The 144,179-nt window shown below is 38.4% G+C and overlaps 3 protein-coding genes and 1 long non-coding RNA gene across 20 annotated transcripts; all 4 read left to right on the plus strand.

Annotated features, from left to right (window-relative positions):
• The first annotated feature begins 21,648 nt into the window (after positions 1–21,648).
• On the plus strand, positions 21,649–40,831 carry RNPC3 (RNA binding region (RNP1, RRM) containing 3). 4 transcript variants are annotated; one of them, XM_087890009.1, is made up of 15 exons: positions 21,649–21,911; positions 22,561–22,608; positions 24,028–24,140; positions 24,726–24,809; positions 25,984–26,095; positions 28,290–28,358; positions 29,045–29,175; positions 29,879–30,004; positions 32,165–32,301; positions 33,239–33,400; positions 33,594–33,688; positions 33,770–33,828; positions 34,612–34,744; positions 36,146–36,219; positions 39,520–40,831. In XM_087890009.1, the coding sequence occupies exons 1-14, from the start codon at positions 21,741–21,743 to the stop codon at positions 36,215–36,217; spliced, it is 1,512 nt and encodes a 503-aa protein (XP_087746135.1). In that variant the 5' UTR covers positions 21,649–21,740; the 3' UTR covers positions 36,218–36,219; positions 39,520–40,831. The 4 variants fall into 4 exon arrangements, with proteins under 4 accessions (XP_087746135.1, XP_087746134.1, XP_087746136.1 ...); XM_087890008.1 differs by having other exon boundaries at positions 39,573–40,831; XM_087890010.1 differs by having other exon boundaries at positions 40,605–40,831.
• Positions 40,445–75,597, plus strand: LOC117677277 (pancreatic alpha-amylase-like). 14 transcript variants are annotated; one of them, XM_087890001.1, is made up of 13 exons: positions 40,445–40,503; positions 40,605–40,681; positions 43,915–44,017; positions 51,431–51,655; positions 56,358–56,504; positions 59,031–59,228; positions 60,370–60,600; positions 62,184–62,317; positions 62,570–62,692; positions 65,312–65,411; positions 65,980–66,101; positions 66,818–66,943; positions 72,623–72,840. In XM_087890001.1, exons 3-13 carry the CDS (start codon positions 43,937–43,939, stop codon positions 72,810–72,812), a joined length of 1,677 nt encoding a protein of 558 aa, XP_087746127.1. In that variant the 5' UTR covers positions 40,445–40,503; positions 40,605–40,681; positions 43,915–43,936; the 3' UTR covers positions 72,813–72,840. The 14 variants fall into 14 exon arrangements, with proteins under 14 accessions (XP_087746127.1, XP_087746122.1, XP_087746124.1 ...); XM_087889996.1 differs by lacking the exon at positions 40,445–40,503 and adding an exon at positions 75,405–75,597 and having other exon boundaries at positions 43,915–44,029; positions 72,623–72,743; XM_087889998.1 differs by lacking the exon at positions 40,445–40,503 and adding an exon at positions 75,405–75,597 and having other exon boundaries at positions 72,623–72,743.
• Positions 75,598–75,627: 30 nt separating this feature from the next.
• LOC117677279 (pancreatic alpha-amylase-like) lies at positions 75,628–89,554 on the plus strand. Its single transcript, XM_034437376.3, has 10 exons — positions 75,628–75,882; positions 76,984–77,130; positions 79,051–79,248; positions 83,734–83,964; positions 86,054–86,187; positions 86,281–86,403; positions 86,784–86,883; positions 88,059–88,180; positions 88,354–88,479; positions 89,243–89,554. The coding sequence occupies exons 1-10, from the start codon at positions 75,628–75,630 to the stop codon at positions 89,430–89,432; spliced, it is 1,626 nt and encodes a 541-aa protein (XP_034293267.2). The 3' UTR covers positions 89,433–89,554.
• Positions 89,555–100,713: 11,159 nt separating this feature from the next.
• On the plus strand, positions 100,714–104,332 carry LOC148114659 (uncharacterized). The gene is made up of 2 exons (XR_015733158.1): positions 100,714–102,659; positions 103,376–104,332. It is a non-coding gene; the product is annotated as an uncharacterized LOC148114659 (long non-coding RNA).
• Positions 104,333–144,179: the final 39,847 nt, after the last annotated feature.

Below are 144,179 nucleotides of genomic sequence, written 5' to 3' on the forward strand. Positions count from 1 at the left end.
CTACTGTGTATAAAGTAAGCAGAATTAATTTTATTTCTTTTATTTTTTAGATTTTTTTTATCCCACCTTTATTATTTTAAAAGTAACCCAATGCTTCAAAAACACCTAATATTCCTTCCTCATCCTACTTTCCCCACAACAACAATCCTGTGAGGTGGGCTGGGCTGAGAGTCAGTGATCGCCAGAAGTTACCCAACTGGCTTCCATATGTATCATTTCTTAATTATTTATAATATGCTTTTTAATTGTAAATTTAAAAAAAAAATTTGGATGTTTCTTTCCAGTGATAGTGCTTTTTTTGAGTAAAGAGAGCAAAAGTCATAACTTTTTTCTAAAGATTTGTTTGAATTGTTAGTGTTGAGATTCTTATATGGGGGATTGCAATTCCTTGCGACAGAAGAGAACAGAACATATTAGCAGGGCCACGCCTTTTTTCTTGGCTGGCATGGCCACTTTGGATGCTGTTTTGGCGGGCTTTTTATTCTGAAGGAAAACGTTGTAGGTGGAACAGTTACAAGCAGCTTCCAAGGTAACTGTGCTAACTCCAAAAAAAGACACAGCTGCTTTAACAATTTGGAAAAAAGTTCCTTTGTATATGCTCAGGCATGTATTTTGCACAGTGCCTTTATGCTTAGGAATTCTAAAGTTTTCATTTTAGAATCATGTATACATTAATTTACTTAAGTGGAGATGTGATTTGCCAGGAGCAGAAATCTGACATAGCTTTTTTTTTAAAAAAGGATTATTGATTGTTCCATATTGGTTCTGAACTCTTTCAGTTTTTCCTAAGGAAACTGCTGGTTGCATTAAAAATAATGGTGCTTTTCTTCTTTTTTTTTGAGTAGTCATGCATACAATTGCACTGCAGGCTTCTGAAGAAGTCAGGAGGACTTGAAAAGAGTGACTATCGGAAATCTATTATAATATTAATTTAGGGGCTTTTAATAATTAATGCGGAGATTCTGGTATGGTCATAATTTGCTTCAAGAACTCCTGCTTGGAAAAAACAACAACAACATGATACCAGCACTTCTTTTCTTCTTTGGAGCCGTACTAACTTAAACAAGAGATACATAGTTATGCAAATTGTGGTTTTTTTTTTTGAAAAATACAAATATGGCCGTAGTTTCTATGGGCCTTGCACCCCAGTTGACATCTTTTCTTTCCATTCAAGCAGAAATGCTGACTGAAAGGAAGGCTTCGGCTGGGTGGAGCAGTGACCTGCAAGGCAGCGGTTGTTACCATAGCCAGGGTGAGAAGCAAGAGGTCAGTAGCAACAAAAGAAGGAATGCAATCTTGCACAAGCCTTCAATCCATACAGCTGTAAGCACAAAGGCCTCTGAATGGTAGCACAGATTTCAGGAAGCTCAATAAGACAGCTTGCCTGACATGGGGATGGGCCTCTTCCTCACCACATCAATCCCTACTCATGCATTCAGCCTATCCTTCAGCAGTTTGATGATGCCATACTCTTTTAATTTAATTGTCCCGGGAGTGGGGGGAACCATTTTCAAATATTATGCCAAACATATTTAAAGAGCAAAACTTGAAGGTTTCAAAGGATGAGCTGCCAGCCCTCTGCCTAGTGCCAGGAATGGGGGAAAGATCCCAATGGTGTCTCATTACTAATCTCTTAATCCCTGATGGATGATCACTGGGTCTCTGCACTCCATACCATCTCCTCTATTTTCCAATTCTACATCTCATCTTCACTACAGCATACTTTACTCTCAGAAATGGTAAGGGTTCACTTGCAAGAGAAGAGCTACTCTGAATCTCAATTACCTATAAATGTTGTGATGAATAATTTTTTTAAAAAATGAGTAAAATATATAGTATATCTAGATGGTTTTCTCAAGCATTGTAACATATGTTTAAGTGTCTGAGTAAGAGGACTTAAGACAAAATTGAAATAAATTGATCATGGTGGAAGGGAAAGATTGCTCTATAATTTACCTGGCATATCAATTGAGAAAGAGAAGGCTATATCTAGATTCTCAATGCCCTTTTGATATTTATTTTCCCTGAAGAGCGAATACTGTGGTGGATTTTCTATTTATATTTCTTCAATTTCTGGCACTGTTTTTTTTTTTTTTTCCTAATAAAAAGAGGATTGTAGCCAACCAAAATAGAAACATGGTGAGCTCCAGCAATCAAATGAGAACAGCTTACACACGTACAAACAGAGAGGCTGTCTGGTTAATTTTACTCTTAGAAACAAGGTCCTCTACTGTATTGGAGGTTTACACCTTAGCAGTCTATCAAGAAAATTAACTTAACTCAGAACAATCAAAGTGAAAAGAAAGTCTTTTCGTTAAAGCTGTGGGCACACTTTTCAGTCTGTATTGCTATTATTTGATTTTGCTATGGTTTATAGCTAAACATTTGAAAATAATGTGGATTTATAGTCTGGTGAATAAATTCCACTTAATAGAAATAGCACTTAGACTTATATACCACTTCATAGTGCTTTTATAGCCTTCTCTAAGCGGTTTGGCAAGGTAAAACACACATTAAAATGCTTCATGCACATACTGTCAGTTTTTGCACCTCCTATGGGCATTGTTGTCTAATTCATATGTCGTATCAGCAACACCAGGTAATCTGGGCAGGTGAAAATGCTTCCGATACTCAATAACATTGGAACCTGTGGACTAAGTTGCATCTGTTTCATTTTCCTAAAGGCAGAATTTTCCCAGGGTCCTTTAACTCAGGCTATCTACAATGTTATGGGAATAGCTCAGTGGTGGGTTGCCCCTGGTTCGGATCAGTTCTATAGAACCAATAGTAAAACTGGTGGGAGGCTCCGCCCACTGACCCTGATGTCATCAGAACGCTTCTGCGCATGTGCAGAAGAGCATGTGCGTGTGCAAATGAAGCAAGCGCGCGCGCGGCCCCGTTATAAACCGGGAGTAAAGGTGAATAGAACCCACCCCGGAACAGCTTTTCATTAGTATAATGAAAAACTTTCTATTACTCTATATTTCTTCCCAAATCTATTCTAGATAGATAGAAAATAAATTTGAAGTACAGACATAGGGGCAAAGGAACAAATGGAATCATCTGATGGTTCTAACAGTAGGCAGCTTCATCTGGATTTGTTTTTACCCAGATGGATGGAATCCAAAACGTTGTATATTTCTGCGCGGGGAGACTTTATTCTGAGAGTATAGTCTCAAATGATCACTACAAGTGAATGGCATGGGAGCTTTATAGCACAGTCCTATGTGTATCTCTACTCAAGCATAAGTGCACACAATGTCACGAGACTTAACTTCTGACAAAAAAACATCTCCAAAGTTGCAGCCTCTGGCTTTTTCACATTTGAAATACCTGTACAGCTCACGGACAATTTTCCCCCTTAAGAAGCAAGAAGCATAACTTGTCTGCTATAATATATTTCAATTCATCATTTGAAGGCTTGTTCTTGAGTTTTGTTCAGTACTTTGGAGCCCTCTGCTGTTGCTCCTGGTTTTTTTTTTTTTTTTAATTGCTGCAGCTTTTCTGGCATTCTGCTCATGCTAAGGTTGCGATAAGCAAGCATACTACTACAAACAATTAGATCTGGCGTTTATTTTACACAGAGTAAATGGAGATTATGGTTAATACTAACTGCAAGGTTTGAAGCAATGAAATACTTTTTAATATTTTCAATTTAGTTTGGAATAGTCAAGAACTTTGACTCAGGATGGTTTCTCTTCTAATCTGTCACCCTCATCTTCTTACATTATTTTTCTTCTAAATCTAAACCAACTTCTTTTGAGAAAATGGTTCCACATTTGATATGTGAACTTTGGTGGGGTCTTTTTTTAAAAAAAAAAAAATCCTTCTTTTAATTATTTCCTTGCTCTTCAAATACAACTTTGCTTTTATGCATAACTTTCATCTTGAATACATTTTACAGAAGTTTAAGTACTGTTCTGAGAATATATAAATGCAGTTCTGCATATTGTAAAGCTGTACTGGGGAAAAAAGGCCAGGAAAATCTGAGGGTGGGGAGGGGAATGGTGTAGCATTATCTCTCCCCTAACTTTATCCAATTCCAGTTGCTGTATTTGTTTACTTTCCCAGATATTTTCCAAGCCGCAAATCTATTTTCCGACTCTTTCTCAGTTTTGCCTGATAGGCCCTGTCTTCACTTTTTAAATATTAACAGCCTTCTTTTGCGTGGGATCAAGTGACTTGCCCTGTTCTCTTCACCTGTGAAATTTCAAAACTGACATGAAAAGAGCCATTGTTTCTGAGGAATGTCAAGCCCATTTTAGGAAAAGAAAGTTTTCATTTTTAGCAGGAATTTAGAGGCTGTGTGAGAAACTCCTCCTAAGTGAAGCCAATGGCATTTCTGAGCTAAACCTGGCTGTTAATAGACAGCCGTCTTGGGCTGTTGTTGGTTCCCCCCTCACCCTTCTTTTTTCACTTCCCCTGCTGAATGGGCTGGAAAAAGAAGGAAAGTTAACTGTGGCTTGACTATGATTCAGTCATCAAGACACAAGTTCCTCTGTTCTTGCTTCTGTCTTGCACATTGATGGTACTTGTGGGCACTCGTGTGAATAAGTTCCTATGTTTAGCAAGCATTTTGAAATAGGCTCAAGCTTTCAAGGTGGGATACAAAGCAATGACACAATGTTTGATAGAAGATGTCTATTTCCAGCAAAAATTTTTGAGGTTACAAAAAATTTGGGAAAGAGGTAGGCAAAACCTGCTTATGGCATTTTTTGATGCTTAAATTGACACGGCAAACATAGCCATACCTTGTAAGCCACAGCCACGTCCTGTAAGCCTCTGCTTATATTAACCACAGGGTGGGCTCTTTTTTTTTTTTCTTTAAAGAAAGTTTTGCTGTTTGTTCAGAGGCTTAGTTTTCTTTAGAGCTTTAACTTTAGAACTGAATAATGAGCAATTTTTGCCAGACTCTGTAAGAGGCATTTTTCATCTACCCTGCTCTGCCTGTGCTTTAAATATTAATTTATATTGGACAATCTATGAAAAAAAAAAGTTGCTGTGCATGCTTTAATGAATCACAACCGGGGCCATCTACAGATGGGATCAAAAAAGTTACAATATCAAATCATGACCATGTGATCAAATCTCTGTTCCTTTTAATGTGCATATGTGAGATGCATGTAAAAATAGGTGAGACTGTACAACCTTATGGTTAATGTTGATTTTTTAACCTTGTTTTACCCATCGGTTGGATGACCCTGGTATTGAAGAAGAAGAAAACTAGGAAAATTATGGAATGTGCTGAAATGAGCAAATTGACATTTGAAATTAGAGAACAGGAAGACAAACAATATTATAAGATATGGGATTTATTTTATCAATGGCTAGATAATAAAACATGGAAATGAAATATGAAATGGATGTTATAATACAATATATGGAAATGATTTTAATGGGATGAAAATGCCATTGTTAAATGAATGACAAATGAGAATAATGATATAAAGATATATGTTAGATTGATAATATGAGAAATTAGAGAATTAGTAAATGATGAATATGAGATGAAGCACAAAAGATTTGTAACCAACCGTTACACTACTTGCAATTGGAATGGATGATGGATGTTTTTATGTTTTGTTTAAAAATAAAAAAAAATTCAAAAACAGAAGAAGAAGAAGAAGAAGAAGAAAACTATCTGACAAAGGACAGTCATTATGTTAAGTGAATAAGCCTGATCTGATTAGGTAATGATGACACTACTGATGTTTTAAATGCATTTAAATGCATTTTACCTCTGCATAAAACTTCCTAAATCTCTAAGCCATTAAAACAAAAATCGGGATCAAATATTCATGGCGTGATAAATGGCTGATAATTATTTTCAAAAAGAATTTACTCACGCATAAAGAAATTTTCTAAATAATAGATCAAAGCCATATATCAGTTTAAAACAGTGCATTTCTTACTTTGTATTTTAAAAAGCTGTAATAAAAATGTATTTCATACAGAAGCTATATATTAATAGGATCCAATACGGCAGTGATTGATATGGAAGATGATGGTAGAGTCATAAGAGAAAGTTTGTTGAAAATGTCAATATAGTGTGAAATTAATGTAAGGAAGTAGCAAATTCTATTTCTTTAGGAGAGGTATAAGAATGTTCTGACCTAGGCTTCCTGAGACAGTAAAAAGCACACGATTAGTCTCAAAAACCCTCTTTTTATTTCAATGGCTGTGAATTATGTTCCTTCACAGCCCATAATGAGTCACAAATAGTTTGTAAAGAGTCCGACAGAAGTCTGCCACAGTCCTTCGGGATAAGGCTGATAAGTACCCACCTTTATCTCCCTTGACACGCTGCCAAAGGCCTAATTGGCAATTAACTTTGCAAGGCCACACAGAGCACAGAGTCAAAACAGAGCTTCAGAATTTAAACCGACCAGAATGAACAAAGTTGCTTCCTGCAAAGACTCATGTGCCTTTGCTCCACTTTTATGTCTTATGGGAGGGGCCAATCATCTCCAAGCCCTACTCCCGTGTTGTCCCTTTTGTCTTAACTGTTCTTGCCTTCTGGCAGCTCTACACATGCGTGCACTGGGAACAGGCTCCCCCTGTTCCTCTGCTTCGCTGATGTCTGACTCTGGAGGCTCCGGAGGCAGCATATAACTCCCAGATGGCCCTGGCCCCCTCTCTGCCTCCAACACAGAGTCCTCATCTGAGCCTTTCCCAGACTCCAGGACTGGCCCATGTTCCCAACCTCCTCACTGTCCGACTCTGCTGCCATCTCCGCAGGCCGCTGACGGACCACAATAAAGAAAAAGAAGTCATCACTGCCCAGGCCTAGGAAAAGTACATGAATATCCTCATGAACTCTATAGTGGAATCACTTTTGGAATACTACAGGTAGTCCTCAACTTACAACAGTTCAGTTATTGACTGTCCAAAGTAATAAATAAATAAGCCAACAGCATTGAAAAAAGTGAGCTATAACCATTTTTCACACTTATGATAACTGCAGCATCGCCATGGTCACCTGATCAAAATTCAGATGCTTGGCAACCGGTTCATATTTATGACGGTTGCAGTGTCCTGGGGTCATGTGATCAGCTTTTGCAGCCTTTTGACAAGCAAAGTTAATGGGGAAGTCAGATTCACTGAACAACCATGTTATTAACAAATGCAATCTTTCACTTAAAAACTGTGGCAAGAAAAGTCGTTAAACAGGGCAAACTCGCTTAACAAATGTTTCACTTAGCAACATAAATTTTGGGCTTAATTGTGGTTGTAACTTGAGGACTACCTCTATATACAGCTCTGGTCGCTACATCTGAAAAAAAATATTGTAAAGCTAGAAAAGGTACAATAAAAAAGAGAAAACAATCGTGTTAGGGGATATTACAGGTTACAGTACATTTTGATTAGGTCCAAAGGTGTATAAAGGGAGTTATGATAGATACGGGTCAAAGGAAATCCATTTCCTATGCTTATCTCTGTCTCTTAGCTGAGGGAGTCAGCCTTGTCCAAAGATGCTTCCATAGTCATGTAGCCAGCACGACTATATGCTGAGGGTGCACAGACCGCTGTTACCTTCCAACTGAAGTGGTACCTATTTATCTACTTGCATTTTGCAAGTTTTTGCATTGAATGGTGCGGTGGTTTAGAGGTGGAGCTCTTGCCTCACAATCAGGAGGCTGTGAGTTCGATCCTAGGTAGAGGCAGATATTTCTCTCTCTAGGCACACGGAGAATATATCTGATACTCCGCATTGGTGACAGGAAGGGCATCAGGCCAGTAAATACTCAGCTCCATTCAGTTCCCCAGACTCCACCCTGCAAGGGATTATGGGGTCTATAAAAGAGGATGATGATGATTTGCAAGTTTTTGAATTGTTAAGTGAGCTAGGACGAATAATGCGATCACACCTCTTTGTGTCTTGAACCCGGGCTGTCAGTTTTCCAGCTAACAAGCTCAGTGTCTTAACTGCTCAGCCATCACACCCGCAATGACTACGTTTTTGTGTTAAATGTCCAGTAAGCTGGAAGAGAACAAAAGTAGAATGTTGTAGAAGAGACTTTTATGTCAGCCTTCATAGGTTTAGCATTTAGTGTCAGAATATTGCCCCCAACAATCTGGGTCCTCATTTTACTGACCTTGGAAGGATGGAAGTCTTAGTCAGTCAGGATCAAACTCCTGGCAGTGGGCAGAGTCAGCCTGCAATACTGCATTCTAACCACTGTGCTAATATGGCGCTTATGCTGACATTGTAAATCGCTCAGAGAGTGCTGTAAAGCACTATGGGTCAGTATATAAGTATTGCTATTGCTATTACTAGTATTTCCCTTAAGAAATAATGGGAATTGAAGACCTGGAGCGTACTAGTTAAGAATACTGCTTTATGGAACACATAATTCCTACATAATACCTCCACATATGGCAATTACTTATCTAAAAAGAAAAAATATAAAGAATCTGTCAAGTTCAACTCTGGCCCGGAAAAGCACACTCATGCACAACTTTTCTATGGAGTCACAGAAATGGATTCCCATTACCTTCTTTCAGATATATATATATATATATATATATATATATATATATATATGTATGTATGTATGTATGTATGTATGTATGTATGTATGTATGTATTTCTCTTTAGCCAGGTTCTACCTACGTAAACCAAGATATTATGCAGCCCTAGTTCAGTGAAATCACAATTGAACTAGGGCTGCATAATATCTTGGTTTACATTGGTAGAACCTGGCTAAAGAGACATACACATAAAACCTACGAAAAAGAAAGAAAAACAAATATATATACCTTATGATAGGTCTGAAATTAAATCAATTATGAAATAACAACAGCAATGACTGAATGGGATCAGGTTCACAAAATTGGGAAGGCAGAAATTTCCCTGATAAAAATCTTATTCAGACTACAGGAAGGATGAGATATTAACTGAAGAAAAGGCACAATGAAAAGGCTCACTTCCCAGGCACAACACACAATGTCTACTTCTGAATATTTCTGTAGATGAATCAATGTTTTTTTTTTTTTTAAATGTGCTGTAGAGCTTTTCAAAGATCTGGGACAGTGTATTTTGTGTTTAAACATGTGAAGCAATATAGCCTCAAAAACGAAGATACTTATCTTGAACTTATCTTGAACTTCTATTATGTCTATTAAAATTGCCTCTTATTCATTAGTGAATTGAGTAAATTGTTATGCTAGGTTTCCCTAGCCTGACATTATCCAGACTGAACAGAGGCATACAGAGGTGGGGACTGATGTGGGAGGAAGGTAAAACTGGCAAAATGGCAGAAGAAGCATTGTGAATGTATCTGTTGTGTTGAGGCATGGATGAAAAGGCTTGTATTAAAATTGTCTGTTTTTTTCACCATCTTGCCGAATTTGGCACTTCCCTTACAAGTGCCACTGGGACTCCAGAGTTCAGAATTCCTGCCTAGCATGGCTGACTGTATTAGCTGATTACGTTTTACATTCTTACTGGATGCAGTCATCTGTCTCTTCATCTTACATGATATGTAAGATTAAAGGTAAGGTTAAAAAAACCACAGGGTTTTTGATTATCTGATCAATAATAATAATGTAAATTTACAGGCGAAATAGGGAAGTCATCCTTCTGCATAGGAGGATTTAAAAAGAGAAAGCAAATTAATGAGCATAAAAATTAGAGCATTCAGCAGAACAGCTGCTCTTTTTAATCAGAAACATTAATTTTATTTGATGGGATTTTGTTCTTGTTTATGTTTGAACTTACTGGTTGAAGACAGCCAGAAGTTGATAAATGGTTCAGCATGGCTTTTGAATCTTTGCATTGTTGTTTACAAAATGAAACAAGTTAATGCAAGTTGAGGCACCCAGTCTGTTATGACTAAGTATCCAAGATAACACATCAACAAATGAAACATACTATACACAGATAGAATCAAGCATCATACAAAATGCAGGTTGCTTTAATCAGATTGGACTAAGCCACAATGACTTGGTTCACATTACACTCTCAACCAAACATAAACAAATCACATTTGTATTCATGTAATGTTTGAGTCCAGCCTTAATGACAGATATGTGTTTATATTTAATGTGTGCATCTTAAAAAAAAAGAGTGCTGAAATTTCAACCACCAAGAGGATGAATTTTAATTTTATTTTGTTCCTTCTCCACCACAGTCTGATTAAAAGAATGTTCTAGAGAGAAAATCCCACTCTGGTCTCTTGTCTCATGGAAATGGGTCCTTTAACCTAGCTCCATTCACCCTGGCAGTGCACCCCATTCATACTTGGCATCATACTTTGGTATTCAAAGCACAAGGCCTTGAGTTATAGCTTTTCCTTGGAAGAGCTATAAACAGGGGTGAAATCCAGCAGGTTCTGACAGGTTGTGGAGAACCGATAGCAGAAATTTTGAGTAGTTCGGAGAACCGGTGTCGGAAAATTTGAGAACTGGCAAATACCACCTCTGGCTGGCCTCAGACTGGGGTGAGAATGGGGATTTTGCAGTATCCTTCCCCTGGAGTGGGGTGGGAATGGAGATTTTGCAGTATCCTTCCCCTGCCATGCCACCAAGCCACACCCACTAAGCCACACCATGCCCACCAAGTCACGCCCAGAGAACCGGTAGTAAAAAAATTGAATTTCACCACTGGCTATAAAGCATGCATGGAAGGAAAGCAACTAGAAACATTTGATAGATAATTTATAATTTGTTTTGAATCTTTACAACTAAATAAAAGAAGGTTGCACACATTTAAATCTTTTGTCTTTTGTTTAGCTCCCCAGCTGTTTTTTTAAAAGAAAGGTAGATTAAGATGAAGTGTGCAAAAACGGTTCCCAGGCATTGGTTTATGATGCGTTCAGATTATGATCACTGGCCACAAAATGTGACTTCCATGTAGCAATTTTAATCAAGTAACCTCAATGTATTTTAAAATGTATATAAAAGGTGGTTCAGGGAGGAAAAGAAAGACAGAAGTTGTTCAGGCTAAGATCCAGTCTGATTCATTGGTATTTAATGTCCACGAAGAAGCAAGTGACAATGCACTAAATAGTGTAACTTTTGAATAGATTGTTCTCTTTATGGGCATGAAGGATTATTTTCCAACATGTGAACAATTTTAAAACAGGTATTTATTTATTTTTATTTTTTAGACTGCAGATCTCCAGCAAATCTCCAAGTGGTTTGAGGCAATTCCATTTTAAATAACAAAGCCAGTACATAAACAATAGCAATTATTGCTTGCTTGATGATCGCAATTCTGGCAGATCCCATTACCATTGTTAACTAAATTCCATTGATCTTTAGGCTAGGTTCCACCCTGATCCAAGCCGTTCCTGGCTTGATCTCTCTCAGCTCCAAATCTCAGTAAGGTAAGGGACTGTCTCCTCTTCAGCTGTCTCCCCACTTGCCTATCTCCCCACCCCGCCTCCTTTTGGCTGCTTTCATCTCTTTCACAGACTGTTCAATATAATGTATACAGTTTTCTTTTTCAATTAAGCCCCACATAAGGGTAAATGAAATGGTATATTGCTCGGTATTTAAAAAAAAAACACACCAGTAATTTCACATTCTTCATCTCATTACCATGATTTGTTTAACATATTCAAGACATGGTATGCTTTCAGCTGAGCTTCTAAAGTAACTGCCACACAGTTGGCAACAATTTCAGTAATGGGAGTCATAATATGGAATTACAGCTAATTGCCATACCTTGGACACAATACTATCGATTAAAGGAGAATATTTTTAGTTCAGCTTTGAAAGAATGCCAAGGACCCCTCACATTACTATCTGTTCATATATGGTGGTAAGCCATGCTTTATTTTTATTGCAGAATAGGCAATAGTGGATTAATTCATATGCTAAGCCAAAGGCTGTAGCCAGGGGTGAAATGCTCCCAGTTCGGACTGGTTCAGCCGAACTGGTACTGATGGCGGCACCAGGCTCTGCCCACCCACCCTGTCGTCATTACTTTCTGGTTTTAACCAGGAAGTAACCTGTTTTTTACCCTCTGCACATGTGCAGAAGGGGTTGCGCATGCACAGTGGATTCAAGTGCGCGTGGGGTGCATGCACTTCCGAACCGGTTGGGAAGGTAAGTAGATTTCACCCCTGGCTGTAGCTTATATATTACGCCAAGCAAACATCAGGCATTTTAATTATAACAAACTTAAGATCCATTTCCAAAATGACACCTTATTAGGCACTGTGCAAGGATGTCAGGAGTTGTCATAGGTAGTCTTTGTGACAACTTGTAAGTTCCTCCAAAAAGGAACTGTGCACATGGCTATTGCAACCTCTACAGATGGTAATACTGACATATATAACCCCCATAGCAATTCACAAAACACTAATTTACATAACCAGGTGTTGGCATATCCCTAGGCATAACAGTATCAGCATCTCTGAAAAGTTCTTCCATTACTTTATCTTGTCATCAGAACAAGTTGGCAACAATTTCTGGAGAACTAAACTTATCCTCAGTTGAGCCTCTATTCATGCTCAAAGCAACTTACACAGGAGTTTTTCTGTTCTGCTTCAAAACTGCATTCTATGTCTCTTTGAATGATATTGTCTATTTGGGCTGGAACCAGTGGTGAAATCCATTTTTTTTTACTACCGGTTCTGTGGGTGTCGCTTGGTGGGTGTGGTGTGGCTTGGTGGGCGTGGCAGGGGAAGGATATTGCAAAATCCCCACTCCCTCCCCACTCCTGGGGAAAGGATATTGCAAACTCTCCATTTCTACCCCACTCTGGGGCCAGCCAGAGGTGGTATTTGCCAGTTCTCTGAACTACTCAAAATTTCCGGTACCGGTTCTCCAAACTGCTCAAAATTTCCACTACCAGTTCTCTAGAACCTGTCAGAACCTGCTGGATTTCACCCCTGGCTGGAACACCCCAGTTGACTGGAGTATTCATCAGTTCATTGGCTACTTGTAAAGGATTTAGATGGAGTCCTGAGAAGGAAGAAGACAAAACAGTTACTCAGCCCTGGGAAAAATAGATCGCATGTGAAATTCTTAACAGGTCCTGCCTTGACTCTTTGGTTCTTAAAAAGGAGCAGTGAAACTTCTGAATAGACTTTCAAGATTCTGTTAATATTCTCTACAATATATAAAGTAGGATTCCAGCAATCCATGTGGTGTCTGTTTCTTGACTTGGCCATCTCTAGTTTCTATAAAAAATGAACACCTTTCAATTGAGCCAGTGCTTGCAATACATTTGAATGTTTCTATAGGTGCCTCATTTAGCTATCAGAATTGGGATTGTGAACTCAGTCATTAAGCAAAGTGATTGCTAAGTAAAATCACTGACTTATTATCCTACTTTGCTTTGCAAACCTGCAAAGGCCATAAATGTAAGGATTGGTCGCAAACTTACGTTTTTATCACCGCCGTAACTGCAAATGAGTCAGTCACTAAACAAAGGCTATTTTATTTTATTAGCACTAATGAAACGGCATAGAGTTCAAAATACTTGCTTAGAATAGAGAAGATTACCAGTTCAAACAGGGCAGAAACTTTCTGTTTTGTTTTAAATCTCGATTTTTATTTTCTTGAATAGATTTTCTTGAAAAATAAACTGGCACAGGGCTGCAGCTTAGTGATTCGTTTGTCTGCCCACCTACCAAACCACCTACAAAATAAAGCAAAGGTAAAATGGTGTGCTAAAACAGGCTGGAGGTTATAATGGGAGTAGCCTCATCAATTTACCATTTGGCCCTCCTACCATGGGAGATATTTTGTGAAGGCTTACCCCAACACATCTTTAGTATTCCAAATGCATCCTAAGTTTCCCCCAAAGAGGAGGAATTATTATTATATGCCTCATATCCCTTACAAGGGGCCTCACATTTTTTTCATCTAATATTACCATCAGCAATTATATGCAGATCATTAAAATTGTCTCAAGACTGATATGTAACTAACATAAGACTAAGATCTTTCTTATTTATAAAAATGTACAGTCTGACAGCTGCATCCCAGGTGGTCATGACAGAGAAAATTACTCACAGAAGTCATGTCAGCATTTCTGGAAAGAAATCTACCATACAGGAAAGACTTATAAATGATCTCCCTTGCTACAGTACGTTCTTTATAAATGCTTACAGTGGGGGACGGGACCAGAAAGAGTTGAGTATATTTAGAGCTGAAACTTTGTGGTTGAAGTGTTAGGAGTGAGTTGCCTCCCAAAAAGCAATCCAAAATAAAATAATTCATGTGTTAACAGACACCAGAACACTTGTTAAAATAAAGTTTGGCAGAGTGTACATGTTTCAATAACTGTATGTGGAAGGGTGCATCTTGAATCAATTCTTAGCCATAAAACCAGTCTTTCAGTGGTCCTAGCTTTTCTGAAACAAACTATCACATTCTTCTCTTGAAATATGACACGCTGTGAAGGGACCTAATGGAATAGAATTGTGACTAGTTTTTAACATTCAATTGCTTTCCAGTTTCTGTTAGATAATTCCTATTTTTATTTCACAAGGGAACTGGATTGAAGATAGGACCTGAGTTCATAGCTAATGCAAAGTTACAATAAGGATTACTTCAGTTTGCTTGATGTAATCCATGATTCCAGAAATTGTGCACCAAACTGAAGTTTATGGCTTAATATGATATGGAAACCCAGACATTTATGCTATCAAATTTGTTTTACTAATAATGTTGTCCCCAGTTTATGATCACTATAAATTATTTTACAATTATTAACTATTTCTTCCTTTTGGAACTCACTTCAATTGAACAGCAGATTGTGGTCTGATGCCTACAACTGGAAACAGACAAAATGAAGAACAGAGCAGCTTGCTGCAGGATGCATATGAATAAAATCTTCCAAGTATAATTTGTCTACTTTATAATTTGTTCCCTTTTATGTTCGTGCTACTAGTGGTCTTCCCAGAAATCTTTCTCCTATGATCCAGCTGCAGGGAAAACAGCAAGGCATCTCACCAGATGTACAGGAAGGAGTGGGCAGCTGCACAAAGGAATAATGTGGTGTGCACACTTTCCTTAATGAACCTGGAACTGGGGAATAACTCTGCTTCCTAAATAACTTTTTCAACAATGTGATCAGGCATGAAGGGCTTAAGAGGAAGTAGAAAGGTCATCTGACCCAACTGTAAATTTTTTAGGCAATAGCGTTATTTCAATTACCAAGTGCCGGGGTGAAGTACAGGTCTAGGAGCTCACAGTTGCATCATATTCTGTGAATCCACATATATGACTCCCACTTTAGTTCAACGTTTTGCATCAGATGCTGCTATTTTTATGATTAGTCGCACAATCAACCAGATGCTTACACTGGATTTGGCATTTTTATCCATTTATCGGCTCCTTCCCAAAGACCTGGGATACACAGATATTCTTGTTGTTGTTATTAGTTTTTCCTTTTAAAAGGTTGTTATAAAAGGTATCATTATGCACTGAATTTGAGCCCTAAGTCTTAGCAAACTCAAAGGAAATTACTGAAGTACTGAACTGTACTTCTGAATTTGCAGAAGGTTCAAGGTTCTATGTTTTCTAGATTAGGATAAAAATAAACATTATGTAAAGAAAGGGACTGTAGTGTTCTGTAATCTGAATCCTGACTGATTTAATATTTTATTCAGCTATACACCTTGTAACTTATCATCGTTCCTGTTGCATAAACACCAGCAAAATGCTCTACTGTTTTAAACAGTAAAACCCATGTACATCCATGAGTGAGCATGAAGACAACTATTTCAGATAGCTTGGCTTTCCTTCTCAAATGAGCTCTAGTTCAGGATAAATGTGCACAAATAAAGTTTTCAGCAGCTGGCAAGAACTCAATGTAATCCACAGGGTCAGCCTTATCGTTAGGCAGACTAAGGCAACAACTGTGGTTTTTAAAAGATAGCAAATTCTCATTTAATTTGTGCTTTTGGGATTCCTGTTTCAAGTGCCTAGTTAACTTGGCTGGCAAAAATTTGAGTGGAGAGATGCCATCTGTTGCTTTGCCTCAGGCAACAAAATGTCACAGGCCAACATGGATAATCCATCCAGTCTCAAACCAGGGGTGAAATCCAGCAGCTTCTGACAGGTTCTGGAGAACTGGTAGCGGAGATTTTGAGTAGTTCGGAGAACCGGCAAAGATTTTGCAATATCCTTCCCCTAGGAGTGGGGAGGGAATGGGGATTTTGCAGTATTCTTCCCCTGGAGCGGGGTGGGAATAGAGATTTTGCAATATCCTTCCCCTGGATTGGGGCGGGAATGGAGATTTTGCAGTATCCTTCCCCTGCCACGCCCACCAAGCCATGCCCACAGAACCGTTAGTAAAAAAAAAATTGGATTTCCCCACTGTCTCAAACTCACTATTTGGGGGGTCAGTAAATGATAGTAGATTCTGATCAATACTATCTGTCTTCCTTTAGCAAGTACTGAGCTGTACGGGTTAAAAAAAAAAGCAGTGCTATATATAATGGAAACATAATTCCCATCAATCAAATTATCTAATTTATGGTGTAGAATAGAAGAAAGATTTCCATCTCTACTCTAATGTGACATGAATGTGTTAAAATTGGGATAAAGCAAAGATCTTGATGATTTTGAATATATTAGGAAGGAGAGAGAGAGAGAGAGAGAGAGAGAGAGAGAGAGAGAGAGAGGCAGGCAGGCAGGCAGGTAGGCAGGCAAGCAGGCAGATACTGCAGATAGATACTGTAGATGGAGGGATAGATGATATTATGTCCTCTGCCTCTTTTATCTCTAGCCTGTTGTTAATGTTTCTCTCCAGCATATCTCTGCTATGGAGGGCTTTTGCCCCACTTTCCTATTTAACTGGTTTTTAAAAAATGTTTGTTGATGATTAAACATCAAGAAATATTTGCTACCTGTACTCAGTAGCACATGCGCTTACTCTGATTACAACAAAATACAACCGACAAATCAAAACCATAAAACTGCAACATAAAATCCTGCAATTCTAGTTACAATCCTCCCCTGCACCCCCAAATAAAAAATAACACAACAAAAGAGGCTGTTGGTGTAGAAGTACAAGCATCTCATTTAATATCTCCGGTCTTGTTCGAACAGCCAAGTCTGTAGATTTTCTAAATGCCAACAGAAAGAGGGCCATCAAATGTCTGGGGGAAGCTGTTGTGAAAGAGGGGAGCAGCAATAGGAAGGGCATGCTTCCATGGTTCCTAGAGAGGGCACTTTCTGAGCAAGTAGCGTTCAGAGAGACTATCCTATTTGACAGGCAGATGTTACTGAGAGAAGGCAGTCCTGCAAATCCCCAGAACCTGAATCAAGCAGGACCTTGAAAGTGACAAACAAACCTTAATCCATACTGCTCCTGAAGTAGTAGCAGCATCTATAGAGACCATATTGTGCAATATTGATACCCCTCCACAAACGCACACATACATTGACTTCTCTTACAAAACTAATCAAATAACTGCGATTGCTACTTTGACTATTGAAAGGACAGGATATAAACTAAATCAATGAAGAAGCTAATTTAATTCGCAATATTTAAATCTGAAACATTTTTACTGTCCAGTATTCATTTCTTTTCTAGCTCTTTTCTGTTTGAAGATATAGCAAATGGCTATCAGTCATACCAGGACTCCATGAATCAAAGCTTACCCTTTACCTAAAAAAAATATTCCATATTTTCTCCAATACTATTTCGAAGCTGCTTCTTTGCATCCTGTCAGAATAGCAAAGCCTGACTTAATGTAAATCCCAACGCTTTCAACATACTTGCTGTAATTGTGACTAATGAGTTTTGGTATTGCAACCTTAATCTGCTTGACTTGACTCCCGGGGTAACCCAGATGGAAATGAATCCTGTTGAAGAAATCCCATTCCAGATTTCAACACCTTCCTCCTCATGATGGTGATCTGATGTTCTGTCGGGTCTGTGTAAGAAGAAAAACAAAACACACTGCTGTTTTCCCATTCCCCCCGCCCCCCTGCCACTACTTAGGCTAGAAAGGGAAAATGAGAATACTCATGCCAATTTCACTTTGGTTCAATATTTCATTGTTTCATTATCATGAATTCCAGCATTTCAGAATTCCAGTGAAGAGTGTGTGCGCACACACATATGTATTGTACATAAAGAAACACACAAACACATATTTCAATAGAGATAAGGTACCAGTGTCTGATAAGGATGTGATATTTATATTACAGTGCACAGAAGCCAAACTAATACAAAAGAGGGGTTTATTACTTTGAAGTAAGTACATTTGAGACATATCAATTAAAGGTGGGGGGGAGGTTGTCTTTCGGGGGGGGGGTTGGGCCAGCGGTGCTATTCAGCAGGTTCTGGAGAACCGGTAGCAGAAATTTTGAGTAGTTTGGAGAACCGGCAAATATATCCTTCCTCAGGAGTGGGGACGGAATGGGGTTTTGCAGTATCTTTCCCCTGGAGTGGGGTGGGAATGGAGATTTTGAAGTATCCTTTCCCTGGAGTGGGGTAAGAATGGAGATTTTGCAGTATTCTTCCCCTGCCACGTGCACCAAGCCACACAATGCCCGCCAAGTCATACCCACAGAACCGATAGTAAAAAAAATGTGAATTCCACCACTGGGCTGGGCAGTGGCTGGTATTTGCATTCCTGCCATAAAGAAGTAGCTATTGGCCTCTACTAGCCCTGTGGCAAGAAAGCTGGTTGTGTGAATCATCCCTAAGTCTACTTCTAAGCCAGAATCTCAAGATTTGTTTTTCCAACTACCATAGTCCAAAACTGTATGGATCATAGAGCCTACCAGGAATGCCATATTTTTAACGTCTAGAAATAAAAAGTCTCCAACCTTTTGGGGTACTGCTCACATCTGAAACTATGTTATGAACACTCACAAAAGGGTTGCGGTGTCTTGTCACTAGTTGCAAAGCACCATTTCCTAAAAGGTAAGTTAGTGAATTGGTTTCCCACCAAAGCTCTGTAGCCCCTCAGGATGCATATCTCTCCCCTACACCCCTTCCTCTTCCAAACAGATCTCTGGACCATTTTTATTATCTTAAAAATATTTTTGAGGCTGAGCAATAGATAGCATGACTTATTTTGTCTGGATTGGGAAGATAAACTGATGAGTGCTTAAATGGGAAATAATCAGGAAATTCTAGCATTGATATGTTGGGAAAAAAAGCATTCTGGAAAAAGGCAATCACAAGCCACTTCCATTCTGTCTCCAAGGCTGAGGTCATGAATGTACCAGGAGCTCAGCTCAACTTAAAACAGCCCTTAATTTTCCAAGGTGCCCTTATGGTATTACAGGTAGTCCTCAATTTATGACCATAACTGAACCCAAAATTTCTGTTGCTAAGCAAAACAGTTGCTGTGAACCAGGGGTGGGTTCTACTTACCTTTACTATTGGTTTGCAACGGGGTTGCGGGCAAGCACAGAAGCTTCTGTGCATGCGCAGAAGCATTTTCATGACGTCAGGGTCAGTGGGCGGGACCTCCCGCCGGTTTTACTACCGGTTCTATAGAACTGGTGCGAACTGGGGGCAACCCACTACTGCTGTAAACTTTGTCCCATTTTATGGCCTTTCTTGCCACAATTGTTAAAGTGTATCACTACAGTTGTTAAATTAATAACACGGTTGTTAAGTGAATGTGGCTTCCCCATTGACTATGGTCAAAAAGTCACAAAAGTGATCATATGACCCCGGGACATTGCATAAATATGAACCAGTTGCCAGGTGTCTGAATTTTAATCACATGACCGTGGGGAGGCTACAATAGTGGTAAATCTGAAAAATGGTCATGTCACTTTCAGTGCTGTTGTAACGTCAAGCAGTCACTAACTGAACTGTTATAAGTTGAGGACTACCTGTACTCTTGTGCCCCTCTACTGAAGTTGCTCTGCCATCTTATTTTTTTACATTTTTAATCCCATCCTTTCTTTATAAATAACTCAAGGCAGCAAGCATTCCTAATACTCCTCCCTCCTCCTATTTTTCCCACAACCACCCAGTGAAGTGGTTTCGGCTGACAAGAGATCAGCCAGAACCATTATGTCTCAGTAAAGTGTCTGCAACTGTCTCTAACAAATCAGCTACAACAAACCATTATTTAGCAATCAGGAGATTTGGCATTAATCTGATTTTAAGACCATTGTGTAAAAGCCACCATTTTTTATTCAGATCAGATCTTTTAATTAGACTGGAGATTCTACCCCTCCCAATTCCTGCATAGCAGCCATTCAAGCACTTGATTCAGGGTATCATGCAAATCCAGACAACCGTGCTGAGTAAACGAAGCTTTTAGTCAAGTAAGGGCAAAGAGAATGGAAACAAGTTTAATAAAGGCAGAGGCCTGCTGGACAAACAGATAGAGCTGGCCATAGTTAATTGGGTGAATGGAGTTATGTTTCTAGGAGATCTCAATGCAGTCTATTGAGTTAAACTGTTGTTACTCTATTTTTCATGCCCAGAGTCCTTTTAGTAGACTGACAGCTATATAAATAGAAGAAAATAAGAAAGGGAAGGCATGATTTCTCTAACCAATGTATATGTTTCTACCCTGCCTGGAACTAGTTTCATAAGATCAGATTTTTCTGTGTTGATAGAATGGAAAGTAGCCTACCCAGGATCTCTGCATGCAATCTGAAATCATTCAGGCTTTTTCTCATCAAGGTATGCAGCAGGCTTGCTTTCACCTCACAGAGGCGATTGGGCGCGTTCATAATCAACAAGACCTGCTGTTTCTTATAGATATTATGCTTACAAATTGGATCAGATAGCTTTTGGAACTAGTGGTGGGTTTCAAATTTTTTTACTACCGGTTCTGTGGGCGTGGCATGGCTTGGTGGGCGTGGCAGGAGAAGGATACTGTAAAATCTCCATTCCCTACCGTATCCAGGGGAAGGATACTGCAAAATCCCCATTTCCTCCCAATCAGCTTGGACTTGGCAGGCAGAGAATAGATGGGGGCGGGGCCAGTCAGAATTTTTACTACCAGTTCTCCAAACTACTCAAAATTTCTGCTACCAGTTCTCCAGAACTGGTCAGAATCTGCTGAAACGAAACCAAAGTGAAACCATTTCCCATAAATGTCTATGGAGGTTCTCAGTCATCCAGGTCATGGTTGTCCCAAAGGTGCTTTTTCAAGAAGTAAATGGACTTTGTTTTTTCTTTGAAGACTTTTCACTTCTCATCCAAGAAGCTTCTTCAGTTTTGACTGGATGGCGGGAAATGGAAGGATTTATACTCCTTGCAGACAGCTGGTCATTTACATTCTTTTAGGAGTCGTTAAGGTCACCTGGAGGCTTATCTGTATCATCAGGGTCACCTGCGTGGTGTAAATGGATATTGAGCCGTCTTGGAACTGTTGAAATGTGAAAGTTTCACATATGTTTTTGGGGAGATCCTGATGGTCTATAAACTTGTTTTTTTTTCCCGTCGGGGAGATTTTTTCATGTGGATCTCGAGATAGGAGAATAAAGCAGTAGCGAATTCAATTTGAGGAAGCTCGCTACAAAAGAGAACAGCATCCCTCTGCGGATATTGCTGTCATATAAAAAGCAACTCACAGCTAGACATTTTCTTTTACTCCACTCCATATTCAAACTTTCCCGGCCACTCTCCTTACTTCTTAGTTTTGAGAACAGACTGTAACTCTTTGGGCTGAGAGGCTAGTTCCTCATAGGGCGTTCAAAGTCTCGCGAGACTCCTAGGTCCTCCCCGTTTTTGCGTGTCGCTCTACGAGATTTCAATCGCAAGACCGCAAGCGGGTCTCGCAAACGGAGGCGCATGCGCAACGCCAACCACTCCGCCATTGGGTGGGTGGGGGGTGGACAATATGGCGGTGCCCAGTTCGGAGATGGGTGGTCGGCAGCTGCGGCCGGGAAAAAGCAATCGGATCCTGTTGGTGCGGCATTTGCCCGCCGTATTGACGGCCTCGGAGAAGGAAGAGTTGCTGAGGCACTTTGGGGCTTCGTCAGTGCGGATCCTTTCGGACTACGGCAGGCTGGTAGGGAAGAGGCAGCTGGGTGCACGCAGGGTTGTTTATATCTTAAAAGTCTTATCTAGTTTTCAATAGCGTAAGCCGGGGTGGGCAACTGTGGCTCTTTTACAACCTGTGGACTTCAACTCCCAGAATTCCTGAGCCAGCCAAGCTGGCTCAGGAATTCTGGGAGTTGAAGTCCACAGGTTGTAAAAGGGCCACAGTTACCCACCCCTGGTGTAAGCCACAGAATGGCATCTCCTATGGATTGGATGTATACTCGGGGTGTCATCTCTCCTCCACCTGAAGGAAATAGATTTATTTTAACGTCCTTTATTGTATTCCACCCAGAGTCGCGCCTGTGAGATGGGTGGCAGTTTAATAGATAAATGCCTCCTATAAGTGCCAGAGACGCAACTGGCTCGAAGCTAACGAGTAGTCAGACAAAAGCAACAAATTTGATTGAGAGAGAGAACAAAAGAGCGAGGCTGGGCATTCTAAAGGATCACAGATACAAATATATTCAGAAAAGGATGGTGAATTCAATCGCGATTCTATAGATTATTTAAAAAAGGAATAAAACAACCTGCACTTTGGTTGTGGCACATTGTAGTGCAGAGAACATGTTTTTCTCTTTGTACAAAAAGCGAACTTTTATGCCTGGTTTATTTTTCAGAAACATACAGCTTTTGCAACTTTTCCCAATGAAAACGCAGCTACTCAGGTGTGTATTGGGCTTTTAAACTATTTTACCCCATTGATTTGCTTTTCATACTTGTATAGCACTGTGTGTGTCCATATAGCAGATTCAGGTGCCCTGGTGCGTTCTTACAGCGATGCTCATACATAAAATCTAATATGAAAAATGATTGCTTGACTTGTGAACTTATATGTAAATGCAGGCAGATGCTTGATATGCCTTACAGATGTTACTGAATTTTAGAAGTTAGCTGTCATAGCCAGCCATGGGATATTGGAAGAGCTATTAATTACTTATTCTAATAGTATCATATACAGGTAGTCCTTAGCTTACGTTTATTTAGTCAGTGATCATTCATAGTTATAATGGGCCGAAAAGATGGTCTGGGGACCAGTCCTTGAAGTTCCAGCTGTCCCATCCCCTCAATCACATGATCTTGATTCAGGCATTTGGTGCCTGGCTCACAATTATGACATTAGAGTGAACTGCATCAGGTGAATGCTATCTGCAACTTTCCCTACCAGTTTCCCAAAGTCAGCAGGAAAACTGGCAGGGAAGACACAAGTTGCTCCCACCACTCCAAGAATCCTGCCTGCAGCAACTCCCTGCCTTCCACTGATCCTCTCATGGCCCCTGTTGACCTACCCATACTTCCTAACACTCGGTCTCAGCACCCTCTCAACTATTAACTAAGACTCCCACCTGTTCCCACTTAATGACCTGAACATTGTGTGGTTACTATGTTAACATGGACTGCCGGGATTGCCTTCACTAAGTGATAGAGTCATGTGTGGTCACACTTTACAATTCCATCACTTAGCATCAGCAGTCCTGGTCCTAGTTGCTGTCATAACCCAAGACTACCTTTATTCCATATTTTTCTGATTTAAGAGTGCACAGTAGTACCAATCGGGATATTGTTTTTCTTCTATTCATCTCTGATCCAGCTTTATTCACACATGGCCAAAAATATTGGTACCCTTCAACTTTTCCCCAAGCTATCTCAATTAGTTATGAAATAAGATGAAACTGACACAGGCAAATGGCATTCACCAATCTTTACTCCATATTGTAGTTATTGCTTCAAAAAGGTGTGCTATGAAATCTTAGGTGCAGCGGTACCAAAAATTATGTCCATGCTATTTTCATTTGCTCCATTATTTACACAAATATGTTAAGTCATGTATCAAAAGCAAAGTGTCTTTCTATGGACTATGGAGCAAAAATGTGGATGTCATTTACTTGTGTCAGTTTCAACATATTTCAGAGCAAATTAGGATTAGAAAGTGGAGGAGTACCAGTTTTTTTCTCTACAGTGTTTTTCACTACAGTGCTCAGTTCTAGGCAAATTAAATGAGAGAAAAAATGAAAAGCTTGAAAAACCATTGATCCTTTTCTTTTAAAATAACATTGATTCATTTAGCTTGTTGTATTCTATTTAAGGCTTTATCAAAACTACATCAGCTCAATCTTCTAGGCCACACTCTTGTAGTTGAATATGCAAAGGACCAAGAGAGTGGTCTTGCAATTAGCCAGCCTTCTGAAAAAGACAAAAGGTATGTGAACATTTTAAGCTCAGTAGATGTGTAACAGCTTGAAAACTAAATACTGCAGATAGTTAATAACATATCTCTTAATACTCACACACACTTGTTTCATGTGATTAATATGGAAGGATCCATACTGTTTATCCAAATCATATTTGCATTACTGCTAATAATAATGTAACTAATAATGAAGTTAAGATTGTCCTTTTTCTGTTAGTGTTTTTATCTTATAGTCCTGATGATACCTGTAAACATTCAAAGACCACTTATATTTACAGGAATATTTTGCATTATTGATGAATTTAAATATTTGAGCATAAATTTAAATATTTATTCGGATATTTGATTAATGTCTGTGAGTCAACCTCAAATTAATAATTTCGTAGAAATAGCAAAACTTACTGCTCTATATGTATTTTTCCAGCATTGTCATTTCTTTGATGCGTTTCTTTACAGAAAAAAAAAAATTCAGGCAGACTGGAATAACATGAATGAGCAATTTAGAAATTTTGCTTGTTGAATGAATATTAGATTAAATTCAGCCTGCCACATAATGTGTTCATGTATTAATTGTTTATTGCTATTATTATTTAGTCTTGAAGAACCTGTCAAAGAAGAGAAGGGACAAAAAGACCTAAGCTGTCTCAGAATTGAAAGTGGAGTTGCTCCTAGCCATGGGTTAGTACCTGGTTGTGATCATGTGTTAATATTACCTCATCGTAACCTCAAACTACTTGCATACATGTAAACAAATTCGAAATCAGCAAAGGACCCTTATTATTAGCTTTCCCTTTCCCTTCAACCACTTTCCCTTATACCCTTAGAACTACAATATTTTCCAGAATCATTCTATGTTAACATTAACATAGGATGAAGGGTTTTTCCCCCTTTCTTTGGATAAAACTTGTATTAGATCTAAAACCTGGAAAGCAACAGAACACGTACTTCCTGAAAACATCACTGCACCCCACCATTATTTGATTTGGTGTTCTATTTCCCCCAAATTTAATTTCAGCAAAGATGCGTTAGAGTATGCTGATTCCTGAATTTTTTTCCCAATATGTTTCCTTTTCGGTATTGCCATTTTACATGGGTTGAGGTCTAACTTGCCAGTGTTTGTGTACATCAGCACTAGAACATACCAAATGAAATATTATATATTGAACAGTATGGGGCAGCGTTTTAGTTTCTGAAATTATCCTTCATTTCAAAAGTAGGTTCCATGTGGTATTAAAAAGAGAAACACAATGTCCCCAAAACTAACAATACAACCTGTAATGTTTCTTTTAAGTATGTTTGTAGGCTATTGGCTGTGAATTTTAACAGGGTCACAAAGAAAATTGGTAAAATTGCAATAGAGCAGGGGTGGGCAATTGTGGCCCTTTTACAACCTGTGGACTTCAATTCCCAGAATTCCTGAGCCAGCTTGGCTGTCTCAGGAATTCTGGGAGTTGAAGTCCACAGGTTGTAAAAGGGCCACAGTTGCCCACCCCTGCAATAGAGGGATACAGCATCAATGAAGCAGATAAATAAATAAATCCAAGACTATATGGTGCCAGACTGATCTTTGAGAATTTCTCAGCGTCTGTCTAAATGTATAACCTTAATGTGCTTAATCAAGCTAAAACACCAGTGTAGAAAGCAAGAGACCGTCAGTTCAAGTCCTATATTACTCATGAAACCAGCTGGGTGACCTTAGGCCAGCCATTTTTTCTCAGGCCAACTCACCTTACAGGGTTGTTGTGGGGAGAATAGAAGGAGGAAAGTGTGTAGGATATGTTTGCTACCTTGAATTATTTGAAAAAAGAGAAAGGCGGGATATAAATAAATATCTCATTGTTTTCTCCTACAGGTTAACATTCCCTATAAATTCGTGCCTCAAATATTTGTATCCCCCACCATCCAGTACAATCTTAGCCAACATAGCAAATGCTTTGGCAAGTGTTCCTAAATTCTATGTACAGGTAAGTATGTATAGCTTTTTTTATTTGAATATAATATTCAACAATATTAACTCTGCTTATTCCTAAGTGTGGCAAAAATATTAGTTCTGGCTATTAACTGTTTAAATGTTAAGTTATTAATGAATTATTTAAGGGACAAATTCAGTTGGTGGAAACTTTCGGATAATGTGTATCTTCAGTATTTGATAGAATTGACATACCTATTTTCTTTTGGAACAAAGCAGAGATCACTGTATTCCTTCTATGCCTTTGTATTCCTGCTGTCTTTGGTCCTCCAGAATGAAGGTTTCACACTTGGCTGTAATATTATCACCCACACAGATATTGGAATTCCTTTTCAGACCCAAAGGAATCTTTCATAGGATGTTTCTGGTCTACAGTCTTTATCTCTGTTTCTGTTTATCAGTTGATGCTTCCTAATTTTTGATTAGAAACACTTCTTTTTTTCAATATAGGTTGGTAACTTCCACATTTACTCAAAAGGGAGATGAGTCTGAATTTTAAATGATTCCTTCCAAAAACAAAGAGTAGTCACCCTCTCCCCCACTAATAAATATAGAAAAAAAAAGTTCTCTATTACCCAGCTTCTCTGTTCTATCAACCTAAGATTACCAAGGCTAACTGAATCCAAACCTTGCAGTTCCTTACTCCCGAAAAACGTAAGCATGTTTATGAGATCAGAAGAAGAAATAAGAGTTGTGGCCCGTCAGCGGCCTGTGCAGTTAGTAGCTGATTCTGACAGCGAGGAGGCTGGTGTGGTGCTGCACCAGCAGCCTGTGCAGTTGGCACTGAAGTCAGACAATGAGGAAGCTGGAGAAGATGTGCCAGAGGCGGGGATTCAGCCAGGGCCTTCAGAACCTCCAGAAGCTCCCATAAATGAAGAGGAAGAAGAGGAGGAGCCTCTTCTCGATGCATGAGCGCGCAGAGCTGTTAAAAGGCAGGAGTGACTCCTTAAAAGGAGGTCTCTTGAGAGTAAGGCTTGGGGCTAATTGGCCACTCCCCTAGCCTATTTAAGGAAGGATGACGACTGATGCAATCTGCAGGAAACAACTTCGTTCAGATTCCTTCGTGTTTTGATTACAGAAAACGTTTGATTTGGCTCTTATTTCTCTCTTATCAGTTTTCCTGCAAATTGCTTCTGGGCATTCTGCCAACCACAGTAAGATTATGGTTATCTGAAATACTGGGCCTCAGAACTGAGTTATTATTCTTTGAATTCTTGTTGGCTGTTAATGAAGTTAAATTAACAGCCCTTGTTCAGAAAAGACTGATTTATTGTACTTGTGTTCAAACAACTACTAAGAAAGCTCATTAGTAATCTTTAATTAGTAAATTAAGGTTTGTACGGACTTTGTGTGTGCTGCGTTCTTTGGGTCCATAGCTGAGGCAGAACAATAACTGGTCACAGAAGGAAACACTCCTTTTAGGCCTTACAGAGAAGTTAAAAATTCAGTAGGAAGCAACCCCTTTCATACATGATCTGCAAAAGCATTAAACGTCATATTGTCTTTTGGTATAGTTGCATTTTAACAGGGAAGTACCGGTAATTGTTTAAAATTATATAAACTTTCAAGCATCCCCATAAGTAGGAATAATATTGAGCAATAATATTTTGTTTTTCAAGTTCTTTATTATAAAATATGACTTTTAGGCAAATATTATTATTATAGTTCTTTAATAATCCTATTTTGACTATTTTAAAATTTCAAATTTATAATAATTATTTTTAGAAGCTTGGAAGCATCCTAGGCACATTTTCTTGTGTGCTCAAACCATTAATTTGCTTCATTTTGCACCATTGTTTTTGGAATGATAATAATTGAAACTTACTGCCTTCTTCCTGAATTACTACATTATATTAATAGATCATTGTGCTTTAAAATATGTCTCTATAAATCTTCCTTTGAAAGATGCTTAAATGAGGTAATTTAATATTTGCACAAAGAATCTTCCCCTACTTTTCCCCCCAAGTCCAGAACTTGCTCCTCAAATGCAAATTTCTACTTAGCTGTGCAGTATGAAATAGTTGTACAAATGTGTAATATGTGTGTGTATGTATACACACACACACACACACAGTGTTTGAAATCATATGGCACACTTTTGTTCCAAAGATCATTGGCATAATTATGTGAAACCCTTGGAATATTTTTAAGAATTGCCATTTGAATATTATGCTACTATTCCATTTCAGGTTCTGCATCTTATGAACAAAATGAATCTTCCACCTCCTTTTGGGCCAATTACTGCACGGCCACCCATGGTAAGGAACCTTGCTGTTTACAATACTGGGAACAAAAGCAATTGTGCATATAGAGTATAATTTGAATTTACATTTTCTCCCTAGGTTGTGGTAAAAGATTTGCCACAGACCCTAAAATGGAAAAGGCTACGTTTCAGCCTAGCTCAAATTTGCAATATCTTGTTGAGTTTTCTACCACTTTTTTAGTCTTCATTTCTGTTGCTCTTCCTCATGGTGGAGCAATAGATGAACTACTCAGCCCACTGTGGAGCATCTCTCGGAACAACTGGAGTGATTTTGATAGTCTTCAAATATTAAACTATGTATCGTTAATCTGAATAAACCAGAATAAATGAAGAATATGAAATTGCAGTTTGTACTTCCTGTTCCAACTTCTCATTGCAGTCAGATAGTTTTTTTAAAAAGTTGCATACACAGAAGAATGTTTTGCTTAGGCCCCTTTCGGGCTTCTCTCTGATTTAATTGTTGACTTTCCATTTGGGAATGTATTGCAATTGTGATGCAGAAACTTTGGTCTTTGTCTTTATGATTGCATGTGATGTAGTTTGTGATAGGGAATATGACTCCATAGATCATAGTGTGATATTGTATAAGTGTGTATGTTTATGTGTGCGTAAGAATTCTTGCATTTAAATGAATACTTGAGAGATTAAGTAATGAGAAGTTCTATGTTTTACTCTGTTTAGTACGAAGAGTATATCCCCTTGCCTCCTCCTTTACCTCCTGAGGATCCTCCATTGCCTGAAGACGACGACAGCCAAGACTCAAATAAAGATGAGTCTGAATATGAAAGTGCCGATGAAGAAGAAAAAGAAAGGTTGATAAGACTTCAGCAAAGTACTATCTTTTGGGTGCAAGTTTTAGTTTCTTTTAGCCTATGGATAGTAAAATCTGGAGTTACACTCTTTTATTGAAATGCTGTCTGCAGCATATGCCTAGACAGCATTATACAACCTTGAAAGCAGTAAAATCAACTTGTTTCAAATATATGCATAGAACTGCAGTTCAGTGTTTGCCTTCGGCTACTGTGAACTTAAGTGATATGATTTGTGTTTTCTTTGCACTGCTTCTAGAGCATGGCAACATAGAAACCCAATCCTGCTACTTAAATACCAACTTTGGTTCATTATCCAGACTTGATAACTATTGGGGCATTCTGTTTCTTTTGAGACCCTGCACTGAACTGAATCATTATGTGATTCAGAGAAGAAATTGCAAGTGAAAAAGGATAGGCTCCATACTTAAGTTTTATCAGAATCATTTTGGTAGATTTTTTGCTATCTTGGGCTTTCTAGCATGGGAGAGACAAACCTATAAAGCTATAATTAACCATTTTAGTTTCTGTGCTATAGCTCTCTATTGCAGTATTGGATCTCTTAGAAAGACATTAACATTTTACACAAGAATCAGACCGTTACTACTTCTCCTTCTCCAAAATGATAATATCTACCTAAGAAGACATTAGAAAAAATTATTTTGCTCTACAGATATAAAAAGTTAACTATATATTCAATTTTTAGATACACAAAATTGATGGAACTAGCAACCCTTCAGCCAAAACGACCGATGCCAACAAAACAGCGTCACACAAGAAAAAAAAGAAAGATAAAGGACTTATTAAATGTTTCCCTAGCTACTCTACCCAGGTATGACACAAAAGTTAATGCATAATATTGCCAATTAACAGTAAACCTCATTGTACCCTTGTGGATGCCTTGAATGAAAGACTAATTGCTTGTTGACCTTTGCACAGTAAATTAAGCCAGTTTTGCCTGCTTATATTATTGATCATGTTTGGGGAATATACTGTGCCTTATATTTCTATATAGAAAATAGCAATTGCAATAGCACTTAGACTTATATATCGCTTTACAGTGCTTTACAGCCCTCTCTAAGCAGTTTACAGAGTCGGCATATTGCCCCCAACAATTTTACCCACCTCGGAAGTAAGGAAGGTTGAGTCAACCGTGAGCCTGGTGAGATTTGAACTGCCAAATTGCAGGCAGCCAGCAGGCAGCAGAAATAGCCTGCAGTACTGCACTCTAACCACTGCACCGCCGTTGCTCATATTTTCTCCTAGGATATGTACATTAAATGATTAAAAAAGCTGCTTTGTTGAATGTCTGCCCAGCCATATTATTCTGTAGCCAATAATTGGCCTGAAAGTCTAAGGCAAGCCGTATCTGGATTATGAAATCGAAATCCATCATAGTATACAGTGTATGTGATGTGGATCATAAGGAATATACATTATTTTCTGTTTCCTGGATTTTGATTCAGTGGGAATTGAAAATATCACCTTAAGCTGGTTTTGAAAAAAATATTAAATATGGATTTTTAAAAATAATAGCGATAATTATAGCATGCTTAAAGTCCATGTTTAACATGAGGTTGTAGCTCACAGTTTTGCAGAAAGCATTGGAAGTTTAATTTAGCATACAGTGGCTTCTGTTGGGACAGAAATACCTTAACTAGAATTGCTCGTGAAAAACAATGAGTTGAGGTTTGACTTCTCTCCCAGTAGTAAACTTCTGCCTGTAGATGGGAGTTAAATTTGTTCTCTAGTCCACCTGCTTGCCCCTGGATTATTTCCAGGTCTACTAGCTCCAAGCACTATATGTATAGAATATTTCTTCAGCTTCTTGATTTGCTGAATCGAGCAAATATTCAATCATGTTTTTCTACAGGAGTACACAGAGATGGCAATTCCATCTTTTCTGAGGAGCAACTTTATTTACAGGTTTTTGAATACCTGATTATAATAATGAGAACCTGTCTGACTTTTATCTCAGGAATTAATAAAATTACTCTAATGTTCGAATACTTTTTTTCACCACAAGCATATATTTCTGAACCATCTTGAATATTCAGAAGAGTGATCAAAATATGTTTCCTTAATAAAAAGTGTCTATGGAGATTCTCAGTCATCCAAGTCATGGCTGTCCCATGCTGTGTTCTGGCTGAACTGACGAAACCTCTTGATGACAAGTGAAACATTTTCAAGGAAAAAACCAAGCAAGTTCAGTTGCCTTTTGAACAGCACTTTTGAGTTAGTAAAAGAGTAACTTTGTCTCAATATTATGCCCAATAAATAAAAATGGAAGATGCATTTTGAAGTAATATCTGCACTGTTGCTAAAGAGTCACTTTGTGAGTGAGATAGACAGTCTCTAAATATGATCGATAAACAATTACAAGTAAATTCTTGCTTAATGACCAGTCACTTAAGAATTTACAACCAAAATTTAGGCTCCAGTTGTAGTTGCAAGTCGAGGGCTACCTGTGTACCTTAATTTTTCAAATTACATTGTTCCAAATAATCTGTAGCACATACAGCTAGTTCAGAAAGGAATGTCTGCTGAAAGATACTAGATTGTTTAATTGCCTGCTCGTGTATAAAAGATCAAAGTCAGAGGTGGGTTTCAACAGGTTCTGACCAGTTCTGGAGAACCGGTAGCGGAAATTTTGAGTAGTTCAGAGAACCGGTAGTAAAAATGCTGACTGGCTCCGCCCCCATCTCTGCCTCCCAAGTCCCAGCTGATTGGGAGGAAATTGGGATTTTGCAGTAACCTTCCCCTGGGGTGGAGTGGGAATGGAGATTTTACAGTATCCTTCCCCTGCCGTGCCCACCAAGCCACGCCCACCAAGCAGTGCCACCCACCAAGCCACGCCTACAGAACCGGTAGTAAAAAAATTTGAAACCCACCACTGATCAAAGTGCTTTCAAAGAAATGTAAAATGGTTAGGAGATGTGGGGAAATATTGTTTAGCATTTTTTTTTAAATGAACATGTTGTGTTTTGAACAGCAATTTGCACCCAGCACTGACACCTTCAGATGTGTTTGAGCAGCCACAAACCATAGGCATCAAGAAGATTGAATTTAACATTTCTTCAGAGACGCCTACTATTCTTCAGAAAAGCCTGGAAAAGGAGCACAATGATGGTACGAAATGTGTGTTTGCTTACTGACAACTTACAGTTTAGATTTCTTGTAATAGGCACTAGTGTGGGAGGAATGAATCAAATTGCTAATCTCCGTGATCTTTCTCTGAGGAACTAGCTAGTTGGGCTTAGGCAAGCTACTTCCTTAACTTCTAGTAAAAAAATAATACCAATAGAACTTGCTAAAGTTCTGCAAGATACTGCTTTAAGCATTCTAAAATATTATGTAAGAATTAAATTTACAGTCCTCGCTTACTGACCATTCATTCAGCGATCACTCAAAGTTACATTGGCACCGAATAAGGAGACTTATGACCGCTTCTTAAAGTTGCAGCCATTGCAACATCTCTGCAGTCATATGATTGAGATTTGGGCGCTTGGCAACCTTTGTGCGTTTATGATAGTTACAGTGCCCCATTGTCATGCAATTGTCATTTGCGACCTTTACAGTTGGCTCCCAACAAGCAAAGTTAGTGGGGAAGCCGGCAGGAGGTCACAAGTTGTGGTCACATGACATCACAATTAATTGTGGATGATTTGGTTAACCATTACAGCCAAAACTTGATGAGATGCCATTATAAATTGGGTGTGGTTACACGATTGTTCAGTTTATGATTATTGCTTAGAATTGCCAATCCCAATTGTGGTCAATAAATTAGGACTACCTGCATTTATGTGGAGGTAGCACAAATGTTCTGAATTGTTTAGGTATTACCATAACATTTTCAGACATGTCTGTTGTGAATTTCTGTTCTAGCAGTTACTATTTATGATGATGATGGCATCAATCCAGAATACTTTTAAGCTTTTTTAATTCAGTGAGATTAAGGATGCTGAAATTTACCTTATGCTGATGCTATTAAATTGTTCATTCAACTCTTGTGACTGGATTAAACAACATTTAAATATTTTGCATCTTTTTTGAAAAAAAAAATTAGACTCTTACTCTGAAACTGAAGATATAGCTAATGAAGGATTTGGAAAAATTTTCCCGACTCCCAGTTCTAATCATAAAGAGGACACAGAAGATGAGGAGGATGAAATTCCTTCAGAATTTGTTTCTAAAAGAGAGTTAGAAAAACGCAGAATCTCAAAAAAAGGTGACTTTATAATTTTTAAAACATTTTGTAGCATACCGTGGAAATACTGAATTTGATTATATCTCCATGTGATATTAACTTTTTAATTTTGGTCTGTCACTATTGTCTTATAATCAGTTTTAAATATTTAATCAAGCAAGTTACCCCAATATGCAAACTGCAAATAATATTCTGAATTTTGTGTATGTTTCAGAAATGGAAACATTTTCTGTGTTCAAAAATTATGACCCCGGAGATCCAAACTGCCGAATTTATGTGAAGAATTTATCGAAACAAGTTCAAGAAAAGGTAACTGGAAGTGGATCAGAATGTTTTGGCTCTTTGATTATGGTTACTAACTTTTTTTGTTATGCTTTTATGTCAATCTAGGATTTGAAATTTATTTTTGGAAGATACATTGACTTTTCATCAGAAACTGAACGAATAATGTAAGTGCCTGGATACATCAAACAATAATATTATTTATAATATTATAAATATTTTTATATTTAGATGTGGGTGTGGGTGTGGGTGTGTACGTACGTATACCTTAACAAGCAATCTGAACTATATATATTTCCAGGAGAAGACATTTTATTCCCCCTCTAGTAATTTAAGAATATAGATTAGATAATGGATGGGAAAGAGACTATAGAACTGAGAGAAAGTGGAAAGATTCGGAGAAAAATATTACTAAAAAAAGTTATGGCAATGGACAAGCCAAAAAATAAAGCAAGCTATTTAGATATGGACATCTTGAGTAAAAGAACACGGCAGATAAAGTATATCTTAATGTTTTAAGAAGGTGATGTTTTATATACATTGATAGATTGTAAAACATGGGGTCTATAGAATAGATAATTTTAAAAAATGCTAATGGGAATCAGTTGCAGACATAGATGCTAGAAATTGTGGGTGCTAGCAAAAAGCAACCTGACAGATACATTTTAACTATTATGTATCAAAATAAGCCAAGGTTAATAGGGGAAATTCAAGGCTTCAGAAAATACTCTACTTTTATTCTAAGCTTTGTAATAATAACCTGCTTTAAGTGGCAATTTTTGTATAGAATATCATCTTACCCAAAAAAAAGCTGTGTTGGGCTTTTTGAAGAGATAGTTGGATGAATGGTATACGATCTGAAACAGTTATTAAATTGTAGGAATGGTCCACTCCGTTGGATAGTGAACAAATCAAAAAATAATAAATTGTTTTCTCTTGGCATTCACTAGGTTTGATATACGCTTAATGAAAGAAGGCCGCATGAAAGGACAAGCTTTTATTGGCCTTCCTAATGAAAAAGCAGCTGCGAAAGCTTTAAAGGAAACAAATGGATATCTCTTATTCGATAAGCCGATGGTGGTTGTATCCTTCAATTTAAAAGTTCCGTTTCATTTTAGTTAACTGGGCAGTCTCAGAATCCTCCATTTAATATAATATTTGAACACAAGTAAGCTTTGCTTATTTTCACCTACAACTCAGATAAATTCAAATATTATTTTCTGGAAGTATAAACTCTTACTGGGCTTTATCCTGTAGGAGTATCTCTTTGAGGTTCAGGTGTGAGGATCATGCATTACACATTGTGTCTATGGATAGTTCTTGACTTCGAATTCGTCCTTTAATTGACTGCTTGATGTTACAGTTGTTCCCTTGACCGTTTGCAGTTACAACTGACCCCCCCCCTCCAAAAAAAAAAAAGGTTCTTACAACCTGGATTCAGAGTTCTGACTGCTGCACTTCCCCTCTATGCTCATGGTCACATGATTGCATTTTGGGTGTTCGGCAACTGTCCTGCATTTACAGCCATTTGCAGCGTTCCCATAGTCACATAACTGATTTATGGTTTTTTTTTTTCCTGGAAACTGGCATTTACTTCCAATTTTCAGCAAAAAAAATACCAATTGCTGACAATGAGCTTGCTTTGTTCACTTAGTGACTGCAGTGTTTGCCTAATGATTGCTGCAAAAAAACAAAAGTTGTAAAATGAGGCACGGTCACATGGTAATCCATTTAAAGAGCAGCCCAACTTAACTGTAATTCATACGTCAAGGACCACCTGTATTTAAAATGTGATTTTTGTGGCTTGCTACAATGTGTGAACAAAGCCATTATAGTTTCTAATCAAGATAAATGACTTAGTATTTGATTCTAGACAATTGCTTATTTAGGGGGAAAAATGGCTTTATATGTAAGCTAAGACTCTGCCTCAAAACAGTTGGGAATGGGTTTTCCCTAGAATGATAAGTTGTAATGCAGAACTTTATTTCTAGTATGAATTTCAATTTTGCTAAGTTTTAGATCACTGGTTAAAGTAGTATAATTCTTTGAAGAGTTTAAAGAACATTTGGTTATCTCCACTATACCTAGTAGGAATGAAGGGGGGGAAATGTCCATTCTGTGCTTATCTTTTTTATAACTCCCAAATAATCCTGAAACAGACTGAAAGCTTTCCAATTGAATGAGCAGCTGCCTAATTACTGAACTTATTGGGGCCATTTGTGACTGTTTTGTTAGCTTCATCATCACTTCCCCATGAGATAAAAGATTACTTGCAACAGTTACAAACAAAATGTGGCAGAATCAGAATGTATTTGGATTATTTGTTAATAAAACCATTGATGATTATTTTTAATTCTTCATGCCTTGTTGTCAGTATTATAACATTTTAGTTTGCTTGTCTTTATTGTCTGAACATTTTCTGTGTTAATTGGTTGCTTTTGCTAGGACTTGCAATTAGGTTTCTGTTCCTTAATAAATACCTAGCAATTCGCTCGATCAGCAAGACCTAAGCCAGATTCCAAAGACAAGAGAAAAGATAGAGGGAAAAAAACCTGAAAGTAAGTTACATTCTCACAACCCATTTTGTGTATGAAAACATTTATATAAAATAGTTTATAAGTTTAATTGCTGTTCTGTTTTTTTTTAAAATTCACAGCTACATTTTAGGAAAAGAGCTGATTGGACTTTTTCTATTGATAAATTTAATTTTCTGTGTATGGGTAGCTTCCCCCCCCCCTTCCAATAAAGGAACATTATGAATGTTACCTGCTGAGCAGTTGTATACAAAACTCCTTGTCCCAGGAACAAGAAGTGAGTTCTCACTGGGAAAATACATGAATGGTGAATTGGTGCACTTTGGAAGATAAGTGTTCTTATGAATATTGGAGTATTTTGTCCTAGGAAATGAGTTTTGCATATACCTGCTCTAGAATTTGAAGCAATAGCCCAGACACAGTTTAACCAAAGTGATACTTAGGTCACAATCTTAAGTTTTATTTAAACAATATTGATTTCTGGTGAATCAATACATTTTTCATTTTTACATTTTTAAAAATTTTACATTTTTAAAGTGACATATTTCACTAACGAAAATCAGCCTTGAATGAATCCATTTGTAATTTGTGATTTTGTCTAGTCTTCCTGAACTGTGAAATATTTAGCTCTGTTCTCAATTAAATGGTAGAGGAACTCCTTTAGAATTTTGTTACAAAAAGGTTAATCTGATTTTTCATTACTAGGCAAAGTCCTTTAATACCTTTGTATTTGTTTAAAAACTTAAATGGTTTGGTGTTTCATTTATATTGTTTATGTTTGGAACAATCCTGAGATCCTGGATACCAAATCTTTAGGCATCCAATCACATCAAATGGCACATCTAGCTATGCTGGATGTGCATTTATTTATCAGATTTTTAAAATCCCATCTTTATTACTTCGTAAATAATTCAAGGCAGCAAACACACACAATACTCCTTCCTCCTATTTTCCCCATAGCTACCCTTTAAGGGGTTGGTAGCTAAAAGAGAATTACTGGCCCAAATGCATCATCTAGACGCCTATCAGCAAGCAGGAGGCTGTTTTAGCTTATTAATTGTCTTGGATTAGAACACCAGTCATTCTTGATCGTTAAATTTAAGATTGATTGAACTTTGGGAATAGCAAATGTTTCAATATCAGATACTGTCACATGATATTGTACTATGATGTGGATAGCTAAACATAAATAATAATCATTTAAAAAATCTCATGAGATTTCAACACTCACCTCTTAATCTTTCATGTTTTTAGTATTATTTCCCGAACTTGTGGCCATTTCTCTTTAATGTTTTTAATATCCTTAATGCTGAGATTTCACAGATAATGAGTAATGATGTCAGAGCCCACAGTTTTGGCTTGACTAGTTTTTTTCATCCTTAAAGCAACCAATAATATTTTAAATAAATATTTTGAATATGTCTTAGCTAATTAAAAATTCTTTTTTAAAAACTTTTGTTCAAAAATTTTAGGATGAATTATTTTTACAGATATCAAAAAGAGTTTCAGATTTTTCTTTTCATCTCAGACAGGGTGGAACACTCCTTTAATCCACTATATCTCAAAAGTGCCTGAGGCCAAATTTAAAAGTTTTGTTCCTGATAAACCCTTTCTGTAAGCACAAACGATCATTAATGTTCAGGTACTGCTTGCTCTTTCAAGTGGTTTGTCAAGTTTCCGAAAGATGCCCTAATTAATTCATGAGCCATGATCCAAACTTCAAAGGAAATATAGTCATTTATTAGGAGCAACATTCCGGCAATATTCGGATGCAGTTAGGACTGATCCTACGTAGATTTACGTTCCCCTATGACCCTGTCTCTCCCCTCCTCTCTGGCCATGTCATAAATCACATTCTCCTATTAACCACTTTGGCTGGCTGTGAAACCTAACACCCTCCTTCTGATTGCGGTCAGAAAGAATGTATGGAATTCACTTCAGTTCTCTGTCCTGCTCATGGCAACTTGAAAGCTTTGCAAGTTGACATGATTAAGATGCTCACCTAGGATCAATGAAACTCAGCTTTCAAGTCCATAGTCATGGAAGTTCACCAGGTGATCAATCACTTCTATTCTCAAATTGATTATAGGCAATTTGTGGGCAAAATTGGAGGAGGGAATGCTTTGTATGCCACTTGGAACATACTTGACAGTGAAATAGAAAACTGACAATAAAATAATAGGCATTCTGTTTGTTGCTGCTCAATCGTTTCTCAAATTATGAATAAATGTTCAGAATACAAAGATTAAACCAGCATTCTCCAGGTTCTCTACTGCCAGGTTATTTACGTTAACAGCTGAGTAGTGATGAAGGAAGCTCCTTCAACAGGCTGGTCAGCCCTATAACTCTGCAGAAAAAGCAGAGCATTATGTCCTTTAGTTCCATTTCAAAAAGATAGAAACTAATCCAGCCCTGCAGGAAAAAAAGCCAAGCTTGATGACTGAAGCCGTTTATAAATTGATAGGTTAGGGCACGTAGCACACAAATCTTCTCCACTGTACGGTGTAAATATGCGTGTGTGCCATTCTCATGATATCATCAGGTCTCAAGAGATTTAAATAATCTTCCATTAATTTCATAAACCTAGAACCATTTTTTGTAGCTGTTGCGATTTAGTGCTTATTGCCAGCCTCACCCCTTTGTTTGATAGAAAAGGCTACACCCTGACAGTCTGCTTAGAAGTTCCAAACTTCTAAAGTTCTAAAACTTCCAAGGTCCTCCACCATAACAGAACTCTTAGTTCTGTTTCTTAGCTCCAGACCTCTCCTTTTCCAAGGCTGAGAGTTAAATCAAGGAGAATTCTTGTCTCTGTTCATACTTCACATTCTATTCCAGATTTCACTACTAAAATAATGCTTATAGCTAACCTTAATGAACACATTTCTTCATTGTGCCTACATGTGGTGTTAGGCTTATGGTGTCTGAAGCGAATTCAGAAGGTATACCTCGAACTGCAGAGTCAAGGGAAACGTATATTATGAAAATGGCTCTTTCCCCCCCAATTTTATCTCTGGGTTTATGTTGAAACAGCACAGAGTAATTTACTAACACTGTTGTGACAAGAGTGGCTTCCTGCTGTGTAAATTCAGTGAATATATTTTGAACAAATATATTTAATGTAGTTGTGTAAGCAGCATTTAGTTTGGATGATAGTTATGTGTTCTAGATGTACGTTGCTTAGCTTCTGCCAAAGATTGTCACCTTGGAAAACAGCACAAAAAATGAGGAAGCTTAACAAAATTGATGTAGTGCCTTTTTTCCAGATAACATAAAATAGTGTAAAATATTTGTTGTAGATTTCAGATGTTGTGCCCATTTCTTTAGGTTATATCTGGTTACAAATTTTTAAATGATGATCACTATTTCAAAATTGGCAGTCTAGATGGAAAAAAAACCCCAGAGAATAAAAGGATTAAACCACATTCTGCTGTTCTTCTTTAGAAACATTCCTGCGTAAATACTGCAGTAATACTGTGTCATGAAAAGTGTATCCTTTCTTGTATCCTTTTTGTGTATCTTTTTGGAAAAAAACCTTATTTTCTAGCATTGACGTAGACAAAAAAGTAGTAATACAGGCTAAAATAGTAAACCATTCTTCTTTCATTTAATAGGGCACCCATAGAGGTTTCTAGCCTTTAAATGTGCCTTTTAAAATCCCAATTATGGTTGCCAGGCCTTCAGTAAGTGTTAGTGCTCTGCTTACGTTGGTAGAGCTTAAACGTTGTACTGTATACTAACTGATGGCCTGGACTCAAGTAACCACTGCACTAAAATTACATTAGAAAATAGTGGCTTCCAATATTATGGGGTCCAGGGAGAAAATGAAAGTCTTGGTATGTAGTTATGTGCTTGTTCTGATCTACAAATCAGCTGTTACTATCATGTATTTTTTTATTTATTGATTTATTGATTTGATTTGATTTGATTTGATTTCTATAGCTGCCTATCTCAACAAGTTGGCAGAGTACACCATGAAACATAAAAAACGCCCATCTTGCTTACAATTTTGTTCTCTATGTAACAGAGTAAAGCACAATAGCACTTAAAGACCATTAGATTCAGAAGTGGCCTTCAACAAATAGAAGGGCTTCTTCCTTGAATAAAAGGGACTGTAGACTGTAGATTCTAGAGGATACTTGTAGTGGAGAAAGGAAAGAGACACAATTCAGGCCCCTAGACTACTTCTTGCTCTTTAGGGTGAGTCTCCTAGTTTTCAGGCGCAGATTTTCAAGAAGGAGAATAAGTCAAACAGTTATCTCCTTTCCTCCAGTGGAAGCATCCTGCTCAGTAGAACTTCACCCAACAGAAGTATGGGTTCAAGTCTTAGCTTGGCTTTTTTTTTTTTTTAAATTGAAGTCTTTTCTGTTGAATAATATATGCGTGTTTAATGCATTTTTAAATTATTCCAGGTGCGTTTTTGAGTTCGTGTCTTACAAGTGTGTTCGAGCTCTGGGAAGAAGATGCATGGTAGCAGAACTGTTGAATAGTACGTAAAAGTACACAAAATACCATACAACTTTCTGGTAATTATAGGTGCATCTATCTTTTTAAACAAAACTCTTCCAATGGTTCACATAGCATTTGTGGAAAATGCTTCATTTAAAGCTCTAATAAAATATTCTGTTTTGCATTGTTATTAATGGTTTCACCAAAGCACATTTTTTGTCTGATATCAAACCAGAAAAATGGTAATACAAGAACAAAATATCCAAAGGGGCATCTGGTCTTTGTCTTTGAACCTTCTTAGAAAGGGGGTTTATTTATTTCGGGAGTGGAGAAAGAAAAGAGGTAAAATGAGCTGTGCCCTGATACATAATTTCCTTTTGTGAGTGTAGCTGCTGGAAGTGCTGTCTTCCCACTTGGCTCCTTTTTTTTTGCATTGTCAGAGTGTCTGCGCTTCATCTGTATGATGCTGCCATAACAGCATAAAAGAAGAGGATCAAAAAGAAGAGGATATTATGAATTGGGACATGACTCAGCATCAGTTCTGATGCTGAGTCATGTCCCAATTCATAATATCCTCTTCTTTTTGATCCTCTTCTTTTGTTGGAATTCTGTTGGAATGTTTAGCCTATTAAGTTATTAAACAGGTTTAAAAGAATTTCCGGCGATCTCCTTGGGGCTCAAGCCCAGTTCACTGGATAAACCTGATAGGTCATAGATCCTATACTTTGATATGGTATGATCTGGAGGGGAGAGGGACTCGAGGTTAGCAAAAACCTGGGATGTGGGTGGGTGGGGGAGCTATAGGGTAGACTTACTTGTCCCTATCTGCAGTTCTTCAGAGCTTCTAGCAATGGATGGAGAAGAAGAAGAGAGTTACTCCAGCAAAACAAGTTGGAGGATAAATGAAATGTCATGAAGATTCATAACAGCAAGAAAAGCTCAGAAGAATATAAAAAAGGGAAATGGTTGGCCCTGCCCTAACCCAAAGAGTTGCTAAAGGACTTACAATCCTAAAAACATTTTTCAGGCTCCTTTTGATTATGAAGAGAGATTTCCGGGAACAATAAACACTGACAAATTTATGCTTATAGATCTGATAAGGAAAAAAGTGATATAAGGTGGATCCAACTCTAATTATTATCTTACAAAGATAATTTTTCCTATCCTGCAGTCAGCAGTGCAAATTGGAAGAGCAGGGGTGGGGGTGGGGATAACTAACAATGTTAGTTTGGAAAGGTCTTTCCTGGGTCCTTTTAATATATTTATTTCCTGCTGCTATTAGAATAGCTATGTACAGGGTATCATGGAAGGAACTACTGACGACAGGCATCGTGCTTTTCTTCCAGTTGGGACTTTTGCCTCACTTGGCATACCTGCCAATCTTCTACTGCTGTTTATTGTCATAGACTGAAAAGATCTGTTCCCTGCAATAGGGATTTTGACTTCTTGGCTTCACTGTGGCATTAAATTTGTGCTTTCCTTTAATGAAATTGGGGTATAATTGGGGTGTGTATGTCAGAGATATCCAGAAAGGGAGATCTGATGGGTACATCTGCCATTTCTTCATTGATGTCCACGATGGAACAGGCTCTGTTCCATAGTGCATTTCCTCAAGGTGAGAATTAGTGGTCCTTTTGTCAGTGGCCTTGATATCCGAGAAGATGGGCATTATGGTGGTTGGTTCTCTATCCTCTCAATTGGAGGGCAGCAGGTTGGGAAGAAACATCAGTATAGTCTCAATGGAAGTTAAAAACACATTTAAAGTTCTGCTTAATACTCCTGTCATCTCAAAAAATAACATCCAGCATGCAAGGGAAAATGCAATGGAGATTTAAAATAAGCCAAGCCAGGTTGACCAAAGAGACTGTTTCAGCTTTTGACATTACAGAGTTCGCAGTTGGAAGATTGGCAAGCAAATGAATACGTCTGCAATCCTCAAGAGAAAACTTAAATCTTCCGCCCATCTATTAAATTATCTCAAATGCTGATGTCCAACCATTACTCCAGCAAAGTTCCAGTACTTGCAGCTTCTAAACTGAGTGCCATGTGCATGTGATTAGAAGGATTTTCAAAAATTGATTCTAATTACCTGGGTAACAGTGCTTTCTGCCACATAAAAGGATACAAATTAATTTGACTGAGGAAAACTGGAAAGATAGTTCAGTGCAAACAAGTAAAGTGAGGCACATTAGAATTAAAACACAAGAACAACCTAAATTTATATACATCCATCTGTAGGGCTTTTGGTGGTCTCTTGCCAGGAATCAATTTTTGCAATGGGATATTCCTTAGGATAGGAATGGGGTTAAAAATCCAAGCTCAAGTTTGCACAAATCCGTGTCATTATACAAATTGTATAAGGTACGTCTGCTTGCCCAACTCATCCCTATTAGCCTCGTTGTATTGCAAAAGCAAATTTGTTGATTCGCCCCCACCCCATCATCCCGACTGGAAAATAGGTTTGTGCGATGGAAGTCGGGATGATGGGTTGGGGGTGAGTCAACAAATTTGCTTTTGCAATACAAGCAGGCTTAAGTGTGGGTGGCTGAGGGGAGCGTCTGTTCGCTGCGGGAGCAGAAATCATTAATCGCAGCGAGGGTACGGTGCGTGGTTTGGCTACATTGCGGACACGAGAGGGCAGCAGCCAAATATTTATGCTCTCCGAGGTTTCGGAAGGGATATATAGGAGGAGGAGGAGAGAGCGTTTTTTTAACTAGAAATCCGGCGCAGGAAAGGGACGACATTAACTCTCCTTTCAAGGATTGGTGTAAACGCCCTGCCTAAATTAACGGCAGGCCGGAGAGCAGCAGAAATACAAGGGATGGATTAAGCAACCGAGCCGTATGTAGGTGCTTCACGATGCATTCCGCTGCGCTTTCTTCAAAAAAATAAAAAGCCAAAGCCTTTTCTTTTCTTTTCTTTTTTGAGGCGGGCACGTTTCAATCAATGCACCATTTTATTTTGGGCGCAATTGGCAGAGTATAAACCGAAGCGCCTGTAATGAGCTGAAGTAACGGTCTGTCAAGGTCCGCAGTAAGCGGCGGTTTATGTGGCTGCAAACAAAGCAAAGAGAGCGGCAGTTGTGAAAGCGAGTAAGGACCGCAGGGCTTCTCCTAAACCCGAGTTCAGCAAGTTTGTTTTAAGGACGATGTCCAGTTTTCGAAGCGCTGCGAAAAGTCCGACGACGGCTAGATGGCAGCAAATTTAGGGGTAGTCCGGAAATTTGCAGCCGGGAAAGGATAGCGAGAGGGTTTTTGTTTGTTTGTTTTGCAGAGTTGACCTCCCTCCGCCCTTGATGGCCCAGGGTTTGCTCCCGTGTCCATGCCCAGGCACGAGAATCCGACCCGCTTACTCATATTTAAGGCCCAAGATCAAGGTAATGTGGAAGGTGTGTGGAGTTGCATTTCTCCCAGTGGTTTTTTTTTTTTTTTTAATTTGATTTATATGCCGCCCTTCTCCGAAGACTCAGGGCGGCTTACAATGCGTTAAGCAATAGCCTTCATACTTTTATATATTTATACAAAGTCAGTTTATTGCCCCCACAATCTGTGTCCTCATTTTACCTACCTTAGAAAGGATGGAAGGCTGAGTCAACCTTGAGCCTGGTGAGATTTGAACTTGCAGTAATTGCAGGCAGCTGATGTTAATAACAGTGCTTTAGTCAGTGCTTTAGTCTGCTGCGCTACCAGGGGTCTGCTATACTACCAGGGTTTGAAGGAACATTGGTATGTCTATGTGTTTTCTTCTCTGGGATTGGGAATGGCACTTTGCCCCTAAACCAGTGTTTTGTGTTTTTTTTTAAGATGACCCTAGGTCTCTGGAGTCTCCCAAGACCTTTTGCAGAGTTCCCAAACGATTCAAATGTATGATGGACCTGAAAAAGTAATTTTATGATTTACCACTGCCCCACAGCCACATAATTGCCAATTCCGTTCTTCAATGCCAGCTTTCAATAAGCAAGAGTCAATAGAGAAGCTAGCAGTAAAATTGAAAGTCATACAATTGTTGGTTTCAATTGTGGTTAGGATTACCTATAAATAACCACCTTAATTCCTGGATGAGAGGACTACTTACCCTTAATCTGTTTTGTCAAGATTTAGTTAATACTTACAAACTATCTAGTCCAGCCTTTGCTAATCCTCATTTATGTAGAGGACTAAAGGTACTATCAAGCGTACTGATAGTTTATCCCACTCTAAATAGCTTTATAACATATTAAGTTGTACAGGTAGTCTTGACTTACAACCAGTTACTTAAAACGGTCCCCCCAAAAATACTTGCAACCCAAATTCCAAGGTCTGATGACTTGCCACTGGTCACTTGAGTGCATTTTGAGTGCTTGGCACCTGGCCCACATTTATAGTCATTTGCAATGTCCTATAATCACGTGACTGGTTTATGATTATTTTTTTTTGCTGGAAATTAGTATTTTTCTCTGGTTTCTGGCAAAAAAATGGCCATTGCGGACAATGAGTTTGCTAAACAACTGCAGCATTCTTGTTACAACTGATACATTCATTAAGAACCACTGCAAGAAATATCAGAAAATTGGGTTAGTCATATGGGTGCCTCAACTGAGGACCATCATGATATATGGCAAAAAAAATCTGAGCTCCATCAGAGTTGTAAATTGAGGATTACCTCTATTGGGGACAGAATGGAGTCCTGGGAATCCTCCCAGTATAACTACCTGAGGACCAAGACACAAGGATAGAAAAAACTTCTATCTGTGAAGCAGTAATGTTCTTGGACTTAATTGCACAGGCTGCCTTGATGTGATACGTAAATGCCCAGAAATGTTTATTAGTCCCCCAAAATGTTCCTTCTTTTCTTAATTCAACAAGTAGCTTTCAACATCCGATAAGAAAGTATAAAACACAATTTAATTTTGTAGGGAAAACGGTTCTGAACTGAGTTGATTCAGATTTACAGAGGACAGAGCTCATTTGAGCAGTTTGTAGACTTCTGTTCTGCCACTGTTTGACTGGATTTACTGCAGTTCCAAAACTTGATTTCCTCACTGAAAATGGTTCTGTGTCACATTTATTCCTTCCAAGTATGTCTGCTTCCAGTTACGATCATAAAATACAGGGATAGCAGATGGTAGCTATCTGACAACTTGGACAATATAAACTAGAGTAGTGTAGTGTAACATATTCTTAAGGAAAAGATCAGTTCAACTTTGCCAATCAAACTTCTTTGCTCTTCTGGGTTTTTTTTTCCTGAAGCAATAGTAGTATGGATTTCTTTTAAAGTACCAGCAGGAGACTGTTCAGTGCATCATACAACTATGAGGTAAAGAAGTACAGAAAACATTTTTTGCAAGTGTCTGCGGCTGAAATAACCATTTCCAAAAGCAAATTCCTCTATAAATTCCTCTAAGCCAAAACTATATAATGATTTTTTAAAAAAATATGGAAGTGGAATTATGAGGAATGTGGAATTAGCTGGAATTTTTCTTCCTAATATGAGAGATTTCGACTTCTTGCTTGCTGGTTTCATATGTTTTAGAACTTCATACTCTCCTTCCATTCCTTCAGATTTGCTGTTGCTTAAGACATGGCTTCTAAGGACTATCTGCCATTCTCAAAGCAATATTTAAAACCTTCTGTCTTCTATAAAACCTGAAGATTAATGGATGAGCCCCAGTTTATGGAAAAACTTCACATGTACAAACTGCTTGTTTCAACTTTTAAACAGACGTGTACAATTTAGATGCCTACAACAAACACTTGGATTTCAGTGCTCTTGGGCTCCTTAAGGGGTATGACTTCGCAGAATTTGGTGAAAAATTATAAGCCACTTCCTTTGGGATAGTTTTGACTTTTTTAAAAAAAAAATAGTATAGAAAGCTTTGGTGGTTCTGGAGTTTGAAGGGTTGAAGAACATTTGCTGATGATTAGTACAGGTAGTCCTCGACTTAACGACAATAATTGAGCACAAAATTTCTGTTAAGTGAGACATTTGTTAGACATTTAGCATTACCTTCTTACAGAATGTGGCCCTTCCTGTAAAAAGGATTATAGGAAGTTAAGTGAGACATTTGTTAAGTGAGTTTTGCCTCATTTTAGATCTTTCTTGCCTCAATTGTTAAGTGAATCTGAATTCCCCATTGACTTTGCCTGTCAGAAGGTAGAAACGTAATCACATGACCTTGGGACACAAAGTGTTGTAAGTCAAGGACTACCTGTATTAGGTTCTGTGCTACATAACATAGAAAGGTTTTCTTCCAATCAGGCTGTGGAGTTAGGGGGATAGGTGATGTAATGCATGTGCAGGTTTCTCAATGACTTGCTCAAGCAAGAATGTAATTTGAAGTTACACATGCAGTTCTCAACTTACAACCGTTTGTTTAGCAACCATTCAACGTTAACAATTGCACTGAAAAAAAGTGACTTGCAAGTAGCCCTTGCACTCACAACCATCACAGCATTCCCATGGTCACATGATTGAAATTTGGGCGCTCAGCAACTGGCATATATTTATGAATGTTGCAGCCACTTGGGGTCATGTGATCACTATTTGCAACCTTCCCAGTTGGCTTTCAGCAAGAAAAGACAATAGGAGAATCTGGATTCACTTAATGACTGCATGGTTCACGGATCAACTGTAGTGATTCAAAAGCAAAAAAGTGATTCTATAGCAAAAAAAGATTGTAAAATAGGGTGCAACTCACTTAACAATTGCCAGGCATAGCAGTGGAAATTCTATACTCAGTTGTGGTTGTAAGTTGAGTATGACTATTCCCCTAAAATCCCAAGGATGAGGTCTGTTCCCTTTTATACAAATGATAACAATCTGCTTCTCAAAGCTTCAGTCTTTTCTGCTTAAACAATTATTCCAAAAGAAATAAGTACCCTCCCCCTCCACCAGGCACCAAACCAAGCAGCTTCCCAGACCTACAATAGAAAAACAGCAAATTGGGTCTACTAAACAGTGAATTAGCTTTGATACAAAGATGCAGCCCAGATTATTTTTGATTTACTGTTAGCCTATTGAGAAAGTCCAGACAACAATGAAATACTTGTTCTATGCAAGGTTACATTAACATACTTTTGCAAGTCAGGAATTCCCTCTCAACATTTGCATTCTGTGAGTTAATGATTCATTTTCCTTTCAAATATCATTCTTTTTTTTTTTCTATCTAGAGTGCCTCTCTTGATGCTTAAGCTGAATTTCATGCTTTCCACTGGGACCTCTTAGAAACAACTGAGTGGTCATTCATTTTAACTAAAATTAATTTATACAATGCCTCCCCCTCCCTCCTCTGAGCCTCCTTTTAGCATTGTCCTCTTACAGAGTGTGGCCTTTCCTGTAAAAAGGATTACTTACATCCCTGATATCTACAATTGAGGGTGTTGCTTAAGAGAGAATTTACAAATTCAAATTCCAGGAACATGCTCAAGCAGATAGCATGGTTCTGGTTGGGCATTGATTAGAAGAGCAAAGGACTTGTTTTTAGAACTCAGGGGAAACAGGATTCTAGAATCTTGAAAAGATCATCCAAGAATAGAGAATAGTAGAGTCAATCACTACTGTATATCGAGGTTAATAAAACTGCAAAGGGAGAAGAACTAAAGGTTGTGTTCTCTTGGGGACCTTCTGTTGACACCACAGCTTGAGCTAGGATTCTTAGGTGCATAATTAAATTTAATGAGTTGCCATGGAGAAACCTTGTTGAATCATTTGCCCATAGATATGTTTATCATGGGAGGCCTCTCAGATATAATAAGATCATTACATAGTTTTTACATTTCTTGAAGTTGGCAAATTCCAACTCCCAAGAGTTTTATAGAGTTCCTCAAGAGTGTAAGTTATCCATCTTATGGAACTTTGCATAGGTGATGCTTAGTGAGTTTGAGTACACAAGTTCTGTGAAAATTGTGTTCCTCATTTAGCTGAAATGAGGTCTCTGGATGGCTCTTTTTTTTTTTGGAATGGTAGAAAAGTAAACACAGTTTCTAGTTGGGTTATTCACATTTCTTGCAAAGCTTCCTAAGTAACCCCAGCTATTTGCTTTTCAGAAAAAGCCCATCAGCAATGAAATATATACCAAAAAGAAAAGAACAATCTTTTGTGCATGTCCTGTTGAAATGTAAGATAAAGGAATAAAGGAATATTCCTTTATTCTTAAAGGAATAAAGGAATAAAGGAATATTGAGAAGCTTTGTGAGGGAGGGGGATGTGATTACCCTACTACCTTTCTTAGCTTGAAAATATTCAGCTAGGCTTCATATCATCAGCAGAGACAATATGAATAATGTTCACATGAGGTTCAATACAATGATGTTACCAAGTTGCATGTCTGCAAGCAAACAGTCAAGTTCAGAGAGCACCAAGGACTCCATAGTTCAACCCTGAGCTACAAATATTCTCTTCTCTTATCATAGCAGAGAGCAACATAGAAAGAGAGCAGTTGTTACTCCTATTCTTGAATTATGTCAATCACGAACAAATGTAATGGCTGGTATCTGCCTGTCCAAATGGATCTGACCCATTTTGTTTTTTCTCTGCTCTGCTATGCAAGTATCCCTTTTCTTTCTTTCACCCATTTCCATTTCTAGCATCTTTCTCTTCTAAACGCTTTCTTTCCATCCACTCTGGAGATAATTACAATCTTGGCAGTTCCCTCACTCCATTAGTCCATCCTCTTAATGGTTCCTGCAGCCAGCTTGAATTGCAATCTGCAGAAATAAAAAGATGTAGCATCTACTTTGTTCCAGGACCTTCCTTCAGCACCTGTTGCAGTGTAATTTTCAGTGTCAGCTCTTCCAGTTTTCTGGGAACAACTACCAACCCCCCCCCCCCAAAAAAAACCCCCTCCTTTGGCTCCTTCTCTAAATTCTTCTCTGACTTTTCCAACCATTAACACGGTATCCTTATCAGAAGTTGCACGTCATCATTTCATTACATTCTCTTCCACATAGCAGAGGCAAGTGACATCTTTTGCTCTTTTAATAAATTAGGAAGGATTCTAAATTTTGTTACTTGTTTCAGAATCGCACTTGTTTTCTTGTCTACGAAGCCTGCAGTTCTAATGGCTATCTGTTAGCTAGGTATTTAAATCAGGGCTGTCAAACTCGCAAACGCGCTGGATGCATCACGCCCACATATCCGGTTTAGCGAAGGGGAAAAAATATCCCAATACATCATGTGATGCCACCGTGACAACGTGAGTTTGACACCCCTGATTTAAATGTTCTGTACTAAAGATGGTTTTTTTCAAGGCTGTTGAATATTATATATATATATATTTAAAATAACAGTAGAACTTATTAAATTAAATAAGCTGTTTAAATGGGTCTGATGTCTTCTGCTTAGAGTTGCTGTAGACCAGATTTAGAAGGTTTACTGTATTATTATTATCCATTCAAATTTTCAATAAAACGTGAATGAAATGGGGCTTTAGGTTTGTGTGAATGGCTGCTTTGGATATCAAATATTGCTAATTTGGCAGCTTGCAAAGGTGGGGAAAATAGGAGGAGGAACAATACGTGTTTTTCTGCCTTGAGTTATTTATAAAAATCATAGCAGCAGTATATAAATATTTACATACATAACAACTCCGATCCCGTCAGTATTTCCAAAGTTGACATTCGAATCTCAGTCTATAAAAAATGGCCATTAGGTCTCTGTAGCCTACAGTTTCCCTCCGTTTCCTTAACAAATATATCATATTAGCTGGGAATGATGAAAATTATGGCCATTTAATGACAACCATGCTGGGAAGATTATGCCTTCCCATTGTACCTGTTTTAAAATTCTCCCTCTCAGACTTATTACTGTACCAAGATTCAATGGCCCTCATCCTATTGTTGTTTTGAAGAGCTCTAAAGATCTGGCTTTTTACTTAGGCCCTTGGGAAGCATGATTGTTTCAATTCAGTTTCTGAACGTTTCGTTACCAGACTAGGTAACATCATCAGCAGAATATTCTCCTTGGCTTATAAAATGTCTTGTGTGCCAGTGTGATCAGTTGGTCGTGTGATTGGTTGTTCATTTGGAGCTATATTTAAATTTTGAGCAACTGATTGGTTCTTTGTTGATTGGTCGTTCGAATGGTCTGGTTTCTTATGTATTCATGTGCTGGATTTAGATCAATATGCTTCTTAATTGATCCTATGATAGAATACCAGGCTTTAATAAATTCACGTATGTGGCAGATATTGGCATGGCCAATGGTTTTTCTCTTTCCCAATCGAACTGGTATTGTTTATTATCAATGTGACTCGAGATCAGGGATTTTTGGCTGTGCCTTTTAACTGCTAGTTGATATTCATGAACCCTTGTTTTAAATTGCTTTCCTTATACTTAGACTTCGTTAAAACATGTAGCTGGGATCACATTGACTATGACTCCACAGGTGTATGTGATTGAAGAATTGCACCAATACTCTGCATCAATCAGAATTTGAATAAATGTTAGAAATCTGACTATCTTCTCTTTCCTGGTCATCAGGAGTACAGTACTTCTAGCAATGGATGCCTAAAGAGAACTCTCTCTTTAAATTAATGTTGACTATGTCTATGCACCTGAATCTGATAAAATATGTTTATGCCTACCTGTAGTTGGGACTAGTATGTAAACAGAGATTTACATTTCTCTGAATTTTGGTTGTTGAGCCTGGTGAACAAACAAAAGTGTCTTCTGCCTTGTTGATACTTAGTTCTGTGTGATGATGATGATGATGATGATGATAATGAAGAAGAATATATGGCTTTAAACATAGTGTTGGCAATAAGCCAGAATTTAAAGTGTATAATTGGTAAAGGTGCTATGTTCTCCAACAGGAAAGCAAAAGGCTACTGAGGAACATAACACACTATGCCAAAACGAACATGAGGAATATTGTGGTGTTGTTTCTCTTGGTAGCTTTTGGACTTTACTGGACCCAGTACAAGTCCAGTCCCAAACCTGTAAGGACCTCTATTGTCCATCTTTTTGAATGGCGCTGGATTGACATTGCTCTTGAATGTGAAATGTACTTATCTCAACATGGATTTGCAGGTGTTCAGGTGAGTATGTTTCTCTCTTTAGTCATGGCTAAATAACCACTGATAAAATCTGAGCTTCTGCCTTGAAATTTTGTTAGATGCAATCCCAGAATATCTGACAGCATCTAATTAGAGAGGTTGGGCCACTCTGAACAGATAAGCCACAAGTATCTTATTTTTCTGGTAAATAAAGGCCCCCTCATTTGCGATCTTATTCAGGAGGGGGGAGCGGACCTGGCAGGTATTACGGAGACCTGGTTGGGCCATGAGGGGGGGATTCCCCTCGTGGATATGTGCCCCCCAGGTTTCCGAGCATTCCATCAGCCGAGAGCTCAGGGCAGGGGTGGGGGGGTGGCGGTTATTATAAAGGAAAGTCTTGATCCGAGGGAGACCACTGTTCCACAGATAGCCGGATGTGAGTCCCTTTTTGTGAAGTGGGGTTGTGGAGTACAGATGGGCTTGTTGATCACGTACCTGGCTCCCTGCCGCGTGGCAACGGCCCTGCTCGAGCTGCTCAACGTCATAGCTGAGGTGGCGGTTGGTACCCCCAGACTTCTAGTCATGGGGGATTTCAACCTGCCATCTGTCGGCGAAACGTCTGAGGTGGCTCGAGAGTTCATGGCTTCCATGACAGCCATGGACCTTACTCAGTTAATTCATGACCCCACTCACACGGGTGGACACACTCTGGACTTAGTTTTTGTCTCTGGTCAGTGGTCGAGTGGCCTTGATACAGGGGATATAGTCATCGAACCCTTGTCATGGTCTGACCACTCGCTCCTTCAACTGGACTTTCTAACCGCTGCACCCCGCCGCAGGGAGGCGGGACCGACCAGGTGGTTTCGCCCCAGGCGCCTGATGGACCCTGATAGGTTCCAGATGTAGCTTGGGCCATTTCCTGAGACTCTGGCTCATGACTCGGCTGAGGACCTGGTGGCCGCCTGGGATAATGCGGCTGCCGGGGCCTTGGACCGTGTCGTGCCTTTGCGGCCTCTGACCCGGCACCGAACTCACCTAGCTCCTTGGTTCTCCGAGGAGCTCAGGGAGATGAAGCGCCGGAAAAGACGCCTGGAGAGTAGTTGGAGGACCAGCCGCTCCGAATCCGACCGAACACTGGTGAGGTCTCATATTAAGACCTACCTAGTGGCGATAAAAGCTGCAAAATCTAGCTATTTTGCCGCTCTTATCGCGTCATCAGATAATCGCCCGGCCACCCTGTTTAGGGTGACCCGCTCCCTCCTCCATCTGGAAGCGCGGGATGACCCCTTGCAGGGCCGAGCTGAGGAGTTTGTGCAGTATCTGTATGACAAAATCGCTCAGATTCGGGAAGGGCTGGCCTCTGACTGGGTATGTCCGGACGGGATGACTGAGGCAGGTCTTGAGAGTGTTATCTGGGGGGGGGGTTCGATCCTATGGCTCCCGAGGACATGGACAGGGTCCTGGGATGGCTGAACGCGACCACATGTTTATTGGACCCGTGTCCCTCCTGGTTGGTACTGGCTTCCCGGGAGATGACACGAGGCTGGCTCCAGAAGATTGTTAACGCTTCTTTGAGTGAGGGGGTCCTGCCGGCTGCTTTGAAAGAAGCGGTTGTGAGGCCCCTCCTCAAGAAGCGCTCTCTGGATCCGGCTGTTTTGGCTAACTATCGTCCAGTCTCCAACCTTCGCTTCGTTGCGAAGGTTGTTGAGAGTGTGGTAGCGCAACAGCTTCCCCGGTACCTGGATGAAGCTGTCTATCTAGACCCGCTCCAGTCCGGCTTCTGGCCTGGGCACAGCACGGAAACGGCATTGGTCGCGTTGGTGGATGATCTCTGGAGGGCTCGGGATAGGGGTTGCTCCTCTATCCTGGTCCTGTTAGACCTCTCAGCGGCTTTTGATACCATCGACCATGGTATCATGTTGCACCGGTTGGCGGGGTTGGGGGTAGGGGGCACCGTTCTGCGGTGGTTCTCCTCCTACCTCTCTGACCGGTCGCAATCTGTGTTGACGGGGGGGCAGCGGTCGACCCTGAGGCACCTTGCTTGTGGGGTGCCACAAGGGTCGGGCCTCTCACCCCTTCTGTTCAACATTTATGTAAAGCCGCTGGGTGAGATCATCCGTGGCTTCGGGGTGGAGTTCCATCAGTACGCTGATGACACCCAGCTGTACATCTCCACCCCAGGCCACCCCAACGATGCCCTTGAAGTGCTGTCCCAGTGCCTGGAGGCCATGCGGGTCTGGATGGGGAGAAACAGGCTCCGACTCAACCCCTCCAAGACCGAGTGGCTGTGGCTTCCAGCATCCTGATATAGCCAGCTGACGCCATCGCTGGCTATTGGCGAATCACTCGCCCCCACGGAGAGGGCTCGTAACTTGGGCGTCCTCCTGGACGCACGGCTGTCTTTAGAAGACCATTTGACGGCCGTGGCCAGGGGGGCTTTTTATCAGGTTCGCCTGATATGCCAGTTGCATCCCTTTCTAGATCGGGATTCTCTACGCACAGTCACTCAGGCACTAGTCACTTCCCGCCTGGACTACTGCAATGCTCTCTACATGGGGCTCCCCCTGGGGTGCACCCGGAGGCTCCATCTGGTCCAGAACGCGGCCGCGTGGGGGATTATGGGGGCGATGAGGCGCTCCCATGTGACACCTCTCCTGCGCGAGCTGCACTGGCTCCCGGTGGTCTTCCGGGTGCGCTTCAAGGTGTTGGTGACCACCTTTAAAGCGCTCCATGGCTTAGGGCCGGGGTACTTACGAGACCGCCTTCTGCCACCAATAGCCTCCAACCGGCCAGTACGCTCGCACAGAGTGGGTCGCCTCAGGGTGCCGTCCGCCAGACAATGTCGGCTGGCGACCCCCAGGGGGAGAGCCTTCTCTGTGACGGCGCCCACCCTCTGGAACAACCTTCCCCCAGAGTTACGTACAATAACAGATCTCCGGATTTTTCGTCGGGCCCTGAAAACCTATTTATTTCAACTAGCTGGGCTGGCTTGAGTTTAATTTTAAATTGATTTTAAATTGGGTTGTTTTAATTTACAGCCAGAATATTTAATTATTTTAATATTGTTTTTAAATTTTGTAGGCTCTGTTTTTACTTTGGCTGTGCACCGCCCTGAGTCCTTTTTGGAGAAGGGCGGTATAGAAATTTAATTAATAAATAATAAATAAATAATAAAATCTTGCTCAATACAATAGCTCCAGTGCTTCCTGAATGCAGTAGGGGAACAAGCAAATATATATATTTGACATATAGAAAGCTAGTTGTGAAGAACTCAGCATATATAGAAGGAGTCTTCAATCTACAGCCATTTGTTCAGCAACAATTCTAAGTTACAATGCTGCCACTGGTCATAAACACAATTCATTTGAAAGAATTGTGATTATGACCAGTCCTCAGAACTCTGGCCATCCTAATAACTTCTTGGTCATCTGAATGGAATCCATTTTGCTTGGCAACCAGGTCATACTAATGACTGCTTGCAGCACCCTGCAATCATGTGCTTGCCATTTGCAAACTTCTCTACTGGCTCCCCAGAAAGTCAATGAGGAAGCAGGTAGGGAAGGTTACAAGTCACCAAGGTATGCAGAGGTGGGATTCACTTACCTTCCCTACCGGTTCGCAAATATCAGTGTGTGCGCAGTAGTCGCGCATTACATCCGGGCAGGTGGGCAGAGCCTCCCGCAATCGCCGCTACTGGTTTGCGCGATCCGGAGAGAACTGGCTGAATCCCACCACTCTCTCTTACCCGTGTACCTCTCTGCATTTGCACTAACTACTCACACACACCAACATCCTCACTGACCTGGACGGCACACCCTCTCATACTCTCCCTCACCTGTGCCACATATTGTCCCTAACCTGAAACGTTCACCTTCCCAGATTCACATCACAGCCTCCCTGACTTTTTTCAAACCCAACCCATACTGCACCCTCATGCACCTTCCCAAACTCACATCACAACTCTCATGCAACCCCTTACACTCATGCCCCCTCCCCAACTTGCACTGCATCCTCATGCAACACAATCTTGTGCTTCCTTTGAAACAGGGATCCTGATCACTGGGTTGGTTAAAGCAATCTAACTCGCCAGTGATCCTTATTGGCATTTTATGTGAGTGAGAGATGCAGGAAACAAACAGATGTAATTGCTTGTGTGTATCATCCTCTTGCACTTATGCAAACTGTTTTGTGGAGTCATGTGAATCTTTTCCTCAAAAAAGTTGGGGATTGCTCCTGGGAAGAAGGCAAGAGAATAATTTGCTTTTGTCTCTCTTCTGCTGCTTTTTCTGGGTCCAGATTCATAATGTCAATGATAATCCTTAATATTATTATAAAATTGTTTAGTGAGGAGTGCACAAGATTTCAAATTTAAACCTTTTCAAAATTAAATCTCTCAACGTTGAATTCAAAACAGGTATTACAATCCCATTTTCAATTTTTATAGAAGTAATTTATCCTGAAACAGTTGGCTTCATATTAGACTCTACATGAAGCTCAAAGGGTCTTCTTTCAGATTAAAACAGTTTCAGTGAAATTGAACCAGCCAATTTGAAGCTCGAAGCAGTTCAAACTTGAAATGCTTTGTCTGCCTTTAATTAACCATTGTTTTTGTTACTTTCATATTCGTCCTGATATTCTTCTTTAAGCTATGAATTGGTTGGAACAGATAAGATTAATAAAATTGAATACTAAAGATCTACAATGTTTGTTCTCTTACCTGCTCATTCTCTTTCTGAATATCTAGGTTTCTCCTCCAAATGAAAACCTTGTAGTTATGAATCCCTGGAGACCATGGTGGGAGAGATACCAGCCAGTTAGTTACAAGTTATGTTCACGCTCTGGAAATGAAAGTGAGTTCAGAGATATGGTGACTAGATGCAACAATGTTGGAGTAAGTGGCCTTCGCTATTTTAGGGCTTAGTTAAGGGGAACAGGAGATGTGAGGTCACAGGCAATCATAAGTGGAAATTGGTATTTTTTTTAATGGTGTCCTATATTTGTCCAATTTTCTAGATCAGAAGTCCCTATTAGATAGAATTGATTCTATATAATAAAACATTCTAGTTCCTCAAATTTCCTTGGGGAAAAAATTAAAATAATAGAATAATTTTTGCTATAATGTATTTTTTAATAATTAAAGAAACAATTTCCTATAGTCTGGATCAGTCTGAAAGTTGTAGGAGGACATAATCTAAAAAGGACCTGTCAGCTGAGTCAATTTCCAAGGTTGCTTGTCACCAAAATGTCTTCATCAGTTGCACTGTTTGTATGTGTGTTATCAATCCTCATTTTATTAGCATTCCATCTTACATAAGAATGTTCTCAGACTTTGCTGGATTAATATTTTTATGTCAAGCATCAGTTTTATCCAAATGTCATTTTGACATATATTAATGTAATGCAACACCAAAAATCACTGCTAAATTGCTCTAGATTGGTATTGGCACAACTCTGTATTCTGTTGAGTGAAAACAATCATATCATTCTGCATATTGTCCTGGAAGAATTGAAGATTTGAGTCATACATCGGCATTGGGCTCATTCCCCAGCCTCGTGGATGTGTTTTCTTTCAATCCTTGAGATAAAAGGGAAATAATTTTCTAAAAATGCTGCCCTAGCCGTGGGGAAGAGAGAAGCTGGCAGATAGAGAAGAATGTGGTGAGTAAGGCATTGGGATCGTAATTGGAATAGTGACTGCAGTCATGCAGTGCCTGTTAAGTTACTTTGTTAAGCTTTTGCTGGCCAAGGCTGTAGGAGGAGAGACAGCTATAGAGATCACTTCTCTGTTCAGTGAGCAATTGAAGTGAACGTGTCAACATTATTTTTTAAAACAATACATATTTCCCCTTCTGAAATGTGCAACCCATGCAACATTTTATTTAATAAAACCAGGGATTAGGAACAAAATTGTTGGTCACTTCTCCCATAATTGGTATGCCATGCATGTGGAAAACTTACAATGGGAAAGCTAGTGGAAGACTACCCCTGGTTTTCCATTACATTGATGGTCCCTTGACCAAACCACAAAAAAGAAAAGCTGAAAGTGATGAAAGAGAGTAGTCCAGCCCCTATGTCAGCCACAACAGAAATGGCCATATAGTGAATGGTTCTGCAACAAACCAGTTAAAATCCAGCAAGTTACTGACCTTTGAAGGCTCTTTCTAGGGGGATCAAGAATATATGTGCAAATCTTTTGCTGTGATTTGTGGGCAAACACCACTTTTCTGTTGGAATACCTTAGCTATAGGCTGACAACAAGATGGAGGCTTTGATGTCAGAATATGACTTCAGCAATTGTTAATTAGAATGTGTTGAAGGTGGGGAAAAGAAGTTGGATGGATGGGCCCTTAATGGGACAGCAGCTGCATATTTGTAGTTTTATAATCTGCTGCTCTAGTAAAATAGAAGAACTTCATTAGCATAAGAAATTATGTTTCCTACTGAAAGAATGGGACAGTCTTACGCCTCCTTATTTGTTTCATTTATATATGGATTTTTAGAGTGGCATTGATTGAAATTGGGAAAAGTATCTTCTGTACCAATATGATAACATTTGAAGTGGAACAGAGTTTGCAAAATGTGGGGAATTGCATTAAAACATTTCTCTGAATCTGGCAAGTGCTAATTGTAAATAGTTCTATAGAAAAATGTGTAGACCAAAGCATGAACAACCTACGGTAATTCCTTATACAGAAACAAAACCAAATGGGAAAAAATCTTTTAATATGTTATTAAAAGTAGTCCAGATGCCCCCAAAGAATGTTCAAGATTCTGATTTTTTTTTTTTTTGGATTTTTTTTTTTAATACAACAACCTGGGATGACCAAGAAAAATAAATAAGTTTAAGAATGTTAAGATTCTGCAGTCAACCATTTAGATGAAATGTGAAGATGAATATTACAGATTGAATGAATGAGTTATTGAAAGGTGTTGCAAGCATCGGATTATATTTAAACATGATGGGTGAAATTTATAAAAGCCAATACTCATTTTCTCCCATTTCTGTGAACATGAAGATGAAAATACCTAGATTTGTCTCTCGCCTTCGGCAAAGTTCATGTTCCTAGCTTAGCAGAAAGCTCATGTTAGCAACACCAGATTATGTGCATTTTTCTGCTTTCCTGGGTATGTAACTATTAGTGTGCTGATAGCTGATTATCAATGGCTGAAGATTGTCTTAGATGGAAGAGTGCAACAGGAAGAACAGAAAATAGAGAAGAGGATTGTGTTCTAGGTAAAATGTAGCTGTTTTTATATTTTGAACAAGTTTTTCCTTATTAAGGCTTGGTCATTTTCAAATGCAAGCATTTCAGTTGAGACTGTGAATGCTTTGTGTATAAGGAAAGACCTTGTGTTAAAAGAAGAAAAAAGACATGTCTATGATCAATTATGTATATTTCGCTTGTATCTTCAATAGGTCCATATTTACGTGGATGTTGTATTCAACCATATGCTCAACTCCGCAGCTGGGTCTGGCAACCGTGGAATCTGTAATAGCTATTTCAATGCAGAACGCCATGATTTTCCTTCTGTCCCATATTCGAGATTTGATTTTAACGATCCAATATGTAAAACGCCCAGTGGGGATATTGAAAACTACAGTGATCCTATTCAGGTAGACTTTCCCATTTTGATGTGTTCTGCGGTGGTATAAGTTTTATTATTACAAGTGGTGGTTTGCTATAGATAAATGCAGTTTTCCATTTTTGAAGCAAAACCTTAATTGCTCTTGAAGATGAAAATGCCAAACCAAGCACAGGTTTGTGAGTATTATTAGGTACACTCTTATTTTTATTTGCCGGAGGGGAGAAAGAGCACTCTTAAGGCAATTGTGCTTGTCGATGGCAAACACTTAGGTAAATCTGTTGGCTGCTTCATAGAATGCATAAAAGACAATTTTGTGATATGCAGCAGGGGACTTTGCAAAACTCCTGCATCTTTTTAGACATGAGAGATATCAATATGGGGCTGGATTTGTTAAAAAAAAAAAAATCAAAGGATGATTTTCAGTTGTCTGATATCATCTAATGTAACCAGTTTTGTGAATGTGTCTGAACTCCTTGTTGTGATCAGAGTGTGTGAATAAAAAGGTCTAGTGCATAGGTGTAAAACTCGCCGCGTCACATTGCTGTCATGCGACATATCACAATGTTTTTTTCACGGAGCTGGGGCGGGCGTGGCCTGTGTGTGACTCATCCAGCCCGCAGGCTGCCAGTGTGACACCCCTGGTCTAGTGGTTAAAGCATCAGGGTGGAAACCAGGAGAGTGTAAATTCAATCCCATCTTTTCCATGGATGACCTTGGGCAAGTCAGCCCAAACCACTTCACAAGGTTGCTGTTGTGGGAGAATAAGAGGAAGAAAGAATATTAGTTATGTTCACTGCCTTGAGTTATTTATAAAATAATAAAGGCAGGATGAAAATTAAACAAAACAAACAAAATTGTACTTTTAAAAAGGAGGAAAAGGAAGCCACTTTTATTCTAGTAGAGAGCTGTGTTGTAAATGGTTGAAAACAGTATGGACAAGTGCCATTGGACATTTTGAGATTCTCAGCTCTCATTTTGTGGTTTCTCAGAGCATGTTTGAAGGGGTTGAGGTTTGAGTCATATATCCAGTTAATGGAGAGTGGCTTAAGGGGTTTGGGGGGCTTTTCTTTTTTCTTTCACCCTTTCAACTTTTTCCCAAATCAGATTGATTTTTTTTTGTTTTGTTTTATTTTGCATGATTGCAGTAATCATTCTTCCCATATGTACAGGTCCGTTACTGTCGACTTTATGGACTTCTTGACCTTTCCCAGTGGAAAGACGATGTGCGTTCAAAAATAATAGACTTCTTGAACCACCTGATTGACCTTGGCGTTGCAGGGTTCCGAATTGATGCTGCTAAGCACATAAGGCCCGAGGACATAAATGTTATTTTAACCAAGCTAAATAACCTCAATGCCCGATGGTTCACCAAAGGTTCACGACCTTTCATCTATCAAGAGGTAAACAATAATAATAATAAAAGGACAATTCTCAGCATTTGTCCATTGTTCTAAAACGTTCATCTATTTCAAATGTGCTCTCTTGCTGCATCCTTACAATTTGTGGACTGGGGGTCTTAGGAAGAGTAATATGCCAAACGTCAACAAATCTGATCTATCTATCTATCTATCTATCTATCTATCTATCTATCTATCTATCTATCTATCTATCTATCCTGCCTCTCTCTTTTCTTTCTCCTCTATGTATCTATCTGTCATCTATCTATCTATCATCTATCTATCTAATCAATCTCTCTACTACCTATTTAATCTCTCTCTTCTCTCTCTCTCTCTCTCTCCCTCCCTTCCTCCCTCTCTCCCTACTCTGTCTGTCTATCCTCTCTCACTCTCTTATCTCTCTCCCTCTTGTCTCTTTCTTCTCTCGCTATCTCTACCTACCTACCTACCTAATCTCTCCCTCTACCTATCTAATCTCCCTCCTTCTCTCTCTCTCCCCCTCCTCTATTTATCGATCTATCTATCATCTATCAACAGTAGCTCACAAAATAAGGATCTACAATAATACAATATGTACCTGCTCAATATAAATTTCATATCAGTGATTTTAAGATCCAATAGACGTTCAGTCTGTTTCAGAAAAACAATTCTTTACAGATCAATTCTAAGGTGTTAACTTAAATGACTAGAAGATCTAATGTGCTTGTTGGTGTTTATGTAAAATCTAGGAACTAGATATACAAACCTTTAATTTTTTTAAAAAATGAATTGATTTGAGGAGAAACTTAGCTAAGACAATGGAAACTTGGAGGTTTGTTGAGTTAAACCTTGAGGTATTTACATTATTTACAAATAGATAGAATTTCAAAAGGGCAAGAACTAAAACATAGGAGAAAGCATTTTTGAATTTATAGCCCTTTTTTCTACTCTGTTTCCCCCAAAATAAGACATCCCCTGATAATAAGCCCAATCGGGCTTTTGAGCACATGGCAATAAGGCCAAGCGCTTATTTCAGGGTTCAAAAAAATATAAGACAGGGTCTTATTTTTGGGGAAACATGGTAATCATGATGGTGTAAGGTGAAATTAATAGAACAAGATGTGATTCAGTAAATATAACAAGATATATATGTGTGTTATTACAGAGTGCTGATTCTTCCTTTTAAAAATCTACTACTGATGGCTTTCAAACATCTTTCCTAAAAGTGCAGAGGTTAATCTAGTCTTGTTAGGAAAAGGTCTTCACATTCAAGATTATGCCCCAGAAACACTGTAATGCTCCCTATCCATATTCCTTGGTTAGTGGTGAGACATTTCAGAAGACCACCAAAGCATGACTGAAACTATGAAAAGTTTGTATGGGAAGAGGTATAATTGTAACTTGTACATTTGGTGCAAGATTGGCCTAAGATGATCCCCAAAGTATATGCCAAAAACTAATTCAGTGACTAAATGTTTGAAATGTCTAAATCACTTTTAAGAATGAGTCAGTACACAGTATAATAGGAAGTGATCACCTTGCCAGATATGCTATCTCTCAGAATCCGTTCTCTTATTCCTTCTATATCTTTTCTTGGCTTTTTCCAGGTAATTGATTTGGGCGGTGAAGCAGTCCAAAGCTCTGAATACTTCAGAAATGGCCGAGTGACTGAATTTAAATATGGCATGCAGTTGGGGACTGTCCTTCGCAAATGGAATGAACAAAAGATGGCAAATTTGAAGTAATTATTTTTTGACACTAACAAGGACCCAATCCAAATCCAGGTGTAAGAGGAGGGTACAGGTATCTTTGTGCCTCCATTTTTTTATTTTTATTTATTTTTATTTTTTTTGTGGTGGTGCAGTCAGTGTGGGCTTTTGATGGAAAGCTTGGCAACTGTTGCTTCTCAAATTGGAAGGGCTGGATCATATTCTCCTAAACAGGCCTACTTTGAAATGTCTTGTAAATACATTCTTATTTCTTCCTGATTTAGGAGCTGGGGAGAAAGCTGGCACATGATGCCATCTAATAAAGCCTTCGTCTTTGTTGATAATCACGACAACCAAAGGGGACATGGAAGTGGTGGGTCCTCCATTCTTACTTTTTGGAACCCTAGGTAACCCTGCTCCTATTTTTAGCATAGTTTATAAAAGCTGTTTTGTAGTTGCAAATTAAATTTCAAACCCAAATGGTGCATATCCCATCCCATCAGAAGTTTAAAAAGTCTTGTAAAAGTAATTTACAAATTAATACTATTTAGAGTTTCAGTTGCAGACATCTAGTTGTAGACATTTCTGCTCCAAAAGCTGACTTAAGTAATTCAGTGAAGAGGAGCTGGTGAAAAGGATGCTTTTTAGATCCCCGGGAAGCAGTTTAAGCAAAATTAGGATACTGTAGAGACCACACACACACAAAGGTTGAGGATGTATGTGGTGATTTTATTGTCTTACATAGTGACATTATATAGTTTGTTACTTTCAAGTTACAGTGTACTTGGCAGCATCTCATTGGCTACAGAATCTTCCAGGTAACTAGAGTCTTTGGTTAACCATTACTGCTTTGCTTAAGCACTTATAATGTTATCTAGGGTTAACACACATCCCACTTCCTTTCCTCCTGTACCTCTTGTTTATAGAGTTAGGGTCTTAATGCCATTTCCTGGCGCCTACATGTGAGTAACCTTCTTTATCTGAGGTTTGCCATCCAAGATAAGGAAACAGTCCTACACATAGCAGACTACAGGCTCCTACAGGATACAATGAGAAATATATGCAATTGTCTCATTATTTCTCAGAAGGGAAGACACATAGCTTAGAGAGGAGGTATTGCTCACATTCAACATACAGTTTTCTGTTAGAGGAGTAACCATACTTTATTTTCAGTAAATCTGAAAATTATTATTGCATATGTTTGCATGAAATGCTACAGTCAAGATTTTTTTAAAAAAAACTACATAGCTTCAGGAGCAGTATTTTGTGTCCTTTGATTTTGAAATTGATAGTTTTCTTACGTCCAAGTGAAATTTGTGCAGATTTCATTGTCAAATTGAAAACCGTCATTTAAGACTAGATATGAACGATTTTCTCCACATTGGCAGAGGCAAAACCTAAAATGTATAGTTTCCATAGCTGGATGGCTACTGAATTAGAGGCATTTGCTCTTTGAATTTTGATTCTGTGCTCCAGTTTATGGCCAAATTGTAACACATCCAATTTAATGACATTCAAAATTGTTAATGCATACTTTTACCTCATGTATTCTTTTGTATTAACAAGTTCAGGAATTCATTGATTTGCTGCTGCAGCCCTTAGCAGCTTAAAAACAAACATGGAATTATACCCTTTCCCCCATTTTCCTAAACATTTTTTTTTTTTAAATTTGATTTATATGCCGCCCTTCTCCGGAGACTCAGGGCGGCTTACAATGCGTTAAGCAATAGCCTTTTGTATATTTATACAAAGTCAGCTTATTGCCCCCACAAACTGGGTCCTCAATTTACCTACCTTAGAAAGGATGGAAGGCTGAATCAACCTTGAGCCTGGGGAGATTCGAACTAGCAGTAATTGCAGGCAGCTGAATGATAGTAACAGACTATTAGTCTGCGGCGCCACCAGGCTCTTGAAATTTATCTGAAAATAAATCACATTGTATTCAGTTGGGTGAAATCTCAGGAAATTATGGGCAGAATTTCATCCTTGATATAATATGCCACTGGAAAATCTTTGCAGTATGGACATGTTCCTGTTTTTTGAATGGAAAAGTGAGATGGTATTAAAGATGGTGGTGATAATAACCAAGTGTCATCTAAATCTTCTCCTCCTCATCTCCATAAATGGAAAGTTCTCATGCTACAAAAGAAAGCTTGGGCTTCCACCACCATTTTTACTGAAATACCTCTGGGATCTACATAAGCATTTTTAGAGAATACAAATAGTCTTTCATTTACGAATAATGTAATAATTAATAGTTTAATTTCAATAATTTAATTTAAATTTAGTTTAATTTAAATTTAAATTAATTTAGTAATTTAAATTTAATTTAGGAAATTTAATTTAACCATAATTGAGTCAGGAATTATGACTGTTAAGACATGTCAGCCATTAAGCGGGTCATTATATGCTGATTTGATTTTACAACATTTTTTTTTGAAGTGGTTGTTGAGCAAATGCAGTGGTTGTTCAGTGAATGTGACAATTCTTAAATGAACCCATTATTTGCAATGAGTATTTTTTGTAGGAAACTAGAAGTTAATGCTGGTTTCTGACAAAAAAATTTGCAGTCACGTGGCCATAAATGTGGGCCAGTTGCCATGGGCCTAAAATGCGATCATGTGACTGTGAGGGACGGGCTGTCCATTAGAATTTTGAACCCAGGTCATAAATATTGTGTTGAAGGCTTGTTGTAATTTTGTATAGTCACTATATGGCTGATCATTAAGTGCAGATCATCTGTAAACATCCTGTGCTATAGCAAGATGTTTTGTTTAAAAATGATCTCTCTTGCCCAGATAAAAATAAGCTATGATTGTTGGAAACATCAGGGAGGGAGATAATAGGGAGCAACGTTATCAATTTACTTTTTGGTAAACTGAGTGCTTACACCCATGATGGGAGCCATTTTGTGAGAGTGCCTTTCACCTGCTTTCAGTATTCCATTCAAACATGTTTCTATGTTGGTTCATTTCTGTGGCTGAAAACACATTTATACCAGAACTCTTATTTTATCTATGTAATAGACTTTATAAGATGGCAGTAGGGTTTATGCTTGCTCATCCCTATGGATTCACACGAATCATGTCGAGCTACTGGTGGCCTAAAGATATCCAGAACGGAACGGTAACTTTTTTTTGCTTCACAAAACAGTATTTAAAATGTGTCCCTTTTATTTCTAAGCTACTCTATTTTAAAAGATAGACCTATCACTTGAAAACAGATTGAAATTGTTGTTTTCCTGTCTACTAGTTTTAGTTTTATGGCAACATTTTAATCATTGTATTTTTATCCATTTATTTTGTTTGTATTCATCTTTAAACAGCTGGGAGGATGTTTTGAAGAGCAACTATTTAGATTTTAGCTTATACAAAATATGAATTGTATAATTTTGCTTTAAAAAATATTTGTACAGAAACATTCACATATGGTAGGGAGAATTAATTTTGCAAGTATTTTAGCTTAACTGACATTTGCAGTGTCAGCTTAGATTTTTTTTTTTTTTAAGTGTCACTGATTCTCAAATTCTTGCATAAATTATAATAAGAACCTTGTTGGCTTTCCAGAGTCTAGGACTGCTGCTCCTAGAAATGTTTAAAAGCCAGATATTATGAAAGAATGCAGATATTTATTTAGCACATTCATATCTTGCTTTTTATGGTTTAATAATGATATGCCGTTTTTTTAAAACAAGGACTTAAATGATTGGGTTGGACCACCGAGCAATAGTGATGGATCCATTAAACCTGTGACAATTTATGCAAATGAAACGTGTGGCAATGGCTGGATCTGTGAGCACCGTTGGGATGAAATTCGGTAAATAATTTCAATGCTACCTTGAAGAGCCTTCTTGAGAGTAAATTTGCTCTTCTGTATATCTAGGGTTCAAATAACCCATTTTTTTCCTAAGTACTGTAGATAGATTTTGATGCCTCTCCCTGCAAAATGCTGTACAGATGCTTTGAGTTATAATTCCCTTAATCTGTGGACTTCAGAGCAATAGAATTTGTTTCCAAAAGTTACTGTAAACAGCAAGAAAGATAGGCAAGATCAGTTGTCAGTGTAACAATGGTAAAACATATTTTAAGTCCACAACAGACATAATATTTGGAAGTAGCTCAGACAGATACCTCCTTAATTTACTGAATTATATGTTGCACCTTTTTTTTTTTTTTTACATAAACAGATTTATAAAATTAAGGTCAGCCCCATTAGGTAGTCCAGACTTGGAAATCAACTCCACATGAAAGCAAAAATTACTTTCATTAAGATTGGCTATAATTTCAGAATCTTGCAAACCCAATAGTGCTGTAATTCTTCCTCCTCCTTATATTTCATTGAATTAGGAAGGTGTCAGTCTGAGCTTAATACTATCTATCTGTTTGTGAATTTAAAATATTTTTACTCCTGGCTGCCTTGGCAACTGATCTTGTATATGTCTATCAAGATAACCGTCTGGTACTTTCTACAGTTACCAGATTGCGTAAAGGTGCATACAATCCTTACCCTGATCCATTTTTCCCCCATTTCAGGAACATGGTGATATTCCGAAATGTTGTCTATGGGGAGCCAATTACAAACTGGTGGGACAACAATAACAATCAGGTAGCATTTGGACGTGCTGGCAAAGGATTTGTTGTGTTTAATAATGATGACAGGTATGCTTATTTAAGAATTAAAAGGGACTTGGATTTCTATGCAGTGTAAATGTAGTAGGTCAAAATCATTTGGGTTGCATCATTGGATCAAAGCTAACTAATTGTTCAGTAGTTCCAGTCTGCTGCTTTCTACTATATGATTGGTCATATTGAAAAGGAGTTGAATGTCTGTCAAAACACTGGATGTCACCAGCAGTCATACTTACCATCTATCCACAGCACTGGGTTTTCTTTTTTAAAAATAAATAAATAAACTTTATTAACAAATAAATAACACATACAAAACATATAGCACGACAAAAAAGAAAAACATTATACAATAAAACAATTTATATATTCAATCATTTGAAGTGTCTGTTTCGTAGTGATGTATCCAATTACACAATTATACATATTTATTTATTTATTTATTTATTTATTTATTTATTTATTTATTTATTTATTTATTATATTTCTATACCGCCTTTCTCCCGTAGGACTCAAGGCGGTGTACAGTCAAGAAAAATATAGATACACAAACATCATAAAATTGCTATTATAACATAGTTTGGCCCAATTAAATAGAACCTAAAATTAGATAACATTTTAAAAACATTCACATAGATCTTAACTCACTGATTCATTTTTACTTCTTTACCCTCTCCTCTCTTCTACTCTCTAAGACTACTTTTAGTTCTGTATATTACCTACATTTTCTAAGTTTCTCTCAAAATGTTTTGCCATACTTAAGGGGGTGGTACACCGCTATACTTTTATTCTATCTGATTTCTAACTGTCTTTCTTCCGTAGCGACCCTATGCCAATGGTACCACTTATTCCAAACTTTATAGAATTCGGTGTCTTCTTTTTCCTTTAGTTCTTTTGTCAACCTATCCATTTCAGCGTATTGTGTTATCTTATCTATTATATCTTCTTCTGATGGGGTTTTTTCCGATTTCCAGTAGCTGGCATATATTATCCTTGCCGCTGTTAGGATATGCATTAACAAATATTTTATTTCTTTTGGGTAAGATTTTGTAAAAATTCCTAATAGGAAAGTTTTGGGTTTCTTATCTATTTGTACTTTAGTAATTTGTTCTAGCCATTTCTTAATAGTGGACCAGAATTTCTTTGCTGCTGGGCAAGTCCACCATAGGTGGTAGAAAGTGCCTTGTGGGTTCTTACATTTCCAACATGCCGAACTATTTTTTGGGTTTATTTTAGCCAACCTTGTTGGTGACATATGCCACCTATAAAACATCTTTAGCTGGTTTTCCTTGTAAGCCACCGCCAGAGTTGTTTTCATATTCATTTGCCAGAATTCTTCCCATTTGTCCAGTTCTATTGAGTATTTGAAATTCTGCATCCATTTAATCATTGTATGTTTAACTATTTCCTCCTCCATCATATACCTTAACAGAAGTTTATAAATTTTGCTGATTAGTTTCTCTCCAGAGTCTAATATAATGGTATCTATTTCCTGTTTCTCTTTACTTATTTGATATTCTTTTGTATATTCCTTGTGTTTCGATTGTATCTGTGAGAAGGTCCACCAATCAATTTCCTTATTTAATTCTGCTTCCAATTGTTGTTTGGATTTTAACTTTCCTTGGTGATCGATTAATTCTTTATATCTTATTATATTTTTGAATTCTGATAGATTTGGGTGTTTTAATGCTTCTGTGGGTGAAAGCCATAACGGAATTTTTGTATATTGTTGTTTTTTAGTTTTTAGCCAAATTTGTAATAAAGCCTGTCTAAGTGTATGCCTTTTAAAATAGGCGTGGGACTTATATTTTTCAACCCATAAAAAGGAATGCCAGCCCGCTTGCAGATCGTGACCTTCAATGGATAGTATTCTATTATTACTCAATTCCATCCATTCTTTAACCCATATTAGGCCTGCAGCTTGGTGGTAAAGTTCTACAGCACTGGGTTTTCTGATAACCCTTCTTTTGAGATTTTATAGTGGTGTCATTAGGCAGATGCTTTCTAGCTTTTCAGCATACCATGCTAGGTTTTTAACGAAGCTTCTGTGGCCCTCCAATCATTGTATAGCAAGCAGATAAGAGTAGAATTCATTTGTTGGAACAATTTGGGTGATTATATAATATGGGTTATTCTTGAGGGTCAGATATCAATGCAAACTTTGTTGCTGTTATTGAGATGCCGTTACAGTTTGTGACAATAAATCATCATTTTAGAGATAGACAGTCTGGTCTGCTCCAGAATATCTTCCAGCCTAGCAAGTGGGAGAAGGGAATTTGTGTTTGTCCACAACTTGTGTAACTACTACTGTTGGGTAGAGTTTCATTGGGATGATTTGATCAGAAGATTATTTGAGTCAATTATCCCACCAAAGAAGAATTGTAAAAGAGATACCCTACTTTACTTATCAGGCAGGAGCAACCAGACAGTTTTTGGTCCCTTTGCTGATATTCTACATGTACAGAAACCACTTTACTCCAAGTGTTAGATTTAATTGACATTTCACACCAAAGTGGAGGCATATTTCATTGCCTGCAATATTTGAAACAAAAGTTCAAATTGGAATATGCCCATTTCTCTTACCACTGTCCTGCCTGGCTATAGTTGCTTGGAATAGTAGTTTGGCTATACAATACTATGGATTTAATTCCAAAAAAAGAGCTTCATTGTGTGAACATAGCACCTGTCTTAGTACTTTTTAAAGCAGCTGTGACTTTTCTGGGGATCACAGAGTATCTTACATGTGCTGTTTGCAGGCCATGTTGATTCTAGCAAGCTAAGTTCTCACATGTACTTTCATCTAAATATATTGACGAAAGTAGATGAAATAGAGAAAAAGTAGTACATGTGTAGACCCCATATGTCAGACCACATAAATAAGATAAAATTTGGGAAATACTTAGAGGTAAATAAAGGTAATTTGGGATTTTGTTTATTTACTTAGTGTATGGCAAGTAATTTGGACCTGTGCTTGTTATGGATGTGATTGAATCTGAGGCTATCATCATATTCAAAAGCCATATAAAATTGAAAGTAAAGAAGCCCTTTTATTTATTTTGTCTGATAAATGAGGTGCATCCCTACCTCATATAGGAGAAAGGCCTGTCTTTGGAGATGTAGGCATAGGTAGCTTCAATTATTGTAATGGAAATTTTTGATGAAAATGGTATGGAAGACAGTCCAAGAAATTCTGCTGGCCCAGAAATTGGCAGTACTGTCGAGCGAACATTGTTTGTGTTGGAACAGCTTCATGAATGGCTGGTTGCCTTCTAAGGTCATTACAACATATGCTCATTTAGAAAACATAAATGATTTGTACCTGGGTTACTAACAGACTTTCAGAATCCATCAGTATAGTAATTTTATGAAAGGCTGTAATTGTAATAATAAAAAACAAATGTAAACCTAAACAAAGATAGAAGAACAGAAAGAAAAATAGATGGCGGAGAAGAGAAAAAGGAAAGAAAAAGAATGAAAAATAATAAAGAAAAATAAATCTATAAGTGATTTCTAAACTTCCTATCTATACCTATCAATTTTGGTAACTTGTCAACTCCTCTTAAAATACTCTCTTCTTCTCACATCCCATCTTTTTATCTATAAATGAATCCATAAAGCATAATCATTTCACTCCCGGTGTCGGTGAAAAGTTCATTCAGGTTAACAGAAATGATAACAAATCTTTATGACTCTTGATCAAATAAATTTAATTTTTATATTCTTTCCTTTTATTCTTTCCTTTCCTCTTAATCTTTACTCCATTTAAATATTTATTTATTTTATTTTATTTATTTTATTTTATCGAGTACATATTAGATAATATATATAAGTATAAGCATGAATTGAATACATAAAATGAGTACAATTAAAGAGAACATAATGTTCCCTTTAATAATAATGTTGTAGAACTTGATTTTTTTTTTCATTCTTTGTCCCTTCTCATGAGATTGTTCACAACTTTAACAAACCTCTTTTGTAAGTCCAATATAGGAAAATTATCCAGGTCATTCTCTTAGTTTATCGTTTGTATATCTCTTATAATTATTAAAACAAACGTGGTTTCTTTGATATGTCCAATATAATATCTTTTTTCCATATCTTTCTGTACATTCAAATGTAGCCTGTCATTTGTAAATCCACTTCCAACTCAGTCTTGATCTTGGCAGGTAAAACATGTTCCTCTTCTATAGCGTCTTTTAGACACAGTCTTATCAATACACTTATAGACACACAGAGGTAGACATTAATATTAACTTGAGAGTTCATTTTCCAAAAATATCCTTTAATACAGCAGCTCCCAACCTTTTGGGCACCAGGACTGGTTCTGAGGAAAGAGATTTTTCCACAGACCGGAGGAGGCATCGTTTCACACGCTGCCTGCATCCTGTGGATGGGGCTTTGCTTGTTTCCATGACCCGGTTTCTGGCATGCCATGGCCCAGTGCTGGTCCATGGATGGGGGGGTTGGGGACCCCTGCTTTAATATGTCCAATGTTAGAATATTTTGCTCCATTCTGTAATTGTAAATCATATTTAAATGTTCTTTAATTGTAATATTTAGTTCTCTCAGGTGTCAAATTTTTTAAATATTATCTTAACATGCTTTTTAAAAAAATAAAAAAAATTTCCAATTAATAAACAATTATTTATTTATTTTATTTATTGGTTCAATTTATATGCCGCCCTTCTCCGGAGACTCAGGGCGGCTTACAATGCATTAAGCAATAAGCCTTCATACTTTTGTATATACCTGCTTAGTAGGGCTTTCACACACACACACACACCGCCAAGTGGTGTTCTTTTTTATACAAAGTCAGCTTATTGCCTCCACAATCTGGGTCCTCATTTTACCTACCTCAGAAGGATGGAAGGCTGAGTCAACCTTGAATTAATTTATAATTAATTCTAAAATATTATTTTAAATTTAACTGGATCCTTAGTCCATTTGCAACTTCCTAAAACCAAGGTTTCAATCACCTTTTTGCTGTTTATTTCAATATTAATTTAAACAAAAACTCACCAGGGCTGCCAAATTTGTTGTTCCAAAGGTTTCTAGTAGCTGAAAAGCAGCTAGCTAACAATTTCTAAAAGTGATTAGAAGAAGAAGTATGCAAACTTAGTGTCCTTTCAAAGGTGTACCAAGCAGAGTTTGAGCAAGATGAATATTCTCTTGTCTCTCAGAACTCTAAACCCTCAGGAAGCAACATCTTCCAGTGTCCTTGTGAGGGGCAGCTGTATGGAGTACATCTGGATGATCTCAAATAATCTCATTGTCCAGAGAGGTTTGAAGAGCTGGTCTAGTTGCCAGCTTTTCATTCCTTACCAAAGTTTTCAATCTGAAATTTCTTCCTCCAGAAGTCAGTTACTGACAGATTTTTATATTTGTGTATCCATCTTAAAAGGAATGTATACTTGTTGCTAATTTTGCCATGGATTGATGTGAGTGGTTAATTCTGCTTTTTAACTTTTCTCTAAGTTATGAAACCACATAGTCACTGAAGGTGAAAAAATCCCCCTTCCCTATTAACAATTTGGGAATAAGCTGAAAACATTCTTATTTATTCAGGCTGCTTAATGTTTTAGTATTTTAATGTTTTATATTTCTTGATTTAATGTGTTACCATTTTATTATACATTTTATGAGACATAGCAATGGGTGGCATATCATTTTCTGAATATAAATAAAAGAATAAAATTATATTTTATTGTACAGGAACTTATTGGTAATCCTTCCAACTGGACTTCCTGCTGGGGTTTCTTGTGATGTCATTTCAGGACGAAAGGAAGGCAAGACTTGTACAGGAATTCAAATCCATGTTGCTGCTAATGGCATGGCACGTTTTCAGATTAATTACCAAGCAAAGCATCCCTTCATTGCAATTCATGTTGAAGCCAGACTGTAATATATACTGATAAACAGTTCTCCTATTTGATTGGTTTCTATTCTCTGTGTATTATAAAGCTGATTATTTATTACTTGTATAGGCTGATTCTATCATAACTCATGATGTTATACAGTGTAAGACAATTTACAGCAATGCAATTCAAAACAATACCAAAAACAAGTGGAATAAAATAATATAAACTTTTAACAGACCAGTTATCCTGCAAGGAATCCATTTCCATCTGTTTCTAATCGAAGACTTGGGAGAAGAGCCTTGCTTTTAAGGATTGTTTAAATATAGTCAATGAAATCCATGTAAATATTTGGGGGAGAGTATAATTTCAAAGAGCAATAGAAATAGCACTTAAATTTATATACAGCTTCACAGAGCTTTACAGCCCTCTCTAAGCAGTTTTTACGGAGGCAACATATTGCCCCCAACAATCCGGGTCCTTATTTTACTGACCTTGGAAGGATGTAAGGCTGAGTCAACCTTGAGCCGGTGAGATTCGAATTGCCAAATAAGCAATGCAACAGAGAAGATTTGCTTCCTGAGTCTTACCAGGTGACATTTCCTGATTGTATGGGATAGATTAAAACGATAGAAGATAGATGGCCTCTCAAACAATTAGGCCCTATGTCATGAAGTGTTTTATAAATGATAATATCTTGCAATGCAGTCTGAAGCTAACTAGTAGCTAGTGCAGTTTACAAAACAGATTCGTTCCGTGGACAGATTGTGGCATGCCCATAGCCATCTGTACCATTGTATACTGGACCAGCTGCAGTTTCAGACCTGGTCTTCAAAGATGGCCATATGTAGAGTATATTGCAGTAGTCCAAGTGCAAGGCAAGCAAAGCCAGAGTGATTGTCCTCCCAGTCTAAGTATGGCCACAATTGGCCGCTAGATGAATTATGCAAGAAAGAAAACCCTCAAAATGTGTGCCAATGTAAAGGGAGAAATAAAAGATTTGGAGTAAAAACTGCTGCATTTCCAGTTCTAGGTAGTCCAAATATCCCAGGGCATTAGTCTTGATGAAATTGAGATTGTTCCTCCCCCTGCAGACCCACACAACCTTCAGTCACCGAGATAAGATCTTGATAGCATCACTTGTTCAGCCTATGGTTGAGATTTATCACTGAGTATCAATGTACTGATGATACCTGACTCCAAACTAATGGATGATCTCATCCAGTATCTCATATACTGGTAGATACTAAAGGGAGGAGCAAGAGCATAAGGCCCGGAAGCACCCCACGTATCAGGGGTCTCTGGCTTGATTTCTCCCCCCTGCCAATACTGATTAGACAAAAGAAAGGAGAACAACAACACCAGATTTCCCATGCCTAATCCCTCTTGGTTCAGAAGGATATGTTCTATAGTACTGATACTTGCTGAAAGATTGAGGAAAAGTAGGATACTTGCAATAGCCCACCCTGGCTGCCTCACATATTATCTGCAAGCACAATTCACATGCTGTGAAACCTGTCTGGAAGTTTATTCAAAAATAAATGCGATTTATAGCACAATCCTCTTGTTAATATTGTTAAATAAACGTTGAATGCCTTGTCCATACCGAGATACCATGCAGAGTCATTCCAACATTGGACCTCAACTCTTGCTAGCTGGGTGTTCTTGGAAAACCCATAAAACAAGATATGAACATGGTTACTCCGTTCGTCTCCCAACAAGCAATTTTTAGGAGAATAGCTAAACAGGGTGCTCATATTTTACCTCTTGTAACTTACAACCTTTGGACTTTAAAATGGACTTGATTGATATTTGTGGAAATTATTTTGAAGCTTTGGAGGACTGATGGAAAAACTTTAATCTCCTGATAAGAATTTTTGTCACTCCAGGGCATTAAAGCTGCTTCTGCTAATCAGTGGGTATCAATGGAAAAAGGATCAAAACAGAAAAATGATTATCTCTTATCAGCTCCTGATAGGAAATAATAGCTCCCCTCCCCACTTTTTTCTAGATAATAGTGTTTCTTGCCCAAACCAAGTTTTGCATCACAAATTCAAGGAAATAATTTTAAAACATGAAATACAAATCCCTGATCTCACTTTGGCTGCTGGACTGGTGACAGATAGGCAAGAGGAAAAACTAAAGCAAAGCAAAACTCATCTCTGCCACTTCACTATATAGTTACAGCACTTCATGCAGAATTTCCCCAGTGCAGAATAAATCTGGTCTACGGAACTCAAAAGACTCAAAATTCAAGAGAGGTGTTGAGGTGAAGACAAACGTATCAACTCCCTACCTTTGTGTAGAGGACAGCTGCTTCAGCCCATAGGTTTTAATGCCATAGAAAAGTAGCAAGACTTTATGTCTTACTATATTCTGTGTTTATTATTAGGGTAAGAGGAGAATTATGTGAGTTTATATTGGTTAAGACGGCATTTCTTGGTCTAGGTTGTTATGTACTTTTTGCCATTTCATCTCAAGCAGGCAAATATATTGGTTTGTTCCCCTGGCTTAATGCTAGGCTAAATTATGTATCATTTCCTGCTATTTAGGAGACTCTAAGTGTTATAAAAAACAGATTACTGGAGCCTGGAGGCCTCTGTTTTTTTATTTGTTTGTTTGTTTGTTTTGACTTGTAGATGTCCTTGAAGCAGATAGTACATTATCTAATATATTTAGCAGAAGACATGGATGTGATTAATTCATCTGAATCTTATCTTGGTTTATGCATTCAAAGTTTTCCCCAGGGAATTTAGTTCTTTATCTTCACCTGTTTCTCTTGTTTAAACCATCAAGTGGTATGACCTTTGATTAAAGGAACTTTGCTAAATGTAGTCAGTTGTGTTGAATGTCTCATGACTGATGTGTACTTTGAGCTGTACCAGAAATATAAATACAGTACTGAAAACTGCAACTGGGAGCAGAGAAAGACTCATTACCCAAGGCACAATGTGGATTTTAATTCTCCTTGCTGGTCTGGAACTTTGTCGGGCTCAGTATAACCCAAATACATTGCCTGGAAGGACATCTATTGTTCACCTCTTTGAATGGCGTTGGAATGACATTGCTCTTGAATGCGAACGTTACTTAGCACCTAATGGATTTGGTGGAGTTCAGGTAGGTACATTTTGGTGGGAATTTCTGGGAAAGATGTCTTTGTCTTTGGCACAATTTCTCTGATTCCAAGAAAATAAATAATTTAATTGAAATTCAGCAATGTTAATGATAGTGAAGGGCTGTGGAAATGTTTTCATAGTATAAATCATTAATCATCTTGCAAGCATGCTGACTCAACTTCCAGAATTTCCCAGTCAGTGTGCCAGTTGCTTAGAATTCTGGAATTTGAAGTTTACACATCTAAAGAACAATTTAAACAAGTTACTTTAACGAGTAACATCTAATTTATCATACTGTCTCACATATATTCCCTAGAGTTCTGGTCTTCTATATACACTGAACGTTCCTCCAGTACTTTGTTAAGAAATTATATAAAATGAAGACATGGTAACTCTTCTAGCTCGCTGTAGCTGACACAAAAATATGTTTCATGTGTATTGCATCATGTTTATTTTATTAACCCAGTAGAAGTTGCTGTTTGCGTTGAAAATAAGGCAGTCAATCTCACTTCATATTCAAAATTTATTGCCACCCAGTAGAAATCAATAAACATTTGACAAAAATTGTCAAATGAGCAAGCAAGCAAGCCTACTGCCTAGTTATGGTCAAATAATATTCTGAGCATCAAATGGATTATATATTCTTGTGGAGTAATAGAGGTGAATTCAGAGCGTAGTTCACTCCTGTGGTGAATTAGTCTTCTACCTAGTTCTCCCAGTTTTCTCCTAATAAATATTTTATTTTGAAAGGATGGGAAAACTGATTGTGTGAGGGACACAGCAGTTGTTTTACTGGCTTTGATTAACTGAAGTGGAATTCATAGGATTTCTAGTCACTCTCTTAAGTTTCTGGTTTCAAGAAAAGCCATGAACTTGAAGAGGAAAAACTAAGGAAACGCTAGGCTTTCTGCACACTGGGCTTTTCCAAACTTTTTTTTTTTAAGTATTCTTTAAGAAACCCAAGAGTTTTCAAATCAAGATAAGGATTGTGCCATAGAGAATCTCCATAGTTCCATGGACTATGTAAAAAAGGATTTTCAGGTTGCCACTGAGCTACTGAAATAATGCTCTGTGTTGTTGGGTGATGTTATTCAATTCACAGATCTCTCCTCCAAATGAAAACGTTGTCATTACAACACCATGGAGACCATGGTGGGAAAGATACCAACCTGTCAGCTACAAGCTCTGTACACGATCTGGAAATGAGTCTGAATTTGAAGACATGGTGAACAGATGTAACAATGTTGGAGTAAGTGATATTTTGTTTAAGACCTTTGGTTCAAGCTAATTCTGCTTCCATAACAGTGGTATGTATTCTTAAGTTACAGCTTGCATTCTCTCAAAACTAGTGGTGGGACCATCATTTAGTCAATTCAAAATGGAATCATTTTAATTGGTTTAATTTAGAAAATGATCCTGAATACCCTAAAGTCATCTAATTTAAGATTGGCCCCTTCCAAATAATCACATTCCAGAAAATATAATTTTGAGTGCAGTAAAATTTAGTCTCCCTAATGCTGAGAGACTGCCTGAAGTCATCTTTTCTTTGAATTAACAAAACGAGGACAAAAGTTACTGGCTGGATTTTAGATATTACTGCTATATGATGTAGTCTTCTATGATTCCATAGGCACATACAGAAACATTCAGCCTGCAAAAATGATAAGAAATGTAGTTGACGTGACTCTCAGTGCCTAGAAATGTAAGGAATTACGAAAATTATATTTTCACATAATTAACATTTGACATCAGACACCTCAGTCCATGTTGACTTACTAGTGCTGGGAATTGGGAGAACTATGTTTTGCATCATTCCTAGTCAGCTAGGAGCCTGATCTACAAGCTGGGTCTAAATAATACAGGTGTAGTAATAGGAGCTATTTTGGGAAAACAAATCAGCCACCATCCATCTCTAAATTTGGAAAGGAGAAAGGATCAGCAAGGAGCATTCAAAAAGCACAGCATGGGAAAGCAAACTTCATCTTGACTGTGAAAGCATCTACTGGTTTTTGTAAATTGTTTCATTGCTACGCTTTTTATGTCTGCCCTACAAAGGTGAAATGTAAATTAGGACTGGTTGGGTTCTGGAGGGATGGACTGATCGCCCTCGCAAGCACAAAGTCTTTTATTTGATATCCTTTGGCTGTGATGCTGCCAGCATACAAAGCTCAGAATGGTACTTTGGCAAATCAATGTGGGAAGGAATTTTATCACTGGGAACCGGGCACCTGCCAGGAACGTGGTTTCCATGACTTTAACTGAGCCTGGTGCACAGATGGTATCATTCATAGGGCAGTTGGGTAGCTTCCAAAGGTAGTAATAGAAGCCCAAGGGAGAAAGTGTTCCTAAGATAGGCTGAATATAAGCAATTTGCAAATGTTGCAGCAACTTGAATTATGCTATAAGAGTGGAAAAATGCAATTATAATGCCTTGCAATTGCATAGCAACACTTCCAAGTGTTTACATGTGTCGTCTTATTTAGTTATCTTTATGATCAATTAGCTATTAATATCCCCCTATTGTGGTATCCAGGCTGCCTTGAGAAAATGATTTTCCAATTAAGGCCAAATTGTGAATGCAAGTATGGATTTGGAGACTTCCTGATCTATAGTTTTTAAGAGAATTTTGGTCTTATTTTTATAAAGCTACACTTCTAATTCCAATGGGCTAGAAATTAATGTGTGTGTTTTTTCCCCACAAACCAGAGAACATCTTTCTTGCTCGTGATTAACTAAAAAGATGAAGGCAGTGTTATGATGTTACAGAATGATGTCATCATGACATCACTGTGGGATGGGCATGGATTATATAATATGCATGATGGTCTCAGGAAGTGCTTAGTGGTGGAGTGGCCTAGAGGTGAAGCTCTCACCTTACAATCGGGAGGCTGTGAGTTCAATCCTAGATAGAGGCAGATATTTCTCTCTCTGATCTCATCATGATGAGGATATAGCTGCTGAATATAGCTCCGCATTGGCGACAGGAAGGGCTTCCGGCCAGTAAACACTCAGCTCCATTCAGTTGCCTAGACTTCACCCCGCAAGGGATTATGGGGTCATTAAAAGAAGATGATGTCTTAGGAAGCGCTTGATGTCACTTCCCTCTCATGCTGATAGAGCAGGGCCTCCTTCCAACTGGTGGTTAGCTGATTGACTATTTTCTGTTCAGGTATACATTTATGTGGATGCTGTTGTCAACCATATGTGTGGAGCTGCTGCTGGATATGGCCACCATTCTACATGTGGAAGCTACTTTGATTCAAACAAGCAAGATTTTCCTGCTGTACCATACTCTGAATGGGATTTCAATGACGGGAAATGCAAAACTGTCAGTGGAGACATAGAAAATTACCATGATCTCTACCAGGTACTTTTCTGAATTCATTAAAAGGTAGTCCTCGACTTATAGCCACAATTGAGCCCCAAATTTCTGTCGCTAAGTGAGACATTTGTTAAGTGAATTTTGCCCCATTTTACGACTTTTCTTGCCACAGTTGTTAAGCAGATCATTGGAGTTCTTAACTTAGTAACACGATTGTTAAGGGAATTTGGCTTCCTCATTGACTTTGCTTGTCAGAAGATCTCAAAATATGGCCACATGATCCTGGGACAGTGCAACCGTCATAAATATGAGTCAGTTGCCAAGTGGTTGAATTTTGATCACATGATCAGGGGATGCAGTGGTCATAACTCTGCAAAACAGTCCCAAGTCACTTTTTTCAGTGCCATTGTAACTTTGAAAGGTCACTAAATGAACTAAGTTGAGGAATACCTGTATATATGTGCTTTCTGTTCTTTATTTTTTAATGGTTGAAACAGTCATGCCCAGTGAGATTGCATATAGACAGTCTCATTCTTAAGCCAGGTTTCTGGCACTTGTAGATAGAACATATCATGAGTTTATTATTTTAATTATTATTTATTTATTATTTTTAATTTATTTGTGTCCTGCCTTTATTATTTTTAAAAATAGCTGAAGGCAGCAAACAACAAATCTTCCTCTTCCTATTTTCCTCACAACAACAATCCTGTGAGGTAAGTTGATTGAAGAAAGAGTGACTGGCTGAAAGTCACCCAGCCGGCTTTCATGACTAAGGCAAGACTTGAACTCACGATCTCCTGCTTTTTAGCCTGGTGCCTCAACCATTAGACCAGTTCAGTATTTCACGGGATTAAGCTCTAGTATAAATATGACATTGAGCGCATGAAAGTGGATACAAGTAAAATTCATGTATGCATGTGTGTGAGTTACTAGAACTATATGTAATCTGAGCAGAAGAATAAAACCTGACAAAAATCAATTAGAATTTCTTAAAACAGAACCTTACATGTTGGCTGTGAGCTGTAAATCTGTGAGCTGTATAGAGATGCAAGCATTTCTGGGACCCAGTGGCCCCCATAACTACTTCTGTCATCCCAACTGACAACATATGGTTAACATGAAGGACAGTTTGAGCCACGAAACTGATTTAAAGGAGTAAATACTGACCACAGTTTATGATTTAGAAGCAATCCTAACTTGTGGTAAATGCATAGGTAAAGGTTTCTTAAGTTTGCTTTGCTGCGGTCAAGATGATTAAAGGTGCACTTTAACTAGACTGGATCTTTCCTTGCTGAAATAGGGGGTCAGCAATCTGTGGATTGTATGTGGTCCCTGTACCACATTAGGAGTCTTGACAAAGTAGGAAGGGCTGGTAATGTTCAGAGGAATTTATAAAATTTATGATTTAAGCCTTGCAAGGAGATTAATTGTAGGTAGCCCTTTTTTACACGCCTTAAAAACTCTCTATTCTCACCAATGCCAGGTTATTTTTTACCCATGTTAAGGGAAATTTAAGGGGCAAAATGTGTTATCTAAGTCTCTGCCAGCTTCTTCATTAAACCTCCCAGCACTGCCTCCCCAAAATGACAAAAGTTTTTTTTTTCTCCTGTTCATTCTGTGACCACATCTTTTTTCAGTTCCAAGTCTTACATAGAATATCACACACACACATACTACATATATATACACACACATGTATGCTCACACAGACACATAATGCGTACTTCTACTCTACACTATGGCTTGGTGTGATCTATAAATGTGGTAGAAAGAGTTGGGGTGGCACAGTGGTTAGAATGCAGTATTGCTGGCTAATTCTGCCAACTGCCAGGAGTTCAATCCTGGCTGGCTCAAGGTTGACTCGGCTTTCCATCCTTCCAAGATCAGTAAAATGAGGATCCAGATTGTTGGGAGCAATATACTGATTCTATAACTGTTTAGAGAGGGCTGTAAAGCAGTATATAAGTCTAAGTGCTGTTGCTATTGCTACTCAACATAAACGTTGGTTAAGTTAATTCAATACTTTCTGCTTCAGCAGTTCTGGAGCTGTATGTTGCCATGTAGTAGTATATACTATTAAATGAAAATCATTAAAACATTAAGATTCTGGTGAGTGCATGGTAATTCTACCCATAGAGAAGGCTACCTGCTGAGTCTCCACACGATCCTTTTTTTAATCATGTGCAATTAATGAGAGGACGCTGTGCTATATCTCTGCATTATATTTTATGCTGGGCACAGAGGAATTACCTGCCCACAGTGAGTGAATTTTCAAAGTCAGTTTTATTTATGGATTGCAATAAGCAAGTTTTTGTACTGCCCAACAATCCCGTCTGGACTGTTCCCAAAATAAACTTTAAAAAAGCAAAATACATCAACTGTAATAATACTTAATACTGATTGTAAAAGAAATGTACCAACCACAGATAATCAGTTCAGTAACAGGTAATGAATTGGAAGCACATTATTGAAAACTGAAGACATAAAAAAAAAAAGATTGGGAGAATAGAAACTGTTGTGTCTCTCCCGCCTCCAGCCCCAAACCCCCTCTAAATCTATCATGCAAGATGAATCCATTTTGGGAGAACCATCAAGAACTCAGCTGCAATGGCTCCTCTGAGACTAAATACTGTTTTAATATGTTATGGCTTTTTTAAAAAAATGTATAAAGTATGCCTTCTATTTTAAGAAAACAGCGTGTATCTTAGGTATCCGAACTTTTGGTAATTTCACTCTGTTCCAATTTCGTGAGCTTGGTGGGAAGCATCCTTATACCTTCTCCATAAGACACTTTGAAATTAAAGGGATGAAGGATGGCTGAAACAGAGCTAGCATAATTAACTTCTGCTCAGACTGACCAAAGTTTGGGGGATGGGGCTGATTTGAAGAGTTGCAGGTGGGATGAACTGTCCCTTAGGGCTAGTTTAGATCTCTTATATGAAGACCTGTTAGCTGGCATCTCCTCATGGGCAGGATGCCAATGTGAATAGCATTTTGTTGCTTGAGGAACATCATGAAGTCTCCATTGACTCATATGATTGTTTTGAATAATTGCCACTGCTCTCCTGGAATATTGCTGAGTATGAAGTCAGAACAAGGAATCCTGCCTTCATGACTTATATTACCCAGTTTGATATTCTTTTATTTCAGAAACCTGGCAGGTAGTAATTTGTATCCTGAAGACTGTAGACTTTTGTCACATCTGGTAGTCCCTGAGACAGGATGAGAGAGATTCCATGTAGACTTGAGAATCCATATCTGTCAGTCATAACACCATTATTTAGGATTGGAACTTCTTATTTTATTTGGGCTTATTTTAGTAACAATGTTCTTAATTACTTTTAGACACTGCTTATTGTTTTTCTCTTCTGCACATATACATATATATTAAAGGATGCAATACTTTTTGTTATGGTGCAGTGCTTAGAGTGCAGTACTGCAGGCTACTTCTGCTGACTTCCAGCTGCCAGCAATTTGACAGTTCGATTCTCACCGGCTCAAGGTTGACTGAGCCTTCCATCCTTTCGAGGTCGGTAAAATGAGGACCCAGATTGTTGGGGGTCAATATGCTCACTCTGTAAACCATTTAGAGAGGGCTGTAAAGCATTGTGAAGCGGTACATATTGCTATCTTCTTTGTATCTGGCCTCGGGTTTGTAATAAACAAATTTGAATTTGAATTCAGTCTTAATGCTGAATTCACTTTTCTAGATCCTTTTAGCAGCCATCCATGAGAATTTCATCCTTGTAAATGCGTACATACCCCCTAAGACCCCTCACCTTTAAATGGTAGAAATCTGGTCAAAAACAGAAATATGCATGAATATTTTTTGGTTCTGACATTGCTATGGCTAGGGATTTTAACATAAGATTATATTTAAATGACAATCTGCTGTAGTTCTAAATTTTATCATTGCAACCCATCTGAGAGGTTGGCCCTCAACTTGAATATGTATGCATGTATGCATGTATGTATATATATATATATATATGTATGTATATCTGAAGTGGTGTAGCGTTTCCTGCCTGGGCAGGGGGTTGGACTAGAAGGCCTCCAAGGTCCCTTCCAACTCTGTTACTATGTATGTATGTATGTATGTATGTATGTATCTATCTATCTATCTATCTATCTATCTATCTATCTATCTATCTATCTATAATATTTATAAGCCACCCATCTTACCTTAAAGTAAGTCTTGGGCAGCTCTGAGTTCTATAGACTGGGTGTTCTAATCCCACCTTAACCATAAAAGCCAGCTAGGTGACCTTGGACCTCTCTCTCAACCCAATTCACCTCACCAGGTTGTTGTTGTTGTGGGGAATATAACAAGAAAAATGTGTGTTGGATAATTTTGACACCTTGAGTTACTTGTAAAAATAATAAAAGTGGGATACAAATAAATAAACAAACAAACTGAAATTTTTCTTTGGTTGCCAGAATCCAAGAATAACTTTGGAGACTTTAGAGACTGTTTATGTTGGAAAATGTGTGTTGGGTATGTTGATTTCTTTAAATGAACTTTCTGAACAGGTTCGGGACTGTCGCCTTGTTAGCCTTCTTGATCTTGCACTAGAGAAGGATTATGTGCGTTCCAAAGTTGCAGAGTATATGAATCACCTAATTGACATTGGTGTAGCAGGATTTCGCATTGATGCTTCCAAGCACATGTGGCCTGGGGATATGAAAGCCTTTTTAGACAAACTAAAAAATCTCAACATGAAATGGTTTGCTGAAGGGACAAGGCCATTCATCTTCCAAGAGGTAAACTGCCTACATATTTATTTATTTTTTTTTTTTATTGCAAAAGTTTTACAATTACATTTTCACCCCTTTTTTCACCCCCCCACCTCCCTCCCCAAACTTCCCGTCCTCCCTAACCCTCCCTAACCCTCCCCCCCCCAGACTTCCCTATTATGTACTCATAACTAATAACACTGGTATATATACCTGAACCCATCCCTCCCCCTACATAATTTTCCCTCTTTGTCTCTTTATATTAAAATATTTCTAATACATTGTTTTCAAATAAAAGCTATTTGATACTTTCTAATTTGGTATTTGTTCTGAACATATTCTATCCACCTTTTCCATTCCCATTCATAAGTCTCTTGTGAACAATCTTTTAAATATGCTGAAATCTTCGCCATCTCTGCAAAACTGGCCATCTTCGAAGTCCATTCCTCGATAGTAGGCAAAGCTTCAATCTTCCAATATTTACCTATCAACAATCTTGCTGCTGTTATCATATACAATATTAATTTTGTTTCATCCCGTGTAAAACCCTTAACTATGCCCAATAAAAACAATTGTGGAGAAAATTGAATTTTTTTCTTCAAAACATTCTGCATGACCCACCATATTTTTATCCAAAAAGCCTTAACTTTCCTACAGGTCCACCAAACATGATAATACGTAGCATCCAAACATTCACATCTCCAACATTTTGGCTGAACATTAGGGTACATACATGACAACTTTTTAGGATCTAAATGCCATCTATAAAACATTTTATAAAAATTTTCCCTCAGATTCTGCGACTGTGTAAATTTAACATTCTGAACCCAAATTTTTTCCCATGTTTCCAACATCACTGGTTCTTCAAAATTTTGTGCCCACTTAATCATGCAATCTTTAACTAATTCCGTTTCTGAATCCCTTTCTAGCAAAACATTATAAAGCCTTTTAATATGCATTGGACCTTTCTCTCTTATATGTCTAACCAATTCTTCCTCATGCAACATAATACCAGTTTTTTGGTCCTCTTTCCATCTCAATTGTAATTGATTATATTGTAACCAGGTTAAATTAATCCCTTCATCCAACAGTGTTTGCAATATTTATTTTATATTAAGGATCAATATCAAATATATAACAAAGATTGGAAAGAAGGCAAGTTTGAACATTTTCTTAGGCCTCCAGCTCCAGAAAAAAGCCAAAGTTGGAAGCAGTAGAGGAATATAACCTTATTTGTTATGATAAGCTACCTAATGAAAATAATTTAAAAACAGTAGATTAAAAGATCATAATTCCAATTCTGGTGTGGAATATATGTCAACTTTCATTTATGCCACAAATTTGAGATTGCATGCTGATAGCTTAGTGGAGGGACCTTTTCTTTTTAAAAAAGAGATGAGTTTCTTAGCTTTTTGTAGGTAACAACCTTGCAACATCTTAATCTTTTTTTCCACATTGATGTTAAGCTATTCTGGTCAATATATCCATGAATTTATTAGTAAAATTGGATGGTCCCTAATTGCATATGTGAACTGGCTCCACTGAAAAGCAAGCAATATAAAGTGATTTTGTATTTCTTGAAAGTTAACATCAGTGATGTGTGAACCAGGCAATCCTATTTGATTAGCATGAAGGCAAAGCTGGAGCTGAATTATTATGCCTGCGTCTATATAATTCAGTAAGCCATGATTTACATCAGGGCTGTCAAACTCGCGGGTCGGATGCATCACATGCTGGCCACTCCCATGCCCAGTTTAGCGAAGGGGAAAAAAGATACGTCACATGACAATGCCGTGACGACATGAGTTTGACACTCCTGGTTTACATAGTTCATTGAGTTGGTTAGGTTCATATTAAAACTTAAATCATGGTTTAGAAACCTCATTGACATCATTCATCCGGTACAACAAGCTAAACTACAGACAAGCAAAATATATTTAGCTTAATGAGAAGGAGGATCTTACTCAACAGAGACTCCATATTAGATTTCTCCATTGCTTTATTTTATCAGGAGATGACTTCTGTTGTCAGGTATATTTATGCAAAATATATAGTGGTGTTTTTCTTTTCATTTAAGGTTTTATGCCACAATATCTTTCCTTCTGATTTTCACCAGGTGATTGATCTAGGTGGGGAGCCCATTTCATCCAGTGAGTACTTTGGAAACGGCCGAGTAACTGAGTTCAAATACGGTGCCAAACTAGGGACAGTCATTCGCAAGTGGCATGGAGAAAAGATGACTTATTTGAAGTAATTTAGCTTTCCGCTTTTTTAAAAAGATTCCTAATACATTGGCATACTGTATTCACTTAATCTGACTCTTGCTGTCTTTTTTTTTTTTAGGAACTGGGGTGAAGGCTGGGGTTTTATGCCTTCTAATAAAGCTGTTGTCTTTGTGGACAATCATGATAACCAAAGAAGTCATGGAGGTGGTGGAGCTTCTATTTTGACCTTCTGGGATTCCAGGTGAGAAGCACTTCTGAAGGTTCTTTTGCCAGATGTAGACTAACTGGGACAACTGCCTCAAGTAGGAGGATTTGGGATAGTATCTTAAAAACTCTTACTGAGTTTTTCAGTTCTCTGTTTTGGTAGGCAGAACTGTGCGTGCCATGCAGCCTGTTCTGTATCCCTTAAACTAGCCAGCTACCCTCAAGTCTGTTAAAATATCTGTGCTGAAGAGAGATTTAACTGTCAATCCAATTGCTTCTGCGTATATGGAATGAAGTTAAGTATCTTTTTCTTTTGATCTCAGACACCAAAACCATGGAGTCTAAGAGGCCTGACTCTCTCTTGCTAGAGAACTACAAATCTGAGTTTCTCTGCTTTTTTTTTTATTCCATATTTAGGCTCTATAAAATGGGAGTTGGCTTCATGCTTGCACATCCTTATGGCTTTACAAGGATCATGTCAAGTTTCAGGTGGCCAAGACATTTTGAAAATGGAGAGGTCAGTATGTTTTGTAAATTTATCAAACAGCTTGGGGAAATGAATGGCATCTATTAATTATGTATTCAGCATAAAGTAGTTGAACCTCACCTCTCCACAACAAAGTGGGAACCTTGGATGTCCTGATGGGTGCCTTTTATTAGGACAATGATGTGACCAGGCTGATTCCTCCTCATCCTGGGCAGTATTTCATAATACTGTTTAATACCTGTACCAGAGATAGGAAATTTGTGGGGCACAGGCATTCCTATCATATCATTTATGGTTCTCAAGAACCCATAGAATTGTAAGGTAGAACATTTTGAACCCTTTTTGCGGGACTTGAATATTTTAGATTGATTTGAAGAATGCAACATCCCCTCTTCAAAGCTTTAGGGATTTTTTTCCCCCCTGTTAACCAACCCATCCCACTTGCTTGGGAACCTTAAAGTGATCAAGAGGCAGAACATGGCTGAGACAGTTTGCTTGAAGCCTACAGCCTATAGGTGCCAAATATATTTAATAAATAAATGAATAAATGAGATCATGCTTAGTTGGCACCTGGTCTGTAGCTCCAAGGTTGTGACCCTAAACTCAGTAATGGGCTGGACGAGAGCCAGTCAACAGAAGATAAGAGAATAACAGAGTTGGAAAGGACCTTGAAGGTCTTCTAGTACAACTCCCCTGCTCAAGCATTATATACCATTTATATATACCATTTTTGACAAATTCTGAAATGGTATAAGTTTTCCTCCTTGAGCAGAGAGTTGGACTAGAAGATAAATTCTGAATTCTGTTGCATTTATTAATAGATTTGCCTATATAGGTCTTCCTCTTGGGCCTGAGGGATAAACAGTTGGAAAAATTGGAATTCTGTTTTTGTATATGATAATCACAGTGAAATTATTGTATGCACAAAGATAGAAAGATATACGGCAAATAAACTTAGTAAAACAAACAAACAAACCTAGGAATGGTTGGTGAAGGTGATAGAATTTACTGAGGTGGCCAAACTGACATTTGATTAGAGAAAAGACATTTATTGCTGACTGGAAACCCTTTATGGACTTTTTGCGTAAAAAAAAATGAAATTATGATTGTCAGGCAGCATAGTCTAGTTTATATATTTTAATCTCACTTGTTTTATTTATTTTTTTACATTTTCTTTTCATGTCTAATTTGTATTTAACAACCAGGATATTAATTCCTGGACTGGTCCCCCAAGTTATGAAGATGGATCAATTAAACCTGTAACAATTAATCCAGACACAACCTGTGGCAATGACTGGATCTGTGAACATCGGTGGCGTCAAATAAGGTTAGAAAATTTCACAATTCCTAGATATGCATACTTCCCAGATCCTGTCATCTCCTAGACCAATTGGACTTCAGTTCCTATAATTTCCAATCAGAACATGTAACACATCAAGCTGGGAAAAAGCTAATGCAGGTCAAGATTTTGAATAACTATTTTTCCTTCTCTTCTCCAAGGAATATGGTTATTTTTCGCAATGTTGTGGATGGGCAACCAATTACCAATTGGTGGGACAACAACAGCAATCAAGTGGCATTCGGTCGCGGTAACCAAGGATTTATTGTCTTCAATAATGATGACTGGTAAGTAAACAGGGATTTTACATATAGGAGGCAGTCATTTTATTGGAATTTGGAACTACATTGCAGCATTTCCCAAACAAATGCCTCTCAGGACTGTGACTGCGGACTCCATAACCTTCATCTAACCTTGCAGTTAGTTTTTCTGGCTAGAGAATATGGGATCTGTAGTCCAGAATTCTGGAATGTACTGGGCTTAGAAAGGCTACTATCTGTCTCAAACAATCAGGTTAGTCAGATTCAGATAATCTCAGGAAAGTGTTTATTACATATTTGCTTATTTATTAAAATCATAATTAATTAATTAGTATGCTGCCTGACTTCCAACAACTCTGGCCAGCTTTTAGCTGATCTTTGGGTTTGCACCTTTACCAACTACTATTGAAAGAAGAATATGGTTGCACACAACTCACAAAATAATAGCAACAGTAGTGTACAAACAACTTTGCAAAGCAGTTGGGCCCCATAAGCCAATTTTTATGATTTCAACTCAAAACATTCTTAAACAAATGAAGTACAGGAAAAGATGAAGAACATATCTATAGGAAGGAGTAGAGATATTATCAAAAAAGCCTGACATAATCTACTTTGGGACTTTAAATGCTAAAAGACAACACTTTGATTTGGGACTGGGAAATTGGATACCAATGTTGGCATTGTATTACAAAGTAGAGTCTCAAAGCAACAAAATTAAATCTAGGGAATAAAGGTGTATGATATAAAATCAATACATTTGCCTAATTTGAACACTTTTCTTTATTAATAGGAATCTGACAGCCACATTGCAAACTGGCCTTCCTGAAGGAATTTATTGTGATATTATATCTGGACAGAAGGAGGGTAATGGCTGTACTGGAATTAATATCCAGGTCCATGGAGATGGCACTGCTGATTTTAAGATTAGCAATTTTGCTGAGGATCCATTTGTTGCCATTCACACCAAATCTAAACTATAATCTCAGTAAGAGAAAACATATTTCAGCAATTTTGTTTTCCAAAGTAATGGACGTCTTCAAAATCATGTTTGTCTTCCAATAGTTTTTCCATTTGCTTTACTGAGAAAAGGTCTTTGCTCTTCGTTTTGTCTGTGGGTTTTTGTTACATTTAGCCTGTTAAACGTATCTCAAATAACTTCAGGTGGCCAATCCTGAAAGAGAGCATAATAATGTATAAAATAGTCACAACATTTACTATCCCATCACATGTTGATCTTCATCCCATCAATAGCTAGCTCTGACCTCTGCAATATGGGGTCTTTCTCTCCATATCAGTGGTCCCTAACTTTTTTGGTTCTGCGGACTGGCAGTGGGGTGGGAGAGGAGATGGATTCCCGCAAGCACCCAGGACCAGGGATTGGGAATCCTGCTGTACATAATAATTCATCACAGAATAACCACTGTTTAGAAGTGGTTTCAGACAACCACCTTTTGGTAACAATAGTGCATGAATATATCCTAGGTCTAGATTCATTTTTTTTCAGTTGAATTGGTCTATGTCTAGTTTAATGAAAAGAAGGACTAGAGGGTGACATGATAGCAGTGTTCCAGTATCTCAGGGGTTGCCACAAGGAAGAGGGAGGTCAACCTATTCTCCAAAGCACCCGAGGATAGAACAAGAAGCAATGGTTGGAAACTAATCAAGGAGAGAAGCAATCTAGAACTAAGAAGAAATTTCCTGACAGTTAAAACAATAAGTAGGTTATAAGTGAATAACTGGAACAAATTGCCTCCAGAAGTTGTGTATACTTCAACACTGGAAGTTTTTAAGAAGAGATTGGATAACCATTTGTCTGAAATGGTATAGAGTCTCTTGCCTAAGCAGGGGATTGGACTAGAAGACCTCCAAGGACTCTTCCAACTATTCTCTTCTCTTCTCTTCTCTTCTCTTCTCTTCTCTTCTCTTCTCTTCTCTTCTCTTCTCTTCTCTTCTCTTCTCTTCCCATTCCCATTCCCATTCCCATTCCCATTCCCATTCCCATTCCCATTCCCATTCCCATTCCTATTCCACGCTACCCTACCCTATCCTACCCCACTCCACTCCACTCCACTCTATTCCATTCCATTCCATTTTCTATTCCATTCCGCTCCACTCCACTCTACTCTACTCTACCGTTGTATTCTGTCTTGACAACAAATGGAGTTCCATGACAAGAGAAAGATAGATCTGGGAGGCTGTCCCCCTAAAATGAGTTTTCGTTAGTTCTTTGGGGTAGTCCAGACAAGAAGCACAATCAGGAGTATTAACTTTATTGTTAATGTTAAGAGAATCTTGCAAGAGTGAAAGTATCCCCCCCCCCCTTTCCTTTTACTTTACAGAAAACTAGGGAGGGTTTCTTCTGAAACATTTCCCATACCCTCCCTCCTTTTGAGGGCTGAGTTGTCTTTTACATGCCGGTTGTCCAGTCTACATTTCTCTCTCTTGTCTTGCAAGGTCATTCCCACATGCCATTACTGTTTCCCACCATCTTTGCATAGGGGATGTCTATAAAGTGAGGTAGCTTAAGCTGTAGGTGACATTTGCATTGAATTGAATCTGTTCTTCCTATATTTAACTGATGGAGACCACGGAAGGTAGCTACGGTAGATGTTGAAGAAGGTAAATCCTAGCAATGTTTTTTAGCAAGACATTTCCCAGAAACAAAAATAGGAACAAAGTGGGATTGCATAGTAAAAGAGTATGAACATGCCTTAAGCAACCAAGCTCGTAAGTCTGAAGTTGGCTCAATGCCAAGTGTAACAGGATGTGAAAATTATTTGCCATTCAGAAACATATGTATTTCTGTAATTATTTTACTTAGAGCAAAACAGTGTTATATACACTATTAACACAAAATACTGGTGTATATACATACACTCAAAGCCACACACATACACATCCTCACCATTGCCAAAGATACGTTTAAAATAGTTGTAAATATTGGGAAGTATTACAGAATAACTTAATTTAAAGCTGTGTCTTGTTTTATTTTGAATTTGTAATATCCAGAATCAGATAAAAAGAACTCTTGCTTGACAATAAATCTTGACAATAAATCAGTCACCAAACGAGAACTTTCTGTCTTTTGTTTAAATCCATATCCATTGTTATAATATTGCAATACAAAGAAAATAGAAAAAAACCCAAGGCGATGCATAAAAAGATTGCTACATTTGAATTAAACAAAATATAGTGGAAAGAAAGTAACTTTTTAATGGTATATCTTACCTTGTCCTTCTGTTGGTATCCCCAACCACTAGCCGCTGTTTACCGGTAAATATTTGGACTTTGCATCAAATACTAATTGTTGCCAGTTTCTATTTGAATCCTAAAAAATATATTCCAGGGGTCCAAATCTGCCATATATTTTATACAGAGAGCCATTTCTGCTTCAACTTAATTAAACTTTTTTTGTGGATGTGTACAGTCAATGTTGCTATTATGGCATATATCCAATTTTAGTCTCCCAGTCTGATATCATAGCAAGGTACCTATTTTCCAATATTGTGCTAGGTTTATTTTTGCTTCAGTCTTATTGTTTCTTACTAAATTTAATATTTTTCATGCCTGGAATTATGACTGATAGAAATACCTGTGGTATCAATTCATATTTTATTTTTAGATTTTTATTCTTTTAATGTATTTCTTTCCAATACTTTTGCATTTTTGCATTTCCACTATGTATAGTAAAATGTTTTTTCTTTGTTACAACATTTTCAACATTTGTCTGTTTTTATCTATCTTCGTAGATATCATAATTAATATGTCTTCTATAGAACATTTCTAGAGAATATAAATCAAATTGTGCCTTAGAGTAAGTTTTATTGATTTTTTTTCCCCATAGCTCTTCTCTTTGGTCCATTGTAATTACTTTTCTCAAATTTTGCATCCATTTCATCTTCTAATTATTTAATTTGTTCTGTCTCTGTCATATTTCAGCAAGAATGTATGCATCCATCTTAAATTCTTAATAATCTTAATGAACTTGGTTTTGTATAAGAATTTCAAATTTTGTCATCTTTCTCAAACGCCCTCCTTTTTGAGATTATTTTTATTTTTATGGTTATTTATAAATGGATTAACCATGGTAAATTACCGTATTTTTTGGACTATAAAACACACCTTTTCCCCCCAAAAAAGAGGGTGAAAATCTGGGTGCGTTTTATACTCCGAATGTAGCCCCGTCCAACTTCTCAAACGGAGGTTTCAGAGGCTGAAAAAAGCATCAGAAACAAAGCATCAGAAACAAAGCCTCCAAACAGAGCTTCAGAAAAAAAAGTCTCAGGAACAGAGCTTCAGAGGCTTTATTTCTGAAGCTCTGTTTCGGAGGCTTTCAGAGGCAGAAAAAAAAGCAAAAAAAAAAAAAAAAAAGCAAGGCACAGAGCTCACAACCAATGATCCTGTTGCTAAAATTCACCTCTGGGAACAGCTGATTGGGGGTATTCACCTGCCAATCAGCTTTTTTCTTATTTTCCTCCCCAAAAACTAAGGTGCGTCTTATATTCTGGTGCATCTTATACTCCGAAAAATACAGTAACTTTATGTTCTAGTTGCTCTGAAACTTGAAATAACATCTTTGATCTTCATATATTTGACCAAATCGGGAGATGAAATGTATTTCAAAGACCTGAAAATTTATCAGAAAGAGAGCAACGATCTGCCATCTGAGCAGCAGAATATAAAATAATGGACTTTGGTATAAAGAGAGTAGGTTTCAATTGAACAGTGGCTGAATTCTCTTGTCCTTTAATACTATGAATCCCAAGAGACTTTGCAAAAAGGTTTTTGTACAAAGTGTGAGGAGTGTATGTGAGCAAGAGACAAAACAGGGAACTGATAGAGTGTCAAATGTATGATTATTACATAATAAAAATTCAGTATTATATAAGCCTGTGCTATTTTTATTTATTTTATTTTACTTATTAAATTTATTTGCCACCACCTTCTTTCAGGGTGCCTTTGAGAGGTTTACAGCATAAATATTAAAATAATCAAATATAAGTATAAACAATAAAATCACAATACAAACAGAATAAAATTATGGACTGAAGTTGGAGAAGTAGGCAGCCGGATGCATGGGAGGGTGTCCCTCTAAAAAGGAATACAACACTTCTTAAGGTCAACTATGGGATTAATGTCTTAGTTCATTAATAGGCAAATAATTAATTCATGCCAGTAGGCCATGCAAATTTTTGAACCATAATTCCCACCATCTTTGCCATGTTTCCTGGTAATGTGGATTAAAGAAAGGAAGCATACAGAGTCAGATACATGAGCTCTAAAGGACCCTCTCTATTCACATTATTATAAGGGGAAGACGTGCTTAGATACATGAACTCTGAGAGACCCTCTCTATTCACATTATTATAAGATAGAAAAGTGCTTGCTTGGAGATTATATTAAAAAGCAGCTAAACCGCATTAAGTGGTAATATATCTTCTGATGAGACCTAGATGTCACGGAAGGACAGCCATATGGAAAACATCTGAGTGACCTCACTGTGAATGACACAAGGATATATATGTTACAAAGAGTTACTTAATCCAATAAATTTACCCAAGGACAACAGTAAATTTCCCATTAGCAACCACAGCACTTAAGAAAGGTTGTCTAGCTAAAGATAATCTTATAAACTAAAATAATGGTTTACTAATGGTTTAGTATTTATTTATTTATTTTTTATTTTATTTTGAATTTGTATACCGCCCTTCTCCCTGAGGACTCAGGGCGGTGAACAGCCAAGTAAAAACATCAAGTACAAATATTAAAATACAGTTAAAATATATATATATAAATTTGGCCCCATTAATTAAAAACAATAAACAAAACACTTAAAAACACTTAAAAAATTAGGCCAGCCCGGCTTGCTGGAAAAGGAAGGTTTTAAGGGCACGGCGGAAGGCACTGAGGTCTTGGATTCTCCTTATCTCTGGAGGCAATTGATTCCAGAGGGTAGGTGCCCCCACAGAGAAGGCCCTCCCCCTGGGGGTCACCAGCCTGCACTGTTTGGCTGATGGCACCCCGAGGAGGCCCTCTCTGTGGGAGCGCACGGGTCGATGGGAGGTCGTCGGTGGCAGCAGGCGGTCTCGAAGATAGCTAGGCCTTATGCCATGGAGCGCTTTAAAGGTGATAACCAACACCTTGAAGCGCACCCGGAAGACCACTGGGAGCCAGTGCACTCGCGCAGGAGCGGTGTTACATGGGAGCGCCATGCTGCTCCCGTCACTACCCACGCTGCTGCGTTCTGGACCAGTTGGAGCCCCCGGGTGCTCCTCAAGGAGAGCCCCATGTAGAGAGCGTTGCAGTAGTCAAGGCGAGAGGTGACGAGGGCATGAGTGACTGTGCACAGGGAATCCCGATCAAGAAAGGGCCGCAACTGGTGGATCAGGCAAACCTGACAAAAGGCCCCCCTGGTTACAGCCGTCAGATGTTCCTCCAAGGACAGCTGCCTAGTAATTAGGAAATGTGTCAATTATCATATGACAGGTGTGTGTTAGCCATATATGGAGAATGTATGATCTCATGTTAACCATATATGGAAAATGCATGATCTCACCGAATCCTTTGTCTTAGAAATGTATAAAACAGTTGTATCAGAGTTCTTTCCTTGTTCAAAGCTTCAGGTACAAATCTGGCTCTGAACCTTGCACAATAAAACTGTCTCTGGCTGACCCAGGAATGTTGTTTGGTCCCTTCATTCTACAACACTGGGAATTATAGAAGTGGAAATACACATGGAGAGGCTCCATAGTTATCTGGACACTGAGATGGGCGGCATATAAATTTAATTAATAAATAAATCTGAGAAATGCTTCCGCTCTGGATCTCTCTGACCTATAAAACACCTCCAAAAGTATGATTGTGTAATTCTGTCAGTATACTAGACAAAACTCTTGCGGATACTTTTGAGCCTTTCTTAGTCTTTATTGTGACAGTAAAATGAGCTTCTGTCATGACAATCTCTTCTAACTTTCTTCATTATCTTAAGTGGTTTGCAGCTGGTGATGTGTTTTGCCCTGTGGAAAATAACGTAGTAGTGCAGTTTGCATCACAGCTCAGGGACAAAATGCCAGCCTCCTGGGGATAAAGGGGGCCAGTCTGTTCTGGTGACAGCCAGTGAAGAAGGGTTCTCTGTGGAGCCATTGAAAGGTGAGCGTTTTGCCTTTCATGCTAAAAACAATCCGCAAAGGATTAAAAAAAAAAAAAACAAGCTAAAAAGGCTTGGCTCCTTGTCCCTCTTTGCCCCCATACAGCTGTAAAAAGGCAGGCTGGTGTTTGTCAGGCTTAAAATAAAAGGGGGAAGGAAATGTAATGGGATCTCACAGGCATTTGCACTCTTTCAAAATGAAACATAAAAGAGGACCTTCAAAGATCTTTGATTAGGAAACGGACAGATGGGGAAACCATGCAGTCTCTTTGTTCTTTCTGTCCTTGAATATAAATTCTGGGGGGGGGAAAGGAAGTATATGTGTGTCTGTGTGATTCAGTTTATTTCAGAATGAGATACTTGCTACTGCAAGTATGCACAAGTACAAGGTACAAAGAATAAAAATTGGTGATGTAGTATCTTTCAATGCCTTCACTTGTGACTGATAATTATTTACAGCCACACATTTTTTTAGGTTACTGGGTTGTTTTTTTTATCACCCCCCCCCCTCTCCAAAGGTTTCTTTCATATAGTTCTATAACAATCATTTTTGAAAAGAACCTTTATAGGAAGAACATTTCGTGGAACAAAATGGATGCATGAAATGAATTTTCCCTATTGGCCATACAGATGCTTTTCCAGGAATGTTTATAATATTTTTATTCATAGTTTGGTGAGCATTCACCATGTTAGTCAATGTTCCAATATAGGAGCGTTTTTACAGAAGGAGAAGGAGGAAGAAGAGGAGGAGGAGACAGAACAGGAAGGGAAATAAAATGCAAGAGTTAACAAGATTACAAGAAACTACATATTTTATGCTGTACACTTTGTTGCAGTTTCAAATGGCCAAGTGCCTTCCTTATTGGAAGTACAGTACATTGGACAATTATTGGAAGCTCACTAGGTAATTATAGTGAAAGACACTGGGATGGAGGAGATAATTTTTTGGGATAGTGAGATGTATGGCATATAAATTTAACAAATAAATAAATTTAAACAATGTACAGCTTAATTTTGCTCATCTAGACATCCTGTCCTGGTGACAGTCCTCAAGTAACAATCTATTCAGGTCTGGGTTCCCCATCTCAGAAGACAGAATGATTAATTCACTGTGGGGAATGTGGGGAATCTCCTTTTCAAGAGATTCACATCCTGAAAAGATAAAAAGAAGATTAGCTTGACCTGTTCATCCAGGTAGCTGATGAAAACAACTGAACTGTGAGCAATCCAACAACATAGAGCCCATTGTTGTGGTCCGCCAGCAGCCTGCGGAGCTGGCAGCGGAGTCGGACAGTGAGGAGGCTGGGGAGGACAATGGGCACAACACCGATCAGGGGAGTGGGTTTCACTTCTCAGGTGGGTTTTCCTAAAGAAGAGAACCGCTTTCATTTTGTCTTGGTTTTCTTTGGAGGATGAAGGGATTATGTTTTCCTCCTTCAAGACTGAATGAAAACAAGGCGGAGCTGAAATTGCTAGGTAGCAGTGGCTGAGTCTAGTGAAACTGGACCTCAAGCTAAGATCAATTGCAATACAGCCTGTGTTTTATTTCATCGGTTGAGATCTGGGCTGTGTGAATTTGTTCTGGCGTGTGAGTGAATGAGGGATGCTGGGTCTGAGGTAAATGTAGCTGGAAGGTATTTATATATTTCTTCCCCCTTCTTCAGTTTTCCTTCAGGTCTCCTACTGCATTCTATACAATAAGATTTAAACTCCTAATGAATTCTGGAAGGACCCTTCACCTTTCTCGCAGGCTAAAGGGACTGCAGGATATCCCTGCACTGCTGATTTTCTCTACTGTGAAGAGAAATGCAGTATATTGAAGAAAGGATCATAAGCGCATGCTGGTCATGTCCCATACATTTTGCTTTACTACATGTTACCAGTGTAATAAAGAGGTGAGAGACCCAGCGGGCTTATTTCCTGCTTTTTATCTCCTACTGGTAAACTATATCTTTGTTTCCATCTGGTGTTGAATTATCCTTTGTTTCTCATGAGACCATCACCAGAAAAGCAAATAACAAGAAGAAGCTTGTTAATCTGAATTTGTAAATCCTCTTCAGGCTTGAGCTTCTAAACTAAGAAGAAGCAGGAGAAAAACAAAACCTATAGCATCTTTAGTTGCGGTGAGAGGAGAGACAAAAGCAAGAAATATTCAGTTTGCATTCCTGTGTATTATTCCTGGGTTTTAAGAAAGCCATGATAAACATGTGTCCTGTTCTTTTTAAGCTGTCCATTTTATGTCCCTATCTACATTTACTTTTTTTAAAATTTTGCCCTCTTTCAAACTATTGTAAGATGAAGTGAATTTGAACATACTGTTGTGACCTAGGCCCAGATAGTGATTACCAGATATTCTTCATAAACAGTCATTCGGCCTTATCACCAATCTTTGTCTACTTTGGCACTCTGCCAGAGGCTTTTCTTGGCAAAAGTTCAGAAGCAAGAGACACTGACAAGAAACAAATGTAGCAAGACAAGAAACAAATGTAGTGTTGCATTCATCCTGGTGGGCTTCTCATGATTAGTCCAGATTAGGAAAAACACAAGGACAGGTGTTTTCTCGGGATGAGAGAGCCCAGAGCTGACGCCGTCACCCTCTTTTATTATATCAGGGTATAGGGCGTATCAGAAGGCATGATTACAGCTATACATTCTCATATTACATCTGTGATACAAAAGATTTTCTCCATATCTGGACATAACTTTCATATCCTACCATATTACAGTAAATCACGTGAATTCTAGGAAAGCGATACCAAAGGTAAAAACAAAACTTAACTCTGGCTGTGTTATCATATTTGGCTTTGTTCCCAGCGTCCCATCACCTGCCAACAAAGAGGCCCCGTTCTATAAGGAGATGTCTCTGCTTATGCAGGCACAGCCTATGTTATTAACAAAGAGAGAACGAATAGGGCCCTTTAGAGAGTATCCATATGAACCCGCTTTTCATAGTCAGATTATTTCAGTGCTAAGCTCCATACAGTGTCCAACCAGTTAGACTGGTCTATACATGTACTATGGCCACCGCATTCCCACAATGTAGCAACATTGCTTTCCTACAAAGAGCCCAAGAGCCATTGCTGCTCTTTTAAGCCTTCTGGGAGGGGCCAATCATCTCCTGGCCTTACTCCCAAGTCATCCTTTTTGCTTTAGCTGCTTTTGCCTTCTGGCAGCTCTTCGCATGCATGCACTAGGAACAGGCTCCTCCTGTTCCTCTGCCTCTCTGCTACCCGCCTCTGTAGGCTCCGGAGTCTGCGCATCATTCCCAGATGGCCATGGCCCCATCTCTGCCTCCAATGCAGAGCCCTCGTCTGGGCCTTCCCCTGACTCCATGACTGGCCCATTGTCCTCCCCAGCCTCCTCACTGTCTGACTTCCCAGCTCCGCAGGCTGCCGGCAGACCACAACACATACTTGCAAATATGAGGAATGGTATGAATGGTTCTATTTTTCTCCTGTACAGCAAACAAGTGGGATGAATTGGGTTGAGAAATCGTGACTTGCCCAAAGTCAGCCAGTGAATTTTCATGAGTGACTGATGGTGGATCTGAATCTAGATGTGATAACTCAATCGTTTTGTCAACTGCTCCTTCTTGTGGGCTGTTTTAAGTAATAAATAGGGGGGGGTCAAACTTCAAGAAAGAAATAAAACCTTGGTGTGCCAATGTCAAAGACACACTCGGAACAATCAGCAATCATTGCTCAGAATGGAATTCGCATCAAAATGGTATTCAAACTTGGTTAATCCTGGACTGTGCAACATATGGGGGCATTTGGGAGAAGTGAACTGAAATGGAAGATCAATATAATGACAATTTAGAGAATAAGTATAATAAGAATGCCTTATTTTATGCCACCCACATGGTGTATGGACATCCATTATTGGTAATCATACCTACCAGTAGATTTCCAGAGAAAATGAGCATCTTTGATAGTAAGAGCTAATAAAAGTTTTTTAAAAGAAGTCAACAAGGCTAACCAAATCAACTGTTCTCGGGCTGCTGGTTCCTCCTCTGTCCACAAGTAACTGTCTGGATTCATATTTGAGGCCCTCATTATTGTAAGGGCTACACTGTCTACTTCTAGCTACACCCCGGATTTAAAAGGAAAGGTGGTGGTGGGAGCTGACTCAAGAGGAAACAGCCTGCTACTTACAGCCAAGCTCTGTCTGGCAAAGTCACACAAGTCAGAGAGCTGATTTATGAGTACCAGCAAACAAAGATGTACTTGCTGCAGTTTGTTCTTTCCAGACCCTTCAACCTTCAACATCAGGGGTTGAAAGCAAAAACAGGCTCTTTAGAGTGTCAGCAAACCAAGAACTTAAAAATAAACTCTCTCTCTCTCAAAAAAAAAGGTATCAAATTGAGGGAGAAAATGGGACAGGCAGCAGCAGCAGTTTAAGGCTTATTATCCTCCTTCACACCAGCAGACTCAATGCGGGCAAAATCTCTGGCCCCTTCCTTTCTCCTCCTAAGTCTTTCTAATAAGCACCTGACAAATGAACCAGGTTGCTGGCATAAATGGGTGGGAGACTCTGTTTATACAGGCCTTGATAAAGGTCATTTCCAGTATTTCCTCTGCCTGCTCCTGCCCTTTCAGCAGAGCAAGCTTTACGCTTAGCCAGCCAATGGACCATTGCGGTCGGAGCTGTGGCTGTTTTTCCTTCACCACATTCTGATTAAAAGCATCCAAAGCAAGAGCTACACAATCAAGAGGGTCCAAGCTCTTGACTATCGTGCTTACAGCTCTTCCAAAAGTTGCTGTTACAGTATGATTTTTAATATGAAAAATTTCCAGATTGTTAAATGCATGGGACCATCATATTAACTGCATCAAATTATGTCATATAAACTTAAACTCAGTTTAGGTTTTGTCTGGGTTATGTTCAGTTTTAGGCAGGGCTGTCCTTGGCATGCCACTCAAGGACAAAATGGGACACATCTCCTTTTAAAGAATTAAATATAAAGGCTAAACATTGTTATGATCTTTCTATAAAGCTTTAAGACAGTAGTTGGCAGACCCCTGTGGGAGGGTGTGTGCAATGTTGTCAGAAGGGGTCCGTAAAGGTTTGAAGAAATGTTATGATTTAAATCTTGAGATAAGTCTTGAGGCCACAAAAGATATTTAAATGGAGTCTGTGGTGAAGAAAAGGTTGAGAACAACTGCTTTAAGATTCTGTTTTGGACAGACTTCTGAGTTTTGTAGTCAACTGAAAATTTTTAAAAAAAGCTGTAGAATGCAGCTTCCAAGATCTGCAAGTGTGCATCACACACTGCCCATAGGAGGACAGACTATGCCTTGTAAAGGTTGCTTGGAAAGTAATCTACCAAATCCCCTGCATGGATTGCCCCTGTGACTATGTAGGACAGATGAGGTGGAAGCTAACCACCAGATTGCAAGAACACAAGCGAGTGGTCAGACAAGGAGACCCGAAATCATTGGTAGCCTCACACTGCAATGAACAATGACATACATTTCACTTTGCAGCTACTAAGATTGTTGGATGAGCAGGCACAAAAACAGCCAGGGAAGTGATTGAAACCTCTTGTCAGTCAAGAGGAGTGCTGATTTACCACCAGCCTATCAAGTACTTAGAAGGCAAAGGCTGTGCAGCACAAGAAAATGACAACTAACGATTTAAAAGTCAGCCATCAACACAGCCCAAGCAACATCTAAAAAGCCACTTACAACAGGCACTATAAATAGAACACACACAACAGTAGACACCCTGCTAGAGAGTTCCCTGAAAATGGGCTCCAGCACGAGTCCAAAAGCTTGAAAGACAAAATCTCTGGTCCCGGTGATCGACCCAGATTGAATCCTGAAAAAAAATTATATAATGAATTGCCTTTTAGTGGTTTGCCCAATGTTATTTGGAAGAAACTATTTATGTACCTGTCTGGATCATAAGTCCTATAGAATTTCACCAGAAAGAATTTCACCAGGAAGGAGATTAGAACCAGATTTTCTAATAAGCACTCAGGAAACATGTAGGCTCAGAAAGAAACATAGTTGTGTTTATTTCTGTGTAATAGTTTGGAATGCTTTGTTTTATTTGGCATTAATATATATATAAGACCTTTTCATTAAAGACAACATCATCTGTATATTATGGTGGAATTGGAATGAAGTCTTACCCCCACTTAATAACAGTTTACTGACTAATAAAGTCTATTAGGAATAATTTATTATCACGATAAGGTTTCTTCCTCCACTTTGGTAAATTTACCAGGGTTTAATTGTGTTATAAATAAAACGGTGTGCTTTCCTTTGTAAATAGCTAATGCAATAAGGTGCTTTAATTGAACCAAGGTAGGAAATAGAAATAGAAATGTTCTGCGCTGATTGAAAAGGGATCTGGATCTAGATGTATATTTTAACCACAGTAAATGAGACTACAATTAACTGGAACAGGATGCCTATTGCAAATATGCTTCTTTTATTGGTACCTGATTATTGTTATATTGAAAAACATCTGGAAACACTGCTGATCTATTGAATTGCTAGTTCATGGGGCAGCAGTAGCTACAATTAAAGAAAACGTAACATTTTAGAGAGGTTACTGTCAGTAGAATACCCCTGAATAAGATTACAGTTAGTGAATTAAGAACTTGACAAATTTGACTTGATTCAGAAATAATAAGATCAAAAGCAATGGAAATTTTTAAAGCACATATTAATGTAAGAGCAAATCAGAAGATGAAAGCAACATACAGTACTACAGTCTAGAAGTCTGCAAAAAACAGGAAAAAAATGGTTTGTTTCACACTTGAAGCAAACATATCATATTCCTGAAAACTTGCTGGAACAAACCCTGGAACATTTTTGTTATTCCAGGTTTCAGCAAAAAACAAGGCCCAATAAAGGAGAATATTCATAGTTTAGGGTTGAAATGAGGGGTCCTTGGTGCTCTTTGTATTTGGTTGTTTTCTTGCAGATGTTTCAGTACCCTTGGTAGCGCAGCAGACTAAAGCACTGTTAAGTAACACCAGCGGCCTGCAATTACTGCAAGTTCAAATCTCACCAGGCTCAAGGTTGACTCAGCCTTCCATCCTTCCAAGGTAGGTAAAATGAGGACCCGGGTTGTGGGGGCAATAAGCTGACTTTGTATAAAAAAAGAACACCGCTTTGGGGGGGGGGGCGAAAGCCCTACTAAGCAGGTATATACAAAAGTATGAATATTAGAAGGACATGATTTATTGTTGGGTTGGCACGCTTTTATGTGGTATAAAAGTACAAAAGTATAGGGTTATTTCAGAAGACATATGATACGAGAGTCTTTGTTATTAAACTGGGAGAAGATCAAACAATGTCACTATTTAAAAATTCCAGTCTGGTTATCACCTATTGAAGCAGTCTCACACACAATAACATTTAGGAAGGAACAAATTGTTAGATATGGTGAATTATTAAATGAAAGGGGTGAACTTAAGTCAAAGCAAGAACTAGAAGAACAAGAGCTTGAAATGGATTGGTTTTCATATATGCAAATACAGTTTAGATATGATGAAGATTCTAAAAAGGAGGGTTTTTATAGTAACTTGATAAACATAGATAAAATCTTAACAGGTTCTGATGACCATGTAATTAAAAAACTGTACAGTCATTTATTAGAAGTAAAATTGGCAGAAAAACAAGTTAAAGAAACAATGATTGCATGGGGGAAAAATGTGGGTCATGGGATTGACTTAGAGAAATGGGAAAAATTACGGTTGCAGAATTATAAAATGACAATGTCAACAGCATATAAGGAAAATTTGTATACGATGTTTTACAGGTGGCATTTACCCCCGGCGAGAATAGCCAGAATGTACAAGAATAAATCGGAGAAATGTTGGAAGTGTCATCAGACTCCGGGCTCATATTACCATATGTGGTGGACATGTGCAGAAGCTAAAAGATATTGGACTAAAATCCACAAATGCCTGGAAAAAATGACAAAGAAGCATATTGACTTTAAACCAGAGACATTTTTATTGGGGATTTTACCAGAAATATACAATAGAGAAATGAGATATTTAATTGTGAATGTTTTAACAGCGGCTAGAATTGTATTTGCTAGAAACTGGAAAGATGAGAAGATACCCACGGATGACGACGTTATCAAGAAAATTTTGGAGTGTGCTGAAATGAGTAAATTGACATTTGAAATTAGAGAACAAGAAGATAAACAATATTATTTGATATGGGATTTATTTTATCAATGGTTAGACAAGAAAGAATGGAAATGAAATATGAAATATGAAATGGATAAGATAATAAAACATATAAAGGGTTTTTTTCCCCCCTTATAGAGGACAATTTACTGCTAAATAATTGGTAAATGAGAATAATAATGTAATAAACTGTTAAGTAAGAAAATGTTGGATAGAGGATTAGGCACAAAAGATTTGTCACCGATCAATACACTTTCTGTAATTGTAATGGATGATAATTGTTTTATGCTTTAAATTTTGTTTAAAAATAAAAAAAAAATTCCAAAAAAACAAAAAAAAAACAAAAGTATGAATATAAATCAAATTAAAAAAAAAAAAAAGCTGGTAGGCCTGATAATTTTGCTATTGCTGCAATGTACTCCAAATTTAATTTCCCAATCTGGAGTCGACAAAGTATCTTTTTTAATGTGTTATACCAGGTTTGTCCTTCCAGATCTCAACATGTATTTAAATGAATTGCGATATTTCTTGCTTATATGTTCTGAAGCAAATCCTAATTAAAATATTTGAAATTACAATTCAAGTTTTATTTTTAGCTTTTGTTTTTTTGTACAAAGTACTGCACTTTTTTGGGATGTGCTACATCAGAGTTCTCCAACTTTTCCTGCTTTCAGGACCGGACCAGGGGGTGGGAGGAGCGGGGCGAGAGGGGATGGGCAAGCATATGCGTCCACCACTCATGCAAATGGAGCACGCACTCACATGCTTGCATGCTGCTCCTGTGGCTCGGTTCCCAAAGGCTCACACCTGGTAGTGTGCCCTGTGCTAGATTGTCACTCTTCTGAAGGCTTGTGTGTTACATGCTACACAATTATTTTTTAAAAAGCACAGGAAGTTTAAATGCACTTACTTAAAACTGTTTAAACAAATGTAAAACTCTCCCAAATGGCTTGTAGTAAAAACAATCAGTTCATTTTCAAAAGACAAAACCCCATACATATAAAATCAATTTAGGTAGCAGCTTGCAGAATGGTTTAAAATCAATTTAAAACAGATTTTGATTAGATTAAAAAATAAAGCTCACCCATTAAAAGTTTTGGACAACAAAATAACATTAAAAAAAGAAAGATCTGTCCTGTTACATGAAAATTGATAAGGTCAACACCTTCAGTACAGGAAGAATAATCCACAACAAATCTAAGAAGCCAGTGCTAGTTAAAAATCCAGTTTAGTCTGAACAAGTGGAGCTGGAGTAGTTATTTTAGTATCAAATTGAAATGAGAGAAAATATTTGCTACATGATAAAAATATGATGCTTTTTGTGGTAAGCATGTTGGCCTAAAATTGAGTAGTTCTAAGTGCAAAATACTAGATGGCCATGAAGCTCCTTGGGTAACTCTGATCTTCTTTCATAGGGCCAGTGGTGGGATTCAGCCAGTTCGCACCAGTTCGGGAGAACCGGTTGTTAACTTTCTGAGCAGTTTGGTGAACTGGTTGTTGGAAGAAATCATTAGGGCAGAGAACTGGTTGTTAAATTACTTGAATCCCACCACTGCATAGGGCTATTATAAGGATAAAATGGAATGAAGCCGAAGAGTAGAGACTCATGTACTTCTGAAGAAAAGTGTCCAAATCCATATCCACATCTAATGTAATAGGATCCTTCCCTTGAACTGGGTGTCATTTTTCCTTCCAGGTTGGAGGATTTCAGTCTCCCTCTTTATTAAGTCAGCTCAAGCAGAATACAGGAATTCATGGCCTCCATGGTGATCATGGGCTTACACTAAACCCATGTTTCTACACATATAGGCAAACACATGATAGATTTCATGTTTACCACAGAGAGATTGCGTGGGAAGTCCCTCCACCCCAGAAGAATGAAATATTTTGGGAAATATTTTTTTAAAAAAAGGCAGGATTGAATATTTCCCCTAAAGGAGAAATGGGAAAAGATCTTAAGGAAGGCAGAAACCAGACTCCTTGCCCCCAAGCAGAAACTGAGAAGGCCAGGTTTTAGAAATGCAGATTTGGTAATCCATTCAAGACAGGATATTTCAAAACTCCTTGAAGCAAGGTTTGACAGCCAACAAAGCAGGGGTGAAATCCAGCAGGTTCTGACAGGTTCTGGGGAACTGGTAGCAGAAAGTTTGAGCAGTTTGGAGAACCGGTGAATAGTTTGGAGAACCTCCAAATACCACCTCTGGCTGGCCCCAGAATGGGGTGGGAATGGAGAGTTTTGCAGTATCCTTCCCCTGCTATGCCCACCAAGCCACGCCCACAGAACTGGTAGTAAAAAAATTTGGATTTCACCAGTGCAACAAAGACAGAATGGTGGGATTAGAAAACAGCCCCTCATCCAAGATCCAACACAGGACGAAAGCCATTAGCCACAATAGGAATTGTCCAACACCCTTTCAGAACACAAGGCCCTTCATTGCACCACCCCCAGAACAGTTCAAACTTCAAAGTCACAGAAACCCATAAAGATCCATCCACCATTTTGTTAGCTGACCCAGGACTGCTGTTGGTTCTGTTCATCATTAAACTTCCTTTCCAATCAAACTCCATGTTGTTTCCAGCATCTTTCTCCCAGCTTGGAACTGAACCAGATGGATTTTCCTTCCAACAATTTAATGTGAATATGAAGAGCAACTGTTTGCTATGCTTGGATTACTTCCTGGGTCCAATAGAAACTGGCTGCCACTAGAACCTCTGTAGGGCAAATGGATTGATTCAGGCTCTTCATTATTCCGGATACTTTCTGGCAAGGATGCGTGGGGTTTCTCCAATGATCTTGCAGGCAGTTCTATGCAACAGAAAGTGATCTAGTACTTGAGACAATTGGTCTCTGGTGACCAATCCTCAACAACTCTCTGATTTACCAAGGATCTGCAGAATTTTTTGATATGCACACTTTCTCCTAGCTGTACCTTTATTTCAGTGATAAGATGGATATTCTAATCTATTGGATGATAATGTAAGCAGATGAGACTCATTTGTTGCAGTGGGCAACAAATCCATCCATCCATCCATCCATCCATCCATCCATCCATCCATCCATCCATTAATTAATTAACTACTTGTCTATGAAGGGGTCAGCACACACCTAAAGATTCCAGATAGTATTTACAGCAAACCTCACATACAAAATGGTTTCTTGTTACAATATTCCATTAATTTAGATACTAGTCAACATGTGTCAAAATTGGGAGCTGTTCTTATGGCATTTAAACAGTTCAGGGTTTTTTTCCCTTGCCCTTATGAAAATTAACTTTTGCCAGAGAGGAGGAAACACAAACACTAATTAATCTCATCAATATACATATTGATGAAACAGCATGAAATCAGAGAATGTTAATGCTTCCAACACTCTGATTTCATGCTGTTCCATCAATATGTACTTTCCTACTATGGATTAAAATTAGTGGAGCTTTACTTATTCATTAGAAATGTATTTAAAAGCGAGGGCTTTGATTAAGTGCAGGGCTAGTACATCAGAATTTGCACTCACTATTTATCAGATGCGATCTGAAAATAATTCACCATCATCTTCAAATCTTCTAACTTCACGATTCTGAGCCCTTAGCAGCAAATGCCATTGCCTTGCTCACAAAATAAAATACCACTACAAAACCCAGCATTTCTCTGAGAAAACAAAACAAAACAAAACAAAAAATTAGGACTAGTTAGTCCTTGATTTATGGCCATAACTGAGCCCAAAATTTCTGTTATAGGCAAAACAGTTGTTAAGTGAGTTTTGTCCCATTTTACAATTTTTCTTGTCCCAGTTGTTAAGTGAATCACTGCAGTTGCTAACTAAGTAACATGGCTGTTAAGTGAATGTGACTTCTTAATTGACTTTCCTTATCAGCAGTTTTCAAATGTTGATTATGAGCTGTGGTGGCGCAGTGGTTAGAGTGCAGTACTGAAGGCTACTTCTGCTGACTGCCAGCTGCCTGCAATTTGGCAGTTCAAATCTCACCAGGCTCAAGGTTGACTCAGCCTTCTATACTTCCAAGGTGGGTAAGTCCTTTCTGTGGGTCTCTATACCATTGCTTTGCTATTCTGGTGGTGCAGTGGTTAGAACGCAGTATTGCAGGCAAATTCTGCTGACTGCCAGGAGTTCGATCCCCACTCGCTCAGGGTGGATTTAATTTTCCATCCTTCCGAGGTCAGTAAAATGAAGACCCAGATTGTTGGAGGCAATATGCTGACTCTGTAAACTGCTTAGAAAGGGCTGTAAAGCACTGTGAAGTGGTATCTCAATCGAAGTGCTATTGCTATTGCTATTACATGACCCTGGGACACTGCAATCTTCATGAATAAAGGCCAGTTGCCAAGCAGTGGTGGATTTCAATTTTTTTTTACTACTGGTTCTGTGGGTGTGGCTTGGTGGGTGTGGCATGGCTTGGTGGGCGTGGCTTGGTGGGCATGGCAGGGGAAGGATACTGTAAAATCTCCATTCCCTCCCCACTCCAGGGGAAGGTTACTACAAAATCCCCATTTCCTCCCGATCAGCTGGGACTCAGGAGGCAGGGAATAGATGGGGGTGGGGCCAGTCAGAATTTTTACTACCGGTTCTCTGAACTACTCAAAATTTCCGCTACCGGTTCTCAAGAACTGGTCAGAACCTGCTGAAACCCACCTCTGTTGTCAAGCATCTGAATTTTGAACACATGACCCCAGGAATGCTGCAATGGTTGTGTGAAAAACAATCGTAAGCCACTTTTTTCAGTGTTGTAACTTCAAACAGTCACTAAATGAAAGGTTGAAAGGACAACATGTACTGTTTCTGAACTCCACAAAGCCACAGCATTTCATAAAAAAAAAGGGGGGGGGGGAAAGGATAGGTTTTTGATATTCTGTGTTCAAATAAGCTGCAGCTCAGGCAGAAATGTATCAATTTAACTTTTCAGCACAGCTGATGCCATGGGCTCACAGAGCTCCAATGCTGCTTTTGTGTTAGCATATCAAAGTGCCCTCAGTAGGTTATCTATAATAGTAAAACTGGCATGTATGCAGGCATGTAAGTGTGCACTCGATATTTGCCAATTTACATAAAATATTTTTTTGTAAATCTCCATCCTCTCTCAAAATGCCAAGGAGGCAGAGCCAGAGCACCTGATGAAAATTCAAGTCCAGTTGTTGGGACACAAAGCAACTGGCCATCTGGCAACTGTCTGAAATGTGGAATGACTTTGCTAAAACAGCAGAGAGACTTATTTGAACTTTGGAATCTTCATTCTTTGCTTAGCCAAAGATCGGCTGTTAAATTGCAGCCCCTGTTTTTCAGCCCCCATCCTGACCCCCAGAGTTTCCCTAGATCACATCTCTGTCATTTAGTAGCAAATCTAGATTTTTGGCAGTTGCTCTTTTTGTCACTTATTTTGTAAGCATGATAAACATACAGAATAGGTGAGCTAAACCTTTGGCAATCTTAATGGACGTAACAAGTATACCAAAATCAAAAAGGACTGCCCTAAAAATGCACATTTATGGGGGCGGGGGGAGGCCTGAAAGTCTTTTGTGGTAATATCAACTCATGCGCCCTGCATCCCTCAAAGGCTGAATTTTAAAACAAGCAAGGTTCCCCCATTTGTGGCCAAATTGCTTATCTCTTGTACTAAACAGATTGCTAATTACTAATCTCAGGTACCACTTGAGTAACCTCCAGTGCCTATCTTCTTTCAGCTAGTGATACTATTGTTCCGTGATGAGATTCAAAAAACTTTACTACCAGTTCTGTGGGTGTGGCTTGGTGGGCATGGCAGGGGAAGGATACTGTAAAATCTCCATTCCCTCCCCACTCCAGGGGAAGGATACTGCAAAATCTCCATTCCCTCCTGATCAGCTGGGACTCGGGAGGCAGAGAATAATCAGTCAGAGGTCAGGGACCAGTCAGAGGTGGTATTTACCATTTTCTTTAAAAAAAAATTGATTTATATGCCGTCCTTCTCCGGAGACTCAGGGCGGCTTACAGTGCGTTGAGCAATAGCCTTCATACTTTTATGAAGTATGAAATATACTTTGTATATTTTATACAAAGTCAGTTTATTGCCCCCACAAACTGGGTCCTCAATTTACCTACCTTAGAAAGGATGGAAGGCTGAGTCAACCTTGAGCCTGGCAAGATTCGAACTTACTTTAATTGCAGACAGCTGGTGTTAAATTACAGTGCCTTATCCACAGAGCTATCCAGGTTCTCCGAACTACTCAAAATTTCCACTACTGGTTCGCCAGAACTGGTCAGAACCTGGTGAATACCACCTCTGCTATTGTTCCTTGGCCTGAACATTCCTCTAGGAATCTGGAAAAAAATGAAAAATTGTTGTGGATTCTCTTCTCCTTTTGCTCTTTCCCCTCCTCTTCCTCCCCCTCCTTCTTCCCTCTATTCCTTCCTCCTTCTCTTCTTCCTCCATCTCCTCCTCCTTTCCTCCCTGCTCCTGATCCTTCCCATGCTCCTCCCCCTCCTCCTCATTCTCCTTCCCCCTCCCCTCCTCCCCTTTCTCCCCTCCTCCTTTTCCTCCTGCTCTTTTCACTGATGAGTGAGACTTTTGTTTGGTCCCTTTTTAATTCCCCAAACTCTTCAGAAATAAGAGTTGAAATTTAAAAAAAAAAATCAAATGTGGGAGAAAACCAAACTGAAAATTGCCTTATTTGAAGCTCTGGACTTTGAATGCTTAGCATCCCTGTATGTCCAGCCATCTGGTAAAGCTGTTTTCATTTTTTTCTCCACAGATACTTCCTCTTCATCAGCTACATGGGACTCAGATCCTATATAGACTTTTTCAAGGGACAGGAATAGCACTTAGACTTATATACTGCTTCACAGTGTTTTACAGTTCTCTCTAAGCGGTCTACAGAGTCAGCATATTGCCCCCAACAACCTGGGTCCTCATTTTACTGATCTCAGAAGGATGGAAGGATGAGTCAACCTTGAGCCGGTGAGGATTGAACTGCTGGCAGTTTGCAGAATTGGCCTGCAGTACTGCATTCTAACCACTGTGCCACCACAGAGGAAATATTTGTGTGTATGTGTACTTGAATGTCAGAAACATGAAGATGGCAGCTGCCGCTCAAAGCCTGCCCTTCATTAATGTGTTTCACAAGTGTGAAGCATGTAAAAAATTGGTGGGGCTTCAATCATATAATGTTGTCTGCTATCTTGATTGTTTTTTACATACCCTGCAAATGGCTCCCGATCCCTCCACGTAGCGAATTTTACACTATTACATTTGGCCATGCAAGCAGATTGAAATTTTATTTCTATACCCACGCATGTACCTGAGAAAGGACACAGCCTTGTTTTCAATCAAATGTAAAATAAAATGTAACCAATCTCTCTACCCCATCAAATTGCTACAACTACTTCTCTCATCCATATCTCCCTTTCCTTTGGATTTGGACAGCTTGGGCCCCACTTCTTTCATTTGTTTGTCATTAAAATGACTTTGGGGGAAAAAAGATTACTTAAAACACAATGAATTCATATAACCTTGATAACTATCTGCATTGCAGTACTTTTCCTTAGAATAGTAACCATAGCAGGCTTTCTATACAGGAAGCTGATGTGATTGTAATGGTTCCTTGCAAAAGCTTTGAATATTTGGGATTAAGGATTCCAACTGCAAATTAATCCTGAGATCCTGATATGATCAAACTGAATGTGATATTAAGAGATTCTTGACAGCCAATTAATGGTTGGATTAAAAAAAAAAAAAGGAAAAGAAACCAATGCTGCTTGCTGCTTCTGCCTATGATAAATCCATTGATTAGGTTTCTGCTGTTAAGATCACACTCTAATTTACACATTAAATTCTAGTAGCAAAAATTCATTACTACCCATGCAAGACAGAAGGATCATTAAACAGACCAGATTAATAATACCATGTCCTGGGTTAAAAATGAAGATAATTATGCTGCTCCCTCTACCTGCCAACTCACATTGTAACCAAATATTCTTTGTAGGAATGACTTGCTTTTATTCATGTATTACAAATAGTGAATATAATGATGGTGAACCTTTTAGACACCAAGTGCTCATGCCCAAATTGAAATGTGTGCTTGCATCACTGGTGGGTTGCTACCGGTTCACCCCAGATTAGGTGAAACGGTAGCGGCAGTGGTGGGAGGTTCTGCCCACTTGCCCGGACATCTCTGCGCATGGACAGAAGCGTTGCATGTGTGTGAGAGCGTGCATGCCCCCACGAACGAACCAGTAGAGATGGGATTTTAATCCCACTACTGGCGTACATGCATGAATGCATGCACCAACATTGGCCATGTAATACTTTACATAGCTATGTCTCTTTTCTATTCTTTATTTAGTCTTGTAGGCTAGTTTGGTCTTTTCAATATTCATGGAGTACTAGTTTCAGTGCATCTTCCTTCAGATATTCAGTTTACTATCCTTCAGATATTTTTCAGATGTTCTTTTTATTTCTTTGATTGTCTGATACCTGCAACATTCCACACTCACCCATGTTTCTTAGTAAGTAGAATCTGTCAACATTGCTGTATGAGTGTAGAACATGATTCATTGTCATTTTTTTCTGGTTCTTCCTATCAAGGGTTTTAAATTCAGTTGGAGTCCAGTCCACTATTTCAGCTGTTCATCTAATAACTGGAATTGCCAAGCTGTTAATTGTCTTGATACCGTAGTATTTCCTCACTGAATTTGGGCTTTAAGATCTTTTCACATGATATATTTACTTCTAACATTTGTCTTGACTTCAGCGTGCTTGATGCTGTCAGCTTGAAACACACAGAAATTTGTAGTTATCTTCTTCATTTAGACTATTAATGCCATTTCTATAGGATATCTTGATTCCTTCAGTCTTTAGTACTTTCTCCTTGTTTATAATAAGGCTGGCACATTTGCCATTATCATCATCATCATCTTCATCAAACATGGTTGGGTGATAGAAAGCAAATCGTCTGAGGAAAAGTTTTTAAAATTGTATTTGCATATAGCAGGAGAATTTTGATGTGGAAGAGGAAAATTCTTGCTTTGTTCCACTCAAGAGAATAATTTTTAATGGGATGGGATTAATTTAAAAGCAGGTCGATTTTTAGGTAGAAGTAGTACTTTAAAAAGTGATTTGGAATTGGAAGAAATATTTGCAAACTGTAAGCAAAGTAAATACCTGCTAGCTCTTTGAGGAGGGCCAAATCAGGAACAGACTCCATAAATTTGAATGGATGTATTGAAATAAGTTCTAGTAATAATATCTTGAAAGCTTGACTGTGTTTTTTCTTCCCTGCCTCCTATATCCATACTACACCTATACTTTTGTTTTTCTGTAACCATTTCTGCATAGTTTCACCAAGTCCCTTCTATGGGTCGCTATACCATTGCTTTGCTATTTTGGTGGTGCAGTGGTTAGAACGCAGTATTGCAGGCAAATTCTGCTGACTGCCAGGAGTTTGATCCTCACCCACTTAGGGTTGACTTAATTTTCCATCCTTCCGAGGTCAGTAAAATGAGGAGCCAGATTGTTGGGGGCAATATGCTGACTCTGTAGACCACTTAGAGAGGACTGTAAAACACTGTGAAGCAATATATAAGTCTAAGTGCTATTGCTATTCTCTGACTACTTTTAGGACTTTTTTCAGATCATTAATGAATGGAGCCTCTTCCCCAGGCTCATGTAGAAAAAGAGTATTGTAATGAATACGAGAGGTGTGCTATTCTTATGTGAACTCTGAAGCACTTCTTCTGAATCATTTCTGAGGCATGCCTAGCCAGAATAGATATCATTTGAACATCATGAGAAATGTTGTCTTGACAACTATAGCACTTCCACAGGGGACGGTGACCTTCTCTTGACGAAAGCCTTCAAATGCAGCCTAATTAACTAGAAATGCTAAAAATACCAATTTGTGCTCAGAAATCCAAATGAATGAATTTACAATGCTGAAGAGGACATCTGTGTTAAAAAGGGGGTGGGGGGAGTGTGTGTGTGTGTGTGTGTGTGAGAGAGAGAGAGAGAGAGAGAGAGAGAAGAACAAACAAAAGCAGGGCTGTTGTTGGTATCTGATATCATCCTCTCAGTTAAGGCGAAGATATGCATGACGCTTTGTGAAAGCAGATTGAAGCTGTTTCAAATATATAAGGTGTCATAACAATGGGGGGTTTAATTAACTGACTTCTATTGGGTGACATTCCAGGAAACTCCTGATTTAGCTTGTTGAAAAATGTCTCTTTCAGAGGTTGGAAGAAGATGCAAAAAGGTCAAGCATCCTCGATTAAGGATTACGTTTAAATGTTTATGGAGGTTTTCAGTCATCCAGGTCATGGTTGTCCCAAAGGTGCTTTTTTTCAAAAGGCAATTGGACTTTGTTTTTCCTTGAAGGCATCCTCAAGGAAAACCAAAGTCCAGTTGCCTTTTGAAGAAAGCACCTTTGGGATGATTAAGTTCAAGGAGAAACTTCTTTTTTTCCCCCAAGTTTTTTATTTATTTTTTTATTTTTTTACAAACATATCAAATCAATGCATGAACAGTGTGGCACCTGGGTGTCATACATTCTAATACAAATAAAACTAGTAGAATTAATCATAGTTATTACATTCAATCAACTTATACACTGCTCAAAAAAATAAAGGGAACACAAGCAGAAGTCATCCGAGATCTGAATGAATGAAATACTTAAATACTTTGTTATTATTAAACAAAGTATTTAAATATTTAAACAAAATATTAAATCTTTGTTCGTTACATACAGTAGTTTTGTGTTCCCTTTAGTTGTTTGAGCAGTGTATAAACTACTGTATCTAACGAACAAAGTATTTAATAAGGCTATTTCATTCATCCAGATCTCGGATGTCTTCTGCTTGTGTTCTCTTTATTTTTTTGAGCAGTATATATTTCTAATAATGATATACATTTATATTAAGTTGCAATCTGTCATTATTCAATTTATTCTATGTTTTCTCTTGTTATTACTTTTATTTTATTATATAGAAGTGTATACACTAATATTCCCCCTTCTCTTATTTCTTTCACTTATTCTAACTTTTAATCATGTCACCCTTTATTAAAAGCCTTTTCCTTTCTATCCTACCTAACTTCTAGTCATGTCAAGAAAGAAAGAGAGAAATAGGAAAAAGCAAACCACTACAATAACAAAAAAGAAATCATCTATCCATCATCTCTTGCCCGCTTTGAAACTTTAATTGCTATGCTTTTTTTGACTTGCCTCCTTGAAGTAAAAGGAGAAATTTCTTGACAGTGAGAATAATTAACTAGTGGAATGGTTTTCCTTCAGATGTTGCGGGTGCCCCAACACTGGAGATTTTGAAGAAGAGATCAGACAGCCATTTGTCTGAAATGGTATAAGGTCTTCCTGCTTGAACAGGGAGTTGAACTAGAAGAACTCCAAAGTCCCTCCCAAATCTGTTATTCTGATTAATACTGTAATAGGGAAAATTTAGTTAAAGAAGTGGAAATAGCAGAAACATAGGGAACATACAATGATGCAATGGTGAAATCCAAATTTTTTTTACTGCCTGTTCTGTGGGCGTGGCTTGGTGGGCGTGGCATGGCTTGGTGGGTATGGCAAGGGAAGGATAATGCAAAATCCCCATTCCCTCCCCACTCCTGGGGAAAGGCTATTGCAAAATCTCCATTCCCACCCCACTCTGGGACCAGCCAGAGGTGGCATTTGCCGGTTCTCTGAACTACTCAAAATTTCCGCTACTGATTCTCCAGAACCTGTCAGAACCTGCTGGATTTCACCCCTGCAATGATGTCATGCTTGAGTTCTTGATTTAAAGGGAAAATAAAACTGTAGTCACTTACATTGCCTTGGATTCTAAAGGCACTGAGTATAAACTTAGAGAAATGAGAAGCAACATTCCACGGCAGGAGAAAGTAATTGAAAAACGAGCTCTCAAGATTGGTGGAAGTTTCTAAAGAAGAAAAACTTTAAAGCACAATTGGAAGTGGAGGACAGCAAAAGAAGCCAATGAAGCTTTACAGTACAACCCCCCGCCCCCCCAAAAAAACAACTGAAGATCTGAACTGGAAAAAAGGATACCTGCAGGAAAAGGAAAGAGGACCGGCATACAAAGAAAAAGGACAGAGAGGGAGAGTTGTAGATCTGGTTTCAAGAAAGTAAAAGGTCAAAATAAGCAGAGGCTAGCAAAGGATGATAAGAAGAACAAAAAATAGCTTCTCTGGATATGCTTAAAATAAAAGGAAAAGGAAAAATAATACGCCAGCTACTCCCTGAAGAAGGCCAAATGTGACAAAGGACAGCTTTAGAGAAAGGTAATGAAGATGATTAGAAGATTAAAAACTAAGCTCCACAAAGAGAGATTGAAACAGTTGTTTAGCCTTGAGACATGATGGCCAAGGAGTTACGAGAGCCCTCTTCAAATGCTCATTGCAGATACAGAGTGTTGAAAATTACAGGGTGCAAAAATATAGAGTGCAGAAAGGAAAGTTATATTATAAAAATATCCTAACCATAAAGATGGTTCAACAATGGAACCAATAATCTGAGAAGCGGTAGGCTGTTCTTGGGTATATTCAGTCAAGGGTTAGCTTTCCATTTGTCTGCTCTTTGTTTTTTGTTTTTAATTTGGATCCCTGCAGGGAGGGATTGGAGGTGATAACCTAAATGGACATGCAGTTAATCAGAATGCTTGGCGTTGGATTAAATGGCCAAAGGACCCTTCCTGCTCTACGTTTTTCCAATTATACCTTGATTTTTCTTGACAGGGCCAATGCTATCCAGATGTTTTCCTAAGCTGTCAATTCATAGACCCACAGCATTGTGTTTTATGGCTAGCTGTGTGCCCTCTGTCATTTCCTATAATACTGAAATCAGGGGGATGGAGGAAGAGAATGCACTGAATCAGTGGTGGAATTGAAATCTTTTTACTACTGGTTCTGTGGGTGTGGTGTGGATTGGTGGGCATGGCTTGGTGGGCGTGGCAGGGGAAGGATACAGCAAAATCCCCATTCCTGCCCCACTCCTGGGAAAACCATATTGTAAAATCTCCATTCCCACCCCATTCTGGGGTCAGCCAGAGGTGGTATTTCTTCGAACTACTCAAAATTTCTGCTACCGGTTCTCCAGAACCTGTCAGAACCTGCTGACAGGTTCTCTATCTTCTCTATCAGCTTTCCCAGAAGCAGATGGGATACTGGATGAAAATTACCCAGTATGGTGGACAATTCACATGCCAAACTTGGAGCGTGTATAACATTTGCCATATAATGCCTGACCATCACTTTCCATCGGTGCAATGGCAGGGGTGCTATTCAGGATCTGACAGATTCTGGAGAACTGGTAAGAGAAATTTTGAGTAGTTTGGAGAACCAGCAAATACCACCTCTGGTTGACCCCAGAATGGGGTGGGAATGGAGATTTTGCAATATGCTTTCCCCAGGAGTGGGGAGGGAATGGGGATTTTGCTGTATCCTTCCCCGCAGGAGTGGGGTGGGAATGGAGATTTTGCAGTATCCTTCCCCTGCCACACCCACCAAGCCATACCCACAGAACCGTTAGTAGAAAAATTTGAATTCCACCACTGTCAATGGTATGTGGAGATGACCTTGCAAGACAGGGAAAAGAGCCACAGGCAAGGCAATGCTTGGATAAGAGGCAGCCTAGCCCTCAGCAGGAATATGGATAAGGCAAATTTCTCAGAAAGAACATTCCTTTCTTAGGCTGTAAAAAAAAATGGTTCAGACTTGGAAGATACTTTTAATTTACAATAAAGTAGAATTAGTTCGTTTGTGTGTGCTTCCTGTCTGAACTACCTTGCAAGGCCGACTTAATAGCATGTGTCAATTTGATCAAACTTCCTATTAAACATGGTTTCGAATGCTCTCTATAAGAAATGCTAATCTAATGTGCTCCACAGAAGGTCTATCTAAAGCCAGAAAGAGAATATTGCACGTTTTCATCTGCTTCTGACAGTAAGAAGTTTCAAATGGCAATAATGCTTGTCATTTTTATTACTTGAGGTCATGGTGCTCTTTTGCCTGCTTCATTCTTGCTTTAGTGGCACTAGATATTCTGGTTGATGATTGCTGTTTTCATGAGCTGGGCAATCAGAATGATGTGTTCTCAGTGAGACGTTTCCAATACTGCAACCATGAGATTAGACCGTAATCACTAGTTGCCATTTGGCTATTCCCTTGCAGCACTAGACAAGGACAGAGGTCACCTGTTAGTATTTCCTGATACCTGTTCAGGCTATTTTTGAACTTACCTTTAGCAATCTGTGCAGCAATAAGCCAATAGACATGGCACAAGTATTGAGAAGAGCTGTCTAAGCAAGAGTTGTACCAGCTTCTCCTGGTTCAAGGCACACATCCCTCCATCTCTGTAACCTGTTTTCTGGGCAACTCAGTAGGTGACAAAACCTATCATTACTCACTTAGTCCCTCCCCACCCCAATTGGTAAGAATGATTAGTGTTTGTTTTCCTACCAGTAGGTGAGCAGTAGATGGGTTAGGAAAAAGCCTGGAGAGCCCACCAATTCTTTTCCAAAATTTGGCTTGCAATAAGTACCGTATATATGAAAGGCGCCTGTTACTTGCCCTGTTACTTTTCCAGATCAGGAATCAGCTTAGACAGCAGCACAATTTATTTCTGCCAGCTCAAGAATTGGCAGATAGGACTTTAACACAACTGTCTGGAAGACATACGGCATGGCAAACCTTGCAGTAAGATGCTAAACTATGTGAAAGGGTAAGTGCTAAATCCGTCCTACCTGATGATTTGAACACCAAAATTATTCATCATCCTCAGTGGTTGCCATTTATAATTTTTAAAAATGTGCATTAAATCTAAAAAAATCTACTTCTCGTTTGAGGTCCAAGTAAGGTCCAGGTAAGAAGAGATCAAGACTGAATGAGCTATCATTCCTCCCTTATACTCTACCTCTAGGGGGTTGGGCTAGATGATCTACAAGGTACCTTCCAACTCTGTTATTCTGTTACCTCCAAATACAACTGATAGTATCTTGAATTTGGACAAAATTCATATTATGGGGAAAGGTACTCCAAATCCTTCCGCCTTACATGGTAGACCTGATCACTTCCCAGCCTGCAGAAGCTGTTGCTTGAGGGGATAAAAGGATGCCTCAACATCAGGAATGGGGAAACGGTGACATTTTGATGTTGCTGAAATGCAACTCCATATCCTGTCCATTCTGAGATTCTAGGCTATTGTGCAGAAGCATCTGGAAAGCCATGAATTTCCCACTGCTATTATGCGTTTCTTCCTTTGAATCTAATCATTTAGGTGGGGAAGCGGGGGTGGGGGGTGGGGAGAGAAGAGAAAACAATGAGGAACACAGCAATAGTTGAACAAAAGAAGTCAAGCAGTCCAGCCAGCAATAAATTCCACTGTCAACTCTTGTTTCGACCTTGTTGGAATTAAGCTTAGAAAGCTGTCTCAAAGTCCTATCCGAGCACTTGTGCCTTTGTAGACATGGATCAATTAATCAGTGCCCCCAAAGGTATCTGGCATAAGTGTTAACCTTTCGGTGAGAAACTCCTGAGCAAGTACAGAATTCAAGAACTAACGTCCCCACTGAAGTGATCTCACTTTTCTTTTCTGTTTTTAATTCTTCAAAAGACAACTTTCCTGCTCTGTGCATTTATCAAATCTAGTGTAATTGCCTCAATGGCACGAGAGGAGGATTGTATTTCTATGCTCCAGCAATAATATGAGTTGCGGGAGGATTATAAAAGCCATAAGTCTTTGTCAAAACCAATTACTCAAATTTTCAAGAAGCAGGCTAACTAGAGAAACCTTTGAAGTAAATGGAGGTCCTGAGCCTGTGCTCTTTGAAATTATCCTGTTGGGCATGAGCCAAGATGCAGGAATGATGCCAACAATGACACCACATGTGGATGAATGCTCAGCTTCTCTTCCTGGTGTTTTTCAACACCCTGAAGAAATAGAACCATTAATTTTCCTAAATTTTGCAGCCGTCATCCATATCCAGCTTTCTCAGAATGGTTTTCATTTGTATTCTTACCAGGGTGCAAGAACTAAAGGTCTGGATATGGATGGCAACTCTGCCAAAGGCATCCTTGCTTGAAGGTGGCGTCAGATGGTTTTGCCAAGAATGGAAGACTAGCCTTTTCCAAAGGCCTGTTGAGATAAGAATGTTAATAACGCAATCAATCACCCAGGGGAGTGATTCTGAAGGATGAGCGTCTCCTGTTGATTTTGTCAAAGGGGGAATTTTGCTTTGAGTGGATTAGGAAATTTCCTGTTTGATAAATGGGGAAAATGGGGACTTGAACTGATAGTAAAATGTTGTCACAGGTCTAATCTCTGTTTGCTCAGAAAGTTTCTTTCTGCAAGGTTTTTGGAGAAATCTGTGTACAGGATTGCCCTTAAAACACAGCAGGCTCAAGACAACAATATTTACGCTCTTGGTGTACCTATCCTAGATATGGTCAAACACCAACATGCTATAGCAGTGGAAACATGGACAACAAGTGAACCTGTTCATGGTGGCAATATTTATTTATTTATTCCATCTTACTACCATGATCTGCAGGTCCAGATTTTTTTCTGGGTTTTTTGGTGGCTCAAAATTCTGATTTAATGGAGAAGAACGCAGCTGAGTCATCACTGTGACAGCTGCTGTCCCTGCATAATGGCAAAGTAAGAGAAATATGGGTAACATCCTTCTTGAGAAGAAGGACGAGAATGGGGAAATTCCTTCCAGTTGGTAGGAAGAGATTTTGGCAAAGTTGTACAATGTATTTGACCACCTTTGACAAGCCAGTCATTCCAGTGACTGAAACAACTGACACACTCAACAATATTCTTTTCACATATCAAATTTTCTCATTTTGTTTTTTCGAGAAGAAGCATTTTCTCATTGAACCAGGATACCATTACACTGAACGCATATTGGTTTATTAACAGAGTTGGTACTGAAGGTGAAATAGAGAAGCCTAAAATAGGATGGAATTATAAGCCTTCTTTAGAGACAAATGCAAATGAGTCTGTCATTTGATTGGTTTCAAAAAATAATTATATATAATTAGGGGTCATGTTATAGGATGAACAATGAATATGACTTGACATATTCTGATTGGATTTGTTGATAGGTATATTGGAATGTGCAATAATGAATGGGGACAATGAGGTAATAAACCTCCTATACCAGGGGTCAGCAACCTATGGCTCCGGAGCCGCATGTGGCTCTTTGAGCCCTCTGCTGTGGCTCCCTGTCAGGTGATCCCGACACTGGCTGGCCCTGCCCCTTGCCCTCCCCTCCCAGTCACTCCTCGCCTGGCCTAAGTAGGTAAGGGCAACGGCGGGGGATGGAGAAGCAGCCAGGGCAGAGACAGAGAGATACAGAGAGGGGGGGAGAGAGCGGGGGAGCGATATGTCAAAAGGATTTTGTGGTTCCTGGTGTTTTTGAACAACTGGTTCTCTGCCCTAATGACTGGCTAGGTAGGCGTGGCTGGGGGGGGGGGTCATGTGACTGGTGAAAGTTATTGACATCGAGTTGGCCATGCCCATCCAGGTTTTGTAGCTCCCAGTGTTTTCTTTTCTGTGGGAAACGGGTCCAAATGGCTCTTTGAGTATATAAGGTTGAAGACCCCTGTCCTATACAATGGATGCTTTGCATTAAACAAAAGGATCTAAGAATTGAGACTAAAGTTGATATTTTTGGCCTTTGTATGTGTACACCTGCCTTCAAGTCATTGTTGAATCCTGGGCAATTGCCTGAACTAGCCCTTGAAGTTTTCTTGCAAAATTTTCAGAAGTGGCTTGCCATTGCCTTCTTCCTTCTGCCATTGCCAGAGAGGGACTGGCTTAAAGGCACTCAGCTGGCTTTGTGCCTAAGGTGCAGTGGTGGGATTCAAATTTTTTTACTACCGGTTTTGTGGGCATGGCTCGGTGGGTGTGGCTTGGTGGGCATTGCAGGAGAAGGATACTGCAAAATCCCCATTCCCTCCTGATCAGCTGGGACTCGGGAGGCAGAGAATAGTCAGTCAGAGGTCAGGGGCCAGTCAGAGGTGGTATTTACTGGTTCACCAATCTTCTCAAAATTTCTGCTACTGGTTCTCCAGAACTGGTCACAATCTGCTGAATACCACCTCTGCTAAGGTGGCACTAAAAATCACAGTGTCCTGGTTTCTAGCCCCATACCTTAACCAGTTCACCAAACTGGGTCTCCAGTTCTACCATAGCTACTATCTAATACATACCCCATGCCCACTTATTCTGTGCACCTGGGGATTTCCAGCACCTAGGAATCTGGCTTAGAGCTGTGCCAGCAATACTATTTTTTGCAAAGAATATATGTGGATTATGGTCCTGATCTGTACCTCTCAGTTTTTTTCTTTACATTTGTTAGGCTTATATATAACCCACCTTTCCTTCAGAAGATAGTATTCTGTCCTCCATTTTTTTTCCTGCTACAATAATATTGTGAGTTGAGAAGAAAAAGAGAGGGTGGGGGGAAGAGAGAGATTGACTCACCTAAAGTAAGCTACTGAGCTTCTATGGTTAAGGGTAGACTTGAACTGATATTCAAAGACATGCAGAGGATCTAATCTTTGAATATTCTCTCTTCTACCAATCTCTGAAGAATCCTAGAAAAGAAATTAAGCTTGGTTACCTAAAATGTTGATTAACTATATGTCAATTTTTGTCTTTATAATTACCTGTTTGGTAAATCCACTTATGTCCTGCTTTTTCTCAATAAAACCAACAGTGACTAACAACAGTAAAACCACCCTAACTTAAATGATTAAACAGGCATAATAGAGAGATCGTAAAATAGAAACAATTATACCATGGGTGGGAGCATTTATGGGAATCTCTTTCTCCTCGTGCCCCTTGAAATGGTAAATTTCAGGATAGCTACACCATGGGTTTCTGAAAGTACAAATCAGCTTTAAATATGGACTTTGACTCTATTATGTTATAGTTTTTTCCCAGCAGACCATCTGCATTTGATAGAAGGCCTAACTACAGTCCAAAAGAACCCCAATGGTTATGCTCCCCTGTATTTTTTTTTGTCTATATTTTCTTCTGCAGCAAAACTCTGTTAACTTAAGCATCTTGCAAAATGAGCCTTAAGGTATAATAATTATTGGTGCAATATTCACTGTATATGTGAGAATAGGTCTTTTGAAATGCCACATATGGAGATCCATAATATATTATAGTTAGGTTGAATGGACTCTATTTCTCTGCAACTAAAAGTTACCTGAGTATTCATTGACTGCATATTTCTCAAGATCTTATTAGTTAATTATTTTTCTTTTGTACAGTCATGTCCCTCCAACTTTCTTGGCAAGGTTTTTCAGAAGTGGTTTGCCATTGCCTGCTTCCTAGGGCTGAGAGAAAGTGACCGGTCCAAGATCACCCAGCTGGCTTCATGCCCAAGGCAGAACTAGAATTCACAGCCTCCTGGTTTCTAGCCTGATGTCTTAACCACTACATTAAATTGGCTCTCTGTCTTAACTATAATGGGGTACAATCAAAATATAGCCACATCCTTCTGCAATCATTACACAATCTGATGCCAATCTTTTCCCCAATATCAATCTGTTTTTTCTTTCTTTCTTTTAGTTCCAGTCATGCACACTATCAGAGTTTATGTTGTCAAAAAAGAACCGGACATGGTGCTTAAAAATTCATCACAATTCCCAGTTGTTCACATAAACATGTAATTTTGCTCCAGCTATTTTATTAAAGATGGTCTTCCTCTACTCCCCTCTTTCATCCTACTCTACTCAGTTTTTATTGCTGAGAAATTTAGTCTTGATGGTCTGTAGAGATTCTCAGGCATCCAGGTCATGGTTGTCCCAAAGGTGCTTTTTCAGGAAGCAATTGGACTTTCTTGTTTTTTTTTTTCTTTTGAAGACTTTTTGCTTCTCATCCAAGAATCTCTGACAGAATAGTGGGGAATGGAAGGATTAAATGAGCTGTGGTGGCACAGTGGTTAAAGTGCAGTACTGCAGGCTACTTCTGCTGATCACTGGCTGCAAGCAATTTGGCAGATCGAATCTCACCAGGCTCAAGATTGACTCAACCTTCCATCCTTCTGAGGTGGGTAAAATGAGGGCCCAGATTGTTGGGGGCAAAATGCTGACTCTGTAAACTGCTTAGAGAGGGCTGTAAAGCACTGTGAAGCGGTATGTAAATCTAAGTGCTATTGCTATTGCTATTCCTTGCAGACAGCTGGTCATTTGCATCCTTTTACATTGTTTAGTCCTGATGGTTTTGGAACTTGCCTATGTCTTTTCTTTTGAGAGAATTGATATCACCCTAACAATTTATTTCCGAAAGTCATTAATTTTGGATGAGGCTGTATGACTAAGAATGTTAGCTGAGAATAAGAGGATCCTGATGATAGCAAGAGTTTCCTGCCTTTATTGTAACTAAATCTTTGCTTTCCATAGAAACTGAATTCAGAAAAATGGCTCTTTTTGCAATATATACAGTAAAATATGAGAACCTTACATTAGCGAAGAATTGAAAGCAATATTGTGAGTGAGAGTCAACCACACAGCTTGTACTATTTATCACATAGCACAGCCTTTCTGGAATTCATGCAGAAAGAGACATGTTTCACAATAAAAGTATTAACACATGAGGGGGTTACTTTTGTTCAAACCTCAAGAAGCTAATCTTCCAGTCCTGCAAAGTTTAGATTCTATTAACCTGCTGAAAACATTTCCTCCAGAAATCAGCTACCAAGTCACCGGTGCAATATATGGGTAGTCCTCAATGTACGACCACAACTGAGTGCAAAATTTCTATTGTTAAGTGAGACATTTGTTAAGTGAGTTTTGTTCCATTTTATGACTTTTCTTGCCTTAAGTGAATCACTGCAGTTGATAGGTTAGTAATGTGAATGTTAAATGAATCTGGCTTCCTCATTGACTTTGCTTATCAGAAGGTCACAGAGGTGAACACATGACCTTGGGACACAGCAAAGGTCATAAATATGAACCATTTGCCAAGCCTCTGAATTTTGATCACATGATCATGGGGATGTTGCAAAGGTTGCAACTGTGAAAAATGGTCACAAGTCACATTTTTCAGTGCCGTTGTAACTTTGAACAGTCACTAAATAAACTATTGTAAGTCGAGGACTACCTGTATTTGTATCAGTTATATCCACAAATATTATATCCGTATGTGGTCAGACAGTTTTGCCTAGTAAATTATATTGTCTGTGTTTCTAAACTCTTTTTAGCACCACAGAAAAACAAAGAAGAAATGGCAGTAGATTCTCTCCCACCTGTCAATGTAACTTGGGTATTGTTTCCCACCCCCCCATAGAAGTTCTTTAAAAGCAGAAAAGGTGTCCCTCCTGTAAAATTATGCCATCTCATAAACAGGATCTGATTGTAATTCCACCAGAAAGTTAGAAAAGATCTCTGGAACATCTTTTGTACTTTTGACCAATGACTATGCTGCTCCAAACTCTGAGAGCCATTGTTGTTGTTGTTAGTTGTGAAGTCGTGTCTGACCCATTGCGACTCCCTGGACAACATTCCTTCAGGCCTTCCTGTCCTCTACCATCCTCTGGAGTCCATTTAAGCTCACACCTACTGCTCAGGGGTGGGTTCTACTTACCTTTACTACCGGTTCGCAACGAGATCGTGCGCGCACGCTTGCTTCACTCGCGCATGCGCCTTGCTTCTGCACATGCGCAGATAGCTTCTGATGATGTCAGGGTCAGTGGGCGGAGCCTCCCACCAGTTTTACTACCGGTTCTATAGAACCAGTCCGAATTGGGGGCAACTCACCACTGCTACTACTTCAGTGACTCCATCCAGCCACCTCACTCTCTGTCGTCCCCCTCTTCTTTTGCTCTCAATCTTTCCCAGCATTAGGCTCTTCTCCAGTGAGTCCTTCCTTCTCATTAGGTGGCCAAAGTATTTGAGTTTCATCTTCAGGACCTGGCCTTCTAAAGAGCAGTCAGGGTTGATTTCCTCTAGGACTGATCGGTTGGATCGAGCCATTAACCTAATATAAATGGGAATTCCAGATTGGGAAATGGAGTAGGATTTTCTGAAAAATCATAATACTTTTAAATTATGCAAATGGTGCTGAGACTATTGTACTTAGTGTCAAGCTTGCTCTTTAATGGACCCATTTCTGAAAATAACCAAATTGAACCACGATGTGCACTCCATCACTGCTAAGAAAGGATGCTTATTTTAATCCATCCTAAAACGACTCACTTATCTCCTCAAGAACTATAATGTTTTTTTAAAAACACAATATACATGTTTGCTCAAGTAATAACAAGGAAATGATAAAATAAGGGAAGATTAATGAAGATTATAGTCATTGTAAATTCAATGTGCATTTAAAAAAAATTTTTTTAAGGTATATTACCAGAATAGTTTTTCAAAGCAGAAAAGTTACCCAGTCATCAACAACATATTTCCGGAGTGAAAAATGAGATACTTAAAAGGTTAAAAGAAATGATAAGCTGGTAATAACAGTATAACTTGGATTGCTCAGATGGTGTCTTCCAAACACAAGTGCTCTAACTGTGTGACATAAACTTAATTCACAGCACATGGAGACAAGTTTTTAGAAAGATGAAAAGAAATGATGTTATGGTTCAGATGTGATCAGATCAGTGGGAGATCAGTAACAGGAAATAGATTAAAGTCAGGCATTAGGCACAATAAATAATTCTCTAGAGTTTTGTTTTAAGAAAAAGCTCAAATCTCCTTCAAGCTAATAACAGGAAATGCTAATTCCCTAACAGAACTGGTAAATTATACAGTTCAGTCCAGATTCAATGACAGGGAGCCAAACTCAAGGATTACAGAATAGGAGGTGTTGGTGCTAAAAAATGATGGCACAATTTTATACCAAAAAGTTAGTTTCTGCCCTAAAGAATAAAGTTCCTCTTTAACAATAATGCAATGGGTCTCAAGGTAATGGCTCAATATGATGTCTTACTTCTATGTTACCTAAGAAATAGATAGGAACATACATGCTTGAGTTGAGAACAAATGCTCTTTTGAATATGTCTTAAAGGTAAAGGTTCCTCTTGCATATATGTGCTAGTCGTTCCCAACTCTAGAGGGCGGTGGTCATCACCGTTTCAAGGCTGAAGAGACAGCGCTGTCTGAAGACGTTTCCGTCTTCATGTGGTCATGTGGCCGGCATGACTAAATGCCAAAGGCGCACGGAACACTGTTACCTTCCTACCAAAGGTGGTACCTATTTTTCTACTTGCATTTTTTTACATGCTTTCAAACTGCTAGGTTGGCAGAAGCTGGGAGAAGTAACGGGAGCTCACCCCGTTACACGGCACTAGGGATTCGAACCACTGAACTGTCAACCTTTCGATCGACAAGCTCAGCATCTTAGCCACTAAGCCACCGCATCATGTCTTACTACTATGTTACTTAAGAAATGGATAAGAATATGCTACTTTGAGTTCAGAACAAAGACCTAGTACATACTGTTCTAGAATCTTAGTCTTTTAGATTTGTTTAGTTTGTCTTATTGGCTTCATTGTTCTAAAACTTTGCAGAAAGAAACCTCTCAAGGACGTAGCAACATTAATATTCAAGATTCTAGTTAAACTGCCTTTAATTTCCCTGGTATGTACCTGGATGGGTGAAATGCTGCAGAATAAATGTACGTATGTCCATAATTCGATAATACCTTTACTGAAATATTGCAACTCTTGAGTTGCCATGGTTTCCCACCTTATCACTGAGTTACTTATATTGCTTCTATGACCTAAACATCTGCTCCTTAAATTACCTTCTTTTCTCTTTTACTTAGAAATAGAAGTGTGTTCAAATGTAAAATAAGGTTACCATGGCCTAATTAGCAAATCAGGATAATCAGAAAAACAACAACCGCATGCTTCCAGTTGCAGTGTCGAGTCTGACCTCCAGTCTGTGAATGGGATGGCATATTTGGATTATTGAGAAAATATTATGAGTACTGTGAAAAGAGATTTTCAGTGGTAAGCTTAGCCAGTAATAAAACATTTCACTGAAGAATAAACTGGTGAGGCTAAGATTAATGTTCCTTCCAAACTGAATGTAACACAAAGTTGGAGTCAAACTCCCAAAACACCAACCTATTGTTTTATATCCAAAGTTTTCTAGTCCTATAATCACTCAACGTTTATTACGGCTGCTGAGAGTAATATTGTTTATGGTGAGAGGTAATTATAACTACCAAACCCAAAAGAAAAAAAACCCCCTGAAATTATAGCATAAAAGTGATGTGCTATAAATGTCTTACATGAACCTTACAACATTCAGGCTGAGTTATACTGAAAACTCTCAGCACAGGCTAAATTTGACAGACTTAAAATCTCGTATTGCAGAGCAAGTCTGGTTAAACAACTTGCTCAGATTCTTGTATGTGAAGCAGAATTGGGAGTCCAAGGCTAAGAATGCAAAATGGCTTTCTTGAATTGTTCATCCATGGTTTCAGCTACCACGGAGTTGTGACTGAGCATCACAGACATCATTTCAAAAATTTTCTTTCCCAGAGGAGGCTATATAAAATCAGATTACATGCTGAAAGCTCTCCTAAACTTCTACCAGGGGTGAAATCAGTGGTGGGTTCCCCCTGGTTTGGCCCGGTTTGGCCGAGCTGGTAGCAGTGACAATATGACGTCACCGAACTGGTTCTGCCCCCCCGCTCCCCATCCCCCCGTGTTATTCTTACCTTTTATTTGGCCCCACCCCCAATCTATTGCTGCCTCCTGAGTCCCAGCTGATGGCTAGAGGGAAAAAAACCTGTTTAAACTCTTGCCGCGGGGCTTCAAAGGGCCTCCCTACAGCTGATGAGTGTTAAAAGAAAACAAATGAGTAGATCGGTGCCTGCAAAAATAAATGGGTAGACCAGTGCCTGCAAAAATACATGAGTAGATCAGTGCCTGTAAAAATAAATGGATAGACCAGTACCTGCAAAAATAAATGAGTAGATCAGTACAGCTCTGCAAGCAGTTAAAAGTCTGGTAGACCAGTACCTCTGCTAAATCCTAAATAATTGTCACATGACCATCAAGCCACGCCCACAAAATAAGCCACACCCACATAAACGGTAGTAAAAAATTTTAGAACCCACCCCTGGGTGAAATCTAGCAGGTTCTGACAGGTTCTGGAGAACCAGTAGCGGAAATTTTGAGTAGTTCAGAGAACCGGCAAATACTACCTCTGGCTAGCCACAGAGTGGGGAGGGAATGGAGATTTTGCAATATCCTTCCCCAGGGGTGGGGAGGGAATGGGGATTTTGCAGTATCCTTTCCCCAGGAGTGGGAAGGAAATGGGGATTTTGTAATATCCTTCCCCCAGGAGTGGGAAGGAAATGGGGATTTTGTAATATCCTTCCCCCAGGAGTGGGGTGGGAATGGAGATTTTGCAATATCCTTCCCCCAGGAGTGGGGAGGGAATGGGGATTTTGCAGTATCCTTCCCCTGGAGAGGGGGTGGGAATGGGGATTTTGCAATATCCTTCCCTCAGGAGTGGGGTGGGAATGGGGATTTTGCAGTATCCTTTCCCTGCCATCCCCACCAAGCCACGCCCACCAAGCCACACCAAACCCACCAAACCATGCAACAGAACCGGTAGTAAAATAATTGGATTTCACTACTGCCTTCTACTATTTCAGACTTCATATCACTTTTCCAGCCTTTTATTTTGTTCAGAAGAAAAAATGTTTTAATTGTCATGCCCCACCCATCTGGATCTATGGCTGCTCCGTGACTGAGAAAATGTTTCAGGTTAGAGTTCCTAAGTAATAGATGGAAGCTGTCAAAGTTTTGTCTGTGTTTAAGTGAGAACAATGCATCTAAGGCAGGTGATATTTACATTTAATTTTTAGAGCAAGATCAACGCTGATGACAGAACAGATGGTCATCTTTGTTTGGGGCAGGAGAGGAAAAGAGAATTAAAATAATCAGAATTTGGCAGATGTTAGTTTATATTCATGCATAAATAAGATGGATCCTTATTAGTTAACACAGCAATCTGGGTACTTTGGCACCAGAATAAGGCAATCAGGTAGTGTCAATGACTAAAACAACACAATGGACAAGGAATCCATTAAATCTTGGACTCTTGAAATTCTCCTAAAATGGATGTTAACATTGAAGGCTTACTTAAAACTCTAGGAATAATAAAAATGATATTCCGGAGGAAGATGAGAAAATTATATACATTTTAAGAGCAATTCCCATACCAGTCCTCTCAGAAAATGTCAGGACTAACCCCATACCCTTAGAGTTTCCTGCCCAGAATAGTAGTTTTATATGTATACAGTTTACTATGCTGAAGAATTTGCAGCCAATGCAGTTAACTGCTCCTAAAATATAATTTGATTTAGCCACAAGATGGCAATAAAGATTAAAATATAACAATATTATCTAAACTAGATTTTATTTCCTTGCTTAAGCATGACCCAAACACTGTGACCAGAGCATTATCTAATATTTTTATTTTATATATATAGTATTACAAATCAAGAGTTTGCAATGATCTCTAATCTAGTATTTACTGTAAGGATAGCTTTATTCCCTATTATGACATATAATGCACTTAATCACATATAGTGCTGATCTTCCTTTCCTAAAAATGCTAATGAATTTCAAATTTGTATCTAGTGGGAGGAAAGGAAGGAAGAATGGGAGGGAGGGAGGGAGGGAGGGAGGGAGGAAGGAAGGAAGGAAGGAAGGAAGGAAGGAAGGAAGGAAGGAAGGAAGGAAGGAAGGAAGGAAGGAAGATAGATTATGGCCACCCCCTTCTCTCAGGTTTACATTGTTGTAAATCCTTTTTATACAAAGTTGTAACTGATGGCTGTAAGATATCTACTGTCATTAAATGGTGTCAGATAACCACCTCTGTTGGTTAGCTATCATGTTAATAATTGCTGTCACTTGAAAGAAATAGACAAGGACTAAATGTACCATGCAGCAGCTTAATATAGAAATATTGATGATTGCAGGATAGAATATCCAATTTAAAAAAAAACCACCAAGGCAGTGCAATGCACACACAGCACCACTCCGCGGAGTTTAATGAAATGATATTTCATTCTCCTGTGTAAACATCAGCTTTCTGTCATATTCAGTGCTGGAGCACTAGTTGTTCATCTGCATTATTCATTATTTTTTGTCTGCTAAATTAAAAATGAAGCCTTCCAGAACGAAGGATTTTTGCAATAAGAAGCAAGATGGATATATATAGCAATCTTTTAATTCACTGTTCAATAGCTAGATGGCCTCCAAATCAGAAGAAAAATAGGTGTTCAGATATGGAAGTCGGCCTTTAGGAATATACCCATGCATGCATTTATGTGTATTGCATGCATGTATATTCCTACACACATTGTTATAAAACTGTACTTGGGAGAAGTTATCTATGCTATTAATAAAAACCTGTCTATATCATCATGCTTTGCAGTTAAAAAATGTCCTGTTAACATGGAATTGATAAAGCTTTACACATAAATCCAATAAACAAATAAATAAAATATTACAATTTTATTCTCTAGGAGATTAACCATTCCGAAGAAGATATCCATTCAAAATAAATTCGTAACTGCACTTCCATCCTTCATGAATGCAACATCAATGAAACAGAAGCATGTGTGTTAATGTGTTTGTGTGTGTGTGTATGTATGAAAGAGCCATTTCGTATCAAATTATTGCAGTATAATACTATATCCATCCATCCATCCATCCATCCATCCATCCATCCATCCATCCACACTATCAACTATTGCCAGCTTTAACATTTTTCAGGTTGCATATAGAAGAGGGTGGACACAGGGAAGACTATTGCAAGTAATAAAAGTTTATTAATAAAACTCCCAATACTTACAGTGTCAGAGAGATCCTACCCTAACTCTCCTTGCTGAACCTGGGTAGTGATGAGGAAGGAATTCCATGGAATCAACTCACAAAGGTTGCTTTCATTGGATAAGTTTTACAGACCTTCGATCTCTTCCCCCACACCCCCAAACTGTTTTATTTACAAATAAGCAAGAAAAGATTACATATTAAGAATGATTTAGCTGCTTGTTAACTGTGACTTCAACTTCCAGAATTCTCAAGCACACATTTTAAAGTTGCTGAGATTGAAAAAACATCGGTCTATAGGTATTGGGCTCCTGTTAAGAAAAACTGGGAAACAATGATCTGACTGAGATTAGAGAGGGGTGTTTGTTATTCTATAGCTTGTGAAAGTAAATTGGAAGAGCTGGCATGCCTCTCTTCCTAGTGTTAATTAAAAAATACAGATCAATCACAGGATACCAATTACACCGAGTAAGATATAGCCATGCACGTTTTTTTTTAAAAAAGGGGAGATCAAATGTATGTCATAGAATTACAAGGTTGGAAGGCACTTCACAGTTTTTCTAGTCCAGGGGTCAGCAACCTGTGGCTCTGGAGCCACATGTGGCTTTTCCATCCCTCTGCTGTGGCTCCCTGTTGCCGGTTGGCTCCACAATTGATAGGGCTTTCAGTTAGGACAGGTAGAGGAAAAAGGATGCCGTTCTAGGAGGAGACTCTATGGTGGGGGAACTGGACTTCCGGTCGGCTCCAGAATTGAATGGGGGGCTTCCAGTTAGGATCTTTGTGGCTCTCTGAGTGTTTAAGTACATCCCCCTCCACAGGATAGGAATCCTCACACCATCCCGGACAGTTGTCCAATTTTTGTTTAGAAATTTCAAGTAATGGAGAGTACCCATGAAACCAGCAGGCAGGTTGCCTCATTGCTATCACAGGTTTGGAGTTTGTATCTTGAATTTGGATACAGGCCAGCGCAAATCAGGCTTGATTCAATCTGAACTGGAAAGTCAAGATAGGAAAAGGGCATGATTTGATTGAGTTTGCAATTTGAGCTTTGCAGGCAAAGTGATTTGATTTGAGCCAATTTGATATTCAATTAAAGAAAAGATTGATCATAAACTCTTATGGGGAAGCATTAAAAACACTTGCAATGGCTTTATCCGCTTGGCAGAACCCACCAAAATAACAAGAAAACATCAGGTTTAGAGATTTGAGATGTCAGTTTTCAGCCAGATACCTTGAAAGCTTTACTGCAATATATTTTTAAAAATATTTCCCTTATACCTCTTCCAAGGCAGCGTCTGTAGTGCGGAAAGGACAGCTCCAGAGGTTCCAAAATGCCCAGCAAAGAACTGAACCAGCATATGTCCTACCAATTTTTTTAAAAAATTGCACAGCTTTGAAAATATAAGCTTGCATTTTATTTTTCCACTTGCTTTTTTGGTGTGCAAGACTTGTCAGGATAATCGGGAATGCCCACTGACTTTCCTTATAGGGGTGCTGTAGTTTGCTGCTTCTCATGCCTGAGTTTTAAGCTGCACAGAGTTGTTGCATAAAGTCTGGCCTCTTCCAGATGGAACCTAGATGGGTCAGGTTTACAGCTTGCTGGCAGTAATCTATCTTGGCTAGTCAGCAGAGGCAGCAGAAACAGGCTGGTATAGATAGAATGATTCTGGTATGAGCCTGAACAGATGAATAAGAAAACCAGATAGAGATCAGCAAATATCTTACTCTTAAGGAGAAAGGAGCAAGAGAAATGGAGATTAAAAAAAAAAAAAGAATTAGGTGAAATAGAAAAAAATATGCTGAATTTGCAAATAAACCAGAACAAGTGTTGGTATATAAATTGAGGGGAAAAGGCAAAAATGTCAAAGAATTTGAACAACAGAAATTGGTGGAAAAGACGGTTTTAAGATTGAGGAAAAAGTGAAATACTTGATATCCCTATGACTAATAATGAATTGTATTTTATACCAAAATAATTATGTCAAGGCATAGCATGAAATCAAGAAGGATGTGTTAAATATGGGGGAAATTACAACTGTCATTGTTGGGGAGGATTTCTGCGATAAAAATGAATGTTTTGCAAAGAATGATTTGTAAAACAATACCCATTTTGACAACTGATGTACCATTTAAATAACAGTGGAAAAATAAATCAAAGTATGGCAAGGAAAAAAACAAGGGTTAAATATAAAATACTTTAAGATGTAAAAGAACAAGGAGGATTGAGACTGCCTATTTTGAGATCCTTCTTTGGAGCCTACTGCTTAGTCTAGATAAGAGGCAGTTTTTTGAGAAATAAGAGTTTGTTAGAATTAGAAGAGCACAATCTGAAGTTTGGATGGCATGGTTTTCTGTAGTATGATAAAGTTACGGTGAATGAAGATTTTTAAGAATCATGATATTAGGAGTGCCGTATTGAGAAAATGGAACAGATATAAAACAGACTATGCCCCAAAATACAGGTTTTATTGGTCTCAGCACAAGAAGCATTTGAAAGGGAAGAAATAGTAGGTAAACAAAAATGATTAACTTACCAATAGTTACTAGATCAGAAGCATTGGAGGATATAATATAAAAACAAAAATCCAATTGACTGCAGAGGGATTTAGCTTTCAATGTTTTTTGTATGCTCAGTTAAGAGGAGATTTAGAGTAGATGATAGGACATTTGGAATTGAGCAAAAGACAGAATTTGAACTATGTACAAATGATGAATATGTAATTGCTGAAAAGTATAAGCTTTTATTGAAATTTGGCATGAAAGAAAAACAAGTGAAAGATTATGTGATAAAATGCGCTACGAAATTTGGATGGGATAGTGTGAAAATGTGGGTAACATAAAGGGCCATTTTATTGTGATTGGTTCAAATTTCTAGGTTCAAATACATATAATGATTCAAAGATTTTTTTTTAAAAAAATTAAGATCAACATTCAACTGAAAGAAGGATTTTTCTTGCTGGAATCAATGGGCAATCAATTAAAAAAGAGTCATGGAAGATTATTTTTAGATATAACTACTACTATGAAACTATTATATGCATAAAAACAAAAGATTCTGAAATACCCACAATGGTTAGTGAAGATGACAGAACTGGCAGAGATGGCAAAATTAACTGGTTTGATTAGAGAAAGATCAACAACTACATTTATTAATAGCAGGAAATTTTTTTGCTTAAAAAAGAGAAAATAATGTGATTTATGGGTCTGAGGAATAGAAAGCATAGCTTATGAAAAGAAAGAAATTTTGATGCCAGTTTAAAAAGAGATGGTAAAACATAAATATATTTCAAACTGCTGTCCAAACGATTGGAAGCTGTTTCTTTATAATCTTCTCTCTCTCTCTCTCTCTTTCTCCCTCCCTCCCTCCCCCCTCCCTCCTTTCTTCCTTATTTCTTTCTTTTTCATTTATTCATTTTCTTTCTTTCTTTCTTTCTTTCTTTCTTTCTTTCTTTCTTTCTTTCTTTCTTTCTTCTTTCTTTCTTTTTTTCTTCTGATGCTATGATTTACTTTTTCTTTTTCTGCTTTCTTATGGTAGAAAGCTGTATAAGCTACTGTAACTAGAGCAGCATAAAGGAGTGAATGGTTGAGAGAAAGGGGCAGACTAACAATATTGTGGTTGGATGGAGTTGATGACATCCTGAAATCGAGAGGTGAGAAGTTGAACAGCAAAAGCCACTGTATAAATCTATGTTTAGTACAATAGAAGAAAATATTGTTTCCCAGGCAAGGAAAGTATATAGTGAATAATGGTTGTGTAAATGACATTTGGATTTCTGCCCTCTCTTTCTTTCTCTCCCCATTCCTTAAAATTCATTTGCTCACCATTTCTCTTCCTTTCTTTTAATGCCTCACATTAAGTTGCTTATTTTAAAAGGAAATATTTCACAATGGGGAAATACGTGTGCATGTAGTTTTTTTTTTTTTAAATAGCAATAGCACTTAGACTTATATACTGCTTCACAGTGCTTTACAGCCTTCTCTAAGCAGTTTACAGAGCAGTTTTCAGAGTCAGTCTATTGCCCCCAACAATCTGGGTCCTCATTTTACCGAACTTGGAAGGATGGAAGGCTTGAGCCAGTGACAATCGAACTGCCGAACTTCAGGCAGTTGGCAGTCAGCTGAAGTAGCCTGCAGTACTGCATTCTAACCACTGCACCACCGCGGCTCGGATGATTTTTGAATTGCCACTTAGAATGGATAACTCTAATAGGTTTTCTAGTCTTTTAAGTTGCTGAATTCATCTTCTGAAGCTTCAGAGGTATAGGATGTTTACTTCTACCAGTTGTCTGAAGACTGTTTCAGAGAAATACTTCTCTAAATACTTCTCGTGTAGCTGAAGGCACACTTCTCCTCTAGCTCCTTTTTTTCATGAGATTTTTCCCTTGCCACAGTGTTTTGTAATTATATTTTTCCATTTTTCTTCCTTTTCTATAATATAGCTCTAAAACAGTATTTTTCAACCCTGGAAACTTTAACATGTGGACTTCGTCTCCCAGAATTCTCTAGTCAGCATGAGCAAAATTCAGCCCCCAAACTGATCATTTTCAGAGGCCAAACAAACATTAGTGCCTCAAGGAGGCACAATGGGTGGGTTATTATCTCCATGCCTTGTCCTTCCTCAAAAGGAAAAAATAAATAAACTCAAAAAGAAAGGCTGAATAATTTGGTTGTAATTGAATTTGCTTGAGCAGGAGATTGAACTAGAGCAGGGGTCTCCAACCTTGGCAACTTTAAGACTTGTGGACTTCAACTCCCGGCTTCGCTGGCTGAGGAATTCTGGGTGTTGAAGTCCACAAGTCATAAAGTTGCCAAGGTTGGAGACCCCTGGACTAGAGGACCTCCAAGGTTCCTTCCAACTCTGTTATTCTGTTATTTTCTGTTATAACCCTGGATGTGCCACCTTTGGAAACCTCTTCTTTCCACTTTAATCCAAAAGGGAAAATTAGATAAACCTTTAAGTTAATGCATGTGCTGTAAATAAACCAATTAACTTTTCATTTCATTTCAATTTGAATATTCTGTCATTATATTACTGTAATATCCTTCATGTGGATGCCTTTGAGATCTTTCAGATGGCTGCTAGTTTATGAATTAGTTCAATCTGACTGTTTTAATTGAAGAAAAACTATGCTATGCTAACTGCTAACCCTGGTTTCCCAGGATCTTTTCGGTTTAATTGAAACTACTTTTACAGGTTTGATAGTTTAGAAAAAACACACGGGAAGCGTGTTCCATTTATTTAGATCTACTTGTACATTAAAGAATGAATTTGGAATATTTTCTGTAAGGATCCCTTTCCAGGAGGATGGGTATGAAAGAAAAATCCTTTTCTAATGCTCCAACAGTGAAAAAAAAAATTCTCCAGGAAGGGTTTCCCCTACACCTATTTTTCTGATGAAATTTTTACATGCATTTTTTCCTCATTCTGTCAGTTTATGTGGCTATAATTTGTTTTGTATCTACATATTAATTGATCTGTCTTGTAATAAACTGCCTTGGGAATATAACTGAAAGTCATGTAAAAGTACTAATAAGAATGGATAAATGAAATACAGTCTCCTTAATTATAGGCAGTGTCATTCTTTCATCTTAGTAATTAATGTTAATTCATTATAAAAAGGTTAAGCATAACCCCCCCAAAAAACAAAGTTAAGAATGTTATTTGGCTATTGCAGACTCTTTGAGTAATTTTACATGAAAATTACAATTTTAGGAAAAAGAAGTCAAACAGAAGCTGGTTAAGGAAAATACATGAGAGTTCCAGTTTTGGAACTCTTCACCCTCTCTCTCTCTCTCTCTCTCACACACACACATTTCCATTGTAATTTATCTTCTTTCTTATATGTTTCCCTAGAAATGGGAACGTACATCTTCATAAAGATTTCACAAGAAATTGGCATAGTTTCCTATCTATAAACATTTGATGTGCAACTTGAAACTCAGCATCAGAATTAAAGTGGTCAGGAAAAGGGATTGTTGTTTTGGGATTTGCTGATTGCCTAAAGTTGTATTGTCATTCCAGGAAAGATTGCTTGTCAAGAGTTGTCCTTTGGAGAGTTATATCAAATGAAACTGCCAGGAGTTGTCCTGGCCAAGACAATGAATAGGTGAAGTTGGACAGCAAAACAGTTCTATAATTGAACCAAATTTACATCCAGGCTATCACTACAGTATTAAACTGCTGATTGAAATCTGGGTTTGGATTTTAATCAAATGTATGTTGTATCCAGATGGAGTAAGACTGGGGACTGTACTATCAAAGAAAATCCATGAGATAATTTAATAGCAAAGTTTTGATGCATTCATCACTATTTGAGGCTAGGGTATTTGGAAATAAGTTTGTGTAGCAGCTATAATTTGGGAGTTAACAGGAGCATTATTTTTTTTTAGGCAACTTTCTAGTTTCAAAAATAGGCTTGCAGCCAATTCATGCCAATATTTAGTTCATCTTTTTAAATTTACTGTCTTACATTTAAAATATATACAGAAATATTCTATGATGGCATGGGCCGTTTCTTGGCATTCATACATTACAGATCCATATAGACTATATTTGTCAAAACTTGGAGTCCATCAAGTTATTGAATGAGATCCATTTTAAAGCAGAAATATGAGCTTGTCTTCTCTTAACAAGTCAATGTCAGATTTTGCCCAACGATAAGGCAGATCTAACATTTCCATCACAATGTAAGCACTGACTAAATTCTAAAAATCAATAGGGTTACCTTATTAGGCCTTCAAAAATCTGATAATACTATAGAGTTATGTCTGTATCTCTTTAGAAACATCTAGAGTTCTTCTAGATTTATATTTATTGACGGATATTCTAAGAGGAATTTGAAGGCTGTGATTTCCATATGGATTTTGGGGTTTTTTAAATTATTTATTATTTATTATCTTCAACTCTGCTTTAAGCTCCCTGTCTGATGGAATCGATTCAAAAGGTTGCGTAATAGAGTTGGTCAACCAGTTATCCTTTTAGATCAACCCAGTTGTTGCAGAAGGAACCATGGTGGCGCAGTGGTTAGAATGCAGTATTGCAGGCTAATTCTGCTGACTGCCGACTGCCAGCAGTTTGGCAGTTCAAGTCTCACTGGCTCAAGGTTGACTCAGCCTTCCATCCTTCCGAGGTGGGTAAAATGAGGACCCAGATTGTTGGGGGCAATATGCTGACTCTGTAAACCACTTAGAGAGAGATGTAAAGCACTGTGAAGTGATACATAAATCTGCTATCACTATTGCTACATAAATACTCTAATAGGACTATGATTCTATGAATGATTTCTGCAGATACTCAATATGTTCCAAAAGGCTTACTTCTAAGAAAATGGATATAAGAATGCACCTCAAGCACTTTTTTTCTGGGAGTGAGCCTCATTGAACACAGAGTATGAGTAGAAATATACCATATAATTACATTATATCAGTGACTTTTCCCCTAGCAAATAAAATTCTATACAATTCACCAACAGGTTAATACTTCATGAAGCATCTTCATTAGATTTCCAAGTGTTTGGGACAGGTTCTGTTCTCCATTGTTGATTGCTTTTTGTGCTGAAATTGTTCTGTGGAATGGTGCAATAGCTATACTTTACAAAGTCCAATGCTGACATGTTTATACAACACATATTTTTTTATTTGTATGTGAAGCATACAACACATGTTGAAGAAAGTTAGGGCTTCAAACACTAGGACATGCCCACCAATTTGATGCTGTTGATCCATTGTCATCTTTTCCAGGCAGACCAGACAGGAAACATGAGATGAGCTAATTCTACTTTATTGTAAGACTACATTAACAGAATCTTGCAAGTCTAATCTCTGGTCATTTTTTTAATAGCCTGATAAGTTAGAGAGCTACGTTTCTGAGCTTCTTTCTATGCCCATTATACAGCTGCAGTCTACGCCTCCTCTTATCTGACCATTCCACAGGCAGCATCTCTGGGTGTTATGGTATACAGGAATGAGAAACAGAAGTGGGCTTTCCCTATTCCTGTTTTCCATTCCTGCATATCACAATACCCATTTCAGGTGGCCGACTGAACTGGAAATGGAAAAAAAATGGGTCTTCAGGCATAAAATAGTAGATTTACACTACCAAGGTATCCTGCAAGATATTTTTATAGACTTTCAGTTCTCTTATGTAAGACTAGTAAATGTTAGCTCAGCATCACCCACTATATCTCAAATAACCAGTCACCAAACAAACAAACAAACAAATCCAAGAAAAGTATTCTAAATATCTGCTAGAATACAACAACACAGGATATGAGAAGATAGTCCAAAAGATCTAACTTCCAAAATAATGTAGTAGCTTTTTTAAAGAAAACATCAATCAGAAATGATTGCATCCCCAAATTGTTCTTTTGTTTTCTTCAAATGTAAAAGGTACTTCATAAACTGGAAGTGGTATATTATAAACTAATCCATCACTTCCAGTTTAGAAAGTACTTTAGCTAGAGGGAGAATCAGGTTGGCCAGTATGCTTATCTTCATTTCCTTTCCCCAGCATAATATTTTTCTTAGGAGCATAATCACTATATTTTAAATAGTTTTTGCCTCTTTTGGCTCCACAATCTAAAAAACATTAGTTTCTAACATCAGAACATTTTTAATTAAAATGGAAAGATCACCCAGTTCCTTTATAATTGCTCTCAGTTATGACTGATCTAAAGAAATATGCTACATTTGAATTCAGTAACCATGCTATACATTTGTTGAGGTATTTTGACTGTACTATCCTAACTCTACGTGGCCATCAGAGTTTCTTTCTTAATGGAAACATTAAATTTGTCGGCATCTTTCTCAGAAATTAGAATCTTTAATGTTAAAAGTGGATGGCCGCTATTTGTCTGAAATGCTAATATGAAATGAAAGTACTGAAAAAAGGACAATGGTTGACAAGAAAGAATAGTTCCTATCTTGGAACCCATTCTAATTAGAGAAGATCAACTCACCGAATCTGTCTCTGGGAAATACATTAAATGTAACCTGCTTTGTAATTGAACAATTGAATCTGCATAGTTTAAAATATAATCTTTTGCTAATTGTGGACCAGGGAGACAATCTATGTCCAAACTATTAAGCTGGGGATACTTAATTATTAATATAATTTAATATAATTCAACCCTTTAAGTTTCCTATGATTATTAGATGAGCTTTGGAGTATGTGAACAGCATATATGTCTATGTCAGGGGTGTCAGACTCACAGCGTCACATTGTTGTCATGTGATATATTGTGACTTTTTTCCCTTCGCTAAACCGGGGGGTGGGGGGGGAGGTGGATATGGCCAGTGTCTGACATATCTGGTCTATGGGCCACGAGTTGGACACTCCTGGTCTATATCTTTACAGGCAGCATGGTAGCTCAGTGGTTAAGATGCTGAGCTTATAGGCTGGAAAGCCGACAGTCCAGGTTTGAGACCCGAGCTACATATGATGGGGTGAGCTCCAGTCCTCACCCCAGTTCCTGTCAACCTAGCAGTTTGAAAGCATACAAATGTAAGTAGATAAATAGGTATCACTTCAGTGAGAAGTGCTCCATGATGTCATGCTGGTCACTTGACCATGGAAATATCTTCAGACAGTACTTGCTCAGTGGCTGGCCCAGTGGCCTTGAAACAGAGATGATAATGATACTCTTAAGCCACCTTATAGTCAGCAATAACTAGTGGAGTAAAATCCACAGTGTCTTTTTTTAAAACTCTTATCTTTACATCTCTCATTTGAACATAGAGACATATTCTAAATTGGTCCAAATTTGTGTGCTTTGTATTTTAGACTTGGCTAAAAGATACTTATTAATAAATATAAAATTAAAAACATTAAAATTAAAATTTATAGTGAGTGAATGTAGCCCACAATACTTCAAGCAAAACATTTCAACCTTGAATTAGGATGAAACTTAATACATTAAGGCTGTGCTGAAGCTGTTTCTATTTGTAACTCGGGAGATTTTGATCGAGAAGATTATAGAATTTGTAATGGTGTCCAGAATTTAGGTTTTTATGGGACCAGCTTTTTTTTTACTAGCAAATGAATAGATAGTTTTTATATTGCTACCATATTGTCATATTGTTATATCAATAGAAATATATAATGGTACCCTTAAGCCACCTGGAGTCACCTTCTGTGAGAGTTGGACAGCCATATAAATCTGTTTAATAAATAAGTAAATAAACAGAGTATCGATAACACTGATTATTCTTTCAAAACACAACCCAGAGGGCTTTTTGTTTTTTTTAAAATCTGATCACTCTTTTGCTGCACTTGAGTAACAACCTTCAAAATATATGTTCCTGATAATCCAAGTATGAATTTATAAGAACTCAAAAAGAAACTCTGAATACCAGAAAATGATGGTGAAATGACATCGGCCAGGGCCTGAAGCCTCAGAAGCAACTGACAGACTGACCAACCACAAAAATACACTATTGTATTTTTAGTACTAAATACTAATGTATTTAGTTACGTTAAAATATTGATAAGTAATACAAAGACTGCGGGCTCACCATACCCTCCCTCCATCTTGATCCAGCTGTGAGATATGTCATAGTTAAAGGAAAGAAATGGGAGTATTCTCCAGTGAACATTTTCCAACAAAAAGAATTTGATGGACAACTTCAGGGAGAGTCAAGAACAGGAAGTCAAATGCCTGTGTTGTGACCCAAACTTCATCCCTGTTGTTGTACACACATTCAGAAATGTTCTTGTTGCCACTGTAGGATGTTGCTATTATCATTTTGACAAAAGCTTCTGATTCTATGGATATCTCTGGCGACCAGCCCTGTATTAAAATATTCTAGAATAAAGTGTGCTTTTTCATGGTGTGTGTCTTTTAATGAATATATACAGTATCAACTGCACTGGAGAATGCTAGTCCCATGGCTTTCATTCTCATGCTATGTCCAATCTTTTCTTTGTGCTTTTGATTTAAACATCAGAGCACATGGTACATTTTTATGTGAGCAAGTGTAAGGCATGCACACATTTTCATACCTCTTTGCTAAAGATAAGAAAATTGGACAAGCAAAGGATGTGGAAAAGAAGTTGTAGGAGAGACGTGTCAAACTGGCAGCCCTGGGGCCAGATGCCTCACGCACAGGCCACACCCACCCCAGTTCCGTGAATGGGAAAAAACATCATAAAACATCATGTGATGACAACATGACACAGCAAGTTTGACACCCATGTTGTAGGAGATGTGGCCAGTAGACAGATATCTATCCTGTCTAAATTAGCCTAGATCCTTTGGTTAAATTGGATAAAGAAATCTGCAATCTGGAAATTTGATTTAAATCTGAGTTGGCTCTTAATCCAGGGTGACAACATAAACACATGGCTAAACTAACAATTCCTATGAAATGGTTTCAAATTATTTCTGACTATTACTTTGGGTTTGGCTTTGTATTTATATTTGGGTTGGGATTCTAAATAGCAAGTTACAGTAAGTGTGTTGAGTTTTTATAGAGCACACTTACAGTACCTTACTTTAAAAAAAAAAAAAATCATTGACATATGCTCCTGAAGAAACTGAGAATTAGTATGGGGCTTTATGTGTCCTATGGTCCAAAACCTTCCACCCACTTACTTGCTTCATGCAGCAGATTAATGGATCTGTAGTTATGCTATATTACATATCCAATTGGATTAAATATCCATTCGGGTCAAGATTGACTCCCAAATATAGTAGTTGGTCAGAGTTTCCATCATTTCCCTTGTAGCAGAAGAGAGAAAATAGGAACTTGAAATTTTCATTATCAACAGCATCACTCGTGCTTCAAACTTCTGAAATGTAAGATTGGATTCTCATATTGATATTGAAGTTAGTAGCTGCTTTCCAAATAATATCCCGAGGCAGACTAGGCAGGGGAGACAAGTTTTCCCCCTGTTTCACCAAAAGTAGGAAAGAGAAAAGGAAAGAAGAAAGAAGGGAAGAAAGAAAGAAAGAAAGAAAGAAGGAAGGAAGGAAGGAAGGAAGAAAGGAAAGAAAGAAAAAAGGAAAGAAGATAAGATGCTAACATTTTTGAATTGCTTTTAAGGTTCATGTCTAAAAGCAAAATTATTCTCTGGAGTTCCTTTCAGCTTTTTAAAAAAGAAATTGTACTAATTAGAACTCAAAATGTCTTGTTCCTTGAATGTTCATTTCTGTTTCTGATTATTATTAAAGAGTTCTGACCTGAATGAATTCTCCCAAAGGTTTTTTTTTTTTTTTTTTGTGAATCCTAAACATTATTGAACTGATGATATTCTTGGATTGTAGATCCCATATTGAATTTACTGGAAATTATGACTTCCATATGCATCGCAGAAGGAAGGCCGATTAAGATATTGTGATCTCTATATCCCTCCAAACACAAGGCATTGTAGAAATCCAGGCAATACACCCCCTAGCTCTCCAACAGATGTTATTTAATTTCCAAGAATTCAGCTAAAATTTTTAAAAGAAGTGTATGTATCTGAAAAGCTTTTCTTTTCTTTTTATATCAAAAACTGAAACCAGCCTTAATCATAAGTACTTAGGATTTTATGGAACATGAGAAATCTGACCTGACAGTTTTACCAGCCAGATTTAATGAAACCAAAATTTCAGTGCTTCGGGTTTACGCTG

The sequence above is a fragment of the Pantherophis guttatus genome, chromosome 3, assembly GCF_059756535.1.
Source record: "Pantherophis guttatus breed Tessera chromosome 3, ASM5975653v1, whole genome shotgun sequence".
NCBI lineage: Eukaryota > Metazoa > Chordata > Lepidosauria > Squamata > Colubridae > Pantherophis > Pantherophis guttatus.

Bases quoted from the DNA above. Each gene is read 5' to 3' on its own strand.
- RNPC3 (XM_087890009.1), top strand. From the start codon at position 21,741: ATGGCGGTGCCCAGTTCGGAGATGGGTGGTCGGCAGCTGCGGCCGGGA. The intron at 26,096-28,289 runs GTAAGTATGTAT...ATTCCATTTCAG, and splicing joins TTCCTAAATTCTATGTACAG to GTTCTGCATCTTATGAACAA. The intron at 29,176-29,878 runs GTTGATAAGACT...TTCAATTTTTAG, and splicing joins GATGAAGAAGAAAAAGAAAG to ATACACAAAATTGATGGAAC.
- LOC117677277 (XM_087889996.1), top strand. From the start codon at position 43,937: ATGGCCCAGGGTTTGCTCCCGTGTCCATGCCCAGGCACGAGAATCCGA. The intron at 60,601-62,183 runs GTAAACAATAAT...GGCTTTTTCCAG, and splicing joins GACCTTTCATCTATCAAGAG to GTAATTGATTTGGGCGGTGA. The intron at 65,412-65,979 runs GTAACTTTTTTT...TTTTAAAACAAG, and splicing joins AAGATATCCAGAACGGAACG to GACTTAAATGATTGGGTTGG.
- LOC117677279 (XM_034437376.3), top strand. From the start codon at position 75,628: ATGTGTACTTTGAGCTGTACCAGAAATATAAATACAGTACTGAAAACT. The intron at 77,131-79,050 runs GTAAGTGATATT...TTTTCTGTTCAG, and splicing joins ACAGATGTAACAATGTTGGA to GTATACATTTATGTGGATGC. The intron at 88,480-89,242 runs GTAAGTAAACAG...CTTTATTAATAG, and splicing joins GTCTTCAATAATGATGACTG to GAATCTGACAGCCACATTGC.